At 42.7% G+C, this 122339-nt stretch overlaps 1 protein-coding gene across 2 annotated transcripts; it reads left to right on the top strand.

Moving 5' to 3' along the window:
- The first annotated feature begins 19840 nt into the window (after nt 1-19840).
- LOC126336309 (ninjurin-B-like) lies at nt 19841-78782 on the top strand. 2 transcript variants are annotated; one of them, XM_049999849.1, is made up of 4 exons: nt 19841-20042; nt 28343-28606; nt 53443-53646; nt 76881-78782. In XM_049999849.1, the coding sequence occupies exons 2-4, from the start codon at nt 28352-28354 to the stop codon at nt 77055-77057; spliced, it is 636 nt and encodes a 211-aa protein (XP_049855806.1). In that variant the 5' UTR covers nt 19841-20042; nt 28343-28351; the 3' UTR covers nt 77058-78782. The 2 variants fall into 2 exon arrangements, with proteins under 2 accessions (XP_049855806.1, XP_049855807.1); XM_049999850.1 differs by having other exon boundaries at nt 19848-20042; nt 28346-28606.
- Nucleotides 78783-122339: the final 43557 nt, after the last annotated feature.

Genomic DNA, 122339 nt, shown 5'->3' with positions numbered 1-122339 from the left:
GTGTAGACGGGAGGTTATAACCAGTCTTCCTTCTATCCTTCCTTGACCAGACCAAAGAGTCTAAAAGGCTGGCTTTCCACGACGCCTCGAGAAGAGGAGCTGTGTCATGCTGCGCAGCTGTCGTGAGGTCGCTGTCCCTAAGTCGGCTGCTGTGCTGCTGGGTTCTGATGAGCAGGCTGCCTACCAAGCCAATAAGGAAACCAAAATGAGGAACTTTAAAAGGAATTTCTGGGCGCATCCATTTCTAGAAGAGAGAATAGCTAAAGACTGTTTCTTACGTTGTACGACCCCTACCATCAACAGGACAACGGGAAGTTTTAGATGTATTTACAAAGGTCACGAGGATTCTTTGACGAACGAGTAGAGAATTTTTTATCGATCTTTCAATGTATCTTCAGTAATTGCTGGAGACATTGTAAAAGCAAAGTGTGTCTTGTATACTTTTATACGTGATCGAAGCGGATACATGTCTGGTGACAGTATAGCTACTTGTAGTTAAAGTTTTACGTGAGATGTCAAAAAACCCAACACAAAATGGAAATAAATGGTTAGACACTGGACTCGCATTCGGGAGGACGACGGTTCAATCCCGCGTCCAGCCATCTTGATTTAGGTTTTCCGTGATTTCCCTAAATCGCTCCAGGCGAATGCCGGGATGGTTCCTTTGAAAGGGCACGGCCGATTCCCTTCCCTAATCCGATGAGACCGATGACCTCGATGTTTGGTCTCCTTCCCCAAAACAACCCAACAGTGGTCGTGACAAATTCACAGACTACTTTATGAGTGAAGGTGGAGAGCTACCGTTGCACTTTGAAAAAAAAAAAAATGAGGTCGCCTGACTCAAAAACTGTTTTAAACTAAGTATATTTTGTGAGCTTAATCATTTGATAAACCGAAAACGTAGTATCCGTACAGTTTGTTGATCATTGGTTGTTATGACAGTCACCTGCGGTCGCAGGTTCGAATCCTGCCTCGGGCATGGATGTGTGTGATGTCCTTAGGTTAGTTAGGTTTAAGTAGTTCTTAGTTCTAGGGGACTGGTGGCCTCAGATGCTAAGTTCCATAGTGATCAGAGCTATTTGAATAATTTTTGTTCCAGTATTCACCCGTTTGTCTGAAAATACGTCAGCACCATTTTTCAAACCGACTGACGAAAACAGCTTCACAGATGAAATATCCTGTATTGACTTCCATCTCTTGGCCAATAGTGTGACCTACACGGCCGTACTACCAAAGAACAGCGACCGATGGTCCCATCAGCTCACTTGCCGACTGTTGACCTGGGGCATTACCCGCTGCTTGTCCGATTAGCAGCGCAATCGAGTGGGGCCGTGCGAAGGCCTCCACTGGAAGCAATGTTCCGCCACCGGTGGCCCAACGGCACCGATAACGGTGGTCTGCCACTGGCAAGAGGGTCGCCCCGATTCATCACCGACTTCGTCAAAATTCTTGGTACATGCAGGGCTTGGCGAGAGCTCCAGATGGCCAAGCGTACATAAAAAAATAGCATTTTTGGCGGGGGCCCGGCGAGGCATGAGCATTTGTGTTTGCGTGGTTACCAACCAGTGGTTGGCACAGCGGCAAGAGTACAGAGCGGTAATACTGGGAACGAAACTTTTTTATTTGTTTACTTTCCATTTTTACTTTACCTACACTGCAAATAAACCGAAATAATGCTCAATATATTGTATTTGCTTTTTTCATGAAAGGGAAGAGAAAGCGAAGTTTGGAATTGGAAATAAATTTCTGGGAAGGAATTGTAAAGCATAGACGAGAACTAAGTACATAAAATTAGAAACGTTTATGATTTTACAGTTGGTGATTTATGCATGCTGGAGTAATACCCGTCATAAAAACAGGGAAATCAGTAATTCTCTCGGCATTGTGCACATGTTATAAACACCGCATCTCTTTCAGTTACATAGTTGTTTTAGTTTCTATAGAAAAACAAATCCGGTTTACGGTGATAAAAGGTTGTGCCTCAGCGCACAGTTTGGTAGCAAACCACGCGTAATACAGCATTTCATCACATATTCGCGACAATAGCGGGTGACGTACAGTGGAATGTATTTTAGAACGATATCTCGGGTTACCATTTATTTTTCTTTCCCGATGAGACAGGAGCAATTTTGGGGACGTTGACAAAATTCCTTAGCTGACAATGGAAATGAACATTGCAGTGTTGCACTAGTGGAGTGTATTTGGGAGGGGGGGGGGGGGGGGGGGGGCGAGAATAACTTTAACAGTGCATGATGTCAGTCCCGCTTCATCTTGAAAAATCTCGTCGTATAATTGTGTATTTGTTCGTTCCGCCGAAGAGTCAATTAACAAATAAAGTTTGTTTTCCCACACAAAGAGTTCCATTACATCAAATTCAATATACTGATTTTTAGATTTGCAGCGCTTGTCTTTCTTCCGTGTCTGCAGATAAATTATAGGGTACAGGTTCCGCATTTATGCAAAAACACTGTCTTTTCTTTTTACCCAAACAATTTTCGGCGCCACTAACGATGGCGCAGAGATGGCGAAACATGTTTGGGTAAAAAGAAAAAACAGTGTTTTTGTACAAAGGCGGAACCCTAACAATATATCGAGCATGATTCCTGTTTACCTGCAGAATAATTAGCGTAAAAACTAAAAATATAGAAAGTTTCCGCATAGGAACACGATCCCACGGCACTCGGATTACCGTTCTGTACTCTTTCGGCTACAATAAGCGTTGCCTGGAAGCTATGCTAATCCAAGTGGCTCATACCGTGCCCGACCAGGGTAAAAAATGCTGTTTTTTCCCCTTAACGCTTGGGTATCTGCAACAGCCACTTTTTCCACTTTAATTTCTGGCGAAGCCCTGCATAACCACAAGTCGGGACAAAATCGTTGATAACGAGTAGCCGCGGTCCCTTTGTGAGCCCCACAGCATGGCGGTGGAGCTGGACGTCTGAATGCGGCCGCCGGCCGCGGTGGCCATGCGGTTTTAGGCGCTGCTGTCCGGAACCGTGCGACTGCTACGGTCGCAGGTTCGAATCCTGCCTCAGGCTTGGATGTGTGTGATGTCCTTAGCTTAGTTAGGTTTAAATAGTTCTAAGTTCTAGGGGACTGATGACCTCAGATGTTAAGTCCCATAGTGCTCAGAGCCATTTGAACCATTTTTTTTTTTTTTTTTTTTAATGCGACCACTTAAACTAGGGGCCTTCAAACTACGGCCCGCCGGCCGGTTCCGGTCGCTGATGTCAGTTTATCCGGCCCGTTCGACGGTATTTTCTTGATGAAACGTGTGGAACATGAGACAAAGTGACAACATTTAAATATAAATACACTCCTGGAAATGGAAAAAACGACACATTGACACCGGTGTGTCAGACCCACCATACTTGCTCCGGACACTGCGAGAGGGCTGTACAAGCAATGATCACACGCACGGCACAGCGGACACACCAGGAACCGCGGTGTTGGCCGTCGAATGGCGCTAGCTGCGCAGCATTTGTGCACCGCCGCCGTCAGTGTCAGCCAGTTTGCCGTGGCATACGGAGCTCCATCGCAGTCTTTAACACTGGTAGCATGCCGCGACAGCGTGGACGTGAACCGTATGTGCAGTTGACGGACTTTGAGCGAGGGCGAATAGTGGGCATGCGGGAGGCCGGGTGGACGTACCGCCGAATTGCTCAACACGTGGGGCGTGCAGTCTCCACAGTACATCGATGTTGTGGCCAGTGGTCGGCGGAAGGTGCACGTGCCCGTCGACCTGGGACCGGACCGCAGCGACGCACGGATGCACGCCAAGACCGTAGGATCCTACGCAGTGCCGTAGGGGACCGCACCGCCACTTCCTAGCAAATTAGGGACACTGTTGCTCCTGGGGTATCGGCGAGGACCATTCGCAACCGTCTCCATGAAGCTGGGCTACGGTCCCGCACAGCGTTAGGCCGTCTTCCGCTCACGCCCCAACATCGTGCAGCCCGCCTCCAGTGGTGTCGCGACAGGCGTGAATGGAGGGACAAATGGAGACGTGTCGTCTTCAGCGATGAGAGTCGCTTCTGCCTTGGTGATGGTCGTATGCGTGTTTGGCGCCGTGCAGGTGAGCGCCACAATCAGGACTGCATACGACCGAGGCACACAGGGCCAACACCCGGCATCATGGTGTGGGGAGCGATCTCCTACACTGGCCGTATACCTCTGGTGATCGTCGAGGGGACACTGAATAGTGCTCGGTACATCCAAACCGTCATCGAACCCATCGTTCTACCATTCCTAGACCGGCAAGGGAACTTGCTGTTCCAACAGGACAATGCACGTCCGCATGTATCTCGTGCCACCCAACGTGCTCTAGAAGGTGTAAGTCAACTACCCTGGCCAGCAAGATCTCCGGATCTGTCCCCCATTGAGCATGTTTGGGACTGGATGAAGCGTCGTCTCACGAGGTCTGCACGTGCAGCACGAACGCTGGTCCAACTGAGGCGCCAGGTGGAAATGTTATGGCAAGCCGTTCCACAGGACTACATCCAGCATCTCTACGATCGTCTCCATGGGAGAATAGCAGCCTGCATTGCTGCGAAAGGTGGATATACACTGTACTAGTGCCGACATTGTGCATGCTCTGTTGCCTGTGTCTATGTGCCTGTGGTTCTGTCAGTGTGATCATGTGATGTATCTGACCCCAGGAATGTGTCAATAAAGTTTCCCCTTCCTGGGACAATGAATTCACGGTGTTCTTATTTCAATTTCCAGGAGTGTATAATGTTTAGAATACTAAGAGATCTTCTTCACACATGCGGAAACTTCCGAGTTGCTAAGTGCCTGAAATCTGTTATCTTTAATTTTAAATTATTGTATGCAGGTATTGTGTATAATGATGATGCGGCCCGCACTCGTCATTTTATTGTCACTTAACCGGCTCGCTATGGAAAATGTCTGGTGCCCTCTGACTTAAACTAACGCTTCGCCAGCAGAAGCACTACCGAGAAGCACTACTCAAAGGCTCCGCGTGAAGACGCGATTTTCTACACGCTCTGCCACGATTCTGCCCCTATTTCACATTCTTGCAGTTTCCGTCTTCCACCCGGCGTTGAAGTTGCTTCCTTGACTCCGGTAAGTTCTCTACGCTGTATCACGACGTGGATCCTGCCTCGTTGTGCCTCTCAGATAATGAACTGCAACATGTAGCCGAACAGTCACCATAGAATTTGTAACTTCTTATACTTCTTATACCACGCCTCTCCTCGTCATATTACACTTATCATGCAGACAAACATGTGTTTAGCCCACAGCTCGTGGTCGTGCGGTAGCGTTCTCGCTTCCCACGCCCGGGTTCCCGGGTTCGATTCCCGGCGGGGTCAGGGATTTTCTCTGCCTCGTGATGGCTGGGTGTTGTGTGATGTCCTTAGGTTAGTTAGGTTTAAATAGTTCTAAGTTCTATGGGACTGATGACCATAGATGTTAAGTCCCATAGTGCTCAGAGCCATTTGAGCCAAACATGTGTTTACACCGCTATCTTCTCTTGAATATTCTCGTCCTTTAGTAATACGTATTCTGGTGAATAAATGTCATTAGATGAACGTTCAGCTACGCGTTTGAATTACGTTACGGTTACTGAAATTGCAGGCATTTATTTATTTATTTACACGTCAAGTTCTGTAGGACCGAACTGAGGAGCAAATCTCCAAGGTCATGGAACGTGTCAGTACATGAAATTATAACATAAAATTAATAACAGACGAAAATAAAATGTTTATGAATCCGAAAAAAGTTATGCATAAGTTTAAGTAAACGCAATTACAATACATCAAGAATCAGCTTAATTTTTCAAGGAACTCCTCGACAGAATAGAAGGAGTAACCCATGAGGAAACTATTCAATTTCGATTTGAAAGCGCGTGGATTACTGCTAAAATTTTTGAATCCGAGTGGTAGCTTATTGAAAATAGAGGCAGAAATATACTGCACACATTTCTGCACAAGAGTTAACGAAGTCCGATCCAAATGCAGGTTCGATTTCTGCCGAGTATTAACTGAGCGAAAGCTGCTTATTCTTGGGAATAAGCTAATATTGTTAACATTAAATGACAGTAAGGAATATGTATATTGAGAGGCCAATGTCAAGATACCCAAACTCTTGAACAGGATTCCACAAGAGGTTCGTGAACCTACACCACTTATCGCCCGAACAACTCGCTTCTGAGCCAAAAATATCCTTCTAGAAAGGGAAGAGTTACCCCAAAATATAATACAATACGACATACGCGAATGAAAATAAGCAAAGAAGACTAATTTTCGTGTCGAGCGATCACTCAGTTCAGATATCGTTCGAATAAATAAACCGCAGCATTAAGTCTTTGAACAAGCTCCTGAACATGGGCTTTCCACGTCAGCTTACTATCTATCTCAACACCTAGAAATTTGAACTGTTCAGTTTCACTAATCATATGCCCATTCTCTGAAATTAAAATGTCAGGTTTTGTTGAACTGCGTGCTAGAAACTGTAAAAACTGAGTGTTACTGTGATTTAGCGTTAATTTATTTTTTACAGTCCATGAACTTAGGTCATGAACTGTACTTTTTGAAACCGAGCCAATGTTGCACACAACATCCTTTACTACCAAGCTAGTGTCATCAGCAAACGGAAATATTTTATAGTTACTCCTAAAACTAGAGGGCATACCATTTATACAAATGAGGAACAGGAGTAGCTCAAACACTGATCCCTGGGGCATATTTGATAGTACCCTACTCAGACCTCACATCACAGCCATTCTCAACAATATGAATAATGTCCTTTTGCTGTCTGTTGCTAAAGTAATAGGTGAACCAGTTGTGAGCTGCTCCAAATATTCCGTAATGGTCCAACTTTTGGAGCAATCATTTGAGATCAACACAATCAAACGCCTTAGTTAAATGAAAATATATGCCTAGCGTTCGAAACTTTTTCTTTAACCCATCCAGTACGTCACAGATCAAAGAGGATATAGCATTTTCAGTTGTTAAACGACTTATAAATCCGAACTGTACATTTAATAGCAAATGGTATGATAGAAAATGATCAATCATCCTTACATACACAGCCTTTTCAATAACTTCAGCAAACACTGATGGCACAGAAATGGGTCTAAAATTATCTACATTATCCTTTTCTCCATTTTTATAACGCGGTTTACTGCTGAATGCCGTAATCGTTCAGGAAACTGACTATTCCTAAAGGAAAAATTACAAATATGGCTAAATACAGAGCTAACTTGTGCAGCACAGTACCATAATATTCTGCTAGGCACTCCATCATATCCTTGGGAGTCCTTAGTCTTCAGTGATTTAATTATTGACTCAATCTCCCCCTTGTCTGTATCACAGAGGAGTTTTTCAGACATCAATCTCGGAAAGGCATTTGCCAAGAAAGTTATATGACTCCCTGTAGAAACTAAATTTTTATTTAATTCACCAGCAATGCTCGGGAAATGATTGTTAAATTCTGCAAATATATCTGATTTATCACTAACAGAAATATTTTTACTACGACCTGGCTTTATATCGTCGACCTTGTGCTGCTGACCAGACACTTCCTTCACAACTGACCATATGGTTTTAATTTTATCCTGTGAATTAGCTATTCCATTTGCATACCACATACTCTTTGCCTCCCTAATAACATTTTTAAGCACCTTACAAAATGGCTCTGAGCGCTATGGGACTTAACTTCTGAGGTCATCAGTCCCCCAGAACTCAGAACTACTTAAACTTAACTAACCTATCACACACATCCATGGCCGAGGCAGGATTCGAACCTGCGACCGTAGCAGTAGCGCGGTTTCAGACTGAAGCGCCTAGAGCTCTCGGCCACCATGGCCGGCAGCACCTTGCAATACTGTTTGTAATGGGCTACTGTCGCTTGATTGTGACTACTTCTAACATTTTGATATAATTCCCACTTGGTTCCACGTGATATCCTTATCCCACTAGTCAGCCACCCGGGCTGACTATTACTGCTAGTACCTCGTTTAGAACGTTCTAATGGAAAGCAACTCTCAAAGAGCATGAGAAATGTGTTAATGAAAGCGTTATATTTATCATCTATGTTATCGGCACTAAAAATATCCTGCCGTTCTTGTTCCTTGACAAGATTTAAAAATACTCTCTATTGCTGTTGGATTAACTTTCCTACATAGTTTGTAATTATATGTGACATTTGTTTGAGTACAAAAGGCGTTTAGTGTAAGAATTTGTGCATCATGGTCTGAAAGACCATTCGCCCTTTTGCTAACATCGTATCTCGATGCAGGTCCATCGCTTGCTGGATGATCCGCCTTTCGAACGTCTACAGTGAAACAGCAGATGGTATCGTTCGAGTAGCCTCATAATACGACCTGTCTGCTCGTACCAATCAGTTCTTCAAAAGCATAATTGCATAATTGTAATGCGTAATGTATTCCGTTTTTAAAATTGTAACAAAAATGTTATTTAGATCATCTGAAGCGTTTTTGTTTGATTTAAAACGTCGTCAGTGGTCTCTCTAACAACTGTGTTTTTTCTTACAAATATGCCTGGTTTGATCGCAAGCAGTACTCATGGTTTATATTAAAATTGTGAAACAATGCTCATGTTTTATGTTAGCATCACTGCTCACGTTTTTATGGCCCCAGTTCATTTTCTAACATTTTCTACACACCGATGTTTGATATACTGTTATAATATTGCATTTTACTGACACACAATATGTTATCGTTTCCATGTTTTGTCGCATTCAACTCGCGTACTTTGTTTTGATAACGCAGAATGCGATCATCTTTTGATTTGTTTATGTGGCTGTGGCAGTGTCTGCTATTCCCCTCTGGATTTACATGTTTCGAGTGGTGTATATCGAATTCTGCGTCATCAAAACAAAGTGTATGAGGTGAATGTGATAAAACATCAAAGCGGTGTTTTTGTGTCAGTGAAGGAGAAATATAGCAATTCGTAACAGTTAACAGGAAATACTCATCTACATTTTTAGGCGACCTTGACGCTGCAGTGGCTATAAAATAATTTTGCGAGTGTCTTCTCCACCAGACATTCCTGTGGCCTGCTGAGTTCTTAACCGTGTAGCTAACGATTTGGTAATGCCAAGAGAAATACAAGAAATTCAGGTTGATATGATGTTTCTCTTTCGGAACTCCATCTTTATTGTGTAATGCGTTTGCAGAACTGTAATATAACTGGCACACAAAAATAGTCGGAAAACTGAGATACTGATGGCTGATCCGCCACTCCTTATACATGATTTTAACTATTACTGTTTTCCTCTTCCGCTATTACAAACAGAAATTTATAGCTTACTATCAAAATCATACTGATGTATACAGGCTGAAATGACGGTATTCTTATTAGCTCGCTCCTTTCACATTGCAGCATAAAGTTCTACACGGCTTTTAGTCTTCATTGAAATTCATAAAATACGTCCGATAACAAAGCTTTGTATAAAGTTGCTTATATGACGAAGGTTATTGGGTGCGAAATGTTCCTAACGTTTGCATGTATACATTCCACAAAAACTAATGAAAAGCTAGTTTCACTTCTTCTGACAGGTATTCTGGAATTACGAAATGAGAATTATTTATGTTTTACAGTGAAGTAGTAGAAATCCAACCAGCACAGAGGTGTATATATGCTTGCTAATGTCGAAACGAAATGAATGTCAAGATTTGAATAAGTATAATAAGGTGAATTCTAAAATGACCAAATAAATGAAATAAGATTGTTATAAAATTTATATAAGGTTGTAAATGTGGAAGCCCGACACCTGAGGTCAACACTTCATGTCACACGTACCCTAACTATCATATATCGTTAATTTCCACCCCCCCCCCCCCCCGCACCTAACATCCTCCCCCCTCTCTCAGCGTATCATAGATGACAATCAGATACGATACTCTGTCAAAAACTAAACTTCAATCAGTTTCCAGAGATATATTATCTGCAGTGAACATAAAGTGTGACAGTGAGTATAGCAGATCAAATATCCAGTAACTATGAGTACGTTTGCGAAGCATATATTAACAAAAAGATTCAGACTTAAACCTTGCCCATTTCCACATAATTTGAAAAACAAGTAAAAGAATCAGTTACACATAATTACAAAATAATATACATTCTTTGGTGTTATATGCTCGTCTCACTGCTTGAGAAGATTCCAGTCCATTTGTGGTACCACTACTTTCCAGTCTCTTTATATTCCTCTGGTGCTCCCAGTAACTTCGGCAAATACATATAATTGACTTTTAATCACCATTCACCACTCAATCACAGTGTACAAAGGATACTCTTAAATGTCATTATCATTACACAAATATGGTTTCACAGACAGTAGCTTTCTACTTTGGCTGCATGCTGACCACTTAAAAGTTTTTAAAATATATGTTTGAATTAGTAATTCCTATCCACCACCTTTCACACATTACAAAAACAGAAGTTCGTTTACAGAAGAGAAGGAGCTGTCAGAGAGACACTTTTTGTTTGTTTTAAAATTTAACTGTGTGTCTGGTAGACACATTATGTCGTTGGCAAGTGGCGTAACATTTTGGTGGCAGTATTTTGCATCCATTTTTGTGAAAGACAACGTTAATGTCGAGGAATGAATGTCATTTTTTCTTCTGGTATTGTACCCATGTGCGGCTTTATTCCTTTTTTATTGAAATGGATCATTTGAAACAAACTTCATTGAGGGAGTAGATACACTGCGAAGCAGCAGTCAAAATTCTTAACGTCTTAAGCAGTTGTCTACAAGATGATTATGGGTGAGCACCACTTACTACTTTTGGAGCACGCTTTTGACCAACAAAGAATTTCTTTTCCCAGAACATTATTCCATATGACATTATTCAGTGAAAATAATTCCAAAGATCGGTAATGATTCTGATTGTACATAAGGCTGAGCCAAATTGTTTCGCTAGTTCCAAAATGTATTTTTTCAATTCAAATTTTCCACTCTTATTATTATTCCCTCATCATGTGTTACACTCATCATTGGCGTAGTACCTCTATATGAGCACAACTGAATATGCAGTCATGTGTGTGTTAGTTGCGTTTGTGTGAGTGTGCATGTCTGTCATCAATTTTTGACGAAGGCCTTGCTGGCCGAAAGCCTTATTGGTGACAGTCCTTTTGTTGCTCCTATCTGCGACTCAGCATGTCCGCTCTATGGTGAGTGGCAACTTTCGTTTTCATAACATGGAATACGTAGTATCTTTTTTAAACTGAGAATGAGTCTACTATTCGCAGAAAGCCCTTAATAATATTTTAACAACAGTATTTGCCGTATAATTCTGTTGTTATACGTATGTTTCGATTGATTACACCACTAGCGTCATCTGTAAAAATGGGACTAATTGTGCTTCTTCCATATTAGAAGGAAGGAAGATTTGTGTTTAACGTCCTGTCGACCTCGATGTCATTAGAGAAGAAGTACAAGCTCGGAATGTTTCAATGATGGGGAAGGAAATCGTCTGCGGCCTTTCAAAGAAAGCATTCCGGCCAATGGCAGGAGCAAGCTAGGGAAATCACTCAAAACCTCATTCTGGATGGCCATTTCACTCGGTTGGTATTTTATACTTTAGGTTATTTACGTATATGAGAAACAATAGGGAGGAGCTTTAAATTAAGCGAAGCACGTGTGCTTTAAATAGACTTTTGTTACAGCTGCAAAGACGAAATATATCCCGGAATATACCCAGAAGCATGTCACATATGACTTGTAAAACTTCCACTCAGGGAAGGGCGCCTAAAAGTCAACATGCAGAATAATTCTACTTCGTTCTTTGGCTGTGCAGAAGTCCAGATATCTCAGAAGACTCTCGACTCACATTTTTATGATAACCAGCTCTCGATAGTGAGGGCCGTTTGCAGGACAGGGATACTAGAGAAGCTGTAAGCGACTTGGATACTGGGGAGCATCAAACTGCCTGCACTGCTTCTCACAGCTGTTGAAGGGTGTGCATCAGATAGCAAGCACATCGGTCAAGATGGCCTTACAGATACTGTATTCAGATAAGGGGGTTTTGGATCCAGGGATATATTTAGAAATTTTTCAAGCGCTCTTGGAGACATTAGAGGGTCTTTGTAAGCTTTTTGATCAGGCGTGGTATTTGATCAAGGATTCCTGCTTCCTCAGGGAAGGTGAAAGTGATCTCTGGGGATTTATTCATATCCAAAAGGAAAATATTGAGCGTTTCATAACACTGGCCACAAAACCTTGGACGGTCTAGTACTGGTTGCACAGTGATTGTCCTTAGTCGCTTTTCGCTAGGCGTCCCGTCGTTCATCCGTCTTATGGAGCAAAAAACGTGCCTCACTGGAGAAGGCTCCCGTTCTTCAGTAGTTAGTAGTGAAACTTCAATATTTTAAAGCAAATTCGGGCCTTTTTCATCGATGGAACCTGTTAACAGGGATGTAAACGTTAACTGTCTGTTGCTGAGTCCCATACGCAGCATAATTCCGTGAGAAGTTGTGGTAGACAAAAGTCTAGTTGCCGTTGGATGGTTATTCGGACGGTGAGTTCTTTCTGTCATACATTCATTCTTCCGTCTTCCACAGAGCAGATAATTACAAATGGGCAACTGGAATGTTATACATTAATGAATGAAAGCAGCTGTTAGAAATGCCATTAACAGTTTACAGTCGTTAAAGTGCTTTAACCTATTTGCGCTTACTCAAGTTTCATATAACAGAGTTAATAAAGAAGTAACTGTCAGTTATTTTAAATAGCTGTTATTAATCTTTGTCACAGGGCATCCATTAATTAAAGTTTCAATTTAAGAAAAAGTAGAAAAATGACCACTGCTCAGAATGACGTCAGATTTGAATAGCATATGATGGACACAGGAGGAAACACCATGGGAAAAAAAGCTAAAATTTGACCGTTAGATGGCGCTGTTAAGGGTCAGGATATGCACACTAACAAACGCGTGACGCCTGTTCACAGTTTGCTTACGAGATCCAACATGACTGTCTCCATGAAGGATCGCGCGCTGCTGGTAAAGCTCTTCTACAAGCAATGTGTTCAAATGTGTGCGAAATCTTATGGGACTTAACTGCTAGGGTCATTAGTCCCTAAGCTCACACACTACTTAACCTAAATTATCCTAATGACAAACACACACACCCATGCCCGAGGGAGGACTCGAACCTCCGCCGGGACCAGCCACACAGTCCATGACTGCAGCGCCCTGGACCGCTCGGCTAATCCCGCGCGGCTCTTCTACAGCAAAGGTGACTGTGAGCCAGTAGGCCTGCACTAGTTCCGGAGACACAGGAGTTTGAAAAGGGCGTTTGTCCCATGTTTGCTAAGAGTCTGGAGAAAATGATTAGAAAATTAAAAAAAAAACAGTTCTTTTGAAGTGCAGTGTGGCAGGTGGAGGAAAGCAGTAGATTCGACGTCTGTCGAGGATGTGGCTACAGCATTGCAGGAGGGATGGGCGGTGGTGTAGAAGCATGCAGCGCACGGGGAATTGTCCGAACTTTGGACAGCCTGTGAGCACAGTGCAAAAAATCCTACGGGACATTCTGAATTGACATCCTTAGAAAATCACCTACTTTCAGGAGATGCTCCCTGCTGACTTACCAGCAAGACAAACGTGCGTTCTAGAATTTCTAGCGGGCACCGAAGCACACAATGCATGGCCATCGAACATTCTACGGACAAATAAAGTCCATTACCATCAAATGGTTCAAATGGCTCTGACAACTATGGGACTCAACGTCTGAGGTCATCAGTCCCCTAGAACTCTGAACTACTTAAACCTAAATAACCCAAGAACATCACACACATCCATGCCCGAGGCAGGATTAGAACCCGCGTCCGTAGCGGTAGCGCGGTTCCAGACTGAAGCTCCTAGAACCTCTCGGCCACAACGGCCGGCCCTATTACCATCTCCAAGGTCATTTCAATATGCAAAATTCCAGAATATGGGTAGTGGAAAGTCCACGTGCTCGTCAACAGGTACCACTTCACTCTGCAAAGGTGACTGTGTGGTGCGGGTTGACGACATCGTTTACGGAAGGGCCGTATTTTATCGAGGAGACGAGCCCTGTGGGCTCTGTCACGTGTAGCGTCACTGGTAAACGCATTGAGACTCTTTTGCGCACCAACCTCTCTCCAACCTTTCAACAGCGCTGATGTGTGACAAGGATCGTTTTTATACAAGATGGCGCTCGTCTGCATATTGCACAGCCAGCGAAGCGGCCTATGCAGAGGCATTTTGGAAATATTAGAATTGTCAGCCGTCATTTCCTTACAGCCTGGCCGTACAGATCACCTGATCTTAATCTACATCTACATCTACATTTATACTCCGCAAGCCACCCAATGGTGTGTGGCGGAGGGCACTTTACGTGCCATTGTCATTACCTCCCTTTTCTGTTCCAGTCTCGTATGGATCGCGGGAAGAACGACTGTCTGAAAGCCTCCGTGCGCCCTCGAATCTCTCTAATTTTACATTCGTGATCTCCTCGGGAGGTATAAGTAGGGGAAAGCAATATATTCCATACCTCATCCAGAAACGCACCCTCTCGAAACCTGGCGAGCAAGCTACACCGCGATGCAGAGCGCCTCTCTTGCAGAGCCTGCCACTTGAGTTTGCTAAACATCTCCGTAACGCTATCACGGTTACCAAATTACCGAGTGAACAAACGCGCCGCTTTCCTTTGGTTCTTTTCTATATCCTCCGTCAACCCGATCTGGTACGGATCCCACACTGATGAGCAATACTCAAGTATAGGTCGAACGAGTGTTTCGTAAACCACCTCCTTTGTTGATGGACTACATTTTCTAAGGACTCTCCCAATGAATCTCAACCTAGCACCCGCCTTACCAACAATTAATTTTATACGATGATTCCACTTCAAATCATTCCGCACGTATACTAACAGATATTTTACAGAAGTAACTGCTACCATTGTTTGTTCGGCTATCATATAATCATACAATAAAGGATCCTTCGTTCTATGTATTCGCAATACATTACATTTGTCTATGTTAAGGGTCAGTTGCCACTCCCTGCACCAAGTGCCTATCCGCTGCAGATTTTCCTGCATCTGTGTGGCTTCTGGTTGAGAGGTTATCTGAAAGATATTGTGTTCAGTGCTCCAATTACGAAAATAAGTGAAGGCACGCTTACTGAATGTGTCTTGCGCCAGACTCACGACAATCAGAAACCAATATCATTTTGCTTTTTATTTTGTTTCTGGCTTCAGGACAATTAAAAACCGATTTTTACCCTCCGATGTGGTGCGATTTTACTGTGGTGGATGGACTTTCTTAACTTACAGGGTACAACTGTTGATGTCGAACTTGTGCAGTCATGCACATTGACAGAACGGATGGCGTACTGTGCAACTCAAACCGTAGCCTTCGTATTGCGATTCCTCTGTTGTTTGTTGCCAACTTCATTTACGTTAATACGCTCACGGCGCCATCTACTAATTAAATTTTCGTTAATTTTTTTATACCATGACGCTTCTCCCTGCGTCGATAATATTCAAATTTGACGTCATTCTAGCAGTGGTTCTCTTTCTACAGTGTTGTGAAACTGAAACTTTAACTGTGAACACCCTGTACGCGTCAGCAATCTGATATATTGATTATTACAACAGAAGTTATCCATATGCTGGCGGAGACTACTAAAGGCCTCGAGAGACCCTAGAACTGTTGAACTGCGGGATCTTTGTTCAACAGTATTGTTGTTGATGATGATGATGATGGTGTCGCTGTCGCCCTCAACTTAGAATAACTTCTGCAGCCTACATCGATTAGGACACACGTATTTTATTCATTTGATGGTCTCCCTGCACCATTTTAAATGCCCACTCCTACGTTTCTCTCAAGTACTAAATTTGTGACCCGTTGTTGTCTCAGAATGTGTCTCATTAGCCGATACCTTTTTTAAGCCGAGTTGTGCCATAAATTTCTTTTCTCTCCATTTCTATTCAGTACTTCCTCATTAGTCATTCGATCTGTCCACCAAATTTTCCCGGCTTTGCGTGTTCGATTCCCGGCCAGGTCAGGGATTTCCTCTGCCTCGTGATGACTGGGTGTTGTGTGATGTCCTTAAGTTTGTTAGGTTTAAGTAGTTCTAAGTTCTAGGGGACTGATCACCATAGATGTTAAGTCCCAGAGCCATTTGAACCATTTTGAACCTAATTTTCAGTCCACATTTCACTTCGCACATGGCTACACTCCAGATAAATAGCTTCAGAAAAGACTTCCTATCACTTACATTTATATTAGATGTTAAGATCTTCCTCTTTCTGAGAAATGCTTTACTTGCTCCTGCCAGTTTACATTTTAGATCCTCTCTACTTCGGCCACCATCAGCCAGTTTCCTGCCCAAATGGCAAAACCCATTTACTACTTTTAGTGTATCATTTCTTAAAGGAACTCGCACAGCGTCACCTGATTTAATTCGACTACTTTCCGTTACCCGTAGTTTATTGTTGTTGATGCTCATCACATAACATCTTTCCAAGACACTATATATTCCGTTAAGCTGCTGTTTCGTATCCTTTGCTGCCTCTGACAGAATTGCAGTGTCATCGGCAAGTCTCCTGTCTGAACTTTAATTCTCTTACCAAATATCTTTTATTATTTTTGCATATTTTTAACAGTATTGCTTTACTTCCAAACAACATTTTATGTGACTAATTTAAGGTACAACATCTGCACCCCACTTTCATTTTTTAATCAACATCTGACCTGGTCAAGACATAAACTAACTGACACCGTTGAATTTATATGTTCCGTTCAAATAGAAAAAACAAACATTTTCTGGACAACCTAATAGCTGAATCTCACCTCGTGTTTTTTTTTCTCATAAATGCTGAAGAGAACCGCATTTTCGTTCAATTTACTTGAAATTAGTACAGAACTGTTGGTATTCCAGAAGGTTTCCACAGCTGGCCTTTACGAAAAATGAGTCTCCACGAAAAATGAGTCTCCGCAGCGTAAAATTGACGGTATCTATTTGGGCCTTGTATACATTGAAACCGATGATTAATCAGAGTATTTTTCTCTTGATTTCTTTAAGCAAGGAGAGTGAGGTAACCACTGGTCTAGGTTTTTACCTTCGGCCGAATTACCGGTCAGCAGAAGTGACAGTCGACAGCCGTATCCGCGTTGACTTCCATAGACTTTCGCGAAATGAGTTATACGTTATTACAGCTCGTATTGTGTACTTACACAGCTTAGACCTATAGACAGAACAAATTTCGATATGCATTCGGTAGGACTATACCGCAGTAAAACATTGTGACACACTGCGAAAAGCCATGCCTGGCCTGGTCTGGCCTGCAAATATTAAACCATGCATAAAAGCATGAAGTGAAACATGGTAGACAAACACACCGTGAAGGCACAGTGTGGCTAAAGTTCAAAATTAATGAAAGGAACATAAATAACGTAGGGTCCCAAACACAGCACTAAACGAGCCGGATTATCGCTAACCTGAATTCAGACGAACAGCTGTTCAACACTGGGAGTTTTCTGCTTGTTCAGCTATTTCACCTCGCGGCCTACGTCGTTTCTAGCGAGGATACATTAAAAAATGATTTTTCAGCCAGCTTCATCAGTAATTACTTTTCCTCCGTTATATACCATAGTCGAACAAAATTTGGTCTAGTAATGTGATGCAAACAGTCACTGTTGAAAATATTGGACAGGAGACCAGAGAAAATGACACGCAAATCTTGTACCAATTTGTAGTATGTAAGACGTGGTTTAATAAAAGATAAATGCGTCCTATGAGCACTTCAAACTACCGAAAAACACCATTTTACGTCAACACTCCAGTAGTTTCAGTTAGTTAAAAATCGTGTACATTCATGTACGTATAATATTAAACGGGTATTATTATTTTAATTTCAAAACTGCCAACAGTTAATTTTCTGCTGAAAACTGGGCACTGGTGCTGTGAGGGACCATGAGAGCTCAGGGTCCGTAGCGTGTGGTATATGTGCCGCACGAGTAAACTCCCTCGGTGTGCTGTAACAACATGGGATAACTTAAAGTGAGCGTAACTATTTGCCAAACAACTAACAGAAAGTTTTATTTCTTGAATCTAGAAAATCCGATATTTTATGGAAGGACTGGCTAATAAGTTTTTACTTTTCTGTTTTTTATTTTTATTTTACTTAGGGAGATTATCAGTTTATTCTCTTACGTTAGACTCCACTCTGAATCCTAAATAAAGAGGTAAAGTCCACAGGCACACAACTTTTATGCATGTTACTGTACTTGTGTAATTTATAATTTAGTTATAATGCTTTTATTTCTAGCAGCAAACGCCATTAAGAAGAAAATGTCCTGGGAAGGGAGTGAAGGAATTTAAAGATATTTCAAGAGTCTGCTGCATGGTGTTCTGTTATCTACATTACGTGGTATTCTTACTGCTTGATTTTTGTAAAGAAATTCTTTCCTTGCCTTAGCTACGTTGCGGCAGAAGATGATTCCGTAAGGCAACATGTAGTGCTAAAGTTTAAAAAAAAAAGCTAAAACAGTAGTCTTAGTGTCAACGCAGTGAGAGATACTGCTAAGTGCAAAACATTCTGAACAGAGCTTATTCACTAGTTTTTTCTGTTGGTTTACTCCAGTTCAGCATGTTATCCATCTAGACACTGACGAATTTTGCACGTGGTGTTTCGTTTCGTAAATAAGCATTAATGTACTCTGTATTTATGAGACGCGCAAATATTTTTTGTTCGTATGAAATTGTATAATATGAGTCTTTTTGAGTAACAGCTGTCTACTGTGAACAGAGGTGTTTACTCAGTGGGTAATTGGCGAATAGGGTAATGCGACAATTTAATACATTGTGTTACATAAGTACGATAGAATTATATGGACAGGTAAAATAGGAAATAAAGAGATTGTACAAGAATATGTTAGTAGAAAGGGCTAAAGAAAGCTAAATAAAGTACTAAAATAAACAGGTAGAGCAGAGAAAACGTCTAAATGGCTCTAAGCACTATGGAACTTAACATCTGAGGTCTTCAGACCCCTAGACTTAGAACTACTTATACCTAACTAACCTAAGGACATCACACATAGCCATGCCCGAGGCAGGATTCGAACCTGCGACCGTAGCAGTAGCGTGGTTCCGGACTGAAGCTCCTAGAACCGCTCTGTCACAGCGGCCGGCTAAGAAAATGTGGAAGAAATGTTGTCGTTTGGGATCCCTCGATGACCAGTTCGTTAAAGATGAAGCACATGCTATGTTGCAGAGAATTTGAAAAGAAACGGGCTGTTTCGTTTTCAGTGAAACCATACCAGCATACATGGAGACCATGGAAACCCTAAATTTTACGGCCGATGAGGATTTAAACTGCCGTTCTCCCAAATGTAAGTCCTCTGCGGCTTCGCGTTCTCGATAGGTGCCGGGGAGGGTCCGTGGGGGGGGGGGGGGGGGGGGAGGGAGGAGAAAAGGGGGAGCCGTCGGTGGAGAGGAAAAACATTAAGGACAGGTGATAATTGTAGTAAGTATCACGAATTACAGAAAACCTTGGCGTAATAAGTGGAGGAAAGCACCAAATGCGTAGTTAGATAGACAGTCATGTTCTTCAGAATAAAATGGTCAAGACTTGATTTCGCTGTATCCCCGTCTTATGCTCGTTGAGAGGACATGCTTGTTCCGAATGGTGCCGCAGATTCCGACATCTTTGTTCCAGGTATAGATCGAGGACGTACCGGGAATGGCCGTGACACAGTGGTGAGTTCTGCGCAGTGACTATCTGATTCGTGCGGGAACTCACTGCTGCACGTGAGAAAGCAGCATTGGCCAAGGCGATACGCACATCCTCCCTGCGGTGGGCACCTTATCGCGGCTGTGTATGCGTCGCCAGTCCAGTTTCGAGACGTCAGTTTCCCCCGAGCACGGTGCAAGTGCGGACATTATAATTCTGTTGAGCATTGCGAGGAGAAACCTGACATGTGTTAACGGGCGTTTCTTTCGTTTGTTATACTGTTACTGGTGACTGAATCCGGGCATCGGACTTTATCTTCGCGTCTGAGCAACTGTCAGCGTTTCCAAACACCGTCAGGTAAGAACTTCTATGTTTCTTAATGAACATCCTCGTGAGTTCTGATTCTTAAGAAATCTTCTGATCCGTCACTAATCTCTATTGGTATAATATATGAACAATATATATATATAGAGTACAGCATCTGCCGGATAAGAAGGGCCGGCCGCAGTGGCCGAGCGGTTCTAGGCGCTACGGTCTGGAATCCTGCCTCGGGCATGGATGTGTGTGATGTCCTGAGGTTAGTTAGGTTTAAGTAGTTCTAAGTTCTAGGGGACTGATCACCTTAGAAGTCAAGTCCCATAGTGCTCAGAGCCATTTAAACCATTTTGATAAGAAGGAATACGAACCTGACTTGTACTATGACATTCGAAAGAATTGCATGTTTAGCCGTTAATAAACGTTGTACCTCTTACAGACGGTCAAATTGCATATTAATTTGATAGCTTCCAGCAAATGACAGTGACCAAAGCTTTAAGTCAGTGATCTATCCCTACACTACACGATCAGTCAAAACGATCGCGTTCTTACAATTTTGTAGCAGAAGAGCGATAGAAATTAGCAGCAGTGGCAAATAATTTTGTGAGAAGAAGTTGTTTATTACCGAAACTGTCTCAAAAGATCAACGAAGAATCGAAGTGAATGAAAGGGGTGTAAAAAGATATACTTGAAGAGCTAGGGAAAGAAAGGGTGAAAATTATGAGTCCACATAAGAAGAACGGGCCAAGACCGTCTTCCAAGGAGAGTATGGGGTTGGCAGCCACAAGTGAGAAGAAGATGAAAATGGAGAGGAAGAAGAAGAAGACGGGAAAAAAAGCGATGTTGATACTGGTAATATCAGAAATGCTAGGAGATTCGTAGCGCGGATTGGAGAGGGGGATCCGAGGACTGGACAGCACGGTTACAACAAACTCCAATAATAATTATAGTAATAATGAGTTATGTATGTATCTACTGTCAATACACTTGAATTTAACGGTTCCACACCGCGATGTGAAAATTTCATTGATTGCTGATGAAGTGTTCTGCACACAGATTTACTCAGATTTTCTTTTGTGCTTTTTTTGCACCTTAATGGGTATGGTTTAAGTGGTTCGCAGACACTGAAACTTGCAGTTACTCTAAGTGCTTAAAAATTGGAAGTTGTTTGCAGTTGAAAGTTCTACCGACGTTTCAGTGCAATAAGATCTTCTCGCGTTTCTTGCCGGGTAAATCCGCAGAGTGCCCGCGAATTTTGGGTAGGCATGTTCGCTCCTTCCATCTATGCCAGCAGATCGAATCTGTTTGCTGACAAAAGATTTAAAATCGCGCAGTTACCAAGACATTGCTTCTGATTTCGTATGAGGCATATAGAAGGAGTGATACTCCCAAGCCGTGCACTATAAGCTGGCGTCATCCTCTGCTGCCGCTGTGTGTTAATTGAATTTTCGAGCAGTTGTCAGAATTTTCCTACTTTTATTCTGAACGAACTTCAAAATGTCAATAAATGACGATCTCGTTAAACAAAATTTTTTTATTGGTGACAATCAATCGCTTCCCCCTAATGATCATGCATATTCGAAAGTAACTAACTTTGCACAATGTTCACGAATACAGTCATGGCTGTTACTGAGGACAGAGAATAGCTCTGGTTTCTTTGTACAATGGCACTTTTCCTTTTGTCTAAAACTTCTTCACGTTACATAGCCTTTCTTTACTTTAATTTCGTATTTTAAGTTTCCGGTTTTGGGAAGAAGACTTATTTGTTTGTATTTGGAAGCGCCTGTGGAGTTTTGAAATCTATGACACCTCCGACGACATTGCGTTTTTGTAGCGGTAGTGGTAATGACAATAACAATTGTGAACGATATGCGAGAGGGTTCCTAGTTTGGCCTTAAATCCAGTAAAGCAAGGGATGTTGAACATGTAAGGGCAGTGACTTTCCTGCTTCTGATCAGGGACTCCGAAACTCTGCAGAATACTTTGTGTCTTCTCCTCAGATTATGCCAGATACAACATACATTCTTCAGACCTACTATGGTGCAGAACCAAGCATTTTCTGAGTGCAGAGGAAAGCAACAAAATTTTCAGAGAAACACCGCAACACGTAGACCTTCAGTGTAGACGCACAAGTTGTTTTCATCTGTTTGGCTAACTGCGGTAAACTGCTCACGAACGCAGGCAGAAAGTATCACTGACAACAGTTTGCCTTGGCTTTGAATGGAATGCAGTTACTTGAAATTTTGTTCAGTCTAAGAATATTCCTCACACTACAAACGACGCTATATGACAGAAACGGCCAGTGAACACTGCATGTACTGTGCTTTACTTACGAGATAAATTTGAAGTAATCACATAAGTACCGGGAATGTCTTGCTCTCTTTAAGTAGAACTTACACCAAGCCAAACAACTTAGAAAGAAATAGACGAGATGGCAATGTACCCCAATCTGCCTCTGTGTGCTGACCTCCCTATATGTAAACCTTATTAACTGCTACACATATCATGGAGACAAAACTGGGGATTTTGCTGAAATTTCCTGGCAGACTGAAATTGTTTGCCGAACCGGGATTCGAATGTGGGACATTGCGAGGTCGCGTCCTGTTACTTAGTTTCAGTTGGTTGGACGGTGCCTGATGGACTCAAGCTGACTGAGAATACAATTCCGTTACTGCCCGGCATTTGGCAAAGTTTGAACGTTTTCATCGCCCGGAGTCTGATGTTATATCACGACGTTCTGTGATAAACAGAGAACCGACTCGTGACGATAGCATATTAGACCTTCTGGTGACAAACAGACCCGAACTATTTGCAACAGTTAACTCAGAACAGGGAATCAGCGATCATAAAGCGGTTACTGCATCGATGATTTCAGAAATATTAAAAAAGGTAGGAAGATTTTTCTGTTTAGCAAAAGTGACAAAAAGAAGATTTCAGAGTACTTGACGGCTCAACACAAAAGTTTTTCCTCAAGTAAAGACAGTGTTGAGGAACAGTGGACAAAGTTCAAAACCATCGTACAAACCGCAGTAGATGAGTATGTGCCAAGCAAGACCATAAGAGATGTAAAAAAGGCACCGTGGTACAACAACCGAGTTAGAAAACTGCTGCGGAAGCAAAGGGAACTTAACAGCAAACATAACCATAGCCAAAGCCTTGCACACAAACATAAATTACACGAAGCGAAATGTAGTGTGAGGAGGGCTATGCGAGAGGCGTTCAATGAATTTGAAAGTAAAGTTCTATGTACTGACTTGGCAGAAAATCCTAAAAAATTTTGGTCTTACGTCAAAGCGGTAGATGGATCAAAACAAAATGTCCAGACACTCTGTGACCAAAATGGTACTGAAACAGAGGATTATAGACTAAAGGCCGAAATACTAAATGTCTTTTCCAGAGCTATTTCACAGAGGAAGACTGCACTGTAGTTCCTTCTCTAGAGTGTAGCACAGATGACAAAATGGTACAAATCGAAATAGATGACAGAGGGATATAAAAACAATATAAATCTTTCAAAAGAGGAAAAGGCACTGGACCTGATGGGATACCAGTTCGATTTTACACAGAGTACGCGAAGGAACTCGCCCCCCTTCTTGCAGCGGTGTACCGTAGGTTTCTAGAAGAGCGTAGCATTCCAAAGGAACAGAAAAGGGCACAGGTCATCTCCGTTTTCAAGAAGGGACGTCGAACAGATATGCAGAACTATAGACCTATGTCTCTAACGTCTATCAGTTGTAGGATTTTGGAACACGTATTATGTTCGAGTATAATGACTTTTCTGGAGACTATATATCTACTCTGTAGGAATCAGCATGGGTTTCGAAAAAGACGATCGTGTGAAACCCAGCTCGCGCTGTTCGTCTACGAGACTCAGAGGGCCATAGACACAGGTTCCCAGGTAGATTCCGTGTTTCTTGACTTCCGCAAGGCGTTTGATACAGTTCCCCACAGTCGTTTAATGAACGAAGTAAGAGCATATGGACTATCAGACCAATTGTGTGATAAGAGAGAAGTCTTCCGAAGTAAGAGTGATTTCAGGTGTGCAGCAGGGGAGTGTCGTAGGAGCGTTGCTATTCACAATATACATAAATGAACTTGTGGATAACATCGGAAGTTCACTGAGGCTTTTTGCAGAAGATGCTGTAGTATGTCGAGATGTTGTAACAATCGAAAATTGTACTGAAATGCAGGAGGATCTACAACAAATTGACGCATGGTTCAGGGAATGGCAATTGAATCTCAATGTAGACAAATGTAATGTGCTGCGGATACATAGAAAGAAAGATCCTTTATCATTAAGCTACAATACAGCAGGTCAGCACCTGGAAGCAATTAATTCCATAAATTATCTGGGAGTAGGCAGTAGGAGTGATTTAAAATGAAATGACCATATAAAATTAATCGTTGGCAAAAGCAGATGCTAGACTGAGATTCATTGGAATAATCCTAAGGAAATGCAATCCGAAAATAAAGAAAGTAGGTTACAGTACACTTGTTAACCTACTGCTTGAATACTGCTCACCGGTGTGGGATCCGTACCAGATGGGGTTGATAGAAGAGAGAGAGAAGATCCAACGGAGAGCAGCGCGCTTCGTTACAGGATCATTTAATAATCGCGAAAGCGTTACGGAGATGATAGATAAACTCCAGTGGAAGACTCTGCAAGAGATACGCTCAGTAGCTCGGTACGGGCTTTTGTTGAAGTTTCGAGAACATACATTCACCGAGGAGTCAATCAGTATACTGCTCCCTCCTATGTAAGTCTCGCGAAGATACCATGAGGATAAAATCAGAGAGATTAGAGCCCACACTGAGGCATAAAGACAATCTTTCTTTCCACTAACAATACGAGACTGGAATAGAAGGGAGAACCCATAGAGGTACTCAAAGTGTCCTCCGCCGCACACCGTCAGGTGGCTTGCCGAGTATGGATGTAGATGAAGAATCAGCCAGGGGTTTTCGGATCAGCGCACGCTTTTTTTCTATTCATTGGCTTTCGGGACTTGCACATACAGCCACCTCAATAGTGGAATGTCAGTTATGACGGTATGAACGTAAGGACAGCACAACACCCAGTCCCTAAGCATAGTAAAATCTCCATCTCAGCCAGAAATCGAAGCCGGGCCGCTCCCGTTTGCAACCGTCGCAGCCACGCGGGATTAGCCGAGCGGTCTGAGGCGCTGCAGTCATGGAATGTGCAGCTGAGCCCGGCGGAGGTTCGAGACCTCCCTCGGGCATGGGTGTGTGTGTTTGTCCTTAGGATAATTTAGGTTAAGTGGTGTGTAAGCTTAGGGACTGATGATCTTAGCAGTTAAATCCTATAAGATTTCACACACATTTTTTTACAATCCGTCGCACTGACTGCGCAGCGAGCGAGGCGGACTAGGTACACATTTCGCTGTCGAGTGAAAATTCATTTTGGCGCACGGTATAATTATGGTGCTCAGTGGAAACGTAATCATCTTTGCTATGCTATCACTCTTCTACGCGACTTAACAAAGATAGACCTATGTCACACCAACTATGAGTACTTGGACTAGAATGCGATACTATTGATCCTATTCTACCGGGCTATAAATATGTTGTACATCAATGTTATTACAATACGACGAGTATTTAAAGTATAGAAATTTCAAACTGTTGTGAAATATTCTTCCGTTCTGTCACAAAATACTTGTTGAAAATCAACAGATTTGCTTCATAAAAACTGGTTCATAAAACAACAGTTGCACTACAGTCGTTGTCAATAAACACTTTTTATCTTACTAACATTAGAGAGCTATTTTTTCTGTGGGGAGTTGAACCAGTACAAAGTAACACTTACATTGATTTCTGCTAAGAAAATTTATTCGTAGCTGAAGATCAGCAACGAATTGAGTCCATGAGGCACCGTCCAACCAATTGGCTGGACGGTGCCTCATGGACTCAAGCTGACTGGGAATACAATTCCGTTACTGCCCGGCATTTGGCAAAGTTTGAACGTTTTCATCGCGCGGAGTCTGATGTTATATCTCGACGTTCTGTGATAAATCTCACAGAGAAATCTTTTGACGACGCAACCTTATCCGTGCTTGGTAAGGGTTTAAATTTTGCACCCACTCCGAAGAGTTTGCCGGTAGTTGATTTTATTAGTTCAATTGAACAGGCAGTTTGCAAACTACCTCCTGAAGGTGCAGAGGAGGTTAGGAGGGAGTCATGCCATGTGTTGACTATTGCTTGTCCATCCAAGAGTAATGGAACAGCAACAGAGAGGGCTGCTTTACGCTCTCTCAGAGTTGATCCTGATATTGTTATTTTACCTGCGGAGAAGGGCAATGCCACCGTTGTTTTAAATAAACAGGATTATGTACAAAAGATGCAAGGTTTACAATCTGATTCAGGGTATTGCAGAATCGTTTCCGTCCTATAGTGAGTAACATCGGCGCTCCGACGTATCGTGTAGCCAAGCATCTTGCTTCTCTGTTGAGTACACAAGTAGTTCGGTGTGAACGTCAAATCAGGAACTCAGCTGATTTTTTACGTAGTTTGGAGGGATTGCGGTTGAATGACTCTGATATTTTAGTGAGTTTCGATGTAGTCTCTCTATTCACTCGTGTTCTTTTGTATGATTCTTTGCGGTTAATTGAGGCTAGGTGTGGTGCTGAATTAACTAATCTGTTTCGGCATGTGTTGACATCCACGTACTTTTTTATTCAATGACCAGTATTACGAGCAGACAGATGGAGTTGCGATGGGTAGTCCGTTGTCTCCCGTGATCGCAAATTTGTTCATGGAAGATTTCGAGGAACGTGCATTGGAGTCGGCGCCTTTGAAACTCACCTGTTTCTTTAGATATGTTTACGATACCTTTCTTGTTTGGCCTCATGGTAGGGAGAATTTGAATGCCTTTCAAGAACATCTGAACTACTCGATCCACCCGAACATTCGTTTTACTATGGAGGTGGAAGAGGATGGTTGCCTTCCCTTTCTTGACGTGTTGGTTAGGAGGAAGGATGATGGATCACTGGGACATGCAGTCTACAGGAAACGTACTCACATCGACTTGTACTTACAGGCTAATAGTTGTCACCATCCGGCTCAGCGTGAAGGTGTATTTCGTACCCTGGTACACAGGCACATGTCGTTTCTGACGCTGAGACTTTGCCAGCTGAGTTGTCCCATCTTGAAGTTACATTTCATCAAAATGGTTATAGTGATAGACAGATTGAACGTGCGTTGCGCTATCGACCAGCTGCACATCGGGTGATTGATGATAATTCTGAGTCGACACCTAAGTCTAATGACTTTTTGCCTTCCAACAAGATCGGTCGTATTTTACGGAAATACGACGTGAAATGTGTTTTCCGACCTCCATCTAAAATTAGAGCACTTTTGAGTTCCGTTAAGGATGATCTTGGATTGCGTAAGGCGGGTGTATATCGTATTCCTTGTAGCTGCGGCATGGCATATATTGGTCAAACTATCAGAACCGTGGAGGACCGAGGTACTGAGCGTAAACGGCACACACGATTACAGCAGCCAAGTAGATCTGCTATTGCCAAATATTGCTTGGATACTGGTCATCTAATATAATAACACCGAAATATTGGCATGCACGTCCAGCTATTGATACAGTGTTATTAAGGAGGGAGTTGAGATTAAATTAGCGAGCAACCTCGTTAACAGGGATGGAGGTTTTTGTTTAAACTTTGTATGGAATCCGGCTCTCTCCTTTGTCATTAAACAGAGGGACAGAGTCAATGCTACTTCACCTGCGAGTCGTAGACTCACTATCGATAGCTCTGACTTTGGCCATCTTTGGTGGCACTAGTGTTCAGTGTGTGTGTTATCTTTCCTGCATCAGTCCTTGAACCAAGGTTTTAAATTTGTACGTACGTTGCCTGTCCGTTGCAGTTTGCCTTGAAAATGGAGGGGTGTTTTCCCACCGAAGTATGAAAGTGTTACCTGCATGAATTCCCGGAAGTTATTTGAAAGTTATATACGCCAGGAGAAGCTCAGGTCGTACATCACTAAATACTGACCCCACGTCTGCGGGCAGTAATCCACCAACACTGTTGAAAAAGCATCGTCTTACAGCATGAGCAATCGTAAATGAGAAATACTTGACAGTACAGTATCTTTGAGGATAGTAATGTCCTCTGGTGGCCGTCCTACGTCTCATAGAAAGTGGCACAACATTTTTCGACAGGCAGTGTAAATTCCTTATGAAAGATTAGTTTGTTGATATGATATGTTGCCAGTAAATTGACGTTACAAGCTTACTATCCATTACAATTTCGATAGTGTAGTTATTATTGAGTGCAGTTCACAGTGGTGATATGTGTCGTTGATGAATGTGGCAGCAGGTGATTATGGTGGCCATGGCGGCGTTGGAGACTGAGAGCAGCGCGGCGATGCAGGTCCGCGCGGTCAGCGTGAGCGTCGACTCGCTGGACGTGGTGGCCTCTTCACACTCCACTGGCGCTCAGGGGGCGGCGGCATCCACTCCCAGCGGCGCTGCAGACTCGCTGGCAGTCGTCGACCCGGCCGACCAGGACGAAAAAGTCGTCAAACTGGAGCTGGCCAGTTTGTCAGCCGCGACCAGCAAGGAGGATATTGATGACGAGGTGAGTCAAGCCAGCAATGATAGCAAAAGAAATCGACTGATGTCATGTCCCACCGATGATATAAGCTGCGAGGGTCGTTCCGAAAGTAATGCCTCCTATTTTTATTCGTGCAAACTATAGGAGATAAATAAATCACAACGGCACAGCTAAACAGAGCAATATTTCAGCTACAGATGTCATTTTTCCACGTAGTCACCACTGTTCGTTATGTACTGTAGCCAACGATGAACCTGAGCCTGCTTGCCACGCTTGTAAAAATCGGAACCAGCTAAGTCTAAGCACTTTATTACAGCTTTGACAACAGTACCCGAGTCTTGAAAATGTTCGCCACGTAGTCCATCTTTCAGAGGCTCAAAGAGACGAAGTCTGAAGGCCCTAAATCGGGACTGTACGGTGGATGCGGTAAGACGGTCCAGCAATCAGTTGCATGGCCGCAAAACTGGTGTGGGGCTTGGCGTTATCAAATTGCAGGTGAAAGTTGGTCTTCTTCTCTAGCCCTACCCTAGAAATTCGGGCTTTCAGCTTAGTCAGTGTCGTCATGTAGCATGCTGAATTGACAGCTTCCCCAGGCTCCAGGACATGCAAAAGAACTCGGCTGCAGGCAGCTGTGTCTTGAATGTTTTCTTTGATAGAGAATTCGCATGTCGCCATTCCATGGGCTATCTATCTTTTGCATTCGAGCTCACAGTGGTGACACCACGTCTAATTTCCTGTGACGATGCTATTCGGAAAATCGTGACCTTCTGCTTCATATTGGTCCGGGATGTCCCGACGAATTTCCATTCGATGCGTTTTTTGGGCTTCTGTAAGCGCTGCGGGACTTATCTCACACAGACTTTGCGATAATCAAGGTGTTCCAATATTATTTACAAGGCATTATAGCTGACATTCAGCCTTGTACAGAATTGCCAGGTCGGTGTCCGCCGACCATGAGTTGATCAAGGCGCTCTTCATTGCTAGGGATGACAGCTGTGCAGGGTCGACGGGGCTGTGGTTTGTCATGCACACCCTTCTCACAGCATTTCAAATGCTGTTCCAATCGCCTCACATTGCTCACGGCTATCGTATCCTCTCCGTATACCTTTAGCAAGCGTCGATGGCTTTCAGTCGGCACAATTTCTCCAGCAATGAGGAATTCAGTCACGCATCGTTATTTTACACACGTTTTGGAACACTCATCTGGCTTCAACTACCGCAGAACAAAGGAACCATCTGAAAATGAAAGAGGAAGGTTCAATCATTAGCACTACACCAACGACATCTGGTGCGAACATCAAAAGTCATCACAAAAAAATAGGAGGCGTTGCTTTCGGAACGACTCTCATAGATGCTACACTACTGGCCATTAAAATTGCCACAACACGAAGATGACGTGCTATAAACCCGAATTTAACCGACAGGGAGAAGATGCTGTGATATGCAAATGATTAGCTTTTCAGAGCATTCACACAAGGTTGGCGCCGGTGGCGACACCTACAACGTGCTGACATGACGAAAGTTTCCAACCGATTTCTCATATATAAACAACAGTTTACCGGCGTTGCGTGGTGAAACGTTGTTGTGATGCGTCGTGTAAGGAGGACAAAAGCGTACCATCACGTTTCCGACTTTCATAAAGGTCGGATTGTAGCCTATCGCGATTGCGGTTTATCGTATCGCGACATTGCTGCTCGCGTTGGTTGAGATCCAATGACTGTTAGCAGAATATGGAATCGGTGGGTTCAGGAGGGTAATACGGAACGCCGTCCGTGCTGTATCCCAACGGCCTCGTGTCACTAGCAATCGAGATGCGAGGCATCTTATCTGCATGGCTGTAACGGATCGTGCACCCACGTCTCGATCCCTGAATCAACACATGGGGAAGTTTGCAAGAGAAGAACCATCTGCACGAACAGTTTGATGACGTTTGCAGCAGCATGGACTATCAGCTCGGAGACCATGGCTGCGGTTACACTTGACGCTGCATCACAGACAGGAGCGCCTGCGATGGTGTACTCAACGACGAACCTGGGTGCACGAATGGCATAACGTCATTGTTTCGGATGAATCCAGGTTCTGTTTACAGCATCATTATGGTCGCATCTGTGTTTGGCGACATCGCGGTGAACGCACGTTGGAAGCGTGTATTCGTCATCGCCATACTAGCGCATCACCTATGGTGCCATTGGTTACACGTCTCGGTCACATCTTGTTCGCATTGACGGCACTTTGAAAAGTGGACGTTACATTTCAGATGTGTTAAGACCCGTGGCTCTACCCTTCATTCGATCCCTGCGAAAGCCTACATTTCAGCAGGATAATGCACGACCGCATGTTGCAGGTCCAGTACGGGCCTTTCTGGATACAGAAAATATTCGACTGCTAGCCTGGTCAGCAGATTCTCCAGATGTCTCACCAATTGAAAACGTCTGGTCGATGGTGGCCGAGCAACTGGCTCGTCACAATACGCCAGTCACTACTCTTGATGAACTGTGGTATCGTTTTGAAGCTGCATGGGCAGCTGTACCTACACACTCCATCGAAGCTCTGTTTGACGCAGCGACCAGGCGTATCAAGGCCGTTATTACTGCCAGAGGTGGTCGTTCTGGGTACTGATTTCTCAGGATCTCTGCACCCAAATTACATGAAAATGTAATCTCATGTCAGTTCTGGTATAATATATTTGTCCAATGAATACCCGTTTATCATCTGCATTTCTTCTTGGTGTAGCAATTTTACTGGCCAATAGTGTATAATTTGAATTCATACAGGAGGTCCTAGGCCTACAGTTGCGAGCTTTAATCTTGACTACGAAATCCGGTCCAACTCACATTAGGTAGATGCAGAGGACGGATCGAGTGGTGAACTTACATTCAGCTACAATGCGTAAACTGCCGAGCGTGTGTCGCGGCTGGATTTATAGACCACAGCGCCCTAGGCCAAAGACTTTTCGATGTCCCCTGCCTCCCTTAATTCCGTAACCCCAACTCACCACCACAGGTTTGTTTTTGTTCATAAAATCCCTGTGAAACAATGCATTCCGACGTTGTTGGGAGGATCATGAGAAGTGGTGTTCGTCTCTAAAAAGCATCCCATAAAAGATCTAGCGAGAAATTGTAGGCTGATTAATAAACCAGATCGCCGGGTCATTAAATGTTTTATTTTAATTGTTTTTGTCTTTAACACACAGTGTTATCACAATATCCACACTTCCACTAGCTCCTATGTGCCTTCTTCTTCCCCCACAGGCTCTTACGTTTCCCTGGCTCTTTCCTCTATTTCCTTGTTCGCAAATAATGATAGATCCATACTAGTATCACAACTCTCGTCTTTAATGGCTCTTAGGCATAAACATAGACAATAATATCGACATGACTCCAAGCTATACCAAAACTGTCGCCACATGTATGACTGCCATCAACTCTTTCATTAAATGGTTTTAAAATTTCATCTTAATCGCTAATGATACTACTACCGACCGGTTAATACAAATTTAAATTCTCATGTTCATCATCATATTCATCATCCTTTCCTGGATTAGGTCATACTGCCTATTACTGCCTCCATCAATTTTTGTCTCAGTCTTCCTGGGTGTCTCTGGTCAACAGGTCTGTATGACAGTGCTGTCCATTCTTTCTAAATCCTCTTCCCTCTTACTTCTATATTCATCCATTTTATTCCGTATTGCAAATATCTGTAAATGATTCCGTTTATTCTGGTTGCTTATTTTATCAGGACATGTGTGTCCCGGTAACACTCTATGGAATTTCATTTCTGTTTCTTATATATGGCTGTGGTCTTTCTGTCTTTCAGGAATTTGCATAGAAAAACATTCACCAAATCTTCAAGATTGAATGGCATCGTTTTCTTTTAATTAGTTGTTGGAATTTATATTTTGTACACTACTAGCTTTTTCACACCACTCATCATCTTGTGTAGACTACTTAAAAAAAAAGAAATAGCTTACGCTCACAATGATGACTACTGACAACCAACTTGTATACAAATGTACACGAAACAAAACGCTACGGTAGTTGCGAGTAGGATTGCCAGATTTCTCGGTCGTCCAACCAGGACAGTCCAATTTCTCGGTCGTCAAACCGGAACACAATGAAAAATCACATCTCAGATTGTAAGATAAAATATAGTTATTAAGAAAAAAACGAAAAATACAAACGAAATGCATACATATTTATATATGAACATATATGTCAACTTCACTTCTGCCTTTATAATGTATAAAATGATTTTAGGAACAGAAACAATAAGCGCAAAAACATCTCATATATTTCACAACTTAACTGCACTATTACAGAAATAAACCTGAACTTTTATTCTTTTTTTTGTACTTTGCATTTGATTTGGCCATTTTAGTAGAGTTTTTGTTTAATAAATAATCGTGCATTTCGCAACAATGAAAATCATAATTCTCCAAGCATGGAAGAATGATTTCCACGGTATTAACTGAAAGTTTATTCCTCTCGTCCGTCAACTGTATTTTCACAAAAGAAAATATTCCTTCTACGTTACCGTTGTGGTCAGGTATGGAAAAATACTCACATATGATTTACAAATCTTTTATACCGCTCGTGAAACTCCGTTTCTAGTTTGGAGGCCGAGCGATTCTAGGCGCTTGAGTCTGGAACCGCGCGATCACTACGGTCGCAGGTTCGAATACTGTTTCGGGCATGGATATGTGTGATGTCCTTAGGTTAGTTAGGCTTAAGTAGTTCTAAGTTCTAGGGGACTGATGTCCTCAGATGTTAAGTCCCATAGTGCTCAGAGCCATTTGAACCATTTTCTAGTTTGGAAAATAAAGCTACTCATTTCTCGGAAACTGTTTTATTTTATCCAATCTGGGGATTGTTATTCGCAGGTTAGAATGGGTTTTACTGAGATGATTTGATTAAATAAAATTGTGTCATTTACAGTAATATCGTATGTCTTCAGATACTCCACCGATTCTTCAAAATGGTTCAAATGGCTCTGAGCACTATGGGACTTAACATCTGTGGTCATCAGTCCCCTAGAACTTAGAACTACTTAAACCTAACTAACCTAAGGACATCACACACATCCATGGACGAGGCAGGATTCGAACCTGCGAGCGTAGCAGTCGCGCGCTTCCTGACTGAGCGCCTAGAACCGCTAGACCACCGCGGGCGGCCACCGATTCTTCTACATCTTTCCATTCAGGTATTTTTTTCCCAGTCATCTACGAAAACACCAAGTATTTTTAATGGTATTGTCCACAGTTTCAAATAGCCAGCCATTGTTTTATAAAATTTTACTGCTTTTTCATGAAAGACGTCACGCTGTTTCTTGAAAATTAATATTGTTTTAAGTTGAGAAGGTAAAAACTGAATTTTTCCACTTTTTCGTTGCTGTGTTCTCAGTCTATGTAATTACATTTAAAAGTCTTTAATTTACTTTTTCTTCCTTCTTTTTTTGTATACCTTGTATAGCCTACCTTTCTTAAACTTCTCAGTTTCAATAATTTTGTCTGTCTTGGTAAAATATTGAACCAAAAGTGGATTTATTTTTCATTTTTGTGGTTACTTACTTCGATGCTAAAGCTATAAAATGAGCACCTTTGAAGTTCATTACGAATGAGGTAACTGAATGAGGAGCAAAAACTTACTTAATCAAAGAGGTTTATTTTTTACAGCTGAGACCATTTTCTAGCTGAGACCATGAAGTGGCAATTTTTGAGTCAAATATTTTTGGTATTAAGTTATTAAGGCAATCTGTAGAAGCAAAAAACTGATGTTTTTTGACCATGTGGTATGCAAAACACCTGCTGCAATAATTTTTTCTTGTTCTAAACTATCGTGTTTTACAAAATAATTTGTGAGAGTTTTATTTGTACTTGACAATGATACGTTGGATTTATCGGTCGCCTTCCCAACGCGATCCTTTATATATGCTGTTCCCCCGTGACCAATATTTAAATATGTATTACAGAGTTTGCAGTAGGCTTCATACTCGTATTCTGTTCTGCCTTTTTTTTTTTTTTTTTTTTTTTTTTTTTAGCGAAGGGCTATTCAAGCTATATTTATGGGGAAATTTGCACTTCCCATTTGGCATTTTGGATAGCCCTAAAAATTTATAAAATACGCTATTTAGAAACTTCTTCATTAATCAAAAAAACTTTATTTTACGCACAGTACGACAGCTTTTTAAAGAGCTCAGCTTAGAGGAGAGGGAGGGAAAGGGCAGTGCAGAGGTAGGCAGTTAACAACATCTCGTGCATTGCTGACAACATAAACTTCAGCCGGTCATCCGTTACGCTGGAAATGTCAAATAATAAGGTTGTGCACTGTAAGGACGCTCGCATTCAAATACGATATTATTTATAGTAATAAATGCTATGTGAAATAAAGTCAAGTGGCAATGGCTCAATAAGTAGAGAACCAATGACGTTTTAAACTACAGTAGCTATTTACTCTATGTCAGTCTATTAGATTGTAAGTGATGGGAGCAACGAGAAAAGGCACGATATCTGTGGATTTCTACCGACACGATCCGAACGGTGGGATGAGTATTTTAAAAAATTGTCCTACTGTAGTTACTAGATTTCGTAAAATTTACTTACATGGGTAGCAAACTGTAGAAACATTTGATATCTACATAAATATCATCTTTTCAAACTTTTTCGTCAAACATCTTATAATCACACTAACAATCAGAATCTCTATGAATTCATTTGAGACTGAGAGCTGCAAGAACGTGATTGTGAGAAACATGCCGAGTAGAGGGGTTGGAAACATAGTTAAGAATAAAAAAGGCGATAAACCGGGACATTTGAACGATCCGGAACGAGTAGCTGGCACACTCGGACTTGAAATTAACAGCCGGGAATCCCGAGTAATCGGGACACCTGTCAACCCTAGTTACGAGTAGCGAAATTAACAATCGCCCTTCCAAGTGAACTCAACAATTGAACCTACGTTGTGCTAGCGACAGTGAGCTGACCTGCCTCCCACTTCTTTTCAAATAAAATGTAATTATTAATACTTTTCTGTCCCTAAAATACGAGCACCGATAGAAGTTTCTCGGCGCTCTGGGTCTGGCTCTAACTCGCCTATGCGATACTCCGGCGCTCACAAGGGTTTTACTTCACTTAACACGCCATAACAGATGTATACATACACACTGCACTAAGTACTGTGATAGGAGAGTCCTGACAGCCGCCAGCGCTGTTGCCAGCTTCCAATTGTGAAGCGCGAAAGGTTGTTGTAGATACCAAAGATACAAGACTTGTCCATAGTGCTGCGGAAAAACTAGAGAGTTGCGTATAGACGTAAAAAAACTGCGTTGTGTGAATGGTCGTGACAAAACGCGAGAACCAGCCCACTTCAACTGTCCATGTTCTTATTTCACCGGAAGTATTACACTACTGGCCATTAAAATTGCTACACCACGAAGATAACGCGCTACAGACGCGAAATTTAACAGACAGGAAGAAGATGCTATGATATGCAAATGATTAGCTTTTCAGAGCATTTACACGAGGTTAGCGCCGGTGACGACACCTACAACGTGCTGACATGAGGAAAGTTTCCAACCGATTTCTCATACACAAACAGCAGTTGGCCGGCGTTGCCTGGTGAAACGTTGTTGTGATGCCTCGTGTAGGGAGGAGAAATGCGTACCATCACGTTTCCGACTTTGATAAAGGTCGGATTGTAGCCTATCGCGATTGCGGTTTATCGTATCGCGGCATTGATGCTCGTGTTGGCCGAGATCTAATGACTGTTAGCAGAATATGGAATCGGTGGGTTCAGGAGGGTAATACGGAACGCCGTCTGTGCTGTATCCCAACGGCCTCGTGTCACTAGCAATCGAGATGCGAGGCATCTTATCTGCATGGCTGTAACGGATCGTGCACCCACGTCTCGATCCCTGAATCAACACATGGGGAAGTTTGCAAGAGAAGAACCATCTGCACGAACAGTTTGATGACGTTTGCAGCAGCATGGACTATCAGCTCGGAGACCATGGCTGCGGTTACACTTGACGCTGCATCACAGACAGGAGCGCCTGCGATGGTGTACTCAACGACGAACCTGGGTGCACGAATGGCAAAACGTCATTTTTTCGGATGAATCCAGGTTCTGTTTACAGCATCATGATGGTCGCATCCGTGTTTGGCGACATCGCGGTGAACGCACATTGGGAGTATGTATTCGTTATCGCCATACTGGCGTATCATCCGGCGTGATAGTATGGGGTGCCATTGGTTACACGTCTCGGTCACCTCTTGTTCCCATTGACGGCACTTTGAACAGTGGACGTTACATTTCAGATGTGTTACGACCCGTGGCTCTAACCTTCATTCGATCCCTGAGAAAGCATTCATTTCAGCAGGATAATGCACGGCCGCATGTTGCAGGTCCTGTACGGGCCTTTCTGGATACAGATTTCTTCTTGATGTAGCAATTTTAATGGCCAGTTGTGTGTAAGTATACATAAACTGGAGTGCAAAATTTAAAGACTGCGAGCTTTCAAAATAGTATGAAAATGCATGAAATGAGTAGCATGAAAGCGTAGCCTCCGACTCAACGATGCAATATTAAAAGTTTTGGCTGGTTTCGTTGTCTATGGGCTGGTGTACGTGGTTGACACATTACAGGCCACATACTGCTGAGCCTACAGTAGACGATAAGAATACACACGTAATCGAATGGTCGAAGGTTTCTATCACTCGGCAATTACGAATTATGAATGAACATATAAATTTATAAATGAAAGGTTTCAATTAAATAAAATCTGCAGGTACTATCTTAACGACTGTAAACGATGAGTACTATAGTAGAAGTACTTTTGAGAATGCAGTATATTTCTGCAAAACACTCATTGATGTCGATGGTCCTGCAATCAAATAAAATATAAGTTGAAGAACAGTGAAACAATAGATTCCTGCAGCAGGTAATTAGTTATGAACAGCACTTCCCGTGTCCTCTACCGTCCTGTCCAGCACTTCCCGTGTCCTCTCCCGTCCTGTCCAGCACTTCCCGTGTCCTCTCCCGTCCTGTCCAGCACTTGCCGTGTCCTCTCCCGTCCTGTCCAGCACTTCCCGTGTCCTCTCCCGTCCTGTCCATCACTTCCCGTGTCCTCTCCCGTCCTGTCCAGCACTTCTCGTGTCCTCTCCCGTCCTGTCCAGCACCTGCCGTGTCCTCTCCCGTCCTGTCCAGCACCTGCTGTGTCCTCTCCCGTCCTGTCCAGCACTTCCCGTGTCCTCTCCCATCCTGTCCAGCACTTCCCGTGTCCTCTCCCGTCCCGTCCAGCACTTCCCGTGTCCTCCCCCGTCCTGTCCAGCACTTCCCGTGTCCTCTCCCGTCCCGTCCAGCACTTCCCGTGTCCTCTCCCGTCCCGTCCAGCACTTCCCGTGTCCTCTCCCGTCCCGTCCAGCACTTCCCGTGTCCTCTCCCGTCCCGTCCAGCACTTCCCGTGTCCTCTCCCGTCCCGTCCAGCACTTCCCGTGTCCTCTCCCGTCCCGTCCAGCACTTCCCGTGTCCTCTCCCGTCCCGTCCAGCACTTCCCGTGTCCTCTCCCGTCCCGTCCAGCACTTCCCGTGTCCTCTCCCGTCCCGTCCAGCACTTCCCGTGTCCTCTCCCGTCCCGTCCAGCACTTCCCGTGTCCTCTCCCGTCTTGTCCAGCACTTCCCGTGTCCTCTCCCGTCCCGTCCAGCACTTCCCGTGTCCTCCCCCGTCCTGTCCAGCACTTGCCGTGTCCTCTCCCGTCCTGTCCAGCACTTCCCGTGTCCTCTCCCGTCCTATCCAGCACTTCCCATGGCCTCTCCCGTCCCGTCCAGCACTTCCCGTGTCCTCTCCCGTCCCGTCCAGCACTTCCCGTGTCCTCTCCCGTCCTGTCCAGCACTTCCTGTGTCCTCTCCCGTCCTGTCCAGCACTTCCCGTGTCCTCTCCCGTCCCGTCCAGCACTTCCCGTGTCCTCCCCCGTCCTGTCCAGCACTTCCCGTGTCCTCTCCCGTCCCGTCCAGCACTTCCTGTGTCCTCTCCCGTCCCGTCCAGCACTTCCCGTGTCCTCTCCCGTCCCGTCCAGCACTTCCCGTGTCCTCTCCCGTCCTGTCCAGCACTTCCTGTGTCCTCTCCCGTCCTGTCCAGCACTTGCCGTGTCCTCTCCCGTCCCGTCCAGCACTTCCCATGTCCTCTCCCTTACTGTCCAACACTTCCCGTGTCCTCTCCCGTCCTGTCCAGCACTTCCCGTGTCCTTTCCCGTCCTGTCCAGCACTTCTCGTGCCCCGTGCGACTGTCCCTCTCGCCGCACCCTCCCGAACTCGCTTCCATCCAGTCTCCCCATTCACGAGCGCTGTGACTGGCTAGAGCGCTCGCGCCGTGTCTTCATGCCAACGCACCCTCACAAACATAATGAAACACGAAACTTCCTGGCAGATTAAAACTGTGTGCCAGACCGAGACTCGAACTCGGGACCTTTGCCTTTCGCGGGAAAGTGCTCTACCAACTGACCCACCCAAGCACAACTCACCGACCCGTCCTCACAGCTTCAGTGTTGCCAGTACCTCGTCTCCTATCTTACAAACTTCACAGAAGCTCTTCTGCGAACCTTGCAGAACTAGTGCCGAGTTCGATTCTCGGTCCGTCACACAGTTTTAATCTGCCAGGTTGTTTCATATCAGCGCGCACTCCGCAGCAGAGTGAAAATCTCATTCTGGATAATGAAACACATTCGAAATACTGGATTTACATTTAAATAACTTCGAATTAAATATGTTTCTACGGTTGGACCATAAGCACGCTCTAACACATATTATTAAATACATAAACAAATTAAATAAACATATGTCAAAGGAATTGAACTAAAGGTAGGCCAGTAGCCTAATATCTCTGTACTTTCTAAAACACTGTAAATATTTAACCAACTTCTTCATAAATAGTATATATCGGATATAAACCAAGACATAGATGTATAAATATATTTATAAGCATGCTGCTCCCGTTTTTCGTGTAACTGTGGAATACTTATGGCTTGTGATCGATAGTACTCGGCCACTATGACCTCCAATAACTCATGTACTATTTAAGTTACATGCCTGTAATTCATACTAATTTAAGTTTACACTAATAGCTTTCTATAGACACCTAGATCAACTAAATCGGATGAACCGTTTAGATTTTGGAAATTCGTTGTTGGGCATCACTTGTATAATACTTGTATAATAAACTTTAAACTAATAAAGATATTGAAAATCTGATTACACCATCAGAATAGTCGTGCAAATAATAGTAATGTAGATGAGAATGAAATTTTCACTCTGCAGAGCAGTGTGCGCTGATTTTGAAACTTCCTGGCAGATTAAAACTATGTGCCGGACCAAGACTCGAACTCGGGACATTTGCCTTTCGGTGGCAAGTGCTAGCCTTGCTAGTTTCGCAAGAGAACTTCAGTGAAGTTTGGAAGGTAGGAGACGAGGTACTGGCGGAAGTAAAATTGTGAGAACGGGTCGTGAGTCGTGCTTGGGTATCTCAGTTGGCGCCGGCACAGTAGCTCAGCGTGATCGGTCAGAGAGCTGGTTGGCCTCTGTAATAAAAAACTGAGTTGAAGGATCAACAAAAAGTCATGTGAGGGCCGCAAAGACGAAACACAACAGTAAAAAAAAAAAAAAATCGTAGAGCACTTGCCCCCAGCAGGAAAAGGTCTCTACTTCGAGTCTCGGTCCGGCACACAGTTTTAATCTGCCAGGAAGTTTAAGTAATGTACATGTTTCTTTTTGAGGTATCATGATTCATCTGGCTACTATTAATTTCTTTGGCACTCTCGGCATGTAAGTCTCTTTCATTGGCACATAGCATAGTCCTCGTCACAGTGTCAACATGGAATTCCAGCCACGCGCTCGGGCTGGACGCCTCTTGCCTTGGCCAACGTCCGCCACCATGCGGTCGGCCTGCCGAGCGGCCCGCGCCCGCGCCACGCTAACACCGAACATACAAAACTTTCAGGGCGCCACAATTCGCCCGTTTCCTCACAGGACGAAAGTAAATTTCGCATGTTGGGTCACTCCCAAGTAACACAGTTCGGTGAAACTTGGACCACACATATAACTGCTACAGTACAGTACAGCACAGAAGGAAACCGAAAAAATATGCGATGAGAGGAATAGAAATGACACTTTTATTCAAAGACAACAATTACACTGAAATCATCGCGATTCTTAATGTTCACCTCCAGATTATAAACCGCTAGGCGTGGTTCTTAATGGGGTGTGTGCATACTCTGCAACGTTCTCCCATGCTGGCCACGAGGTTGGTACAGTTCTTGTGGTATGGCGTTCCATTCCACCAGCGCCGTTCACAACTGCTGGTTGGACGTCGGAGCATGTGCAAATTCTGCAGTACGTCTCATCAACGCATCCCACACGTGCTCGATGGGATTTAGGTAAGAGAAACGGACAGGCCAGTCCATTTGCCGAATATCCTCTCATTCCGAGAGATCCTCCACCTGTGCTGTTCGCTTACTGTGCAATTCACAGTAAAGTGCTTGGCAGAGGTTTCATCGAACCACGTTCAAGCTGCTTCTACTGTTGCACTCTCGAATGGCGCGCCGGAAAAATGAGAACTTAAATCTTTCTGTGCGTGCTCCGATTTCTCTTATCAAGATGACATTTCTGCCTGTATAGGCGGGCGCCAATAGAATATTTTCCCAAACGGAAGAGGAAATTGGTGATCGAAAATTCACGAGAAGATCCTGCCGCAAGAAGAAACGCCTTTGTCAGGTCCGAGTGCACCCGTGAAAAGACACATACGGGGAAAGAGGACTGTGTCACAATAACGTTGACCAGTGAGTGTGCCGAGATCAAAGGTTTAGAGATCAATACACCCATGCAACGTTATACCTCCCCACACGATGACACCTGGACCACCAAAACGATCATGTTCGACAATGTTGGACGTATCTTCATATGGCGAGAGGTGGGTTCAAATAGCTCTCAGCACTATGGGACTTAACATCTGAGGTCATCAGTCCCCTAGACTCAGAACTACTTAAACCTAACTAACCTAAGGACATCACACACATCCATGCCCGAGGCAGGATTCTAACCTGCGGTTCCAGACTGAAGCGCCTAGAACCACTCGGCCGCGCCTAGAACCACTCGGCCACAGCGCGAGAGATGGGAGCACGTAAAGCAGCGAGGCACATTCGCTTTTTCATACATGATCGTGTCACGGCAACAGTTCTCCAGATTTACCTGGACTGTTCTTGTTGTAGTCTTAAGTCCAAAGGCTGGTTTGGTGCAGGTCTCTAAGCTAGTCTATCCCGTGCAAGCAACCTGAGCTATCAGTAAATTGAATCTAACCTGCATAAAACTGTGTGCGTGTTGTATGAGTGTCTGTTTCACTGTCATTTAAGCCCTCAACAGATCGTTACATGAAAGACTTAAAACTAACATTTGGATACACTATTTAACTGCATAGTTGAATATGAAAAACTACAGGAACAAATGAACCTGTAACAATGAATACTTAAGCTATCTGACTGCGTTTCCAAACAAGAATTTAAAAGTGATACAGAATCTGGCTTGTGCAACGGAATTTACTGGACTAGAGTTCATGACATGTGGTGTGTCAATATATCTGTTTTGGCCCTACGTTTTACACTCACTCTCTTTCCATGTGGTTTACAGCAATGCGCAGCAGCATGCAGCACAGCGGCTAATGCTTATTGTTACTAAGAACGAATTTAATAAAAAGGAATTTACTTGGGTCCTGTTAACTACTAAATAGCTTTTGCGAAGGAATTTCATTAATTAAGTCTATTTAAAACTTCAGGATCATCATGAACAATTATTAATAATGACAATGACAAATGACATACACGTCAATAATGGCTGAGTACCAGATTATTTCAGTTTCAAAATTGCATTAGCATTCAGTAACCACAGCATATTATTTAAGTGTGGAGAATAATAATTATTATTTGGAGGATAAGAAGGCTTCTTTCACTTACAAGAAAAACATGGTACTATTGCAAACTCGGACTAACAATCACGAGCCTAAACCTGCAATTGCTTTTGCGCTATGTTTGCTGATTTTACCTTGAATTCCATCTTCAAGCGTAGTTAATCCATCAAGATCTCTCCTGGCTATATAAATGGCCTTGTGCGTGGTAAGATCTGCCATCACCGACGTGTCACAAGTCTTCTGTCTCCGAGCTCTCGACCGACACCACTACTTCGACTCTCACAGACAGACCTCGTCTCACAACAATGCTTAGAATAGCGCTCCCACGTTTCGCCCTCAGATTGTTACTATCGATATCTGAGTGCTTACACAATGCAAAGAAAAGCGTTAAGTTGGATATATTGTTTTATATAATCGAGAGTTCTGACGCACTCCTTACATAGTAACCTAATTCCCTCACCGATATCTGAATGAATACATCTACATACTATTACCCTTGTTTTACTTTTATTGATGTTCATCTTATTACCTCTTTTCAAGGCCCACAGCTGAGTAGTCAGAGGAGGTGGAATGCCATACGAGCAGCTTGCGTTCGATTCCTGGCCAGATCGGAAATTTTCTTCGCTTGGTGGCTGGATGTTGTGTTGTCTTCATCATCATTTCAACCACATCGACGCGCAAGTCGTCGAAGTGACGTCAACTAAAAAGACCTACACTAGGCCACCGGTCACCAGACTGGAGGCTCTACCCACACGGCATTTTGTTTATTTAATTTCAAGACATTGTCCATTCTCTTCAACTGTTGTTCCAAGTCCTTTGCTGCTCCTGACAGAATTGCAGTGTTCTCAGCAAACCGCAAAGTTTTTATTTCTTCTATCTGAATTTAAATTCCATCCCCAGATTTTCCATTTGGTTTTCTTTACACAATGTGCACGTAATATGTGGTGTAGCCTTCAACCCCGTCTTACTCCCTTCTCAAATTCTGCGTCCCTTTCATGCCCCTCGACTCTAATAACTCCTGTCTGGTTTTTGGACAAGTTGTAAATAGCCTTTCGTTCCCAGTATTTTAGTCCTGCTACTTTCGGCATTTGATATAGCATTCCACTCAATATTCTCAAAACCTTTCTCCAAGTCTAAAAATCTATGAACGCAGTTTCGCATTTCTTTAAAATACCTTACAAAGTAACTCATAAGATCGGTATTGCCTCACGTTTTCCCTATATTTCTCCGGAAACCAAACTGATCTTCTCCGAAGTTGGCTTCTGTTAGTTTTTTCATTTTTATGTAAATAACTTGTATGAATATTTTGCAACAATGACTTACTAAATTGATAGATCGGTGACAGTCACACATGTAAGCATCTGCGTTCTTTGGAATTGGAATTATTGCGTTCTTCATGAAGTCTGAGAGATTTTCGTCTCTCTCACACACCATGCACACAGAGGAAATAGTTTTGTCATGGCTGGCTTTACGAAAGATGTCGGTATCTGACGGAAAGTCGTCTACTCCATGGGCTTTGTTCCCACTTAAGATTTTCGGTGCTCATCTACATCTACATCTACATGACTACTCTGCAATTCACATTTAAGTGCTTGGCAGAGGGTTCATCGAACCACAATCATACTATCTCTCTACTATTCCACTCCCGAACAGCGAGCGGGAAAAACGAACACCTAAACCTTTCGGTTCGAGCTCTGATTTCTCTTATTTTATTTTGATGATCATTCCTACCTATGTACGTTGGGTTCAACAAAATATTTTCGCATTCGGAAGAGAAAGTTGGTGACTGAAATTTCGTAAAAAGGTGTCGCCGCGACGAAAAACGTCTATGCTGTAATGACTTCCATCCCAACTCGTGTATCATATCTGCCACACTCTCTCCCCTATAACGTGATAATACAAAACGAGCTGCCCTTTTTTGCACCCTTTCGATGTCCTCCGTCAATCCCACCTGGTAAGGATCCCACACCGCGCATCAATATTCTAACAGAGGACGAACGAGTGTAGTGTAAGCTGTCTCTTTAGTGGACTTGTTGCATCTTCTAAGTGTCCTGCCAATGAAACGCAACCTTTGGCTCGCCTTCCCGACAATATTATCTATGTGGTCCTTCCAACTGAAGTTGTTCGTAATTTTAACACCCAGGTACTTAGTTGAATTGACAGCCTTGAGAATTGTACTATTTATCGAGTAATCGAATTCCAACGGATTTCTTTTGGAACTCATGTGGATCATCTCACACTTTTCGTTATTTAGCGTCAACTGCCACCTGACACACCATACAACAATCTTTTCTAAATCGCTTTGCAACTGATACTGGTCTTCGGATGACCTTACTAGACGGTAAATTACAGCATCATCTGCGAACAATCTAAGAGAACTGCTCAGATTGTCACCCAGGTCATTTATATAGATCAGGAACAGAAGAGGTCCCAGGACGCTTCCCTGGGGAACACCTGATATCACTTCAGTTTTACTCGATGATTTGCCGTCTATTACTACGAACTGCGACCTTCCTGACAGGAAATCACGAATCCCGTCGCACAACTGAGACGATACCCCATAGCTCCGCAGCTTGATTAGAAGTCGCTTGTGAGGAACGGTGTGAAATTCTTGTCGCAGTATCATATATTCCATTTCATCTAAGATCTCTTCCCTTTCTATAAGTTTGTCTTCAAGTTCCTTTCCCTCGCGTACCGGTTCTTCATATCCCTTCCATCTGTTAGCTTTCCTTTCTTTGTTGACTACTGCCGGCCGCGGTGGTCTCGGGGTTCTAGGCGCGCAGTCCGGAACCGTGCGACTGCTACGGTCGCAGGTTCGGATCCTGCCTTGGGCATGGATGTGTGTGATGTCCTTAGGTTAGTTAGGTTTAAGTAGTTCTAAGTTCTAGGGGACTGAAGGCCACAGCAGTTGAGTCCCATAGTGCTCAGAGCCATTTGAACCATTTTCTCTGTTGACTACTGGTTTTCCATCTGAGTGGTTCATATTCATATAGCTGCTTCTCTTTTCTCAAACAACCCCTTTCCCTTACGCGTTACCTACCTTTCTCCTGCCTGAATGTGCGTCTATAGCCTTGCATTTGTCCTGTAGCCATTTCTGCTTAGCCATTTTACACTCTCTCATAATGTTCAAATGTGTGTGAATTCCTAAGGCACCAAACTGCTGAGGTCATCGGTCCCCAGACTTACACACTACTTAAAGTAACTTAACGCTAAGGACGACACTCACACCGATGCCCGAGGGAGGCGTCGAGCCTCCGGCGGGAGGGGCCGCACGGTTACTGACATGGCGCCTCTAGCCGAGCGGCTTGCATTCTCTGTCAGTCTCACTTTTAGACGTCTATCTTCTAAGGTAAAAAGCCGTAGAGGCAGTATTACCTCACGTCTTCCTATGTTTCTCCGGAGCCCAAACTGATCTTCCAGATGTCGGCTTCTTCCATCTGATACATTCTCCTGTGAATGACTAGTGTCAATACTTTTCAACCGTGACTTTTAAGACTGATGGTCCTACTGTATTCATACTCGTCAGCATCTGTGTTCTTTGGAGTTAGTATTATCACATTCCTCCTGAAGTCTGGGGGTATTTCGGTTGTCTCATATACCTTGCACACCAAGTGAAATAGTTTTGCCTTGGCTAGTTCTCCTAGATATCTCAGTAATTCTGAGGGGATGTCATTTACTCCAGTGATCTTGTGTTGATCTAGATCTCTCAGTGCCCTGCCAAATTCTTCTCACAGTACCGTATCTCCTTTCTCACCTTCATCTACTTCCTCTTCCCTTTCTACAATAATGTTTACAAGTCCATTTTCTTGTAGAGCCTCCCTATATTTTCCTTCAATATTTTAGCTTTTCCTTCTTTGCTTAGTACTGGCTTGCCATATGAGCACTTAATATTTATACAGCTGCTTCTCTTTTTTTCCAAAGGCGTCTTTAATCCTCGTGTAGACGATGTCTATCGTTAAAATAAAACATTCTTCTACAGTTTTGCATTTTCCCTCTAGTATTTCCTGCTTAGCTATTTTACACTTTCCGCCAGTGTCATTTTTTAGACGCCTGTATTTCCTTTAGATTGCCTCGTTGCCAGTATTTTTATATATACTTCTATCATCGATAAAATTCAATAGCTCCTGGGACATCCAAGGCTTTTTTTGCGTACTGGATACTCTAATGCCCTCACTATTTCATCTTTGAACGCTGCACATTCGTTTTCTACTGTATTCGCTTCCTCTGTTTCAGTTAAACGTTGCCTGATGCTTCCGCAGAAATTCTCAACATGCTTCGGATCTTTCAATTTATCTAGCTCTCATCTCCTTAATATCCTACCTTTTTGCTATTTCCTTACTAATGACCCGCGTCCAATTGCCGTATCGCTCACTTGTTCGGTTTTAGGAAACCAAACGAAGAACGCGTCTGGCGACGCCGTGATGGCCCGTTTGGCTAATTAACTCGGAAATGACACAACGTATTGAATTTTTTTCTTAACAACTGCTTCTCAGCACAACCTACCCTACAACACCCTTAGAAGATTTTCAGACTGTCTTTGACCACCATGTATGAGTGTGAAACTCCCAGTGTCTCCAGGTCTCTTTCATGCATACAACGTTCTTAAGTCATTCTTAAACCAAGTGTTAGCAACGATTAAATGGCTGTCTGTCAGAATTCTGTCAAGTGGGTTCCTCTTCCATTCTTTTGCCCCAGTCCATATTGTCCCACTATTTCTTTTTTCTTCCTTTTCCTTCTAAATAGTCCCAGTCCACCGTTAAAATTAAATTTTTTGCCCTTAACTGAATAAGTCAATTTATCTCAGTATACATTCTTTCAATTTTTTTGTCATCTGCGGAATTAGCTGGCGTATAAACTTTTACTACTGCGTAGTTCATACTAGCTTACCTGCATTCCTATCTTATTCATTATTCGATATACTCCTGCATTACCCATATTTGATGTAGTGTTTATAGCCCCATACTTACCTGCCCAGAAGTCCTCTTATTTCATCCACCTCACTTTACTAATTCCCAATATATCCAAACTCACCTTATCCATTTCTCTTTTTAAATTCTGTAACCTCCCTACGCTATTAAGGGCTCCAACGTTTCGCCATCCGACCCTTACAAATCCTCTGTTTTGTTTTTCCTGAGTAATCCTCTCCCGGAGATCCGAATGGGTGACTGTTCTATCTCCGGAATATTTTACTCAAGTAAATGCCATGATAATTCAACCAAACAAAAGAGCTGCGTGGCTCCAGGAAAAGTGACGGCTGTAGATTCTCTTTGTTTTTACCCGTTCGCGATAGTAGCACCGCAAGACCATATTCGCTAAATTTAAGAGACCATATCAATCACTCAGAATGCTGTCTGTGCCCCTCTTCAGGAAGCACTTGTTTGTCTAGCCTCTCCACAGATATCCCTACTTCGTGGTTGCACTTACGGTACGGCTAGCCATACCGTTGAGGATCTCAAACGATCTAATCTCTGTAAGGTGGAATAACACAATTCATTTCTACACGATTACACAAGTTCACGTGCGAATAGTTGGCGAATGCATAGCGCAGACAATGACCTATCCATTGCTGCAGATAAAGAACTGAAGATCACTTATCCTTATTGTTTTGAAAGAAAATTTCTGATATAATGTGTCTATAAGTGCTCCATTTTCCTTGTTTGGCAAAATTGTATGGTATGATATGGCCTATTAACTTTTTCGCTGGAAAGCCAATCTTTGTCCTGTTGTAGGGTGGAACATATTCATTTGCACCTAGTGGCGTTGCCATCGACAGTCGTACACAATGAAGGGAACATAAGAGTGAGACACTATGAAGACTGCAGCGCACATTACGGAAATCATGTGCATAATCATCTAGTAATAAAGAACCCACTTAGAATTAAGATCTAAGATGACCTGTTCTGAAGGAACCGTCATTTAATTAGAGGTGAAATACAATTTTGTAGTTTTATACACCTAACTGGAATTAAGATTTTCAGCAGAATCAAGAACATAAAATCAGGCGGAATGTAGCAGTTGGGCGGGACAAAACCATTCAGTGACGGCTTTTATTCACTTAATGCAGTCTGTAGCTGCTGCTAATTACTGAACTAGAGGGATATTTTATGTTATTGGGAATTTCTGAGACGTCCACGAGTTTGGGCGTATCATTAACAGCAGGTGTAGGTTGTGATGTAAAACTGGTACCGCTGCCTTAGATATTTAAGATCTTTATTGTTCGTGAAGTTGCTAGTGTATGTACACTCTCAATATACATAAACCATTAAGCAGATAATTACAAGAGCAATATGAGATTGTTCACTGAAGATGCTGTGGCCTACAAGAAAGCATTGTTTTTGAATAATCGTAAGGAAATGGAGAAAGAATTTGACATATTTTACACTGTGTGTAATGAACGTCAGCTGTCTTATTAATGTGGATAATTGTAGGATAATATCCATTAAAAAGAACACGGGAGTTTACAGCTACATCTTCGTGATTACTCTGTTATTCACAATAACGTGCCTGGCAGAGGGTTCAATGAATGACCTCCAAGCTGTCTCTCTCCCGTTCAACACTCGAATGGAGAGCGGGAAAAGCGAGCACTTACATTTTTCTGTGCGAGCCCTGATTTCTCTTATTTTACCGTGATGATCATTTCTCCCTATGTAGGTGGGTGCCAATAGAATGTTTTCGCAATCGGAGGAGAAAACGGTGATTGAAATTACATGCGAAGATCCCGTAGCAAAGAAAAACACCTTTGTTTTAATGATTGCCACTCCAATTCACGTATTATGTCTGAGGCACTATCTCCCGTATTTCGCGATAGTAAGAAACAAGCCGCCCTTCTTTGAACTTTTTCGATGTCATCCGTCAGTCCTACGTGATGTGGATCCCACACCGCACAGCAATAATCCAGAATAGGGCGGATAAGTGTGGTTCAAATGGTTCAAATGGCTCTGAGCACTATGGGACTTAACTTCTGAGGTCATCAGTGTCCTAGAACGTAGAACTGTTAAACCTAACTAACCTAAGGACATCACACACATCCATGCCCGAGGCAGCATTCGAACCTGCGACCGTAGCGGTCGCGCGGTTCCAAACTGAAGCGCCTAGAACCGCTCGGCCACTCAGGTCGACGACAAGCGTGGCGTAAGCAGTCTCTTTAGTAGACCTGTTGCACCTTCTAAGTGTTCTGCCAATGAATCGCAGTCTTTGGTTTACTCTACCCACAATAAAGTTTATTTGCAATTGTAATACCTAAGTATTTAGTTGAATTTACAGCCTTCAGGTTTGTGGAACTTACCGCGTAATCGAAATTTAGCATATTTCTTTCAGTACTCATGTGAATAACTTCACACTGTTCTTTATTCAGGTTCAGTTGCCACTTTTCGCAACATACATATGTTGTTGTTGTTGTTGTTGTCTTCAGTCCTGAGACTGGTTTGATGCAGCTCTCCATGCTACTCTATCCTGTGCAAGCTGCTTCATCTCCCAGTACCTACTGCAACCTACATCCTTCTGAATCTGCATAGTGTATTCATCTCTTGGTCTCCCTCTACGATTTTTACCCTCCACGCTGCCCTCCAATGCTAAATTGGTGATCCCTTGATGCCTCAAAACATGTCCTACCAACCGATCCCTTTTTCTAGTCAAGTTGTGCCACAAACTTCTCTTCTCCCCAATCCTATTCAATACCTCCTCATTAGTTACGTGATCTACCCATCTAATCTTCAGCATTCTTCTGTAGCACCACATTTCGAAAGCTTCTATTCTCTTCTTGTCCAAACTAGTTATCGTCCATGTTTCACTTCCATACATGGCTACACTCCAAACAAATACTTTCATAAACGACTTCCTGATACATAAATCTATATTCGATGTTAACAAATTTCTCTTCTTGAGAAACGCTTTCCTTGCCATTGCCAGTCTACATTTTATATCCTCTCTACTTCGACCATCATCAGTTATTTTACTTCCTAAATAGCAAAACTCCTTTACTACTTTAAGTGTCTCATTTCCTAATCTAATTCCCTCAGCATCACCCGATTTAATTTGACTACATTCCATTATCCTCGTTTTGCTTTTGTTGATGTTCATCTTATATCCTCTTTTCAAGACACTGTCCATTCCGTTCAACTGCTCTTCCAAGTCCTTTGCCGTCTCTGACAGAATTACAATGTCATCGGCGAACCTCAAAGTTTTTATCTCTTTTCCATGAATTTTAATACCTACTCCAAATTTTTCTTTTGTTTCCTTTACTGCTTGCTCAATATACAGATTGAATAACATCGGGGAGAGGCTACAACCCTGTCTCACTCCTTTCCCAACCACTGCTTCCCTGTCATGCCCCTCCTGTCTTATGTGGTTTCTGTACAAATTGTAAATAGCCTTTCGCTCCCTGTATTTTACCCCTGCCACCTTCAGAATTTGAAAGAGAGTATTCCAGTCAACATTGTCAAAAGCTTTCTCTAAGTCTACAAATGCTAGAAACGTAGGTTTGCCTTTTCTTAATCTTTCTTCTAAGATAAGTCGTAAGGTCAGTATTGCCTCACGTGTTCCAACATTCCTACGGAATCCAAACTGATCCTCCCCGAGGTCCACATCTACCAGTTTTTCCATTCGTCTGTAAAAAATTCGCGTTAGTATTTTGCAGCTGTGACTTATTAAACTGATAGTTCGGTAATTTTCACATCTGTCAGCACCTGCTTTCTTTGGGATTGGAATTATTATATTCTTCTTGAAGTCTGAGGGTATTTCGCCTGTCTCATACATCTTGCTCACCAGCCGGTAGAGTTTTCTCAGGACTGGTTGTCCCAAGGCCGTCAGTAGTTCTAATGGAATGTTGTCTACTCCGGGGGCTTGTTTCGTCTGAGGTCTTTCAGTGCTCTGTCAAACTCTTCACGCAGTATCGTATCTCCCATTTCGTCTTCATCTACATCCTCTTCCATTTCCATAATATTGTCCTCAAGTACATCGCCCTTGTATAAACCTTCTATATACTCCTTCCACCTTTCTGCCTTCCCTTCTTTGCTTCGAACTGGATTGCCATCTGAGCTCTTGATATTCATACACGTGGTTCTCTTCTCTCCAAAGGTCTCTTTAATTTTTCTGTAGGCAGTATCTATCTTAACCCTAGTGAGATAAGCTTCTACATCCTTACATTTGTCCTCTAGCCATCCCTGCTTAGCCATTTTGCACTTCCTGTCGATCTCATTTTTAAGATGTTTGTATTCCTTTTTGCCTGCTTCATTTACTGCATTTTTATATTTTCTCCTTTCATCAATTAAATTCAATATTTCTTATGTTACCCAAGGATTTCTAGCAACCCTCGTCTTTTTACCTACTTTATCCTCTGCTGCCTTCACTACTTCATCCCTCAGAGCTACCCATTCTTCTTCAACTGTGTTTCTTTCCCCCATTGCTGTCAATTGTTCTCTTATGCTCTCCTTGAAACTCTGTACAACCTCTGGTTCTTTTAGCTTATCCAGATCCCATGTCCTTAAATTCCCACCTTTTTGCAGTTTCTTCAGTTTTAACCTACAGGTCATAACCAATAGATTGTGGTAAGAGTCCACATCTGCCCTGGAAATGTCCTACAATTTAAAACCTGATTCCTAAATCTCTGTCTTACCATTATATAATCTATCTGATACCTTTTAGTATCTCCAGGATTCTTCCATGTATACAACCTTCTTTTATGATTCTTGAACCAAGTGTTAGCTATGATTAAGTTATGCTCTGTGCAGAATTCTACCAGACGGCTTCCTCTTTCATTTCTTAGCCCCAATCCATAATCACCTACTATGTTTCCTTCTCTCCCTTGTCCTACTGACGAATTCCAGTCACCCATGACTATTAAATTTTCATCTCCCTTCAGTACCTGAATAATTTCTTTTATCTCATCATACATTTCATCAATTTCTTCATCATCTGCAGAGCTAGTTGGCATATAAACTTGTACTACTGTCGTAGGCATGGGCGTTGTGTCTATCTTGGCCACAATAATGCGTTCACTGTGCTGTTTGTAGTAGCTTACCCGCATTCCTATTTTCCTATTCATTATTAAACCTACTCCTGCATTACCCCTATTTGATTTTGTATTTATAACCCTGTATTCACCTGACCAAAAGTCTTGTTCCTCCTGCCACCGAACTTCACTAATACCTTATCTAAATCATTTTGCAATTCGTTTTGGAATTAGTAGATTTCTGGAGATCGTGGATTGTATAATAGGGATAACGATAAGAATCGATATGAGCTAGGTCAAATAGGTAAAATCAGTAGTTGTGAACGCGAATGGACGACTAATTTTATTGGAAGAGTTCTGGGAAAGGAAATCGCAGGTGGTGCAACTAACTCTGTGTAGTAGTTCATCATCCGGAATCCTTATCAAGTAGGCATAGCGACAGTAACCAAAAGAGTTTAGAGACCTGGTGATGGGACCATAGTAGGTCGGTATGGTTCATTTTTGGAAGTGTGACAGAGTTGCCCAGGAAACTTAAATAAGAATTATCGGAAGACAAATGTCGTTGTTATATTATGAAACCCTGTTATGCGAATTTAGAGAACCAGTATTCAAGTAAAACTTCGCAACAGCTGTGCTTCCACGATAGTGTAGCTCGCGTTAGAGATCATGAGAAAGAGATGAGACTGAACCTGTTCTGAGCAGAAAATTATTTGTGCCTCGCACAGCACGCGAATGTAAGAGAAGGGGAATTCCCTAACTTAGCCAGTTTAGGAGTAAAGTACCCTCTATCAACGCTCCACAGTAGCTTGCGGTGTATGTACGTATATGTAATAGAATATGTGACAAAAATGGTACCTAGAAGCAGGCATCTCACAACCAGTTAAATAGTTCTACGTCACAATGATGACTTGTACCACAGAAGTAGTAGTGGACAGTTAGTTTGTTATTGTTTATCTGTCAAATTAAAGGATGGAGAAACGGAGGACGATCTGGAGACGGTGAAACGCAGAGGTAATGCGTGGGCGGCAAAAAAGACGGTGGCACAAGGCATGATGGACATTGCGCTGCTTACGTCCAACGCCAACCAGCTGCGCTACCTCATCATGTACGGCAAGCAGAGCAGCACCTACGTCATCAGCATCACGCTCATTGCCATCAGCATCTTACTGCAGGTCAGTTGATACTCCCTATATCTACATCCACACTACCTGATTAAAAGTATCCGGACACCACTATGTAATATGGAGTTGACCATTGAATGTCGCGGGAGACGGACTTGCCAGTACAGAAGGAAGCGGGGAGTACTGCGTTGTAAGTAGACAATCCGTAAAAGCAGAATGGGTCGGTTAGGACAGCTCTGTGACTTTGAACAGGAACTACTTCATGGGTTTCACCCGAATAACAAGTCCGTCAGATACATTTCAAACTTCCTGAAGTCGCCCAAGTCGACAATTGGTAATTCGATTGTGAAGTAGAAAATCAAAGGAGCATAAATTTTTTGAAAACATAGTCAGCGATCTTAAAATTTGTTAAAATTAAAATATAAAACAGTCTAGATCGCAATCTTGTTAAAATATTTTTTGTTTTTTATTGGAGTGAGTGACCGGTTTCGAATGTATGAAAGAATCATCTTCAGACTCTGTAAAGATATACTGACAAAGTACTAGTAGTAGTAGTTGTTGTTGTGGTCTTCAGTCTCCTGAGACTGGTTTGATGCAGCTCTCCATGCTACTCTATCCTGTGCAAGCTTCTTCATCTCACAGTGCCTACTGCAACCTGCATCCTTCTGAATCTGCTTATTGTTTTCATCTCTTGGTCTCCCTCTACGATTTTTACCCTCCACGCTGCCCTCCTATAATAAATTGGTGATCCCTTGATGCCTCAGAACATGTCCTACCAACCGATCCCTTCTTCTGGTCAAGTTGTGCCACAAACTTCTCTTCTCCCAAATCCTATTCAATACTTCCTCATTAGTTGTGTGATCTATAGATAGTATAGACGTTATAATAAGCATAAAAATTATATATATATATATATATATATATATATATATATATATATATATATATATATATATACACTCCTGGAAATTGAAATAAGAACACCGTGAATTCATTGTCCCAGGAAGGGGAAACTTTATTGACACATTCCTGGGGTCAGATACATCACATGATCACACTGACAGAACCACAGGCACATAGACACAGGCAACAGAGCATGCACAATGTCGGCACTAGTACAGTGTATATCCACCTTTCGCAGCAATGCAGGCTGCTATTCTCCAATGGAGACGATCGTAGAGATGCTGGATGTAGTCCTGTGGAACGGCTTGCCATGCCATTTCCACCTGGCGCCTCAGTTGGACCAGCGTTCGTGCTGGACGTGCAGACCGCGTGAGACGACTCTTCATCCAGTCCCAAACATGCTCAATGGGGGACAGATCCGGAGATCTTGCTGGCCAGGGTAGTTGACTTACACCTTCTAGAGCACGTTCGGTGGCACGGACGTGCAATGTCCTGTTGGAACAGCAAGTTCCCTTGCCGGTCTAGGAATGGTAGAACGATGGGTTCGATGACGGTTTGGATGTACCGTGCACTATTCAGTGTCCCCAAGACGATCACTAGAGGTGTACGGCCAGTGTAGGAGATCGCTCCCCACACCATGATGCCGGGTGTTGGCCCTGTGTGCCTCGGTCGTATGCAGTCCTGATTGTGGCGCTCACCTGCACGGCGCCAAACACGCATACGACCATCATTGGCACCAAGGCAGAAGCGACTCTCATCGCTGAAGACGACACGTCTCCATTCGTCCCTCCATTCACGCCTGTCGCGACACCACTGGAGGCGGGCTGCACGATGTTGGGGCGTGAGCGGAAGACGGCCTAACGGTGTGAGGGACCGTAGCCGAGCTTCATGGAGACGGTTGCGAATGGTCCTTGCCGATACCCAGGAGCAACAGTGTCCCTAATTTGCTGGGAAGTGGCGGTGCGGTCCTCTACGGCACTGCGTAGGATCCTACGGTCTTGGCGTGCATCCGTGCGTCGCTGCGGTCCGGTCCCAGGTCGACGGGCACGTGCACCTTCGGCCGACCACTGGCGACAACATCGATGTACTGTGGAGACCTCACGCCCCACGTGTTGAGCAATTCGGCGGTACGTCCATCCGGCCTCCCGCATGCCCACTATACGCCCTCGCTCAAAGTCCGTCAACTGGACATACGGTTCACGTCCACGCTGTCGCGGCATGCTACCAGTGTTAAAGACTGCGATGGAGCTCCGTATGCCACGGCAAACTGGCTGACACTGACGGCGGCGGTGCACAAATGCTGCGCAGCTAGCGCCATTCGACGGCCAACACCGCGGTTCCTGGTGTGTCCGCTGTGCCGTGCGTGTGATCATTGCTTGTACAGCCCTCTCGCAGTGTCCGGAGCAAGTATGGTGGGTCTGACACACCGGTGTCAATGCGTTCTTTTTTCCGTTTCCAGGAGTATATATATATATAAGATAAATAGTAATAAATTACACCCAGAGCGGTGGATGGACACTGCTAGATCAGGTCCATCGACCCTCGACGCTCTTCTAACTGCTGACTGTGCTTGGAGGGAATGGGTATTAATAGGGTGGTCACACCCACCGTTCTGAGTATGACATCATAAGTAGCCAATCAGAAAACACATTCGTGATTACGTGACTTAATACGTAACTATGAAAGAACAGTTACAGTTGGAATACATCGTAATGTCAATTATTGATCATTATCCGTCAATGAATATTAATTTTGCTATTAAGATGGTTTATTGGAATGAAATAAGGCTTAGAGTGTCCATCCATAACCAACTGACCTGCAGTAAGATGCTGATGGCAATGAAATAAGGCTTAGAGTATACCAATGAACCATTTTAATATTATAATTATTATTATTTTATTTTTAAATATTTCTTATTTTTATATGCTTATTATAACGTCTATACTACTCTGGCAATATATCTTTCCAGAGTCTGAGGATGACTCTTTCATAGAGCCGAAACCGGTCACTCACTGCAATAAAAAACAAAACATTTTAACAAGATTGGGTCAAGTCTGTGTTTTAAATTTTAATTTTAGCGAAGGGGCAACCATCGCTAAACCAAGACCTGGCAGACCTCATGTACTGACGGACACGGACCACCGAATTTGCGGAGGGTGGTAAAAGGGATGAAATCAGCGGAAGGAATCACTTGTGAATGCCTGGAGAACTATATCTACAATCATATGTATTACCAACACTGACGAATGGAGGAGGCGATGTTGCGGTATGGGTGGAAGGGGGAGCGGAGGTTTAGTGATTTTGGTATGGTCACCTTGTATGTATTGTATTGTATGTTAACCGGGGATCTAGAAACAAAGGAGAGGCTCCGTCCCCGCCGCAGCTGCAGTGGTCCACAACCCCACGACGACTACCACAGTCCACTTCACCCCTTCGCCGCCTCACACCGAACCCAGGGTTATGGTGCGGTTCGGCCCCCGATGGACCCCCCCCCCCCTTCCCCCCAAGGAACGCCTCACACCAGACGAGTGGAACCCGTATGTTTGTGTGGTAGAGTAATGGTGGTGTACGCGTACGTGGAGAACTTGTTTGTGCAGCAATCGCCGACATAGTGTAACTGAGGCGGAATAAGGGGAACCACCCCGCATTCGCCGAGGCAGATGGAAAACCGCCTAAAAACCATCCAAAGACTGGCCAGTTCACCGGACCTCGACACAAATCCGCCGGGCGGATTCGTGCCGGGGACCAGGCGCTCCTTCCCGCCCAGAAAGCCATGCATTAGACCGCACGGCCAACCGGGCGCGCATGGTCACCTTACTGTACTGGAGAAAACGCTAATTGACGAAGGACATGCACATTTTACAACATGCAGTAATGCTTACAGTAGAAGAACAGTTCAGGGACGATAATTATTTGTACCAGCATAACAATCCATCCAGACACAAAGCATCATCTGCGAGGCAGTGGATTGTGGACAATAACTTCCCAGAAATTGGCTGGCCTGCACAGAGTTCCGAGCTGAATGGAATCGCTTGGGAACAGTTAGAACGTCGACTTCGCTCCCGAGTCCAGCGTCCAAAACAGTACCTTCACTGGTTTCGGTTTTCAGATGATAGTGACATTTCTCCATAGTCATTCAGATACCTCATTGAAATTCTCTCCACCAGATTCAAGCCGTCATAAAGGTGTCATAAAGCAGTCATAAACGAGGACGCATCCCACATTAATGTCCACTGATAGGTGTCCGGATACTTTCCATCACATAAGTGCATGTGTACTTCGCCATGTCACTGTAGGGTGTGAGGCGCCCAGTACATAGTGTCTTCCACTCCTCTCCTCTCCCCCATCCCATCACCTCCTTTCCCATTTAATTCATGGAATGTGCATTCTGGGGATCTTATGAGTATGGCTCTGTGCGATGTAAACAGTCTCTTCCATAATGACTCTTACTGCATTTTTTGAGGATTTCCGTGCCACTCTTTTTCCAACTGAATAGACCACTGACGAATCGTGCAGCTCTTCTTTGAATGTTTTCCAGCGCTTCCGTTGATTCAAGTCGTTAAGGAACAAATACTCAAGAATTGGTCGATCGAAGGTCTTGCAACGATCTTACCCCCCATGAGTTACATTTTCTCAGAATTTTGTTCCGTAAATCTGAGTCTCGCAACTACCTTTCCTACCGCTAGATTTGTGTGGTCATTCCACATTGAATCACTCTGCATGGAAACTTTTAGATACTTGAAGGCTACGTCTGATTACAGTGAATGACCTACGACGGTGCAGATAACAATATCGGAGCTATCGGGCTATTTTCGCGCTTTATATAACAGTTATTTACATTGACGGAAATGGAAACCGTTACACCATGAATACGGTGATCGAACACTACCAAACTGGCTGCCTATGGGATAATTAGATTAAAATTTCACCCATTCACGAGCTTATTTTCAGTTAAAAAAAGCCATTCATATAGATGAAGAACGGTGTAAGAACACGCGGACTACGGGTGCATCCAACAGTTACTGGGACTTTTCAGATGCAGACCGCAATACAGCATGCCCAAAGGACAAGCAAGTGCAGCTTATTTCCATCTTTCGGGCTTTGAAAACACTCTAATCATGAAATCAACACACAGACAGATGACACATATAGTTGGCTGTAGTGCAATGACTGCAGATCGAATGGTGACGAGATAGACTCAGGACAACAGTGTGACAATACGTGTAGTCACGCCTGCTTCCTGAAGAACTGCACCACGGAAAGAGCGTAGTATTGAATAAACTTTGTCTTTCGAGGTCGGAGTGCATTTAAAGGAAATCCTTCCAAGTTTGTTAAAAAACTAGCAACATTTCGTCTGGTATTGCAAGCATTCGTGATCCCTGATGTAGACTGCCTGCAGTAACAGCTGAAACGTTGGCACTTTAAGAGCATATGACGCGCTCAGCCATTCAGAAGGATTTTTTCAGGCTGTAAGGGTGTTAGACTGGCTGTGACCGACAGATGAATGGCAACAGCTGACATTCGGGCAGATGTTTCCGGCAGACTGCCGCCACTCACCTTCTGCCGTCTGAAACAGATTACTGGAAGCTGGGTTGAAATCTCGAATTAACGGGCGTCGTTTACCAATTACTTCATATCACAGACAACAGAAGCCTGCATCGTGTAGAAGCAGAATCAACTAGGACGCTGAGTGGCATCTATGATGTTCAGCGACGAGTCTCGCTTCTGTTTGCAGCGATCAGATTGACGCCAACGTGACCGGAGACGAAATGGTGAAAGGACACATCAAACAGCGATTCTCGAATCCCATACCTGCCCAGTTCCTGGAATCATGGCGTTGGAAGCTACTGGGCATGACAACAGGAGTAATTTGGTAATTGTTGAAGGAAGGCTAATGCTCGCCACTATGTGGTAAGAATGGTAAACCTTGTTATCATTCCCTTCATGACTACGGTACCAAATGGCATATTCGAGCACTATAATGCAAGACCCCACGCTGTAGCTCACACCATAGACATCTTGAGGAATGAACGAATCCTTGAATGACCTGCCCAGCCCCCTCGTTTGCCACCCATCGAGCGATGCCTGTGATGTCACGGGAAGACCTATAATTTCATACTACCTCTAACCGGCGATCTTCATCAACTGGTAGAACATGCCAAGAAATTCCTCAACGTGGCATGCGGGCACTTCTTGCTTCCATGCCACAACGTGTACAAGAGTGTATCTATACCCCTGGGGCTTACACCTCATACTAATGTTGCGGCCCGCCATCAGTTTCGAATGGAATGGAAGTTTAATTAATTACAACTCGTCACTTTATGAGCATCTCCATGAAGTTTCATAAATATCGTACTGGAGCTTCATGCTGAAAAACTCCCCACTTCATCCACTGTATGTTTCGTCTCAGCTGCCGATGTTGACTGCATGCGCTTATCATCTGCAAGCCCCTTCGCATTTCGTAATAAGTTTCTAACCCTCTCTTGTTCACAAGTACGTCATCTGCGAAGATCCTCAGAGAGCTACAGATATTATTCACCACTGCGTTTCTGTACGGGATGATAAAAAAAAGTCATCCATATTTTGAGAGGTTGTAGTACGGACAAAAATGGACAAAGAAAGGACAGCAATATCAAATAAACTTGCATACCTTGAGAGCTATGAGTTCTTGTTCATCTCCGGTATTGTGAAACACATCTTTTTCACAGCAAGCTCTCTGCTATTACGAACGGTCTACAGCATGCAGTCAACAGATACGCGTAAAAAATGAGAACACATTTTCCAGCACTAAGGACACGGGCAAGACAGTTGCTTCTAGACCATTGCAGAAGATCATTTACATCATTTCACATGTGCAATAACAGGCTTCCGTTATGGTGGCAAGTGAAATGATGAAACTACAAGTAAAAGCATTTCGTAAAGTTATCAAAACACATACTGGTTCCATTAGAACTAATGTATGCGCTACACTTAGCCAGAAGAGCGAATATTTATTTTGACGATATCCCGTTCCAAAACGCAAACTACTCAGGTTCGGTAACGGGTTTAACAGATGCTTCCTGCATTCAGAATCCATGGACAATAACAGAGGAAAGTGTGCTTGTCTGTTTACTCTAGTCCGTCGATCGCTCATAAAAGAAAACAGCTTGCAGTAGAAGAGATGTGTTTTACAGTAGTAAAGATGAACAAGTTCTCATAGCTCTTTAGCTACGCTTTTTACAGCCTGTGTTTACCGGACATACTACCGACTCTCAAGGTATATAATATCGTTTCTATACCCTATATTTTGTAAACATCAGCGGCCATTTAACTCTTGTCTCGGGAGACGCTGGACGCTGTCTCTGTCCTGACAAGGCTTCGCCATTAAGAACGACATACTGAGTTCCGTCTGATCTCTTTGCTATACTCTGATGACATCAAAGACATTTATTTTCACGATATCCTGTTCCAAAACGCAAACTACTCAGGTTCGGTAACGCGTTTAACAGCTATTGAACGTGTTAACAGCGGTCGACAGCGTGCTTCATCCTCATTGATACTCGAAGTACTTCAAAAGATCGGACGCCGCTTCTGAGCGATCGCATTGTGCGGCAACAACGCGAAGGTTCCGGGTTCCCCATTACCCTTCCCCCTCCTTCCACTCCCAGTAACCATCCCTCACAACCACAAACCGCGATAATGCCAAGAATGTTTCCTTCTTGAGAGAATGGAGTCTGTTCAGCTTCAAAAGCGGAACTAAGGAGTTACTTCAAGTGAAGTAGACGGTCCTGTTTCGAATAATTACATTAACGACAACCAGAACAATGCGAAAGTACCTTCAATACCGGTGCCCAATGACCCCTTAGCATAGCACAATAGAGGATTCTACAGGCAGCTTCGTGTACTACTGGGCTAGACGACAGAGTTAAGTTACGCTATCTCAGACGGCTACTACGCCCATGCTCATAAATTAAGGACAATTGCAGAATGTGGTGTCACACAACGTGGCACTACACAAAACTGGAGCTAGTAGTTTAGGCCCATAGGGGATACACACGACACAGATCTGTAAGTACACGGTATTGGTGATAAGTTGAGAAAACCGTACCGAAACACATGTGCTACAAAACGCCGCTGTTTCCTGCGCATGTATGGGACATGATCACCATGCACACGTACACAGGCCGCACAACGGGTTGCCATAGTCTGGATCAGGTGGTCGACCAGCTGGTGGGGTTAAGCCTCCAATTCTTACACCAGTGCCTCTCGGAGCTCCTGAAGTATCCTAGGGATTTGAAGACGTGCAGCGATACGTCGACCGAGAGCATCCCAGACGTGCTCGATGGGGTTTAGATCTGGAGAACAGGCAGCCCACTCCATTCGCCTGATATCTCCTGCTTCACGGTACTCATCCACGATGGCAGCTCGGTGGGGCTGTGCGTTATTATCCATCAGGAGAAAGGTGGGACCCACTACACCCCTGAAAAGGCGGACTTACTGGTGCAAAATGACATCCCAATACACCTGACCTGTTACAGTTCCTCTGTCAAAGACATGCAGAGACGTACATACACTAATCATAATCCCACCCCACAACATCAAACCACGACCTCCATACAGTCCCTTTCAAGAACATTAAGGGATTGGTATCTGGTTCCTGGTTCACGCCCAATGAAAACCCGGCGAGAATCACTGTTCAGACTCTACCTGGACTCGTGAGTGAACATAACCTGGGACTACTGTTCCAATGACCATGTACTAGGTTCTTGACACCTGGCTTTACTGGCTCTCCTGTGACCATGGGTCAGTGGAATGCGCCTTGCAGGTCTCTGGGTGAATAAACCATGTCTGTTCAGTTGTCTGTAGACTGTGAGCCTGGAGACAACTGCTCCAGTGGCTGCAGTAAGGTCCAGAGCAAGGCTACCTGCAGTTCTCCGTGGCAGTCTGTGGGCACTGGTGGTGAGATATCGGTCTCCTTGTGGTGCTATACAATGTAGACGTCCCGTACTGTAGCACCTGGACACATTTCATGTCTGGTGGAATCGTTGCCATAACTTTGAGATCACACTTTGTGGCACACGGAGGGCCCGTGCTACGACCTGTTGTATTTGACTAGCCTCCAGTCGCCCTAGTGTTCTACCCCTCATAACGTCATCAGTACGTGTTCTTTAAGCCATTTTCAACACACAGTCACCATCAGCACGTTTGAAAACGTCTGCACACTTACTCGCTGCACCGTACTCTGACATCCACGAACACACCTCTGCATATGTGGACTGCTGCCAGCGCCACTATATGATGCTCATACCCAGAGGTGGTTTAAACCCCCAAACCGCCCACCAAAGCGTTGTTTCATCATGTATCAGCATTATCCTTGTGAGCATGAGTATAGTTCGTTTCACTGGGCTGTAAGACTTGTGGCGTGGAAAAAAGAGCCTTTCAGCTGCATCATTGCTCAGCATTCGTGATACCTTACCTCAAAATCAGTGGGCTATTTCACGGTTCCGGACGTAGACAACTGCTGCACTCGTACTCACCCTTGTCAGACATAAATACTTTGTCTGATTCCGTTCAGAGCATCACCAGCGCTTGTTGATTTACTCATCTATAGTTAAAGTGTCTTTACTATTTACGTCCCTTTTTCGATAAACAATAAACATTTTAAAAGATTACGCACACTTGATACTACTGGAAGTGATCACCCTACACATTAATCCCCACAGAACATCTCACAGCTGCACATCCCCCCCCCCCCTCCCGCCCCAGCCCACGCAACACTGATAACCTCTCCACGAATGCTTCGTGCCAGCTGGAGGACCCGCCGGGAAAGTACTGGTATACAAATCGGAAGCCATCCGTTAACTTTTGAACTGATGACAGCTCCCATTGCCTCCTCCCTCTTGCAACACACCTTGTCAAATGCCATGTCCACTCACATCTCAACCAAATCCTTCTTTCCTCATCGCACACACTGACACCATGATCTCCTTCTCCATGAGTCCCCCCATACTGACTGCTCCTTTCTCTAAACACACGGGCGAGACACACATACATACACACATCCAGAAACCCACCCACCCGCCCACTCATCCATCCACCCACCCACCCGCCTCCCACCCATCCACGTAGCCACACACAAACATACACATACATGCAAATACGGAGACACACCAGAAGCCTAACAAAAGCAAAACAAGAAAAAAAAACTGTTACAGGCAAAAAACATGTGTCATTTTCAGTACTACACTACCTATAATCACCTCTAAATACCTCACACCGCCTTACTGATAAGAATCTCTATCTCAACTATCCACTTGTGCACAATAATCACCATTTACTTAACAATCTAAGCTAATCGCTTCGCATACCACATCTCACATATTTTCCGATCCGTGACCATAACATTCAGTTTGATCACAGATTTCCCGTATTTCGCTAATGAAGTGGCACACCTGTCTCATCTCTTGCTTCTGGTGTCCAGAACCTTGTCTACATAACACGAACAGCTCTTAATACTTCAGTCACACTGCAAGACATCATACAAATACTACACGATAAACGAAACACTGCTCCTGGTCACGACTGTATTACCTATTGGTACATGAAAGAATGTGTAAATTCTTTCCTAGAAATCTTTGCCAACGTGATCCCTCATACAGTCGACTATACTGAGGAAAACTTCCCACAGTGTATCTTTCTTTAAATCCAGCCTGACAGTGCTTGGTAACCTACCAACCCATCAACCTCACCTTTGTGTTCAGCAAGGTTTTCGACTCCGTCCATTATCAAAACGTTCACAAACACCTAAACCGGCACCTAACAGTCCGTATCAACCAAGCTGGCCTCCCTCCCAACTTCGCTCTGACGACCAGCTCCTCTGCCTTAGCCAGCTGTGTGGGGCGGCGAAGAAGTTGTCGAATGAGTTGTTTGAATGTTCATTTCACGTAACAGACTATTCCCGATGCAACATATGTGGGACGGCGAAGAAGTCGTTGTTTAATGTTGAATGAAAGTTGAACATTGCCACCTTAAATCACGCGAGCCTGGCAACTAATTTGGTGGCCAGTCAGAAAGCGAAGGGAAACTTACTGACCTTAGTTCCCAGTCTGCACGGCCACATTCCTGTACAGCCCAGCTAAACGAAAAATATCCATAGTTCTTCACGGGATTAGGGCTGCTTCAATAAAATTTAAAGTTCCAAACAAGATTTTATTATCTTAAATGCTCACACAAATTACTCGAAACTTCTGAAAATGCTAAAGACATTAAATATTGTTAATTCAGCCAATCGTTTAATAGTTCAGAGGCGACTTCTACAGCAAGTTCCTCCCGAATAGTTCATTACTCTAACTAACGGTGCTCTATTAATAGTTCGCAATAATGTTAAAAAAAAAATTAATGCTCGCCTTAAAAGTGGAGTTAGTCACCACTTGCCACGCGGAATTATACTTCACACGGACGGCACAATAACAGTTCGTTACCGAAGTCTAAACGATCCAGGACGGTGTACAGTCCTCGCGATTTTCAATGTCCGTTTACATTGCTAAGTACGCGCATGTCACAGCCCGCTATGACGTCACCCGAGGCGAAGCGCGATCGGACGTTAAGCTCGCGTGGACTAGGCGTTGGTCTAATGCGGAGTGAGCTTACTACTGCCTCTGCCGCTCTTTTTATATAGCTCCGGCGCGTACCGCCAAGAGAGCATCTGTTCTTTCCGTTCCTATGCAGATGCCTGTAGCCTCCAAATGATCGCTATCTCAGGCACATAATCTTAAATATCACATTTAATAATAGCTTTACAAACTTCTCAATTTTTGTATACATACATCTGAGCAGTACAGAAGCACGTAGAAAATCTCAGCCCGCTAAAATTAAAACTTTACTCTCTAGAATTTTTACAATGGAACTAACGGTAGATTGTTACCTCTGAACCATAGCTTTATCAAGACTTGTATCAGCTGTTAATTATGCTACAAGACTAAAACTTGGTGTAGCTTTGTTAATTGTCCTATCTGATCATTGGTCTTAAAGAATTTGTTTTATCATTAAAATTTAAAGTACTTAATCTATAATGCTTATGTACATTTTACTCACAAAAGTAGTTTTTACTAAATTACTAAAAAACTAGAAGAGGTAACTGATTGTGGTATTTCCATTATTATTATTAGGGTGAACTGAAGCATCCTACCAATTTTCAATATTGTAGCTCTATTATTTCGCGCCTCAGATTTTTCCGAAAAACGCGGATTCTGGAGTCAATTTTAGTTTTATGGTTTTGGAAACCAGCACCACTCATTAATGACTTCTTACTGCACCTTCTCACCAAATTTTGGCTTCCTAGCGTCATTATTTAGCGCCTCCTATTTTTCTTTCAAAACGTGAATTTTACGTAAACTACTAATTTTATAACATTAAGATTTGTTACCTGAAACATTATTACATAGAACTATACTTTAACAAAGTTTTACACACAAATCTTAATTTTTACTTTTATGTTAAATGTGGTGCAATACTATATGCAGGCGCGTTACGATGACGTGACGCTACTAGCAGTGAACTAGGGTAAGTCCCGTGCACTCGCTCGCCCATGTATCTTATACATGATACAGCGCTTGCTTTGCTTCATCACCCCCTTTTTAATTTTCGTGAAAATCTATTTTTGAACAAAATTAAATTTCTAAAAGAACAAACAAGCGATGGATTACTTTAGTATACCTCTTTCAACTTAAGTTGCTTCTTCTTAGGAAATTCCTTATTACTACATACACAAAATAACCATACTCATATACACATAGAAAACCTAGTACAGAAGACATTCACAAATTATTTACATACATTTACATGGAAATATAAATTTTTCAATGGTTACAAAATAGTTATTTTTTTTTCTTTAAAATCAGTCTCTTCCTGAAAAAGAAAATACACACGACTTTTATCACTGCAACGCACTCACATTTTTCTTTTACTATAATACTCGGCACTGTGGTGGGTGTCCTATTGTAACACTCATTTAATTTCACTGATTGACAAAATTGTGGGAGGAAATTGTATTCACTGTGGTTTGCGTCTCTACTTCCAATCTCCCTACCGCTTGTTGTCAGTCATTCATGCAGCCTGCATGTCCCTGAGAAACAGACAATACAGTCTAAGTTTCTGTTTTCAACTTATATCTAAGGTAGGACAAAGTACATTTTATAGTTTATATTCTGGCATTATTTTACTAATTGTGAAGTTGTCTGAAAGACATTTAGCACTAAGTCGTATCTGATACAATAGCTCCTACTTTCTTCTTTCATAAATAATCTTTTAGGTTCCTAAATAGTGAAAATTCTTTTAGCAAATTAATATATTAAGATCTTGCTTCAACTTAGAAAATTGAGTAACCTTTTAGTTTTAATGTACTCTGGCTTAATTATCGTATGGATTAGTTCATCAAAGAAGTCATTTGCTGACCAGCACTTTGCTTTATTGTATGAATTACTAAAGAAATTAGTTATTTTCAGTATACCGATTCCAAATTTCTGCATTTTCCAATATTTGTGTGTTTCTGTTGTCTGTTTAACTATTTATTTGCCTCAAGCAAGATTTAGCGTTTTTCACCATTTCACGAGACGTGAGGGAATTATTCTTTAATCCTACATCATTTACTTCAATTTACTACTTCACTTCTTCACCTTATTCATTTTCTCCCTTTTCTTCCAGATTCAAAATACTTCATTTCTCCACTTCTTTCTCCCTTTTCCTTTTGTCAGCCTATTGACGTCCTGTTTCTATATATTTGGTGCGATCCTCACACCACTTCCACACATCTCCATTTATTTAATTCTAAAACGCCATTGCTTGCCTCTATGAGCATTACCTTCTTACGCTGTTTTCCTTCAGACAACCTTATTTCTAGCAACATACTACCTTCTGCATAATCTCATGGATTATTCATATTCATACCGTACTTCGTATACTGCAAAGTGTCTCTCTTAGTTGTAGTTTCTAACCCTTTACAATTACATGAAATATTTTAATTTATTTATTTTAGCCATGTTTGCCTCTTATTGGTACTCAGACTTTTGTTTTGCCATTCACTAGATAGATCCTTACTAAGAATACTTAAAACCTAATAGCATATATACAACATGAAGACATATGTGATTCTTACCTGTTATGATAGACCAGAAGAAGGGAATGAAACTTGAAAAGGAAATAAAGTTTCACCCAGCTGGGACTGCACGGTACGCCAAACCGTGTATCCGCCAAAGAGTGGCAGACTCCCTACAGTAATTAATTACTGTTAATTTTAAATTCCTTTAGATCCACAATATTTCTTAGACCTAGTTCTCTCTTACTCTTTGTATATTCCAAACGATAGGCATTTGCATGAGGTTTACTTACTATTCTAAATGGTCCATGATATACATGCATAAACTTTTTAGTTTCTGCAGAAATTTTCTTTGATTTTTCTTTTGTTTTGACCAGCACTAGCTCACCAATTTTAAAACTAGTGGGGGAAGCCCTTGCATCATGTATTGGATAAGGCTTCTTAAAAAATACCTTCCCAGGCTTGATATTCAAATGGCATTCATAACCTTTAACTTCACCAGGTGCGTTTGAGAATACATTACTATGCTTAGTTAACACACTCTTTAACTCTGATCTTTGTTCGTCAGCAATTTGCTTTGTTGATTGTACCTTTTCCTCTATTTCCTTTAGGATGTGTCTCTCTTCAACCTTAGCACTTTCCTCATTCTCACTGAAAACCAAATTTTCCTGCAAGTATCCTTTATTCTTTATTACTCTAATAGGCAGTTCCCAAGTTTCATTACTACCGCCTATATGACTTCCTATAAAAGACTCTCTTATCACTTTAGAGTCAGGTAAAGTTAAAATTAAGTTGTTCTGATCAAAATTGATCTTTCCCTGGTACTTTGATAAGAAATCAGTACCAATCAACATATCAACACTTAAGCCTAGCACAATCAAACAAGGATGATCTATTACTACGTCATTTATACCAATGGGTATCGAAGCTTCGTGTTGAACTGGTCTAGAGACTTTTCCAGTAGCACCTATAATCTTTAAGCCACTTACTTTCATAACTGTTAACTTCTCTTTATTGGGTATGGTGTCAAAAAATGTTTGTGATAAAGCACTTGCTTCACTGCCACTGTCAAGCAGACAACGCACAGTGACTCCTGATATGTTTACTTTGATAACAGGGTGAGTTATTTTACATTGAACAGGTTGCTCACACACCTCGTCTAATAAATCTCGTTCTATGTTCTTCCAGCTAAAGTAATTCTGATCAGTTGCAATTACATTTACATCCTGGGGCTCATCATGCTCTATAATCTTAGCTGCTTTCTCTAATCTGTCCACTAACTTTAAATCGAAGCATCTGACGACTTTTTCTACTTTTGTTTGCTGCACATCAGCCAAACTATCCTCTACCTCTGAGCAACTGCGTCCCTGCGCAATATTGCTGTTCATAAGAATGTCGTCACCTTCAACCATTTGTGGCACGTTTACACAGCTACTAGATTCTTTCACCTCGTTACTATTTCTACCCCCTTCATTCATCATTTTGTTTGTTATGTGACCAGTATTCGTTGAGAAATGCAGACTTAAATTCAGATAAAGTTTTACATTTGATCATTACAACCGCTGACCATCGCAAAGCATCACCTGACAAATGACTTCTTATAAATGAAATTTTTTCTCTTTCTGACCAAGTGTTGGGGAGAACATCCTCAAAGTCATTCCAAAATTCAAGAGGGTGAATGTACTTATCAGGATCAAAGCGCAAAAACTGTCGACACCCTATAAAAGCGGCGTCAACTGAAGTCACATGCTGTACAGTAGAATGACTAGAATTAACAGAGGTTACTCTATTTTCTAGGTTAGCAATGTTAGTATTTAATTCCTCTACTTGTGACTCTACTGCTTCTATCCTGGCAGAACATCTTTGTTCCACTGCACCACGAATTTCGGTACAGGTTTCTTTTACTTTCTCAATGTTTTTCTGACAAGTATCTACTTTAATTTGTACCTCTTTAACTTTGTCAGAGCAAAGTTTGGACTCGTTGCTCAATCTTTTGGACAACCTCACTTCCAAAAGTTCATCTGCCTCTTGATAATTTTTTTGAATTTGATCTATTTCACATTTGAAAGTACTATGCATTTTAGTTAACTGTTGCCCTACTTTTACTTGAATGTCATGATGAATAGCATCCATCTTATAATTCAAACTATTCCATTTTGATTGCAGTTCTTCTTTTAGTTCTTTATTACTATTTTCAATTTTAGCCTCAATTTTATTTTGGTTTGATTCGAGTTTGGCAAACAGTATTTGCATCCAATCCGGAGCTTCTACCTTGATACTTTGTATCTCTTGACTTGACTGAGCTGGAGATATATTGAGCTCAGTTTCACTACCTGACAAAGTTAGCAACTCTACTGGCTCCCTTTTGACTTCTATTTCACTTATTGATTGCATCCCTGCACTCTCATTTAAATTAAAGTCATAATTTACTGGTGACAAATTACGTTCTAGTTCAATATTTGAGGGATTAATGGAACCATCCTCATTAAACTCAATTCCTGATCCTGAGGATTCTTGGTCAGAGACCGGTTCCCTTCTGAAATGTACACTACTTTCCATATCTTTTAGTTTGTTAGCAGCAGTTAATAAATATTTTAAAAGTCTTTGACTTAACTTAAATGCTTGATTTCGACGAATGATGTCGTCGCGGTGTACCAGCAATCGTGATGCGACGCGTCGCGACGTATTGAAGGCAGCAGCAGCAGCTGTAGCGTCGAGTACCGCCACAGGAATCGCCTACTGCAATAGCTCCAGGGGGGGGGGGGGGGGGGGGGGCAGCAAGGCACCGTTGACCGCTCGGCGCAGCCGGCAGCTGTCTCGCAGATCAGCGCAGCTCCGCGATGACGCACCGTCTTCCTTTAGTCTCAGCGCCGTCGGCAGCCGCGATCCAGCATCGTCGCCTTCCTCACCATCGTCACTAACCAACGTACAGCGGTAGACACTTATTGTTTATACACTACACCCGCCTTTACTGGTAACACTGTTCCACACACTAGTTCAATTCAGTGTCCTGTTATTGCCTACCGAGTTCGTTAATTTATACCAATCGCTTTCACACATCGAGCACTTTTATTTGCTTTTAATTCAGTTTTCCCGGCCGATGCACCATATGTGGGGCGGCGAAGAAGTCGTCGAATGAGTTGTTTGAATGTTCATTTCACGTAACAGACTATTGCCGATGCAACATATGTGGGACGGCGAAGAAGTCGTTGTTTAATAGTTCAGAGGCGACTTCTACAGCAAGTTCCTCCCGAATAGTTCATTACTCTAACTAACGGTGCTCTATTAATAGTTCGCAATAATGTTAAAAAAAAGATTAATGCTCGCCTTAAAAGTGGAGTTAGTCACCACTTGCCACGCGGAATTATACTTCACACGGACGGCACAATAACAGTTCGTTACCGAAGTCTAAACGATCCAGGACGGTGTACAGTCCTCGCGATTTTCAATGTCCGTTTACATTGCTAAGTACGCGCATGTCACAGCCCGCTATGACGTCACCCGAGGCGAGGCGCGATCGGACGTTAAGCTCGCGTGGACTAAGCGTTGGTCTAATGCGGAGTGAGCTTCCTACTGCCTCTGCCGCTCTTTTTATATAGCTCCGGCGCGTACCGCCAAGAGAGCATCTGTTCTTTCCGTTCCTATGCAGGTGCCTGCAGCGTCCAAATGATCGCTATCTCAGGCACATAATCTTAAATATCACATTTAATAATAGCTTTACAAACTTCTCAATTTTTGTATACATACATCTGAGCAGTACAGAAGCACGTAGAAAATCTCAGCCCGCTAAAATTAAAACTTTACTCTCTAGAATTTTTACAATGGAACTAACGGTAGATTGTTACCTCTGAACCATAGCTTTATCAAGACTTGTATCAGCTGTTAATTATGCTACAAGACTAAAACTTGGTGTAGCTTTGTTAATTGTCCTATCTGATCATTGGTCTTAAAGAATTTGTTTTATCATTAAAATTTAAAGTACTTAATCTATAATGCTTATGTACATTTTACTCACAAAAGTAGTTTTTACTAAATTACTAAAAAACTAGAAGAGGTAACTGATTGTGGTATTTCCATTATTATTATTAGGGTGAACTGAAGCATCCTACCAATTTTCAATATTGTAGCTCTATTATTTCGCGCCTCAGATTTTTCCGAAAAACGCGGATTCTGGAGTCAATTTTAGTTTTATGGTTTTGGAAACCAGCACCACTCATTAATGACTTCTTACTGCACCTTCTCACCAAATTTTGGCTTCCTAGCGTCATTATTTAGCGCCTCCTATTTTTCTTTCAAAACATGAATTTTACGTAAACTACTAATTTTATAACATTAAGATTTGTTACCTGAAACATTATTACATAGAACTATACTTTAACAAAGTTTTACACACAAATCTTAATTTTTACTTTTATGTTAAATGTGGTGCAATACTATATGCAGGCGCGTTACGATGACGTGACGCTACTAGCAGTGAACTAGGGTAAGTCCCGTGCACTCGCTCGCCTCTGTATCTTATACATGATACAGCGCTTGCTTTGCTTCAGCTGGTCTCCACCAACTGCATAATCGTTGATCTGCCATCCTTGTATCCCTTGACCATGAGAAAGCATAAACTTGTATGGCACCCAACAAACGTCAGCCATTTGCTCTTTCTACAAGCTGTGTTCGCCTTTTAACCATAAGCAACACTAATTCCGGTTCCTTCCATCCCACTGCAGGTGTGCCTTCTCTGCTTATGTATGTCCTCCTACGGATGGATTTATATACACTACTGGCCATTAAAATTGCTACACCACGAACAAGACGTGCTACAGACGCAAAATTTAACCGACAAGAAGAAGATGCTGTGATATACAAATCATTAGCTTTTCAGAGGATTCACAAAAGGTTGGCGCCGGTGGCGACACCTACAACGAGCTGACATGAGGAAAGTTTCCAACCGATTTCTCATACACAAACAGAGTTGACCGGCGTTGCCTGGTGAAACGTTTTGTGATGCCTCGTGTAAGAAGGAGAAATGCGTACCATCACGTTTCCGACTTTGGTAAAGGTCGGATTGTATCCTATCGCGGTTGCGGTTTATCGTATCGCGACATTGCTGCTCGCTTTGGTCGAGATGCAATGACTGTTAGCAGAATATGGAATCGGTGCGTTCAGGAGGGTAATCGGAATGCCGTGCTGGATCCCAACTGCCTCGTATCACTAGCAGTCGAGATGACAGGCATCTTATCCACACGGCTGTAACGGATCGTGCAGCCACGTCTCAATCCTTGAGTCAACAGATGGGGACGTTTGCAAGACAACCACCATCTGCACGAACAGTTCGACGACGTTTGCAGCAGCATGAAATATCAGCTCGGAGACCATGACTGCGGTTACCCTTGAGGCTGCATCACAGACAGGAGCACCTGAGATGGTGTACTCAACGACGAACCTGGGTGTACGAATGGCAAATTTTTTCGGACGAATCCAGGTTCTGTTTACAGCATCATGATGGTCGCATCCGTGTTTGGAGACATCGCGATGAACGCACATTGGAAACGTATATTCGTCATCGCCATACAAACGTATCACCGGCGTGATGATACGGGTAGCCATTAACCTACACATCTCGGTCACCTCTTGTTCGCATTGACGGCACTTTGAACAGTGGACGTTACATTTTAGATGTGTTACGACACGTGGCTCTACTCTTCATTCGATCCCTGCGGAACCCTACATTTCAGCAGGATAATGCACGACCGCATGTTGCAGGTCCTGTAAGGGCCTTTCTGGATACAGAAAATGTTCGACTGCTGCCCTGGCCAGCACATTCTCCAGATCTCTCACCAACTGAAAACGTCTGGCCGACCAACTGGCTCGTCACGTCAGGCACTACTCTTGATGAACTGAGGTATCGTGATGAAGCTGCATGGGCAGCTGTACCTGTACACGCCATTCTACCTCTGTTTGGCTCAATGCGCAGGCGTATACGATGTGCATTCAAGTTCTAAGGCCTCCGATTTTTTTTCTAGCTAACTACTCACCCGAAATCGATGAAACTGGCGTTACTTCTCGACGTAATCGCCCTGCAGACGTACACATTTTTCACAACGCTGACGCCATGATTCCATGGCAGCGGCGAAGGCTTCTTTAGGAGTCTGTTTTGACCACTGGAAAATCGCTGAGGCAATAGCAGCACGGCTGGTGAAATTGCGGCCACGGAGAGTGTCTTTCATTGTTGGAAAAAGCCAAAAGTCACTAGGAGGAAGGTCAGGTGAGTAGGGAGCATGAGGAATCACTTCAAAGTTGTTATCACGAAGAAACTGTTGCGTAACGTTAGCTCGATGTGCGGGTGCGTTGTCTTGGTGAAGTAGCACACGCGCAGCCCTTCCTGCACGTTTTTGTTGCAGTGCAGGAAGGAATTTGTTCTTCAAAACATTTTCGTAGGATGCACCTGTTACCGTAGTGCCCGTTGGAACGCAATGGGTAAGAATTACGCCCTCGCTGTCCCAGAACATGGACACCATCATTTTTTCAGCACTGGCGGTTACCCGAAATTTTATTGGTGGCGGTGAATCTGTGTGCTTCCATTGAGCTGACTGGCGCTTTGTTTCTGGATCTAAAAATGGCATCCACGTCTCATCCATTGTCACAACCGACGAAAAGAAAGTCCCATTCATGCTGTCGTTGCGCGTCAACATTGCTTGGCAACATGCCACACGGGCAGCCATGTGGTCATCCGTCAGCATTTGTGGCACCCACCTGGATGACACTTATCGCATTTTCAGGTCGTCATGCAGGATTGTGTGCACAGAATCCACAGAAATGCCAACTCTGGAGGCGATCTGTTCCACAGTCATTCGGCGATCCCCCAAAACAATGCTCTCTACTTTCTCGATCATGTCGTCAGACCGGCTTGTGCGACCTCGAGGTTGTTTAGGTCTGTTGTCACACGATGTTCTGCCTTCATTAAACTGTCGCACCCACGAACGCACTTTCGACACATCCATAACTCCATCACCACATGTCTCCTTCAACTGTCGATGAATTTCAATTGGTTTCACACCACGCAAATTCAGAAAACGAATGATTGCACGCTGTTCAAGTAAGGAAAACGTCGCCATTTTAAGTATTTAAACAGTTCTCATTCTCGCCGCTGGCGGTAAAATTCCATGTGCCGTACGGTGCTGCCATACCTGGGACGTATTGACAATGGACGCGGCCTCATTTTAAAACAATGCGCGTGTTTCTATCTCTTTCCAGTCCGGAGAAAAAATATCGGAAGCCTTAGAACCTGAATGCACCTCGTAAAGGCCGATATTATGGCCAGAGGTGGTTGTTTTGGGTACTGATTTCTCAGGATCTATGCACCCAAACTGCATGAAAATGTAATCACATGTCAGTTCTAGTATAACCAGTTAACCTTCTGGTGCAACCATTGGCTCCTCCAGCTCACCCCTTCCAAGATATAGGCAATAGTTATAGAACGAACCACCAGAATCTCCACTCTCATGATTTATACCTCAAAATTTACGACCGAACTGTACGATTAACTGACATACTAAAACACCCTGGACTAACCCCCATCTGTACACTATCTTATAAACTCCATCTTCTAACCACCCAATTGAAAGCCCTCAATAGACTAAAGCCACTAAGCGACTGAACATGAGGAGTGCATCTCTCTCCCCCATACTCTGTACATTCAAAGCCTTGATCCGACCAGTCCGCAACCCAGCGTCACCTGAACTTCTGCTCCACCAAAATTTTGCCACTCCCTTCAAATTATTAGACGACATGTACTGCTCTTCGCCTTCTATATCAACGCACCATCCCCACGTAAAATCTTCCGAGTTTTACCTCTCCCCTCTAACACACTGAACACTTTCGGATATTCTACATATCCTGCAAACTTGATACCAAGTATCTAATCGATTCATCCCTAGTTGTCAACCCTTGTCCTCTGCTGCGCTCCAACGTTGCACCTACACACTCGCCACATCGTGTCCCGACGAAACTTGAACCTGACCATGAAATCCGCCCCAATATCGCTTTAACAGAATACTTCCCTTCCTCTCCTCGTCGGGCTTCCGTCCCACCGCCCCCACTCCTCGCCCCTCCCACTTTCCTCCGTCCTTCAAAAATGTTCAAATCCTTACAACAGCCTCATAGTACATTTACTCACTAATGACATTTGTTCTCAACAACACGGACCAGTTTAAAAACAACAGTGACATTCATGATCATAATACCAGAAAAAAAGGAAGACTTGCACCATCCTTTACTCAATCTATCTTTGGCTCAGAAAGCGGTAAACTATGCTGCTATAAAAATTTTCGACAAATTACCAGATGAAATAAAATGTCTGACAGACCGCAGTAATAGCTTCAAAAATGAATTGAAGTCATATCTCCTTGACAACTCCTTATATACCATAGATGGATTCTTGAATAGGAATAAATAAATCTATAAATACGGTACATGTATTTTGTGCCTTTTAAGGGAATGGGGTAAATAATAGAAATATTAATCTTTAACTCTCTCTCTCTCTCTCTCTCTCACTCTCTCTCTCTCTCTCTCTCTCTCTCTCTCTATATATATATATATATATATATATATATATATATATATATGAAACAATTTTGTTTCACATGTGCATTTCTTGTGCACTTGACACGTTCCGCATGATAACGGTTACCGTACCGTGCGATTGGTCAATGGAACACGCTACTAACTAACTAACTGTGTGTGAATTCCTAAGAGACCAAACTGCAGAGGTCATCGGTCCCTAGACTTACACACTACTTAAGCTAAGTTAATCTAAGAACAGCACACACATCCGTGCCCGAGGGAAGGAGCTGCATCCTTTTCCAAACGCTTGGCTCGGAGCCCTCAATTCCTCCGCCCACACCCCCATTTTGCTCCAACAGTCCTCCTCACCTACTGCTCTCGCAACTTCAGTAAAGTGTTCTATTTTATAAAGAGTATCGTCAATTAACTGTATTTTTAAGAAAAAACAAAGCTATTTTACTTGAAATCTTAAATAAGCAAATACCTGTTTTAATAATTTTAAAAATGTACATATTTTTTACTTTTAAATATCTTAGAAACCATGTTTGTCTATTTTATTACTGTTCTTAGCTGAGATCGGCAGTAGACCGCCGCCAGCCCATATTCGCCACGACTGGCGACGGAGTGAAATAACAACAAAGGGAAAAAAGAAACGTATTCTTTGATATTCCAGCAACCGAAATGACTACATTTGACATTTTAGCGTCCTGTGACGGAAACGGAAGGCAGAAGTTAAATGCTTGTTTTCTTTCAGGTGGCCGTGGGCGTGGTGCTCATCTTCAAGGGCAAGTCTGACTTGAAGGGCGAGGAGAAGAAAGCGCACGCCAATAAACTCAACAACTACGTGGTGGTGGGCGTCTTTCTGGTCACCATCATCAACGTGTTCGCAGCGTCCTTCAGCGACGTCTCGGCCACGCCAGCTTCCCCTTAGTCTTCTGTAGAGTCCACTTAACCCTGTAACGTACACAACAGGCAGTCTGGCAACGCCACCTATGTGTGTACAGTGTCAGCTCCAGGCCTTCTTCTACAGTTCTACTTGTGAGCGTGTTATGTGCCTTAGTGCGTGAGCAATTTTTTACATTCCTTATAAAGAAGCTGCAATCTTTATTCTTCGAAAGTGACTGAGAAAAGTGAAACAGCGGTTTAGGAAATGGACTCATATACTGGAATGAGATTTTCACTCTGCAGCAAAGTGTGCGCTGATATGAAACTTCCTGGCAGATTAAAGCTGTGTGCTGGACCGAGACTTACGCGCCGTCCTCACAGCGTTACTTCTGCCAGTACCTCGTCTCCTATCTTCCAAACTTTACAGAAGCTCTCCTGCGAGGGAGGAGACGAGGTACTGGCAGAAGTAAGGCTGTGAGGACGGGGCGTGATTCGTGCTCGGGCAGCTCAGATGGCAGAGCACTTGCCCGCGAAAGGAAAAGGTCCCGAGTTCGAGTCTCGGTCCGGCACACAGTTTTATTCTGCTAGGAAGTTTCGGCTCGTATACTAGTTGATTGCGTTTCAAATCCCGTTATGGGCATCTTCATTTAGGTTTCCTGCGAATGGCGGGATGATTGTTACTATAGGGGTGTGGCTGATTCCCTTTCTCATCGTTTCCGACTGAGTTTGTCATCTTTCTCGAATGACGTCTACAAGACAACCTAGTTTAACACAAAATTTACCATTGTGCGCTGATTTGATTTGGTAGAATGATCGCCACTGTTAGAAGGTCGTGAGAATACATACAGAGAATCGCGGATGCCATAAACAAGATCGTATTCACTGAATCCATCATTTCGGAAGGTTGCATCTTTGGCTGGGCGTCTCTGTAAGGAACCGGTTGAAAGTTTTCCACTCTAGGGAAATGTATTAGCTATTCGATTTCAGTGATTTCCAAAAGTAGGCGACGTATTGCTTTGTGCGTTGGCTGCCAAGCTGTGTTTCGCGTGGATCTGTTCTCCTCTTCTTATGATTGGCTACGCGTACGTTCGTATGCACTTTCCAGGTACTGAACGGATGCCAGATTGGGTTTAATTTCTCGTCGAGAGACGGAGCACAAGCTCGCACTGCGAACCGATGGAGAGGTAATCGGTCGCGCTCTATTCAAAGAAACCATCCCGGCATTTGCCCGAGGAGATTTAGGGAAATCACGGGAAACCTAAATGTGGATGACCGGACAGGGATTTGAATCGTCGTTCTCCGGAATGCGAGTCCAGAGTGCCTGCCCCTGGTACAAGGGGGAAAGCAGTTGCCTTCCTCCCCTTCGCCTTAATTCGTGCCCATAGCTGTTCTGTGTTGCTTAGGTTACGGCTGTGTGGTCAGATATTACTGAACCACCTCTCATGATCAAGTTACCCAACGTGCTTTTGTGTTGTACACTTGACGGTTACCTTCAACTGTTAAAATTATTTATTCAGAGGCAACAATGATGTCTTTTGAAAAGTTTTATATGACTGTGAACAGCATCCAAGAAAAATTAATCAATAATCTAATATGTGGGGAAAACCACCGGAAATTATCTCGTTGATTCTGGAAAGATATAGGATCATTGTTGACTATTGTACTGCGACCATTTATTTATATGTAAACATTGAAGTGTGTGTGAGCTCAGTGGTGAATTTATTCTTAATTCTGTAGATAGGTTGTTACCAAAATAAACAACAAAACATAAGGTACATTTTTATTTAGTGAGAATCCTAAATATCAAAAGAATATTTAATTTGTACTCCTATCGAACACATTATTAAATTTATTCATGTAATTTAATATGTTATCACACATTTCCAGCATGTTTCGCTCGTCATCAGGCATTTTTATTTCAATGGCTATGATGCCCTAATTTCTTTTGCTAAAATGATCTAAAATTAACTATTTAATAATCTATCAGCTATATCTGTTGTAATCTTGATGCAGTCGCCTTTTTGAGAAAACTGGGTGTGGAGGAGGTGGGGGGTGAGAGACATGATAGTGACATAGACTGTTGCTGTTTTAATACTAGACTGCATCTTGTTGACTGTATTGTGAAACTGATCTTTGGTACTGCTACTGAGATACGCTAATGGAAGATAATTGCTCTGTCATAAAGACTGCAGCACATGTGCAAGGTGCCAATAATTGAATGATGTGAAATAAAATCGTCATGACTTCTGAACGGTTTACGTTATGACGTTCAAACTGCACGGTTGGCCACGGGGCATGATGGGAATTAGTATGCTCATGTATGGTTTGGTTTGGCGATGAAGCCCACTTTCATATGGATGGGTTCGTCAATAAGCAAAATTGACACATTTCGGGGACTGAGAATCCGAATTTCGCGATCGAGAAGTCTCTTCAACCTCAACTGGTAATTGTATGGTGTGCAGTGTCCAGTCACGGAATAATCGATGAGATGAAACTTCCTGGCAGATTAAAACTGTGTGCCCGACCGAGACTCGAACTCGGGACCTTTGCCTTTCGCAGGCAAGTGCTCTACCAACTGAGCTACCGAAGCACGACTCACGCCCGCTACTCACAGCTTTACTTCGCATGGCAGAGTGAAAATCTCATTCTGGAAACATCCCCCAGGCTGTGGCTAAGCCATGTCTCCACAGTATCCTTTCTTTCAGGAGTTCTAGTTCTGCATGTTTCGCAGAAGAGCTTCTGTAAAGTTTGGAAGGTAGGAGACGGATACTGGCAGAAGCTGTGAGTACCGGGCGTGAGTCGTGCTTCGGTAGCTCAGTTGGTAGAGCACTTGCCTGCGAAAGGCAAAGGTCCCGAGTTCGAGTCTCGGTCGGGCACACAGTTTTAATCTGCCAGTAAGTTTTATATCAGCGCACACTCCGCTGCAGAGTGAAAATCTCATTCTGGAATCGATGAGATATTCCCTGATGGCACGGTGACTACCTAACGGTACGTGAAGGTTTTGGAAGACGATTTCATCCCCATTATCCAAAAACGAAGCACCAATTTAATAAAGAAGTGAGAATGGCTGATGAAGACTAAATGATTGAGTTTCTTTCAAGGCATTTTGACTTGAGGCTTAGAAAACTGGAGGCTACGTCTGGTGCCCGAACAATGGGCTTCTATCCTACAAACGTTTCCCAGTTTTTTTGAGTTTCTGGTAGGAATTCTTGGCAAGTACAAGCTTTGTGCAGATCAAATTTGTAAGTGCGACGAGACTGGAATATGTGACAACCCAAAGGGGCTTTCAAAGAAAACTGCATCCTCAGAAAAGCGTCAAGAAGGCATTCTTACGTTATCAGAGAGGGGAGGAACAGTAACAGAATGAATATGCGTTTCAGTTGCCAGTGTCCACGTGCCTCCTATGCCGATCTTCCCCAGGAAAAGGATTCAGAAGGAGCTGGGTCCTTCTGTAGGTGGTTAGGCAGAATGCAGTGAATCAGGCTGGATGAACGCCAAGAGTTTTACCAAGTAGTTCGAGAAATTCGTAGTGTTTTCCAGACGAAGCCAAACAAAATGTGGTGCTATTGATTCCAGATGGCCACTCAACGCACACAAGGAATCACCACGTCATTGACCTGGCGAGAGAACATGGTGTGGCTATATACTATGTCTTCCATCATTTCTTTTCATAGGCTGCAGCTCATTGATGTGTCTCAAATGGAGCCACTTAGTTCATGCTGTGAGCAAGAAATTCAAAAGTGACTCAGAACACATTCTGGAAAAGTAATCACGCTTTGGCAAGTACAATCTCTTTCTGGTTTAGCACTTATAAATGCTGCGACTACAGTTTAAGGGCTTGAGGCCAAAGGAATTTGGCTTGTCGACATGAGTGTCTTCACTAATGCAGACTTCTTATCATTAGCGAATAACTGAGCGACCTATGGACGCAAAGTCCATTAACTTGGTCGGACGTAGATCCAGCAGTGATGCCTGTCTCTGATGATTTGCCGAAGTAAAGCTAACCAGAAGACACAAGTAGGCTAGTTTGAAGAAGCTGCTTCCCCTTTCAGTTCCACAACATTTCCCCACGTTTATCAAGAAGGTCTTGTTATCATTTTAAAATCTGATGTGAAAGTAAAGAGAGCTAAAAAGAAAGAAAGAAAGGTCGTGCTGTGATTCTGACGTCTCCCTACACCAGAAAGAACTTCAAAAGAGACAAAAATTCATTCCTGAGAAAAGGAACACAATAAATACAAGTAAGAATAATACAAATCAAAGTGGAGAGACAGGACTGACCATCAGTGTCTTTACTGTATCTGTGAATTTTATGTCTAAAGTCACTAACATTCTGCCAGTTATAAACTCTCAATGCTCACTGCTTGTTTTCCCGGCTGTGCGCCTTCAGATTTGACTTCTTTACGATATTGCAGTGCCTGTCTTAATCTAATTACGATGCAAAGCTCCTTTGGACGTGCACAGATAGCCAAATGGTAAGGCAACCGCTCGCGATAAACGGGAAATCCATGTTCTAATCCCAGTCCCGTACAAATTCCCATTATCGTCATTCCATTCTACAGCTGATAGTTGTCCTTACTCGCAATTACGAATTCATTTAATGTATATGATTTCCTTGTTTTGCTGTTTAAAGAATGTAAATTAAATGCCACGCAAGACCTGTTTTAGTCTTTTCTTTGGCATTTTAATGTTAGTGTTACCGTTCTTCCGGGATCCCCTACTACCGATGAGATTGCTACGATGTACCCTCCGCCATCCAGGGGTTTGAGTAATATGTACATGGATGTAAAAGCTGTCAAGTCGTAGCAGAGCGGACGAGAGTGGCAGTACTAAACTGCCTCTGCAAGGATGATCCAAGAGCAAGCTCAGCGCGAGACTCGAGTCGAGTGACGTACTATGTCTGCAGGTAGTGGGAGCACTTCGCATGATTATGACTGCACCGGGAGTCACCAGGTCCAAATTCCGCGAAATCTCGGTGGTAGGGAGCGAGTGCCCCGGTACTTCCATGTAGCGGATTTCCGTCACGTCTCAAGTGAAGTACCCGGTTCTCAGTTCCCCATGCACGTGACTTCTAGCTGGTCTTCACATCGCGACGTTACTACATGTACAGGAATTAATATCGCATTATCTCACACTGGTTCGTACTGTGGCGAGAGCCTCTTAGTGCTAGCTTCTTTTTAGTCCACGAAAGACCACGCTGAAATAAAATAAAAGGAAATGTGCTCCTTTCATAAAACTGATAATGTTGGAAATGTTGTAAGAGTAATACTTAGGTATTTTTTACTTGTCTGGGTAAAAACTACAAATACGTATTTATTTCCACATACACGTCCCGTTTTATTGGATTAAAATTTTGTACGTGGTTAGGAATGAAACGCATGTACAATTTTGCTTTTGTTGTAGAGCACTAGACAGTACAATAAATAAGTTATTAAGTGTAGTAATTTCGCTTACTGCATTTTTGTCTGTTCTCTGCTTACATTCGTAAGCGTCGTCTGGATAAATATTAGTCTTTGGTACTAATCGTTTTAATCTATTTTTCACATAACATTATTGCAGTACTCCAATTTCGTAATGTAACACCAAACTAAGGTTAGTTAGGTTTAAGTAGTTCTACGTTCTAGGGGACTGATGACCTCAGAAGTTAAGTCCCACAGTGCTCAGAGCCATTTGAACCATTTTTTCTGTGCAGTTGTGGTGCAATATGTAGTTGCAGTAATTGGAAGTGCTCAAAGTGATGTGATAACTGATCAAAATGGCCAAGGCCAAAGAGAAGTATACTTGGCAAATGTACACAGAATCGACACTTTCTTATGCAAGCAGAAAACAGACGAAAATGCAGTAAGTAAAAAGAGGCACACTTCAGTAACTAATTAAAGGATCTGTTTATAGATTTACAAAATGGCTCTGAGCGCTATGGGACTTAGCGTCCGAGGTCATCATTCCCCTACTACTTAGAATTACTTAAACTTATTGTATTGTATTGTATGTGAACCGGGGAACTAGAAACGACGGAGAGGCTCAGTCCCCGACGCAGCCACAGTGGTCCACAAACCCACGACGACTACCGCAGTCCACTTCACCCTTCCGCCGCCCCATACCACATCAGGGTTATTGTGCGGTTCGGCCGCCTGTGGACGCCCCAAAAAACATTTCATACCAGACCAGTGTAGCCCCTATGTTTGCGTGGTAGAGTAACGGTGGTGTATGCGTGCGTGGAGAACTTGTTTGCTCAGCAATCGCCGACATAGTGTAACTGAGGCGGAATAAGAGGACCCAGCCCGCATTTGCCGAGGCAGGTGGAAAACCGCCTAAAACCATCCACAGACTGGCCGGCTCACCGGACCTTGACACAGATCCGCCGGGCGGATTCGTGGCGGAGACCAGGCGCTCCTTCCCGCCCAGAAAGCCTTGCGTTAGATCGCACGACCAACAGGGCGGGCTACTTAAACCTAACTAACATAAGGAAGTCATACACATCCTTGCCCGAGGCAGGATTCGAACCTGCGACCGTAGCAGTCGCGCGATTCCGGACTGAAGCGCCTAGAACCGCTCGGCCACTTGGCCGGCATAGATGTACTATGAGACGAAAATGGTAAATATACCTACTCCTTTGCAGATCACTGACGATGTAAAAATCTAATAACATGAAAGTCGTAAGTAGTTGCGAAGACGGATCCAAAATACTTCAAGTAGTAATAGAAAGTACGGGCATCATAGCCAGTGAAAGAAAGATATTTAAGACTTATTATAGTGTAGTGACCATGGACCATGGACCTTGCCGTTGGTGGGGAGGCTTGCGTGCCTCAACGATACAGATAGCCGTACCATAGGTGCAACCACAGCGCACGGGTATCTGTTGAGAGACCAGACAAACGTGTGGTTCCTAAAGAGGGGCAGCAGGCTTTGCAGGGGCAACAGTCTGGATGATTGACTGATCTGGCCTTGTAACACTAACCAAAATGGCCTTGCTGTTCTGGTACTGCGAACGGCTGAAAGCAAGGGGAAACTACAGCTGTAATTTTTCCCGAGAGCATGCAGCTTTACTGTATGATTAAATGATGATGGAGTCCTCTTGGGTAAAATATTCCGGAGGTAAAATAGTCCCCCGCTCGGATCTTCGGGCGGGGACTACTCAGGAGGACGTCGTTATCAGGAGAAAGAAAACTGGCGTTCTATGGATCGGAGTTTCAAATGTCAGATCCCTTAATCGGGTGACTGGGTGTTGTGTGATGTCCTTAGGTTAGTTAGTTTTAAGTAGTTATTAGTTCTAGGGGACTGATGACCATAGCTGTTAAGTCCCATAGTGCTCAGAGACATTTTTTGAACATTAATCGGGCAGGTAGGTTAGAAAATTTAAAAGGGGAAATGGATAGATTAAAGTTGGATATAGTGGAAATTAGCGAAGTGCGGTGGCAGGAGGAACAAGAATTTTGGTCAGGTGAATACAGGGTTATAAATACAAAATCAAATAGGGGTAATGCAGGAGTAGGTTTAATAATGAATAAAAAAATAGGAGTGCGGGTAAGCTACTACAAACAGCATAGTGAACGCATTATTGTGGCAAAGATAGACACGAAGCCCATACCTACTACAGTAGTACAAGTTTATATGCCAACTAGCTCTGCAGATGATGAAGAAATTGATGAAATGTATGATGAGATAAAAGAAATTATTCAGGTACTTAAGGGAGACGAAAATTTAATAGTTATGGGTGACTGGAATTCGTCAGTAGGAAAAGGGAGAGAAGGAAACATAGTAGGTGATTATGGATTGGGGCTAAGAAGTGAAAGAGGAAGCCGTCTGGTAGAATTTTGCACAGAGCATAACTTAATCATAGCTAACACTTGGCTCAAGAATCATAAAAGTAGGTTGTATACATGGAAGAATCCTGGAGATACTAAAAGGTATCAGATAGATTATATAATGGTAAGACAGAGATTTAGGAATCAGGTTTTAAATTGTAGGACATTTCCAGGGGCAGATGTGGACTCTGACCACAATCTATTGGTTATTAACTGTAGATTAAAAGTGAAGAAACTGCAAAAAGGTGGGAATTTAAGGAGATGGGATCTGGATAAACTGAAAGAACCAGAGGTTGTACAGAGTTACAGGGAGAGCATAAGAGAGCAATTGACAGGAATGGGGGAAGGACATACAGTAAAAGAAGAATGGGTAGCTTTGAGGGATGAAATAGTGAAGGCAACAGAGGATCAAGTAGGTAAAAAGACGACGACTAGTAGAAACCCTTGGGTAACAGAAGAAATATTTGATATAATTGATGAAGGGAGAGAATATAAAAATTCAGTAAGTGAAGCAGGCAAAAAAGAATACAAACGTCTCAAAAATGAGATCGACATGAAGTGCACCCAAATGGCTAAACAGGGATGGCTAGAGGACAAATGTAAGGATGTAGAGGCTTATCTCACTAGTGGTAAAATAGATACTGCCTACAGAAAAATTAAAGAGACCTTTGGAGAAAGGAGAACCGCGTGTATGAATATCAAGAGCACAATCTAAAAGCAGAAAGGTGGAAGGAGTATGTAGAGGGTCATACAACGGCGATGTACTTGAGGACAATATTATGGAAATGGAAGAGGATGTAGATGAAGATGAAATCTGAGATACGATACTTCGTGAAGAGTTTGACAGAGCACTGAAAGACCTGAGTCGAAACAAGGTCCCCGGAGTAGACAACATTCCATTAGAGCTACTGACAGCCTTGGGAGAGACAGTCCTGACAAAACGCTACCATCTGGTGAGCAGGATGTATGATTCAGGCGAAATACCCTCAGACCTCAAGAAGAATATAATAATTCCAATCCTAAAGAAAGCAGATGTTGACAGATGTGAAAATTACCGAACTATCAGTTTAATGAGTCACAGCCGCAAAATACTAACACGAATTCTTTACAGACGAATGGAAAAATTGATAGAAGGCGACCTCGGGGAAGATCAATTTGGATTCCGTAGAAATGTTGGAACACATGAGGCAATACTGACCCTACGACTTAGCTTAGAAGATAGATTAAGGAAATGGAAACCTACGTTTCTAGCATTTGTAGACTTAGAGAAAGCTCTTGACACTGTTGGTTGGATTACTCTCTTTCAAATTCTGAAGGTGGCAGGGGAAAAATACAGGGTGCAAAAGGCTATTTACAATTTGTACAAAAACCAGATGGCAGTTATAAGATTCGAGGGGTATGAAAGGGAAGCAGTGTTTGGGAAGGGAGTGAGACAGGGTTGTAGCCTATCCCCGATGTTATTCAATCTGTATATTGAGCAAGCAATAAACGAAACAAAAGAAAAGTTCCGAGTAGGTATTAAAATCCATGGAGAAGAAATTAAAACTTTGAGGTTCGCCGAGGACATTGTAATTCTGTCAGAGACAGCAAAGGACTTGGAAGAACAGTTGAATGGAATGGAGAGTGTCGTGAAAGGAGGGTATAAGATGAACATCAACAAAAGCAAAACGAGGATAATGGAATATGGTCGAATTAAATCGGGTGATGCTGAGAGAACTAGATTAGGAAATGAGACACTTAAAGTAGTAAAGAAGTTTTGCTGTTTGGGGAGCAAAATAACTGATGATGGTCGAAGTAGAGAGGATATAAAATGTAGACTGGCAATGGCAAGGAAAGCGTTTCTGAAGACGAGAAATTTGTTAACATCGAGTATAGTTTTACGTGTCAGGAAGACGTTTCTGAAAGTATTTGTGAGGAGTGTAGCCATGTATGGAAGTGAAACGTGGACGATAAATAGCTTGGAGAAGAAGAGAATAGAAGCTTTCGAAATGAGTGCTACAGAAGAATGCTGAAGATTAAATGGGTAGATCACATAACTAATGAGGAGGTATTGAATAGAATTGGGGAGAAGAGGAGCTTGTGGCACAACTTGACTAGAAGAATGGATCGGTTGGTAGGACATGTTCTGAGACATCAAGGGATCACCAAATTAGTATTGGAGGGCAGCGTGGAGGGTAAAAATCGTAAAGGGAGACCAAGAGATGAATACACTAAGCAGTTTCAAAATGATCTAGGCTGCAGTAGGTACTAGGAGACGAAGAAGCTTACGCAGGATAGAGTAGCATGGAGAGCTGCATCAAACCAGTCTCAGGACTGAAGACCACCACAACAACGACATATCTAAGCCCTTTACAACGTTCGATCAGGCACCAAACATTTTACAAAATAGACATGAATACATTTGTGTGATAATTAACGGAAATAGTTGGCTTCTAGCTCATCTTTGGTTTATAAGAGCCACAACCAAAGTGAAAAAATACGGACAAGAAAAAAATAGAAAAAGATAAAAAGATGAGTAGAAAGAGAACAAGAGGAGAGAAAGTTAAGTGTGCTCAAGACTAAATATTGTATTGCATGAAGAGTCAATGCTAAATTAGGTCTGTGGCCAAGAACTGTAGCTGGGAGGATGACTTTTAACGCTGGATGAAATTTAAGGAGCGTTGACATTTGTGTTCCGTCGACCTGTTAAGATTAGGGCGCTACTTGACGCTGTCATGGATGATTCATCCACATCTACATCTACATACATACTCCGCAATCCATTATACGGTGCGTGACGGAGGATACCTCCTACCACAACTTGCATATTCTCTCCTTGTTCCACTCCAAAACAGAACGAGGGAGAAATGACTGCCTGTATGCCTCTGTACGAGCCCCAATCTCTCTTATCTTTGTGGTCTTTACGCGAAATGTAAGTTGGCGGCAGTAAAATTGTACTGCAGTCAGCCTCAAATGCTGGTTCTCTAAATTTCCTCAGTAGCGATTCACGAAAAGAACGCCTCTTTTCCTCTAGAGACTCCCACCCGAGTTCCTGAAGCATTTCCGTAACACTCGCGTGATGATCAAACCTACCACTAACAAATCTAGCAGCCCGCCTCTCAATTGCTTCTATGTCCTCCCTCAATTCGACCTGATAGGGATCCCAAACGCTCGAGCAGTACTCAATAATAGGTCGTTTTAGTGTTTTATAAGCGGTCTCCTTTACAGATGAACCACATCTTCCCAAAATTCTACCAATTAACGGAAGACGACTATCCGCCTTCCCCACAACTGCCATTACATGCTTGTCCCACTTCATAGCGCTCTGCAATGTTACGCCCAAATATTTAATCTACGTGACTGTGTCAAGCGCTACACTACTAATGGAGTATGCAAACATTATGGGATTCTTTTTCCTATTCATCTGCATTAATTTACATTTATCTGTATTTTGAGTTGGCTGCCATTCTTTACACCAATCACAAATCCTGTCCAAGTCATCTTGTATCCTCCTACAGTCACTCAACGACGACACCTTCCCGTACACCACAGCATCATCAGCAAACAGCCGCACATTGCTATCCACCCTATCCAAAAGATCATTTATGTAGATAGAAAACAACAACGGTCCTACCACACTTCCCTGGGGCACTCCAGATGATACCCTCACCTCTGATCAACACTCACCATCGAGGACAACGTATTGGGTTCTATTACTTTAGAAGTCTTCGAGCCACTCACATATTTGGGAACAAATCCCATATGCTCGTACCTTAGTTAGGAGTCTGCAGTGGGGCACCGAATCAAACGATTTTCGGAAGATAAGGAATATGGCGTCCGATACCCCTCATCCATGGTTCGCAAGATATCATGTGAAAAAGGGCGAGTTGCGTTAGGCAGGAGCGATGCTTTCTAAAGCCGTGCGGTTGCATGGACAGAAACTTCTCTGTCTCAAAGAAATTCATTATATTCGAACTGAGAATATGTTCGAGAATCCTGCAACAAACCGATGTTAAGGATATTGGTCTGTAATTTTGAGGATCCGTCCTTCTGCGCTTCTTATATACAGGCGTCACCTGCGCTTTTTTCCAGTCGCTCGGGACTTTACGTTGGGCAAGACGTTCGCGATAAATGCAAGCTAAGTAAGGAGCCAATGCAGTAGAGCACTCTCTGTAAAACCGAATTGAAATCCCATCAGAACCTGGGCTTACGAAACCTGATATATACAAAAATCCGCGTCAGTTTAGGAAGACCTGCATCGCCTGCTCGCTTATCACAGTTCGTCATATGTGCACGGAACATGGCCCCCACATAGGGCTACTTTACATGTACACTACTGGCCATTAAAATTGCAGCACCACGAAGAGGACGTGCTACAGACGCGAAATTTAACCGACATGAAAAAGATGATGTGATATGCAAATGATCAGCTTTTCAGAGCATTCACACAAGGTTGGCGCCGGTGGCGACACCTACAACGAGCCGGCATGAGGAAAGTTTCCAAGCGATTTCTCATACACAAACAGCAGTTGACCTACGTTGCCTGGTGAAACGTTTTGTGATGCCTTGTGTAAGGAGGACAAATGCGTAACATCACGTTTCCGACTTTGATAAAGGTCGGATTGCAGCCTATCGCGATTGCGGTTTATCGTATCGCGACATTGCTGCTCGCGTTGGTCGAGATTCAAAGACTGTTAGCAGAATATGGAATCGGTGGGTTCAGGAGGATAATCGGAATGCCGTGCTGGATCCCAACGGCCTCGTATCACTAGCAGTCGAGATGACAGGCATCTTATCCACACGGCTGTAACGGATCGTGCAGCCACGTCTCAATCCCTTAATGAACTGTGCTATCGTGTTGAAGCTGCATGGGCAGTTGTACCTGTACACGCCATCCAAGTTCTGTTAGACACAATGCCAGGGCGTATCAGTGCCGTTATTACGGCCAGAGGTGGTTGTTCTGGGTACTGATTTCTCGGGATCTATGCACCCAAACTGCGTGAAAATGTAATCACATGTCAATTCTAGTACAATATATTTGTCCAATGAATACCCGTTTATCATCTGCATTTTTTCGTGGTGTAGCAAATTCAATGGCCAGTAGTGTATATTGAGGAGGGGGGTAGGGGGGGGGGGGGGGAGGGCTAGAAAAGAAAGTTAAAGGAAGGAATTACTGATGTCAGTTGGATCGGGACATTTCGCAGAATCAGGGGCGACCAGCGAAAATGTGTACTGGACTGGAATTCGAACCCAGGATCGCTTGGTTATGACGCAAGTGCGGTAACCACCTGCGACATCCGGGACAGAGTGTCAGCGCACCTGGGCGGATATTCTCAGCATGCCTCACGGCCAACCCTTATTCCAAGCGAGCGCCACCTATCCGCAGTTCTTGTTCATTTTCTCCATGCCCACTACTCTGAAATTCCTGCAGGAAGTTGAACGTACTTTTACATCCGCACTGAAGAAGGTGGATCCATTGCCCATCTAGGCGAATCACCAAACACTCATATAACTGATTCGCCTAGATGGGCAATGGATCCACCTTCTTCAGTGCGGATGTACAAGTGCGTTCGACTTCCTGCAGGAATTTCAGAGTAGTGAGCATGGAGAAAATGAACAAGAACTGCGTATAGGTGGCGCTCGCTGGGAATGAGGTTGGCCGTGAGGTGTTCCCAGATGATCCACGCGGTTCTCATAACACTGTATCTCGAATGGCGCAGTGGTTAACGTATATGTCTACTAAGCAGATCTCCGCTTCGAATCCCAATGCGCTAAACGTTTTCACTTGTTGCAGCTGATTACAGATAATGTCCCGATGCAGCTGACATCAGTAATTCCTTCCCTTTTGTTTCCTTTCTCCCACAGCTCCACCTTCAATTTACATATTATGTATCACAGTCGCGGACTCCGTGTGGGGTCTGTTGTTTCGTACTTGTCCGCAAGACCACACACAACGCATTCCTATACACGGGGCTACAATAGCCTGAAAAATCAACTTTGGCGAAACATTGTGTAAATGAGGTACCCGTGATGAAATCTAACAAGACGCTGACAGCAGCCTGTACAACTGGTTTTTGGGACAGTGTTGTAAGGAATCATTGGGAATTTGCTTGGCAGCCAACTTGAGTAACGGTTCACAGCCAATCAGATGCCACCCTTTGGGCATAAAAGTGAGATCCTCGCCAGTTTCATGACAGTCAGAGTCAGCGACTGGAGACGATGATGCAGGAAATCATCGGAAGCTTGGGATTTTGTGGGAATTTGACGGGACCGATAACTTTTCATCCTGGGACGTCGTCGCGAAAGACATCGTAGACTTTTCATGACTAATGTTTACACTGCTTTTGACTTTCCTGTATGGGCATTAGGCAGTGCTATTGGACACATTTCTTGCTCCTAGCTTTTCGTTTCCTAAGACTGAGATATCAACATCAGAGGCCAATAAACCGATCCGTTTATACGTAACTGTGCAACGGTCAGGTTGTGGATCATCAGACCGCTGTGTAAGATTGCAAAAACAACAGAAGACTGACGTCAAACAATTTTTAGGGTTTAGTGGTAAATAAAGGAAACACGCTAACTCTTACCCAGTAACACGCATCGGCGCAAGTCCGCCAGCAAGACCTTTACTTCTCCTAACAACTACCTGCACCTGTTGACACTAAAAGGCTATGAAAGCTTCTCAGTTTCAGATAATGAATCGAAAACTACGTGCAAGTAAATTCAATGTAAGTTTGCTCGCTATAGATCTGGAAAAATTCCACTTGTCTCAGTGCTATGTCGTGCATGTGGTACATAATAAACACGCGAAGTCCCAAAAAACTGTTCGCAGAATGAATTTGCACTCTGTAGTGGAATGTGCGCTGATTTGAATCTTTCTGACGGATTAAAACTGTGTGTCGAGCGAAACAACAGACACCTTGCCTTTCGCGGGGAAGTGCTCTACCGACTATGTTATCTCTTTTTCTTCATTATTAGAAAGATTTATTTAGTTTTAGGATAGACATACAGTCATTATGTAACATAAGGTTTACAGACATAAGAAAACCATACAGCAGCAGTTCAAGAGGTTACGTTTCTGCCTCTTGTGGAATCAGTAACACTGAAATGTGTCATAGGGTCTATGATCAAACATTTGATTCCCACACAATATACCTCTTTTGCAAATAAGCAAATAAATATTCATCTTTATAAGGAAAGCTATTGAGGGCATTTCTTATTTTTTTAACATTCGTGCCATTACCTGTAAGTATATTTAAACAATGTAGTATTCTTAGATTGTACACTACTACATAGCTAGAAAACACTCAGTTGCTTTTAGGAATGAACAGACAAATGTAGTCCATTGGAACTGTTAAAGGCACTTCTAATATAAAACGGAGTCCAAGTCATTAACAGAAACCAAAAGAAAATTTAAAAAATCTCGTTTAGCGATCGGAAACAACAGAAAAAAATTTACTTTCACTCAAACGCAAAAGTTATCCATAACCTCAATGTGAGATTTTTGAAACAGTTTACTATCCACGCTTACGTATCCTACTAAAGCAGTCATATTAAAGAGAAAAGTGTGCCTATATTTCACATATGCACTTGAGTTCTACTTCAGTGCATAACAAAAGGCCATTTCAATATCATCCATATCATTCCTCGTCAGAGTACCAGTACATTACACTGTACAGTGGAAAATTAATCGTAGTTTTTGTTTTCGCGTAAGTCTTGTGAATATCCTTGTCTAGGGCGACTTCCTAGTGTAAATCTTCTCGTCGCCAGAAACTCCATCACTCCACTAAGTTTTAATTTTGCACTAGCAGACCAGCATAGAGTTTAGATCAGAGCATTCTAATATGAATATTTATCTCGTGCAGTAATTTTTCCGTATACAGTGTTTCAAATAACCGCTATATGCTAATACATCAACTTCAGTAGAGAAATTTGTTTCTGTTTAATAGCTTGCGGTCTCAGAGTACAACGGGAAATCGGCACAGCAATTTTTAGTGTTACTTTATTCTCCTTTGGCATATTTTCAAACTCAATTGCGCCATTTGAGACCTTATATATATTTTATACACGGTACAATACGGCTAGGGGCTGTGCTCGTTGTGAGGGGACACAAGGAATGTTGGCTGCTGTTCGTAAACAGCTGGAAACTGCGTTGGCTACCGTCGACAAGCTTCTAACTAATGTTCAAAGTTGCGGTGACGTCGGGACGCCAATGAGACCTGCGACACCTTTGATACCTCTGGAATCCCCAGGTGACTCGGCTTCTGATATGCATCATCTGACTGGTTCGTCCTCACTCAAGAGTGAGTGGCAGACAGTGGTGGGTTCGCGTGCCACTGGGCGGAAGGCGAAAGAGGGAAGAGGCCGTGTTGCTGGTTATCTGGCAACAGGTACGAGGTGCTTCCCAGTGCTGATGATAACTCTGAGCCAGCACGGGATGCCTCTGCTGGTGGGCCAGCAGTCGATTTTCCTGCCAAGTGCGGACAAGTACTGAGGGTGGGTATGCGTGTCATTGGGAGCTTCAATGTTAGGCAGGTGATGGAGCCCCACAGGTAGATAGCAGGCAAGGCGCGAAAGAATTACAGTGTGCATTCGGTGTGCATTCGGAGGTCTCATTTGTGGTGTGGAGGAGGCCCTGTCGGCGGCTATAGAGCGCACTGGGTGCAACCGAGTGCATGTTGTGCACATGTCGGCACGAATGACACCTGCCGCTTGGGTTCCGAGGCCATCCTCGGTTCCTTTCGGCGGCTGGCTGATTTGGTGAATGCGACTAGCAACGCACGCAGGGTGCAGAATAGCTGTCTATTTGTAGCATCGTACCCAGGGCTGATCGCGATCCTCTGGTTTGGTTCAGAGTGGAGGGTGTAAACAAGAGGTTCAGACGGTATTAGATGCGAATTTCTCGACCTCCGCTGTCGGGTGCAGAATTGCAGGTTTCCCCTTAATAGGTCAGGCGTGCACTACAAGCAAGAAGAGGCTACTAGGCGAGCAGAGTATGTGTGGCTTGCGTATGGGGCTTTTCTAGATTAGAGAATCCCTCCCTTGGGATCAAAGTCGATTAGCCTGTTAAATCAGTCACAGTGACCTCAGAGAATCATCTTCCTCGTAGATCAGGATAGAAAAGATTAATATGATTTTTGTAACCTGCAGGAGCATCCAATTAAAGGTCCCAGAAACAGTATCGCTTACTGAAGGTTATAATGCACAGACAGTATTGGGAACAGAAAGCTGGTTCAAACCAAACGTCAATAGCAACGAAATCCTAAGTTCAGATTGGAGTGTTTATCGTAAAGATAGGTTAGTCGCCAATGGTGGCTGTGTGTTTATTGTATTAAAAAATTCGATAAAATCTAGAGAGGTTATCATGGATTCCGAATGTGAATTAATCTGGGTGAAACTGAGTATGAAAGGTGATGATGTTTGGTTTGTGGGGCGCTCAATTGCGCGGTCATCAGCTCCCATACAAAAACCCACTTTTTATTACACAGACCAATTTTTATGCAGTCCAATCTACTCACTGTCACGAATGATGATGATGAAATGTTGAGGACAACACAAACACCCAGTCCCCGGGCAGAGAAAATCACCAACCCGGCCGGGAATAGAACCTGGGATCCCGTGATTCAGAGGCAGCAACGCTAGCCACAAGACCACGAGTTGCGGACGAATTAAGTGGGAAAGAACGGTCAAAAATAGTTATCTGATGCTTTTATAGAGCACCTGGGTCAGGATATGTAGTTGCAGAGCGCTTTCGACACAACTTGCAGAATATCATTAGTAATTTTCCTAATCATGCCATTGTAATAGGGGGTTGACTTCAACTTGCCAGTTATAGATTGGGAGTGTTATGCCATCAAAACTGGTGCCAGAGACAAGGATTCGTGTGGCATTGTTCTGGATGTCTTGTCCGAAAATTACCTTGAACAGATAGAGAACCAACTCGTGAGGATAACGTCTTAGACCTCCTGGCAACAAACGGACCTGAACTTATCGAATCACTTAAAGTAGTGAAGGTATCAGTGATCATAAGGCTGCGACAGAATCTATGACGACGGATCCTACAAGGAATGTTAAGAAAGGTAGGAAGATATATTTGCTCAGCAAGGGTGACAGGATACAAATTTCAGAATATCTCAGCATCAAATATTCGGTGATGAGGACGAAGATGAGGAGCACAAATGGAAAGAATTCAAAGGCATCGTTCAATATGCCCTAGACACGTATGTTCCGAGTAAGGTTTTAAGGGATGGGAAAGGTTCACCATGGATTAATAGCCGTAATAGAAAAGCTCTACGTAAACAAAGAACACTTCATCTCAGATTCAGGGGAAGTAAAAAGCTAGCTGACAAACAAAAGCTGAACGAAGCGAAAATGAGCGTAAGGAAATCAATGAGAAAAGCGTTCAATGATTTTGAAAGTAAGATGTTGTCAACCGACCTGAGTAAGAACCCTAAGAGATTTTGGTCCCATGTAAAATCAGTAAGTGGGTCAAAATCATCTATTGATTTTTTCAGCGACAACACAGGCACCGAAACGGAAGATAACAGAGAGAAGGCCGAAGTACTGAATTCGGTCTTCCGCAGTTCTTTCACATTAGAAGATCCTTTCAATCGTTCTACGAACGTCGAAATGGCAGATATTGATGTAACCGATAGCGGAATTGAAAAACAGCCACAATCGCTTAGTAGTGGAGAGGCGTCAGGAACAAATGAGATAGCTATAAGATTCTATAAAGATTACGCGGAAGAACTTGCTCCCCTTCTAGCAGTAATTTATCGTAGATCGCTTGAGCAACCAAAGGTACCTAACAGCTGGAAAAAAAAGGGCACGTCATTCCCGTTTTTAAGAAAGGCCGTAAGACAGATCCACAAAATTATAGACCTATATCGTTGACGTCAATCTGTTGTAGAATTATGGAACATGTTTTACGCTCAAGAACTATGACATTTTTGGAAAATGAACATCTCTTCTATAAAAATCAACATGGATTTCGCAAACAGAGATCCTGCGAAACTCAGCTCTCTCTGTTCCTCCATGATATCCACAATTCAGTGGACAATAGCGCTCAGGTTGATGCCGTGTTCCTTGATTTTAGTAAGGCATTCGGTACCTCCCCGCATTGCACTTTAATGGAAAAAATACGAGCTTACGGAGTATCGGAGCAGACTTGCGATTGGATTCAACACTTTCTGTCAGATGGAACACAACAGGTCGCTCTTAACGCAACAAAATCGACAGATGTAATATCCCCAGTGCCACAGAGAAGTGTGATAGGACCGTTCCTGTTTACAACATACCGGGTGATCAAAAAGTCAGTATAAATTTGAAAACTAAATAAATCACGAAATAATGTAGATAGAGAGGTTAAAATTGCCACACATGCTTGGAATGACATGGGATTTTATTAGAACAAAAAAAAGAAAAAAAAAACAGCTAAGTATTGCTAGTCGCGTGAGAGATCGCTTGCGCGCGTCGTTTTTTGAGGATCGTGTGCTCAGCCGCTTGCTTGCTTGGCCTCCCAGGTCCCCAGACCTCAGTCCGTGCGATTATTGGCTTTGGGGTTACCTGAAGTCGCAAGTGTATCGTGATCGACCGACATCTCTAGGGATGCTGAAAGACAACATCCGACGCCAATGCCTCACCATAACTCCGGACATGCTTTACGGTGCTGTTCACAACAATATTCGTCAACTACAGCTATTGTTGAGGAATGATGGTGGACACATTGAGCATTTCCTGTAAAGAACATCATCTTTGCTTTGTCTTACTTTGTTATGCTAATTATTGCTATTCTGATCAGATGAAGCTCCATCCGTCGGACATTTTTTGAAGTTTTGTATTTTTTTGGTCCTAATAAAACTCCATATCATTCCAAGCATGTGTGTCAATTTGTACCTCTCTGTCTACATTATTCCGTGATTTATTCAGTTTTCAAATTTATACTGACTTTTTAAATACCCGGTATATAAATGATGTAGAAAGTGTCGGATGCTCTTTAAGGCTATTGACAGATGATGCAGTTGTCTATACCAAAGTAGCAACGGCAGAAGATGGTAAGAATTTGCATAATGCCATTCAGAAAACTGATGAATGGTGCAGGCCCTGGCAGTTGAACCCGAACGTAATTCAGAGAATTGATGAATGGTGCAGGCCCTGGCAGTTGAACCCGAACGTAATTAAATGTAACATATTGCGCATACATAGGAAAAGAAATCCACTACTTTACAGCTAAACTGTTGATGATAAATAGCTGGAGATAGCGTCTCCCGTAAAATATCTAGGTGTAACTATCCACAACCACCTTAAGTGGAATGACCACATAAAACAGGTAGTGGGAAAAGCAGACACCAGACTCAGACTCATCGGAAGAATCTTAAGGGAATGTAACTCATCCACGAAAGAAGTGGCTTATAAGGCGCTTGTTCGCCTGATTCTTGAGTATTGCTCATTTATCTGGGATCCCTATCAGGTAGGACTGATAGAGGAGACAGAGAAGATCCAACGAAGAGCGGCGAGTTTCATCACGGGATCGTTTAACTGCCGAGAGAGCGTTACGGAGATGCTAAACAACAGACGTTGCAAGAGAGGCGTTGTGCATCACGGAGAAATTTACTATTGAAATTTCGGGACAGCACTTTTCAGGAGGAGTATAACAACTTATTACTCCCCCGCCCGTATATATCTCGCGTACTGACCATGAGGAGAAAAGTCGAGAAATTAGAGCCAATACAGAGACTTACCGACAATCATTCTTCCCACGCACTATTCGCGAGTAGAACAGGGTTGGAGGGATAAGATATTGGTACCGGAAGTATCCTCCGCCACTCACCATTAGGTGGTTTTCGGAGTATGGTGTAGATGTAGATCTGGATGTAGACACAAGTTATTCTTCATCCGGTCGGTCCGATGTTTAGTCTTCCCAGGATACAATGTTTTGCTCCACAGCCCTTTTTTGGAGGTCATGAAATTCTTTGAAAGCAACTCGGAGATTGGCGTGATGGCATCGTCCTTTCTTCTCTTTATATTTGTTGATATTCGAGACTCGAGTTTGGGTTTCGCTTCTCAGTGTCTTCGCTACGCGCCGCATATGTTTTGTGCAAGGTACTGTTGTTGGTTTGTACTTGCGCAGCAAATATTTTTGAAGACTGTCGCAGTGTAGAAGAGATTCTGATATCAAGTCCCTTTTTCACGGATTGTTCCAGCATGTTGCCCTCGTTGTTCATAGATTCGTCGTCACGTTTGTTTTTGCGGATTCAGACTAACTAGGTCCACCGTGTGTGAACCGTTCTTTGCAGTCACTAAGGCACTGAGGTTTGCTGCATCTCCATATCCTCTTCCACTTAAGAAACTCATCCTGATATTCCTAATCCTGTACGTTGGCATTGACGATGGTAGACGCTTCGTCTATTAATTTACTTTCATTGTTTGCTATACCACTCACCAGTCCGTTCCCTTGCTCTACGGCTCTAGTTTCATTAACGCTTGATACCGTCTTCATACCCTCTTCCACCTCAATAGGGGCTTTCTAGTGTTCATCATCATCTGTGTCGTCAGTGACTCTGATACCACCGGTGTTGGTTGATTTACTTGTATTGCAGTTTTACTGCTCTCCATTCCGTTCTCTTATTGGTCAGAGAAGGTTTTATAGCTTTCTTATTCACATTTCTCCTACTGCCAGGACATGATATGCCCATCGAGGGGTCATTCCGACGTGACGGAACAGTTGCACGTGTATATGTTCCAAGTTGACTTTTTTCAGTATGCAGTTGTACAGGGCGTCTACCGTCACTGTTTGTCCTCAAGTGTTCAGTGACATTGTATGTGGAGTAAGTGTAGGGTTGGTTTTCATATAAAACTTATGCCCTACTACCGTATGCAGTCACATGAGAGAGTATGAGTTTTGTAATTTCGTTTTAGCTTTTCGAATTCCACTGAGCTTTCCATGCCAAAAGTTTTCTACCCACACTGTAGTTTACAAACAATTATTTAATACTTACATTATGATTAATGATAAAAATTGGAGATTAATATATACAGAACAACACTAAATCTACTGGTTAATCTTCATAAGCTGTGCAGGTCTATTTTGGCCCACAAGGATTCTTGATGGTCTGTCATTTCAAAAATATTCAGTTTTAATAAATTTCCTTCATTGACTTTGTTTGGCCCTTATTGAAATGTATTCTGCCAGATAACTTGGTTCTTGCACTCCTCCATTTTGCCAGAAATGCAACATGTATTTGACTGAGCATTCAAGTTTAAGAGAATAATGCCGTTTGTGCAATGGAATTGTGATCGTACTGGAAAATTAACTTTTGGCCCTGATGTTTACTTAATGAAATTATATCTTTACTTGATTAATGCCAGTTGTGCAATGGCATAAATTAGTTATTTGAAATAACTTTGCTCTGATAAAGTTAGTTATACGAAAATCGATTTCAAACTATAAACTGCACATACATATTCCATAGAGGCCTCATTTTCTTTACGTTCTTTCATTGGTGGGTAACTTTACTACTCATTTTCATATTCAATACAAGCAAAGGATGTGGATTATGATTCAGGCTGTTAGATTTAAACACAATGTTGATCTCAATATATATATTGTTAAAATTTTTAGGTCATACACAAGTAGCACGAATCACTCTTAGAAAATTTTTTTACAAACCTCTTACTGTGTCGAACCTTGGACATACAAAACCTAACTCTGAACATTATATAACAAAAACCAATTTGAAATTATTATATATCTTCTCTCATTTACGTGCTGAAGTTTGGCCAGGGACAGCGAGCGCGACCTACTTAAAGCTGTCACTACACGTCTGCTTCCTCCGGGCACCAACCTGCGACTGCTACCTTAAAGCTGTCTGCACACGTCTGCTTCCTCCGGGCACCTACCTGTGACTCGTCGGTTTTTTACTGCGCGCACCCGGCTCTTAACCATCAAAGATCCTCCTACTCACAGATATTATTCTCGTTCCATCTTGCGGTTGGCAACTACCGACTTTATTTTCTGGAGCTATCCTGATCAGACCTTAGCACATACCTTTCAATGTGAAAAATACAAAGTAGCACAACGCAAGAACTTGCTGAAGGACTTGATGTACTTGAAAAATATGCTGTGCAGCCGTACTTGTTGAGTCTGATGTGGCACCATTTTTTATCACAGAGCCTGTACGCAACGTACCCATAACTCCTCCAAATAAAATATCGTTAGTAATTTTTTTGCTGATGTTTGTTGCACTGTGTCCGCCTTCTGCAGTTCATGAGCTCATGTTATTCCAATAGGGTTCTGGTGTGACACCCGTTCCCGCAGCCTTTGGCATCCAAATTTCAATAAATCCTCATTTGTTGTGTGTGCTGCATTCTTTTTCTCGTCGGAGATTCCTTCGATAGCATTTCGGCTTCAGAAATCTCCGAGTCCTGAAGAAATAACACTAATTTCAATCATTTTATATGTATCACAGATGTAACTCAAAGTACTGAACATATTACCCTATTATTTAGCCACTTCAAGGACCAACGCAAGACCTACTTGTCTACTGTTAAATTGACAGTACAATAGACTTCAACTACCAAATCAATCTACCCTCTTAAGCGTCATTACTACCCAGAAAAATTGCTAGAAGTACTAGTTATAAGTTTACTTTTCAAATGCCTACGACTGTCACTGAACGGAAGTGTGTGGCACAACAGTTTAGTTGTCGCTTGAGTTTCCCTCACTGCCTTGGAGCAGTTGGTGGGCAACATGCACATATTGTGAAACCACCTCATTCTGGATCATGTTATAACAACTACAAAGGGACGTTCACCGTCGTCCTGCTGTCAACTTCAAATGCTAGTTATGAGTTCATTATGCTTAATATTGGGATAAATTGCCATGGATATGATGGAGGCGTGCTAGGATAGTCTGCCTTTGGAAATCTGCTGGCTGAAACCGGTTGAACATTCAAAAATCAGAAGTAGTTGCCAACTACACAACTAAACTGACTTACGTTTTTCTTAGTGATGATGCTTTTGCTATGTCTGAGAAACTAATGAAGCCTTAATCTGGAGGGAAACTGAACAATCATCAGATAATATACGGTTGTCGTTGTAACATAGCACGTCACATTTCAGAAATTACTTTTGGGATTTTGGAGTTTGCAAAAGACGTTTCCTCATTTCCCTGGAAAGGTACAAGAAAATTATCTTGAATTGCTGTTATCTGCATAACTACCTGAGGTCGAAAATACATACATCAAAAAAAGTTTTGCATCACCACGGTTCCAAGAACTTCTGAAGAGAGGATTTAACTGTGGATATTGTATCACAGACACAGTCACTTTGACTGCTCAGAGATGTCACTAAACCCGCCCACAGATGTAAACAACCACGTGTGAGCAGCGCCTGTTAGACGGAGAGGGTCCGACAGCCAATCAGTCCAGTCATTCCACCAGGAAGGAGGTACACGGCTCATGTCGTCTGTAGTTAATCCATGTCTAGACGGTCCATACCGCGGTTCGATGGCGTCCACATTGTTACTATCTGCCGGGAAGGGCTCTCAACAAGGGGAGTGTCCAGGCGTCTCGGAGTGTTGTTTGCACATGGAGGACATACAGAGAGACTGGACCTGTCGATGACATGACTCCCTTAGGCCGCCCAAGGCCTACTACTGCAGTGGATGACCTCTACCTACGGATTAAGGCTCGCAGTATGCCTGACAGCAACGCCTCCATGTTGAATAATGCTTTTCGTGCATCCACAGGGCAGGAGTGAGACAATCTGAACCAACAGTCCCTTGATGAACTTGTGGATAGTATGTCACGACGAATACAGGCATGCATCAATGCAAGAGGACGTGCTACTGGGTATTAGAGATACCGGTGTGTACGGCAATTTGGACCACCACCTCTGAGGGTCTCGCCGTATGATGGTACAACATGCAATGTGTGGTTTTCATAAGCCATAAAAAGGGGGGGAAATGCTGTTAATGTTGAGCTCTAAACCTATTTTCTATATAGGTTCCGGAACTTTCGGAACCGAGGTGAGCAAAACTTTTTTTGATGTGTGTGTATAATGTGAATACATGGCAAGAGGATCAGTGAATCTGGAGCTTGAAGAGACAGATTATACAGTTGACAGTACATGAAGAAACGACTGTGCTGAGTCACAGTACTTCTATAACAAAACACGCCCTGAAATTACACAGAATGAACGAAGCAAGTCCAAGAACATTTCTGCGAGTATTGAAGTAGCCAGAAGCTCTTTCATGGCAGCATAGATTCGTGCAACACACCAACAACTAATTCCAAATGTGAACTGTATAATTTATATATGCACATAGACTCTTTCCAGTGTCTGTCTTTACTGTAAACTGTTTCAAAATGAATAAAACAATTATGCTTTCATGACCTTATGTGTGTACAAAGGAGATCCGTTGCAAGAAAAATAAGCGAGGGACTACCTCCTCCCCCCCCCCCCCCCACGAAAAAACAAAAAAAACCGGAATAACAAAGCCGTGTGCGGAGATTGTGTGTTGTACGCGCTTCTGGCGCTAGGCGTGTATAACGCAATTCCTTGCCGGTTTAGAGCAGCCTGTGTTGTCGACCTGGCTTGTTCTGTTCATCTGCAGTGATTGTTTTTGCCAGCACTGTTTTCTCCTTGTTTCGTTTTTTGTGATCGTAAGTTCAAGTGAACAGCATGCAGCTGTCAAATTTTGTTTTCTACTAGGTAAAAATCCTGCCGAAACTATTTTAACATCGAAAACAGCTTAACAGGGTGTCGCTATGGGAAAAACTCAAGTGTACGAGTGGTTTGCACGATTTAAAAATTGTGGTATGTCAGCTGCCTGAATCGACGAAAATATTGAAAAAATTCGAGAGCTTGTGCTCAAACCTTTCATTTGGAAGTTTTAAGAAGGTTGCGCAACAGTATTCGTCGAAAGAGACCCGATTTGTGGCAGACAGGAGACCGGGTCTATCACCACGACAACGCACCTGCAAACACAGCCATTTCTGTTAGTTTTGGCTAAGTATGGCATGATTCCACTGGCTCACTCGCCTTATTCACCTGATCTGGCTCCGTGCTACTTTTTCTTATTTCTACACATGAAAGGACACCGGTTTGACAACATTAAAAAAAAACGAGGGAAGACCTGTCAGCCATTTCTAAAGACGACTACTAAAAATTTTTCAAACAGTGGAATCACCTATGGGACAAATGTATTAGTTGTAATGGAGAGTATCTTGAAGGGGATAATGGACGTATTTTTGGGCACCCCCTCGGATGTGCCCTGGACGTATGACGTGATCTTATTTGTCAATTCTGAGAACTGATATCTACATCTGCGTGATTACTCTGCTATTCACAATAAAGTGTGTGGCAGAGAGTTCAATGAACCACCTTCATGCTGTCTCTCCACCGTTCCACTCTCGAACGGCACGCGGGAAAAACGAGCACTTAAATTTTTGGGTGCGAGCCCTGATTTCTCTTATTTTGTAGTGATGATCATTTCTCCCGACGTAGGTCGGTGCCAACAGAATGTTTTCGCAATCGGAGGAGAAATCTGGTGATTGAAATTTCTAGAGAAGATCCCGTCGCAACGAAAAACGCATTTGTTTTAATGATTGCCACTCCATTTCACGTATCATGTCTGTAACACTACCTCCCCTATTTCGCGATAATACAAAACGAGTTGCCCTTCTTTGTACTTTTTCGATGTCATCCGTCAGTCCCACCTGATGCGGATCCCACACCGCACAGCAGTACTCCAGAATAGGGCGGACAAGCGTAGCGTAAGCAGTCTCTTTGGTAGACCTGTTGCACCTTCTAAGTGTTCTGCCATTTAATCGCAGTCTTTGGTTTGCTCTACCCACAATATTATCTATGAGATCGTTTTAATTTAGGTTATTTGTAATTGTAATCCCTAAATATTTAGTTGAATTTACAGCCCTCAGATTTGTGTGACTTATCACGTAATCGAAGTTTAGCTGATTTCTTTTAGTATTCATGTGAATAACTTCGCACTTTTCTTTATTGAGGGTCAATTGCCACTTTTCGCACCACATAGATATCCTATCTAAATCATTTTGCAAGTCGTTTTGATCATCTGATAACTTTACAAGACGGTAAATGACAGCATCATCTGCAAACAATCTAAGACGGCTACTCAGATTGTCTCCTATGTCGTTAATATAGATCAGGAACAATAGAGGTCCTATAACGCTTCCTTGGGGGACGCCGGATATTACTTCTGTTTTATTTGATGACTTTCCGTCTATTACTACGTACTGTGACCTTTCTGACAGGAAACCAGGAATCCAGTCGCACAACTGAGGCGATACTCCGTAGACACGCAGTTTGATTAGAAGACGCTTGTGAGGAACGGTGTCGAAAGCCTTCTGGGAATCTAAAAATATGTAATCAATTTGACATCCACTGTCGATAGCACTTATTACTTCATGAGTATAAAGAACTACTTGTGTTCCACAAGAACGATATTTTCTGAAACCGTGCTCACTATACGTCAATAAATCGTTTTCTTCGAGGTACTTCATAATGTTCGAATACAGTATACGTTCTAAAACCCTACTGCAAATCGACGTTAGTGATATAGGCCTGTAATTCAGCGGATTACCCTTTTTGGGTATTGGTGTGACTCGAGCAGCTTTCCAGCCTTTAGGTACGTATATTTCTGTGAGCGAGTGGTTGTACATAATTGCTAAATATGGAGCTATTTTATTAGCATACTCTGAGAGGAACCTGACTGGTATACAACCTGTACCGGAGGCCTTGCCTTTATTAAGTGATTTAAACTGCTTTGTTACACCGAGGATATCTACTTCTATGTTTCTCGTCTTGGCAGTTGTTCTTGATTGGAATTCAGGAATATTTACTTCGTCTTCTTTGGTGAAGGAGTTTCGGAAAACCGTGTTTAATAACTCTGCTTTAGTGGCACTCTCATCAGTCAAGTAAAATAATCATTTCTACTTACTATCATGATACTACAATCTTTGCCTGTCCCTGCAGGTGCTGACAATAAGGAATCTAGAGTTTCTTGATATATAAGAAACTTCATTTCATCAAAAAACCAGATAGTGCTTCCTTACACGTTATCAGTTCCACTCCCTGATTCTCTCTCGTTGACCTATTTCAGCTCTTTTGTAAAATTTGTACGAAGTGAATTACATTTTTAGTATCCTCCTTCGTAGCCAAAGGGTATCTTTCCTTATATGCTTTCAGGAGGACATTGTAGGCATCGTTTCTTAATTCACTTTTCAGATATTCATCAGCTTTTACTCTCCAAATAGCTGGAAGGGATCTGTAAGACGAGTAAGTAAATTTTTGCAGAGAACGGGTAGATAGGTAGTGCTATACGTATTTCTGCCATTCAACAGCCTGAAGAAATAAGTTGCTTCTGTGCTATTTCTTTAATTGTAGACTTTTATCGAATGTTTTTGCAAGTAATAACTGAATAAGTTTTACATATATAATGAAACTAGTCACCTAAATGCACTTAAAGAGTCGACGTCTTTCATCTGCCTTTCCTGCAGTATGCATGTTAATTTTTGTCGCTATCGCACCTTCTGTTACGTCTGAAAAGCACGAAACCTCGGTGGGAACTGCCGTGAACTGCGCTATACTACCGTTACATGGAACAACACATTGCGTAATATTTTTAAAGCTCGACGTACTTCTTCAAAATATTGCGCAAGCAGTCAATAGCGCAATACGCTGTATTGTGCCTCAGATACTGATGGTCTGAGGGCCCCTTAAAAAAGTTGCTGCCTGACTTGAAAAACGGCTTGTGAACACGGGACGCGATCGATTGACTTGTGAGAAGGATGGCGGTGCTGATTTTATTTATCTTCACAGAAGGACGTGATATACTTTTATTCAGTAGAATACAGATCGTTACACGTTACCACTCAGTCGTCACAACGTTAGTTCGAAAGCAGTTTTATCAGCAAGTTCTGTGATACATTCTACTGTGAGCAACGTGTGGAAGGTATCCAGTGCAGGGCTTTTCCGTACCCAAGCGGGATTAGCCGCGCGGTCGCCGGCACGGTAACTCAGCGTGTTCGGTCAGAGGGTTAGCTGCCCTCTATATTAAAAAAAAAAAAACTGAGTTAATGGATCAACGACGAACTGAAACGGGTCTCTTGTGACGTCCGCCCCGAGCAAATACAACGAATGAAAACGAACAAAATGAGATTTTAAAAAAGCGGTCTAAGGTGCTGCATTCATGGACTGTGCAGCTGGTCCCGGCGGAGGTTCGAATCCTCTCTCGGGCATAGGTGTATGTGTTTGTCCTTAGGATAATTTAAGTTAAGTAGTGTGTAAGTTTAAGGACTGACGACCTTAGCAGTTAAGTCCCATAAGATTTCACACACATTTGAACATTTTTTTGAACGAAAATGTTGTTACCTTAGATTATGACAAAGCATCCGTATATAAGACATGCCACCGTTCCCGAGCGTAATGCTTCGATATCCTATACGCCTGCAGGTGACCTTAGTCTTCTGAAGCAGTGCAGGGATTCCTCGTTGACGTAAGTTTAGGCGACTGCTCATTAAAAGCACCCATAGAAATGAAGCACAAGAAGTTTAGTTAATAGGGCTTCTAAGAAGAACGCAATACCAAGAATTCGCTTAGCAATAGGTGCCTTACGTGTGGTGCTATATAAAACCACCTGCATCGCCGGCAAAATATAAGACTAGCTAATTCGTATTTACTAGGGCTGTTTCCACAAAAGTAGCTTCGACATGAAGAGCTCTAATGTTGATTCATGAAGGAAGGAAGACGTTGATGAAAGGAGATTAAAAGTTAAATTTCCGCCACCGACAAAGCAGAGAAGAAGCTCAGAACTTGGACGTAAACTGGTAGTGTCCTCATCAAAGGAATCATTCCCGCGTTCGCCTTGAGTGACGCATAGAATCAGCGCAGACCTACGTCTGTATAACCGAAAGAGGAAATGAACCCCTTTTCCCCGAATGACAGTGCCGCTACTCCGACGTAAATTTATTTAATTTTTGTTTAATTAATTTATTTATGCTATAACAACTTTAAGCCTTGTCAGAGGTGATGTTAAATCGCTAGTGGGAATCTGTCTCCTAGCGCTTGCTTTATTCGCTTTGATTGTGTAACTCTCCCTGTGGTCGCGCTCCTGTCTGGACGTGCTAACAAGCAGTGAGTAATTTTAGCTGCTCCCGTAATCGCACACATCGTTATATATACGATATTGGTAGGATTTCCAATTCACGCTTAGAGTCTTACATCTATTTTACGACGATGAATGATTTTTAATAAATTAAGGTAATCAATAAGGCGTGTTACTTATTTATAGTGCAGCGTAGATCACCGATTGTTACTAATGAAATCCTCCGTTAAAGCTTTTTGCGATCGAAAAAATATTGTTGTGGCGTTTCACATTTTTGATGTTCCACGCTGTTACAGAGGAGAAGTTGTATAGCTATCCTCCCTTGCAAACTGGACTGCAGTCTTAAATAACTAAACTTCTCTTAAAAACGTCTAAATATTGTAATTTAAAATAATTAATAATTATACTGATACAACACTGGAAGCAAATAACTCTAATAAAATTACTTGAAACAATCTTTACTGGATGTCACAGCCCTCGCCACTGCACCAAGTTATTCGGTTGTGCTTAACGACTATGACGCTCGAGTTCAATTCTGCCAGTTCAGTGGATATCAATCAAGGAGGTGGACCGTGACAACAACAGGAATTGCGGGATTTACCTTCTGTCTTCTGTATTGTGTTTCACAGTTTCTGGAAATTTAGAAACGTAGGTCCTTAGCAAACCAAAGAGCAATTTAAAATAACTTTAAGATGAAGGTGTTTGTACACAGGAATTCTGCTGGAAACTTTTTTGTTTTGCCTTTTTGTGTCTTTATTACACGTCACGATCACACGGACGAAGCCTTATGTACAACAACATATTCTTCGAAATTTCTCTACCATTGACGAGATACTTCAACATCTACAAGCCACCGTATGATGCGTGGTAGAGGATACCTTGTATCACTATTACTCTTTTCGTTTCGTGTTCCACCTGCTCCACTCGCAAATGGAGCGAGAGAAAAGCGATTGTCTACGTGCTTCTATGAGTCCTAATTTCTCTTATCTTCGCGGCCCGTATGTTGGCGGCAGTATAATCGTTCTGCATTCAGCTGCAAATGCTGTTTCTCTGAACTTTATCATCAGTGTTTCGTGATAAGAACCTTCGGGATCTCCATTTGAGTTCGCGAAGCATCTCTGTAATCATCGTGTGTTGATCGAAGCTACCGGTAACAGATCTAGTAGCCCGTCCCTGAAATGCCTCGATGTCTGCCTTCAATCCGATCTCATGGGGATCCCAAACACTCGAGCAGCACTCAAGAAGGGATCGCACTAGTGTTCTATACCAGGTCTTCTTTATATCTGAGCTATATTTTTCTCCCAACAAACCGAAATCGACCACTGGCTTTTCTTGTTACCAACCTCACGTGCTCGTTCCATTTCATTTTGTTTTGCGACGTTACGCCCAAACATTTAATCGACTTGACTATTCACATTAACTTTGTTTTAAATAAGACGTCTAAAAGGAGACGAGGTGTGAATTTACGAGACAGTCCGCTTTCTGTATCAGTGAAATGCGTATGAGGTTCAAATGGCTCTGAGCACTATGGGACTTAACATGTATGGTCATCAGTCCCCTAGAACTTAGAAGTACTTAAACCTAACTAACCTAAGGACATCACACAACACCCAGCCATCACGAAGCATAGAAAACCCCTGACCCCGCCGGGAATCGAACCCGGGAACCCGGGCGTGGGAAGCGAGAACGCTACCCGCACGACCACGAGATGCGGGCGCGTATACGGTTGTTGACAGAAATGGAAGTGGACGTCACTTGGGCTAACGTGATGAAAGTGTGACAGGTTCTGAGTTTTGAATCCAGTGTTACACAAGAGATCCAGTGACCAGTCTTACGTTGTACGAAATGCTAACCTGAGCAAGGATCGTGCTTGCATGTGGATGGAAGTCAAAGGTTTGACTCATCAGCCGCAGCTTTTAGAAAACGGAAGTGTAGGCATGCAGTTGCCTGGTTTAATTCAATTACGTTAAGAAACTGCATTCGCATAACAGCAACAGTGAGGTTTAAAGTTTGTTTAAAGCTTTAAGTAGTATTGTTTTATCCTGCTCCTTCGCCGTTTATCAGATAACTATTCTCATTACAATGAGACTCGACAAATACTTTAATTAATAGTTGCAAATGATTATTAAGTAATGAAATTATTAACCAAAATTTTAAGGCACTACTTTCATTAATAGTTGCGAATAATTAGTATATACTGAAATTACTTATCCAAATTTTAATTATGAGTATATGAATGGTACGCTGCTCATTCACTGCGTATCCCAAAATCATTACGAAACAATGCTGACATGTGCACTAGTGACCACGTGTGAGCTTAGTCCGTGTAACAATTGCACGCAGGTATGAATGCGCATTTCATTTTAAGATTGTTCATATTTACTTGCTTTGGATTGCTCTTACTTTGCACTGTGTTTCTATTGTGGGGGATTATATCATTACAACATTTCAAAAGTACCCTTTTGGAGCTGAATAACTGACATTAAATTCAGTCCACTGTGACCTGCAGTTTTTTTGCGATACTGAACTGAGAATAACAATTGCACCAGCATGAGTAAACGTTTAGTGCCAAGTAAGCTACTTAATATGTAATGAAAAAATCACGAGATACTTGTAAATGTCGTCAATAATATAGCACAGTGTAGCTATTTAGAATATGTGGTTGAATTCAGTAACACTGCTACGATAATTAATCAGTTGGCCAAAAATTAATGTCTGAAATCGGAACTTTGTACATGTGGTTGTGGATAAGATGCACATCAGGCTGAGATTATATTGACGTGTGTGAGGTAATTAATTATTTACTATTAGTCCATAAAACTTAAAATATAACTTAACACTCAGCTTTCGTCACAGAATTTGCTCTACAGCGTTTACTTAGTAAAAGAGTCGAAGAATTACTTCTGACTTTGCGTATTATGAACTTGTTTCCTATTTACATTTACAATTACTGACTTGTTATTGGATCTGCATTCGAAGAGCAAATGCATTAGGTGCTTTCCATTAATAAATATTATATTTTATTCCTTATGCAGCTTATCGCATTTTTAATTGACCATGTAAATTTCTTGTTATTTACTCTCTGGTACTAAGAATGCTATAAAACTTCGTCATTTATTTCTTTGTCTTTTTCTTTGTGCGACTCGACAATCAGATTCATTTTGTTTTGTCCGAAGACCAACCGGAGAGGCTTTCTTGATTTTGCTACCGAAAGATGTTATTCTAAGACGATAACATATTTAATGCGCCAATATAAATCTGTTTAATGAAGTGTAGTTGTTGGAAAACTTAGTTATCAAATGTGTACCTAAAATCAGCGTCCCTGTGTATACTAGGGTTATTAGATATGCAACGTAGTAAGGGCTTATCACAGGTCCCAACACGTGTTCTCCTAGAGGCTGCCTGAGCCCGGCACTACCTGCTCAGTCTGAGGAAGCCAGTGATTAGCTGCTTCCTACCACTGAACTCGTTTTGCTATCGCAATCGAGTTTCCTTTTCCGCTTTATTTTTCGTCGATGCGCTAAGCCGTCGACGTTGGTAAACAAATTTGACGACCATAATTAAACCGCAGTATGGAACACTGAAACAGGTGTGAATCCCATAGTGCTCAGAGTCAAAATCGTCATAACTTCTGAACGGTTTGCGTTATGACGTTCAAACTGCACCGTTGGCTGCGGGGCACGGTGGGAATTAGTATACACTGTATGGTTTGGTTTAGCGACGAAGCCCACTTTATTTGGATGAGTTCGCCAATAAGCAAAACTGGCGCGTTTCGCGATCGAGAAGTTTCTTCACCGTCAAAGGGTGACTGTGTGGTGTGCAAAGTCTACTCACGGACTAATCGGTGAGATATTCCTTGATGGCACGGTGATTACCGTTCATGCAAGGCGGGCCTTGACCCCATCGATGCAGGAGAGTGTTTCATACTCTGGAGAAGCACTTTACGGACCGCATTCTGACTCTGGGATACCCAAGCGCCACTGGCATCGGCCTTGATTGGCCACCATATTCTCCGGATCTGAACACATGTGACTCCTTTTTGTGGGGCTATATTAAAGACAAGGTGTACAACAATAACCCCAAAACCATTGCTTAGCTAAAAACGGCCATTCAGAAGGTCATTGACAGCATCGATATTCCGACACTTCAGCGGGTCACGTAGAAATTCGCTATTGGTCTGCGCCACATCATCGCCAGTGATAACAGGCATATCGAACATGTCATAACACTAAATCCGATTATCAGTAGTGAAGTTTACATATTGAATAAAGTGTGTGCAGCCGTAGTTTGTAACTACTTTAAGGTTTTTTCATGTAGTTCAATAATTGTAGCCCTGTAATTAAGCAGCATTTATACAAAAAAAACAGTATTTCAGGCCCTTATCAAATTAATTGCACATACTACATAGATTCTTCGCATCGTTCAGTAATGATTGCTTCATTCTTTTTCTTATATTTGTCGGTAGGAATGTCTTTCAACGAACCGTCACGGTCAATTCGGATGGATCTACCTACAATCGCACAATGTGTGCATGAAACGCGTGCTGCAGTAGATTAAATTCTGAGACCTATATACCTGCCTCCACCTAATACACCACAGCCTTAAACCACTGCACAACACACGTGTAGAAATTATCCGAATTGTCTGGGGCCCATTAACGGTAAGCACGTTCCGGTTAAGTACCCCCCCCCCCCCCCCCCCCCTCATTCTGCGACATTGTACTGCAGTTACAGTAAAAAAAAAATCACTTACATTACTAGCTTTAGCCGGCGCTAATTTCAGGTGAATAGTAATTGACGTTAAAAGTTATGGTGGGTGATATTTTGGGGGGGGGGGGGGGGGTGCCGTTTAGGGCAAGTAATTTGTTGAATAATATTTTGAGCGTTCCCCAAAACGGGGCTCCATCGTGAGAAGAACTGCCTGGCGCTTCAGTAAAAGCCTCGTATGTATTGATTGGAGACGAATCCCTTCCCCTGTTGGAAAATTTAACACGTCCGTTTCCTGGACTGACACTGAGAGAGGAATTTGGAAATTTATGGTAAGGACTATGGGACCAAACTGCAGAGGTCGTCGGTCCCTAGGCTTACTCACTACTTAAACTAACTTACGCTAAGGACAACACACACACCCATGCCCGAGGGAGGAGTCGAACCTCCGACAGGGGGAACCGCGCGAACTGTGACAAGACGCCCAGACCGCACGGTTTCCCCGCGCGGTCGAGAGAGGAAGAAAGATTATTTAACAAGAGGGTAGCGAGAGCAAGAATGGTGGTGGAAAACACTTTCTGAATTATGGCCAGCAAGTTACATCTTCACCGAAAGGAAATTGAAACTTCTGTGGAACACTGAGGTATTATTCATTGAAGCTGCGCCTTGCACAAAATAATAGTAGATAAAGATGGGCCCGACGTTTCCCTTCAATTATGTGTTGGTCAGAACACAATCGAATACAAAGTTTGGGAGCATGATTTCAACATGACAGAGGAACAACAAACAGAGCGAGGAAATTCAGAGAGATGTTCGAAAACTGTGTTAACAGTCATTAATGCAAACGTATTTGATGACTAATTTTTCGTATACTGTGACTATTGTGGACATCATTTCATTGTGTAAATGATAAAATCTGGACATAATTAAGATATAATAAACGAAAAAGTTCGTGCTACGTAATTGTATCATTTTTGGTGTTATTTATTTTTGTTTTGTACTTACTTTCTGTTTCGCAGTCTAGGGCTACAGCATTTCAAGTTTGACATACCAGATCCTGTTGTGGTAATGTTCGCTTTCCTGGTGCCACTAACGGGGTATTCGTGTGCCTGGTTCATGAGTAGACACCGGATTATATGCATCTGCGTGTTGCATATGCATTTGGATATTTGGCCCCCTTTCACCAGTTATTGTATATTTTAATTAAAGACTAGTCACTACACACATTTTGGCTCTATGTTTACAATATTTTAAAAAAATTTGGTGGGTGGTCTCTAGCTCGATCTAGTTTTGATGTCTCACAGATTGACCGCGACCTAGAACTGCGTGCAGTTGTTAACCGCGAGGCCACTGCCTAGCGAAATCGTTACAGAAGATGAACAGGAATAGGCAGACAGAGTCAATGCTCCTGCGCCCGCGCCACCGGTTAACCTCCTCCGCTGTCGTACCGTAGGCGTCGGCAACAATTAAATTAAACTACGCAAGCTTTTAGTAGCACGTCCATTGTTTCAGTTTAGCTTTCTGTTTACTTGTACAAAGTTGAACGTGTTTACCAAGTGCAGTGTGTAACGTGTCGTGCGCCATGCCGCCCGAAAAAAGAAACGTCGTTTCGTCGATACCTGGCCACCCTGGAACATTTACATATGAAGCATTCATTGCAAGCAATATTCCTCACCACAAACTTACAAAATCTATCCTCAGAGGCTTCCTGCTCAAATATTGCTTAAATAAAAGTATAGAAGATGAATCAACATTGCGTAGAAATTGCATACCAGCAATTTACGCATGTATTCTGGAAGAAGTACGCAATGAACTCAAGGACAGTATTATGTGGATTTCAGTTGACGAAACTACAGACATTTGTGGCCGTTACATTGCAAATTTAATTGTTGGTGCTTCTTCCTATTTAGCGGGCTGCAAAGAACTTGAAAAAGTAGTCATTCTACGATCGCCAGATTTGTGGTTGAGGGTATTAGAAAAACATTTCCAGAATCTTCTACAGATGAACATCAACAAAAGCAAAACAAGAATAATGGAATGTAGTCGAATTAAGTCGGGTGATGCTGAGGGAATTAGATTAGGAAATGAGACACTTAAAGTAGTAAAGGAGTTTTGCTATTTGGGGAACGAAATAACTGATGATGGTCGAAGTAGAGAGGATATCAAATGTAGACTGCCAATGGCAAGGAAAGCGTTTCTGAAGAGAGAAATCTGTTAACATAGAGTATAGACTTAAGTGCCAGGAAGTCGTTTCTGAAAGTGTTTGTATGGAGCGTAGCCACGTATGGAAGTGAAACATGGACGATAACTAGTCTGGACAAGAAGAGAATAGAAGCATTCGAAATGTGGTGCTACAGAGGAATGCTGAAGATTAGATTGGTAGTTCACATAACTAATGAGGAGGTATTGAATAGGATTGGGGAGAAGAGAAGTTTGTTGTACAACTCGACTATAAGAAGGGTTCGGTTGGTAGGACATATTCTGAGGCATTAAGGGATCACCAATTTAGTATTGGAGGGCACCGTGGAGGGTAAAAATTGTAGAAGGAGACCAAGAGATGAATACACTAAGCAGATTCAGAAATATGTAGGTTGCAGTAAGTACTGGGAGATGAAGAAGCTTGCACAGGATAGAGTAGCATGGAGAGCTGCATCAAACCAGTCTCAGGACTGAAGACCACAACAACAACAACTACAGATGAAAGGGTGTTTGTCTTTATTTCAGATGCTGCTCCCCATATGATCAAAACAGAAAGCCTTCCGAGTATTTTATCCCAATTTGATTCATGTCACGTGCTTTGCGCGTGGAGTACATCGCCTTGGTGAAGAAGTACGTTCCGCGTTTATGAATGAAAATAAACTGATTTCATCCACTGTTTCTAAAGGCTCCTGCTCGCATCAAGACCTACAAAGAAAAACTACCAAATGTGCTTTTACCTCCCGAACCAGTGGTAACTCGTTGGTGTGCGTGGTTCGAAGCTGTGTTGTTTTACAATGAACATTTCGAGGCCATTAGAGGGGTAGTAAACGGCTTCGATAGCGCAGAGGCTTTGGCAGTTTGTCAGTGCAAGGAAGCTTTTAATGATTCCGGTATTAAAAAGGACACTGCTGTGATTAACACTCATTTTTCCTATACGCCTGCAGGTATTAAAAAGCTTGAAACTCAATGTTTGGTGTTGAATGAATCTATTCAGTTAATGAATGAAATTATTCTAGTGAACTCCTCATTGTCGGTGGTATTCCCAAGAAAACTTAAAGAAAAGTCCGAAATCATTTTAAACAATAACCCAGGCTTTGAACCCTTGTGCTAAATTGATAGTTTTATTAACAGGATGGGTGAACTTTTACTAGAAACAATAAGCGCCAACATAGCACCCAAATTCAAATGCTGCCCAGTTACCTCAGTTGAAGTAGAACTGTCCTTTTGTGCTTCTAAAATGTTTTCACTGATCGAAGACACAATCTTACTACTGAACATTTGGAGCAGTACTTGGTCCTATATGTTTGCAGTAGTAGCAAAATGTAAAATAAACTGTAAATGATGCTTTGGTCCAATAACATTAATTAAAAGTTAATGCTGTTCAAAAAAATTCAAGATTGTTCGTTGTTTATTAAATAAAATATTACTGAGTTTTTGAGCGTGTCCCTCTGAGTGAGATATATCTCGAAGTTGATCCTGTACATATCGATTGTTTCGCTGCGACTTACTCGCATCGCATCCGCTTGTTACCGACAACAATAGCAAATAAGGAACAATTCTTGAAACACGATATGCGTCTTGATTTCGCAAATTTTTAGAGAATAATCCCAGAAAGGCCCCCTTTCTAACCCCTACCAGAATGTATTCAGAAAATGATATCACCGTTCTAAATCTACCGATTTTTGGCGTGACCAGCGCTCTTCCTCGTAAGTGATATACACAGGTTTGACTTCGAGATATAATGCGCGCAGTAACTACTATGTTTTTGTATTATTTGCTCTTGCATATATCGACACTTTTCATGCATTTTTAAGCATTTTTCGTGCATATTTGCATGCATATTTTAAGGTTTCTATAATGCATATAATACGTCTATCGCAAAAAACCGCTCCAAACAGTCGCCACGACTCGAACTCGCTTTACACTACGACGGAGTCACCGCATCGCATCACACCGCTCGGTTCAGCCTGCAGTCTCAATCAGCACCACGCTGTTCCGTTGTTGAACCCACTCACTCCACTGTGACGCGATGTCAGCGATTCATCGTGCGACTCGGCTAGGCATCACATCGCATCCCAATGTGTGCAGTGTAAATACAGCCAAACATATGTTGAGCTTGTAAACAACAGATTAATGCCAGTCTCCCTGAAATTGCGAATAAATCATGTACATTAAGCAAACACACATGACAATCAATACTGAAAATAAAACCAAGCAAAATGTAGACAAATCATGGGAAAGGCTAGAAGAACAATATCTAAAATTCCACAAAACATGTCAAAATCCTACCAGACGACTTCAGCGCACAGTTAAGGAAAGGATTTACAGGAAAACAATTGAAAAATTCCGACAACATAAATGGACAAATCTGAACGAGCGGTGATTAGATTAACCTTGCAGGATATTCAGCCTTAAAATCATGCCAACACAAACAAAACGAAAACATAAAAAATCTCATAGAGATGACCGAACTCACTCTTCCAGGAATTATAAACCGACCATGTAGCAATCTCTTTCTCCAACCACAAAGAAATTACGAACCCACAAGTCAGAAAGAAGACAAAAGTTTCCAAATTTGACACTAGCTGGAACCAACTATCTCTCATGGAAGAACTGTAAAAAAGCAATCAAACAATTGGCAACAACTCATAAGAAAATTGATCGAAAGAACATAAACACTAATTACTCTGCAGAAAAGGGACCCACATCCTTCACGGAATGAGGAAAGTGAGTATCCAATTCAATCTCGACTGGATGGGTGCAAGAATTGGAACAGGAATAAGACACTAAGAATATACTTGACAGTTAGGAAAGAGACAGCCAAATTAACCTGAAATACCAAAAGAAAATACGAAAAGACTCAAACAGTTGAAATCGAGAAAGACCTCGACAGAAACAATACACGAAGTTTCTGTAGGAACATCAAAATTAAGCTAGTAAGATATCAAACACAAAGTCTCTCCTTCAAGAAAGAAATCGGCAGTTGGATCTAAACAATCACGAAAACTGTAAGGAACTTTCCAGGAGTTTCAAACAACTATTACACTGCTAGCGCCAACACAAAGATTACTGCCTGAGGACCCTAATCCAAGCTGGTTATCACCAGATAAAGAATAAATTGCCAGACATACCAGATGACTCAAGAACAATGAAACATTGAGGAAGATGTAATCATGGCAGAAAACCTTAAATAATCAGTCTCAAACACCATTAAAGCAATAAAAAAATCATGGAAGATATTTGGCATGCAGAACATATTCCAAAAGATTGGAGAAATGCGTTAATTCATCCATTACTGAAGGCAGCAGATAGAACGGAAGGAAGTAACTACACGGGTATCTCATTAATGTCAGTAGCATTAAAAATTCTATACCAGTGTATTCTCGATAGAGCATAGACTATGTGATCAAAAGTATCCGGATACCTTGCCAAAAATGACTTACATGTTCATGGCGCCCTCCATCGGTAATGCTGGAATTCAATATGGTGTTGGTCCGCCTTAGCCTTGATGACAAGTTTCACTCTCGCAGGAATATGTTCACACATGTTCTGGAAGGTTTCGTAGGGAACGGCAGCCCATTCTTCACGAAGTGCTGCACTGAGGAAAGCTATCGACGTCGGTCGGTGAGACCTGGCACGAAGTCGGCGTTCCAAACATCCCAAAAGTGTTCTATAGGATTCAGGTCAGGACTCTGTGCAAGCCAGTCCATTACAGGGTTGTTATTGTCGTGTAACCATCCGCCACAGGCCGTGCATTATAAACGGGTGTTCGATCGTGTTGAAAGATGCATTCGACATACCCACATTGCTCTTCAACAGTGGGAAGCAAGAAAGTGCTTAAAACATGAATGTGGGCTTGTGCCGTGATTGTGCCGTGCAAAACAACAAAGAGTGCAAGCCCCTTCCATGAAAAATACAACCACACTGTTGGCACTACACACGGTGGCAGATGACGTTCACCGGGCATTCGCCATACCCACACCATGCCACCGGAGCGCCACATTGTGTACCGTGATTCTTCACTCCACACAACGTATTTCCATTGTTCAATCGTCCAGTGTTTACGCCCCTTATACCAGGCGAGGCGTCGTTTGGCATTTACCGGCGTGATGTGTGACTTATGAACAGGTTTTCTCACCTCCCCCCTCACTGACATAGTACTTGCAGTGGATCCTGATGCAGTTTTTAATTACTATTTGATGGTCTGGATAGCTGTCTGCCTATTCCACATTACGACCCTCTTCAATTGTCGGCGGCCTCTGTCAGTCAACAGACGAGGCCGGCCTGTACGCTTTTGAGCTGTACGTGTTCCTTCACTTTTCCACTTCACTACCAGATCGGAAACAGTAGACCTAGGAATGTTTAGGAGTGTGAAAGTCTCTCGTGCAGACGTATGATACAAGTGACACCCAATCATCTGACGACCTTCGAAGTGCGTCAGTTCCCCAGAGCGCCCCATTCTGCTCTCTTACGATGTCTAATGACGACTGCGGTCGCTTATATGGAGTACCTGGCAGTACGTGGCACAATGAACCTAATATGAAAAACGTTTATTTTTGGGGTGTCCGGATACTTTTATCACATAGTGTAGAAACATTCTGAACCAAAATGGAGAATATCAGGCAGGATTCAGTCGAGGCTGTTCATGTGCGGTTCTTGCACCTAAAGTTAATCGTACGACATCAGAGAATTTGTAGCAAAAATTTAGTCAACACATTTGTTGATTAAAAAAGAAAACGGATTACTCAGATGACTGTGAATCACTCTTACAATATTTAAATAACTTCGTCAAGGACTGAAAACGAAGAGATACGAATTAAACTATTAATTTAAGGGGGAACTCTCAGATGTGTTGAAGTCATCGCAGGAGTATGACAACGAGATGCGCTGTCTCCATTACTTTTTCGCTGTGTCCCTGAGAAAGCCTGAGAAAGTGGTTCACAATCGGCCCAAACGAAATCAGTCCTCATAATCGACCAACCAATCACTTTAGATAAAGGAAAGTGACATTCAGATTGCCTAGCATTTGCAGATGATTTAGCAATATTAATTCCTTGCCATCCCCCCCCCCCCCCCCTCGTGAAACATGGACCTTGCCCTTGGAGGGGACGCTTGCGTGCCTCAGCGATACAGATAGCCATACCGTAGGTGCAACTACAACGGAGGGGTATCTGTTGAGAGGCTAGACAAACGTGTGGTTCCTAAAGCAGAGCAGCAGCCTCTTCAGTAGTTGCAGGTGCAACACTCTGGATGATTGATTGATCTGGCCCTCTAGGAATAACCAAAACGGCCTTGCTGTGCTGGAACTGCGAACGGCTGAAAGCAAGGGGAAACTACAGCCGTAATTTTTCCCGAAGGCATGCAGCTTTACTGTATGGTTAAATGATGATGGCGTCCTCTTTGGTACAATATTCCGGAGGTAAAATAGTCCCCCATTCGGATCTCCGGGCGGGGACTACTCACGAGGACGTCGTTATCAGGAGAAACAAAACTGGCGTTCTACGGATCGGAGCGTGGAATCTCAGATCCCTTAATCGGGCAGGTAGATTAGAAAATTTAAAAAGGGAAATGGATATTTTAATGTTAGATATATTGGGAATTAGTGAAGTTCGGTGGCAGGAGGAACAAGACTTTTGGTCAGGTGAATACAGGGTTATAAATACAAAATCAAATAGGGGTAATGCAGGAGTAGGTTTAATAATGAATAAAAAATAGGAGTGCGTGCAAGCTACTACAAACAGCATAGTGAACGCATTATTGTGGCCAAGATAGACATGCCTACTACAGTAGTACAAGTTTATATGCCAACTAGCTCTGCAGATGATGAAGAAATTGATGGAATGTATGATGAGATAAAAGTAATTATTCAGGTTGTGAAGGGAGACGAAAATTTAATAGCCGTGGGTGACTGGAATTTGAGAGTAGGAAGAGGAAGAGAAGGAAACATAGTAGGTGAATATGGACTGGGGGTAAGAATTGAAGGAGGAAGCGGTCTGTTAGAATTTTGCACAGAGCATAACTTAATCATAGCTAACATTTGGTTCAAGACTCATAAAAAAAGGTTGTATACATGGAAAAGTCCTGGAGATACTAAAAGGTATCAGATAGATTATATAATGGTAAGACAGAGATTTAGGAACCAGGTTTTAAATTGTAAGACATTTCCAGGTGTAGACGTGGACTCTGACCACAATCTATTAGTTATGAACTGTAGATTAAAACCGAAGAAACTAAAAAAGGTGGGAATTTAAGGAGATGGGACCTGGATAAACTGAAAGAACCAGAGGTTGTACAGAGTTTCAGGGAGAGCATAAGGGAAAAATTGACAAGAATGGGGGAAAGAAATACAGTAGAAGAAGAATGGGTAGCTCTGAGGAATGAAGTAGTGAAGGCAGCAGACGATCAAGTAGGTAAAAATACGAGGGCTAATAGAAATCCTTGGGTAACGGAAGAAATATTGAATTTAATTCATGAAAGGAAAAAATATAAAAATGCAGTAAATGAAATAGGCAAAAATGAATACAAACGTCTCAAAAAAGAGATCTACAGGAAGTGCAAATGGCTAAGCAGGCATGGCTAGGACAAATGTAAGGATGTAGAGGCTTATCTCACGAGGTGTAAGATAGATATAGCCTACAGGAACATTAAAGAGACATTTTGAGAAAAGAGAACCACTTGTATGAATATCAAGAGCTCAGATGGAAACCCAGTTCCAAGCAAAGAAGGGAAAGCAGAAATGTGGAAGGAGTATATATAGGGTCTATACAAGGGCGATGTACTTGAGGACAATATTATGGAAATGGAAGAGGATGTAGATGAAGATGAAATACGAGATAAGATACTGCGTGAAGAGTTTGACAGAGCACTGAAAGACCTGAGTCGAAACAAGGCCCCGGTAGTAGACAACATTCCATTAGAATTACTGACAACTTTGTGAGAGCCAGCCCTGGCAAAACTCTACCATCTGGTGAGCAAGACTTCAAGAAAAATATAATAATTTCAATCCCAAAGAAAGCATTTTTTGGCAAATGTGTAAGTTACCGAACTATCAGTTTAATAAATCACAGCTGCAAAATACTAACGCGAATTCTTTATAGACGAATGGAAAAACTGGTAGAAGCGGACCTCGGGGAAGATCAGTTTGGATTCCGTAGAAATATTGGAACACGTGAGGCAATACTGACCCTACGACGTATCTTAGAAAATAGATTAAGGAAAGGCAAACCTACGTTTCTAGCATTTGTAGACTTAGAGAAAGCTTTTGACAATGTTGACTGGAAGACTCTCTTTCAAATTCTAAAGGTGGCAGGGGTAAAATACAGGGAGCGAGAGGCTATTTACAATTTGAACAGAAACCAAATGGCAGTTATAAGAGTCGACATGAAAGGGAAGCAATGGTTGGGAAGGACGTGAGACAGGGATGTAGCCTTTACCCGATGTTATTGGCTCTGAGCCCTATGGGACTTAACTTCTAAGGTCATCTGTCCACTAGAACTTACAACTACTTAAACCTAACTAACCTAAGGACATCACACACATCCATGCCCGAGGCAGGATTCGAACCTGCGACCGTAGCGGTTGCGTGGTTGTAGACTGTAGCGCCTAGAACCGCTCGGCCACCCCGGCCGGCCCCGGTGTTATTAAATTTGTATATTGAGCAAGCAGTAAAAGGAAACAAAGGAAAAATTCGGAGTAGATAATAAATTACACGGAAAAAAATTAAAACTTAGAGACAGCAAAGGACTTGGAAGAGCTGTTGAACGGAATGGACAGTGCCTTGAAAGGAGGATATAAGATGAACATCGACAAAAGCAAAACGAACGTAATGGAATGTAGTCGAATTAAATCGGGTGATGCTGAAGGAATTAGATTAGGAAATGAGACACTTAAAGCAGTAAAGGTGTTTTGCTATTTAGGGAGTAAAATAACTGGTGATGGTCGAAGTAGAGAGGATATAAAATGTAGACTGGCAATGATAAGGAAAGCGTTTCTGAAGAAGAGAAATTTGTTAACATCGAGTATAGATTGAAGTGTCAGGAAGTCGTTTCTGAAAGTATTTGTATGGAGTGTAGCCATGTATGGAAGAGAAACATGGACAATAAATAGTTTGGACAAGAAGAGAATAGAAGCTATCGAAATACAGTACTACATAAGAATGTTGACGATTAGATGGGTAGATCACATAACTAATGAGGAAGTATTGAATAGAATTGGGGAGAAGAGGAGTTTGTGGCACAACTTGGCAAAAAGAAGGGACCGGTTGGTAGGACATGTTCTGAGGCATCAAGGGATCACAAATTTAGCATTGGAGGGCACCGTGGAGGGTAAAAATCGTAGAGGGATACCAAGAGATGAATACACTAAGCAGATTCAGAAGTATGTAGGTTGCAGTAAGTACTGGGAGATGAAGAAGCTTGCAGAGGATAGAGTAGCATGGAGAGCTGCATCAAACCAGTCTCAGGACTGAAGACCACAACAACAACAACAATTCGTTTCATTTC

Source organism: Schistocerca gregaria, chromosome 2 (assembly GCF_023897955.1).
Source record: "Schistocerca gregaria isolate iqSchGreg1 chromosome 2, iqSchGreg1.2, whole genome shotgun sequence".
NCBI classification, from domain to species: domain Eukaryota; kingdom Metazoa; phylum Arthropoda; class Insecta; order Orthoptera; family Acrididae; genus Schistocerca; species Schistocerca gregaria.
The sequence above is the reverse complement of the archived record's forward strand: the minus strand, read 5'-3'. Positions and strand labels throughout refer to the sequence as shown.

Bases quoted from the DNA above. Each gene is read 5' to 3' on its own strand.
- LOC126336309 (XM_049999849.1), top strand. From the start codon at position 28,352: ATGGTGGCCATGGCGGCGTTGGAGACTGAGAGCAGCGCGGCGATGCAG. The intron at 28,607-53,442 runs GTGAGTCAAGCC...GTCAAATTAAAG, and splicing joins AGGAGGATATTGATGACGAG to GATGGAGAAACGGAGGACGA. The intron at 53,647-76,880 runs GTCAGTTGATAC...GTTTTCTTTCAG, and splicing joins CCATCAGCATCTTACTGCAG to GTGGCCGTGGGCGTGGTGCT.